General features: G+C 36.6%; 3 protein-coding genes across 6 annotated transcripts; 1 reads left to right on the top strand and 2 right to left on the bottom strand.

Annotated features, from left to right (window-relative positions):
- Positions 1-19,099: 19,099 nt before the first annotated feature.
- LOC149183569 (uncharacterized) lies at positions 19,100-19,918 on the top strand. Its single transcript, XM_089414989.1, has one exon. It carries the CDS (start codon positions 19,100-19,102, stop codon positions 19,916-19,918), a length of 819 nt encoding a protein of 272 aa, XP_089271115.1.
- Positions 19,919-23,740: 3,822 nt separating this feature from the next.
- LOC149183568 (uncharacterized) lies at positions 23,741-123,314 on the bottom strand. 4 transcript variants are annotated; one of them, XM_089418763.1, is made up of 5 exons: positions 123,128-123,314; positions 24,941-25,039; positions 24,413-24,543; positions 24,212-24,292; positions 23,741-24,103 (listed from the first exon to the last, which is right to left on the bottom strand). In XM_089418763.1, exons 2-5 carry the CDS (start codon positions 25,022-25,024, stop codon positions 23,902-23,904), a joined length of 498 nt encoding a protein of 165 aa, XP_089274889.1. In that variant the 5' UTR covers positions 25,025-25,039; positions 123,128-123,314; the 3' UTR covers positions 23,741-23,901. The 4 variants fall into 4 exon arrangements, with proteins under 4 accessions (XP_089274889.1, XP_089274890.1, XP_089274887.1 ...); XM_089418764.1 differs by lacking the exon at positions 123,128-123,314 and adding an exon at positions 25,741-25,942; XM_089418761.1 differs by lacking the exon at positions 123,128-123,314 and adding an exon at positions 25,469-25,617.
- Positions 120,962-142,795, bottom strand: LOC149183567 (uncharacterized). The gene is made up of 5 exons (XM_089414988.1): positions 142,653-142,795; positions 122,676-122,733; positions 122,148-122,278; positions 121,947-122,027; positions 120,962-121,838 (listed from the first exon to the last, which is right to left on the bottom strand). Exons 1-5 carry the CDS (start codon positions 142,793-142,795, stop codon positions 121,637-121,639), a joined length of 615 nt encoding a protein of 204 aa, XP_089271114.1. The 3' UTR covers positions 120,962-121,636.
- Between the last annotated feature and the right edge of the window lie 1,384 nt (positions 142,796-144,179).

The following is a 144,179-nucleotide window of genomic DNA, read 5'->3' as shown; positions in this document are numbered from 1 at the left end:
TAAAAGCCATAACAATGAAATTGCTGCTTATACCTCTTTTGTACCTTCGAACCAAGTGAAATTTTTGACAAGTATCCATCCAATGAAAGTGCATGGATCGCTACAACTTAATCTTTACACCATGGAAATCTTTTAAATGAAATAAGATGGTGAAGTTGCTTGCATAAATCTCTTGCTGTTTGCCTTCCCAATGGAATACTTTTCACACACATGAAAATGCATGCCAAGGAGCTTCGAAAGAAGAAATGTCAACAACAACTCTCATCCAACATTGGGCTACTCCCAACAAACCTCTTATCAAAATGGCGATCTTGGGCATTGACCAATCAATAATGGCGTCCAACTTGGAGAGGCTTGCCTTCAACTTACCTCCTCCAATATCATGGCCCAAATGCATCAAATAAGTGAAACCCAACTTGTACTTTGATATCTTCAAAACACCAAGCAATTTTCCTTCATAGATGACATGTGCATAAGAAAAATTTCTAAACATGTTTATGTCACCCAAGTGGACAATTTCTTCAATAAATGACTCTTTTTTGCCATAATTCAAATACATGTATTTAATGGAAGTGCTACAAAAAACATACAACATTAAAACCCATACAAACCATTCTTGTTTGGTGTTATGTATATTCTTGCACTTACCTCTTTTTGCAACTTTGGGGAAAACTACTCCTTTTGTCCTCTTTCTTGAAATACTTACCATTCCTCTTTGGCACCATAACCATCGGTGCACAACATGGTGTAAGGGATGATTGAATGAGCCCATTGTTCAACAAACTTTTGCATTGCATTGGTGTCTCTACACTTTGCAATTTTGTCAACCCTTGCATGCTAACATCACAAAGAGAAACCTCTTGCTGCAAAGATATTTCATGTGAAGTTTCTTTCTCCTTGAAGGATGATTCTTTCACAACCTGAAATACTTCATCACTTTGATGAACTGAACCAACCAAATCAAAATTGAAACTTGCATTACATGCAACAACATTTTCATAAACAATATCATCATTTGGCTTGAACATGAGAAGTACTAAACTTTTACTTGAATTCACTAGTATTTTTTCCTACCCTGCATTAACCAAAGAAATGTTCAGCTTTTTGCGATGGGATATCACTATGTACTCCACACCATCCTTGAACAAGTGATACTTGTTTTCATGGTGGTAAAATATTGCTTTCTGGTCATACAAATATGGACTACCCAACACCACACCTGAAATATCAAGTGGTACCACATCTAACTCTACTTCATCAACAAAATTTGCAGTGATTGCAAACTTAAACAAACATTTTCTTGTAACTTGTAAACTAATGTCTCTTGTTATCCATCCCAAAGGGTATGGTTTATGGTGAGGTATAGTTTCAATATTCAGTCCGTTGACTAAGTCTTCAGAGATTAGATTCGCTTGTGACCCACTATCGAAGAGTGTGCCAATCTTGGTGTGTTTAGATATGACCCTAACATGAAATAAGTCATTTTGGATTTAAGAGATCTGTGGTTTGAGTCTTTTGATCAGTGATCGGAGAATCCACAGTATGAACATTTTTACACCAACGTTTCAAATCCCAAGTGGGATCCATCATCAGGGTTGAAGAATGATGATAAAAGAAGAGCAATAAGGCAGAATAAATACTAATGAGGAAGAAATTTAAGGAAGAACATACTGTCGGCTAGAATCTTTAATTTAATAAAATTTTTTATTTTAAAACATATTAATTATTATAATTAATATTAATATAATAATTCATACATTAATTAATAAAATAATTAAAATATAAATTAATATAATATTGATATAATAAAATCAATTATTATATAATAATAAATAATTAATTATTATTATATAATAATAATTAAATATTTTAATAATAATTAATTAATATAATAATTATTATATAATTTAATTCATATTAGTAATTATAAATGATTAATATTAATAGTTAACTAATAAAATAATTAACTAAATAATAAATTTAAATCATACTAACTAATTAAAATATTTTTAATTCATACTAACTAATTAAAATATTAAATCATATTAGAAAATATAAATAATTAATATTTATAGTTAACTAATATAATAATTCAAATATTAATTAATATAATAACTAATATATAAATTAATATAATATTAATATAAGTAGTAGTAGTGTTACAATTTTGTGAACTAGTGCTTGCAATATCTTGTTTTCCTGGAGTAGTAGTAGTGTTACAATTTTGTGAACTAGTGCTTGCAATATCTTGTTTTCCTTTGATTCCCATGACAGTGATTTTGTTTTCATCACCTGATTCAGAACCTAGATCTTCTTGAGTGATAGCAGTGGTTTTCAGTTTCCCTTTATTGTTGAACTTATTTGGTCTCATTTCTGGATGGATTTTCCAGCAATGATCCTCATTATGTCCCTCTTTTGAACAATGTTTACAGATAACTTTCTCCCCTTCTTTCTTCAAAATTTCATTTTTCTTCCCTTTCCATTTTCCTCCTTTCTCTTTCTCCTTATCCTTAGGTGGCTTTTTATTACTACTCTCTTCATAAGTGTTCTTTCCTCTAGATTCAAGATGTGTGGCTTGCACACATACTTCATCTAAGTTGTTGGATTGAACACAAGAATAGTGTGTTTAAGATAAGAATGTAAGCCCGCAATATATGTCAGCAGTGTATCGTGAGAATTCAAATTCACTCCCAATAACAAAGCCCTTTTCCTAAACTCCTGTGTATAATCTTGCACTATTTGGCCTTTAAGCTGCCTAAAATTCTGCCAACACATAATGGATTTTTGCATAAAGGCTAAAAGATAAACCTATCTTTTAATTGTAGAAACAAATTCAACCCAAGTGATGGATATCTTACCATGGATTATCACTTCCTATTGAGTCTTTGCTTTCCAACAAACTAATGCAACTCCTTCTAGCCTCAATGAAGCCAACTGGATCTTTATATTGTCCTCTTGAGGGTTCTGAATTTTGCAGTATGCTTCCAACTGTCGAATCCAATTGTCCAACTTTTTTGCATTCACCTCTCCATTGTACATAGGAAGTTCGAATTTTATGTCCAATTTCAGTAATGGAGTCTTTCCTTTTGGGGTTTTGGAATGAGTATGGTCAGTTTTAGTGGTGGTAGTGGAAGATGATGTTGTGTGAGATGATGGAGATGATGAGGAAGATGATGAGGATGGTGGAGATGGAGGTGGATTTCCACCATTCCCTTTGGAATCCTTCTTCTCATCTTTTTTGTCCTCTGAGCTTCCTTCTCCATGTGGAGGTTTAGAACTCTCTCCAACCATTCTAGTGTTCCTTTCTTCATAGAGGACTTTAACCATCTCAATCAAAGTATAGAAATATTTCTTGAATTCTTCCTCTTCTGAAGAGGGACCTTTAAGCTCTCTTTCTCCAGACATAATGGCTATGGATTCAAGCTTAAAAATTTGTACTGCTTGTACCTCTTCAATCTCAATTGAAGGCAAAACTTGAGGAGTTTCAAGTGAAACTAGAATTGGCACTTTGGGTGGTGGAGATTGTGGCCTTGTGGCTCTCCTTCTTTTGGGAATTACCTCAAGAGTTGGAACCAATAGCTTCCCTTCTCCTTTCTGCAACTTTAACCTTGTAAGCATCACAATTTTGCAACCATTAAAACCTTAATTGCACAAACTCAAGCAATCAAGCAATTCAACCTTTGCTCTGATACCAACTTGACCTATTTTTGTATGATTAGTTTTTTTGTGCTAATAAAAATTACAAATTTATAAATATGTGCTTCCTTATTGCTCCTTGTGCCGAGGTTTCATTAGTTGCTTGTGCATAGAATGAGTTAAATTTCCTTAAGTTTTAAAGGACATCCATGAGAAAAATAGCTTCAAAAAGAAATACTGAACAACAAACATGTATAGTGCAGCAAACCATCAAAGAGACACATTAACACAATGTTTTGATAAAGGAGTTCACCCCTCCTGGGCTACATCTCCTTGGTCCAAATTCCATGGCTTGGGCCTCTGTATTAGCTCAATGTGGAAAAATGCTATTTACAAAGCTCTATGGCTCTTGATACCTATACCAATGTGTTAAAAATGTCCAAATTAGCCAAAATGACTATTGGATCTCTGAAAAATGATTCTGGCTGCTCTGGGTATGACCCCCTTCCTTGGTGGCACTAGGATTCCATGAAATTCCCTGTGGAAAAATCACATGTATAAGTCTTCTGTTGACTCATAAACCTATACCAATGTCTTCAGAAGGTCGAAATCATCCAAAATTGACTATTCATTTTCCAAAATTGGTCGAAAATTAAGCAAAATATACTTCATTTAATTTTTCCCTAAGAAACCCTGCTAAATCTAGAGAGACTCTAGTTAAGTCTGCCAAGTTTGGCGGTGGTTCCAGATTTTGTGGCTCCGCCATAAAGGCTGTCAACTTAAACAATGATTTAATTAAATTTAGCCGGGATTAGTGGCGCACTAATCACGCTTAACCTTAGCGCTTGCCCACAATTTTTAATGTATGGTCGTATGGTGAGGGCGCTAGCCCGCGGGGCTGGATCCCTCTGCTCCACCATTAGCATTTATGATAGGCTTAAATATAATTTCGTGGATATTGTTTTCAAATATGACATATGGCACAATGGTGGGTGGTGGTAATGGTGTGAGGAAGGTCACGGGTTCAAACTCTCCTTCACTTGTCACCTTCACATAAATAAACTGGCGAATCTGGAGGTGACACTTGTCACAATCCCATTGGGCGAAAACTGAAGAAGATTCCCCTTATTGACTGGACTGATGACTGGAATGCGATATCATCATTCTGTCCTATTCTACAATTTTTTTTAGCTGTTTAGGAAAGCGAACAGTAGGCCTTTTCTCCTTCATCCGGACTCCGCTTTTAGTGAAATGAATTGCATTGCGATCTTCTTAACGAGATGGACACATTCATATAGTTTTCGAGCCAATATGAGAACTCTGAATTTTGAGCTAAATACTAAGCACCTGATCACAATGTGTGATTGTCGATGTGAAATACCCGCCAATTGCCGATATGTGATATGCCCTGGACCTCGCCAATCATCGATTCTTCGATCACAACTTTGTTAAGGTTGACATTTTGAAAATGCCGATCGCCGATGTGCGATATGCCCTAGACCTGTCAACTGCTGATATTGCAAGACCTCTGATTTGTGGGACCTCTGATATGTTGGACCTTCGATATGCTCTTCTCCTTCATTTCAAAGGAAACAAAACCCTTAGACTTCAACATGCCATATCTTCTGATCCAAAATCCCATTTTTAGACTTCCCCATACTGTTGAAAAACTTATTCCAAGCACTATCCAGTGGAGGTGGTTTGCTTTAGACTTTGAGTCGTTCTGTGGCTTGAAAGACGATTGCAATATTTTCTACTCTTTTGTACTTTGGGCAGCTGGAAACCCATTGTGCAATAGGTGACAACAACAGGTTAGATAGAGTGACATAGTGAGAGGTGACAAATTATTGGACACTCCGGATAGGAGAGGGGATAAACACATGTACTATTCTATTTCTGGTTCAGATAGGCACTATGATCATCATCATTATCATCCTTACATGAGGAGTGATACTTTCCAGATGAGTTTGAGAAAGCAAAGCCGCCTACTTTTGATGTAGAGATGAAGAAACCATAGGATGCATAGGCATGGTTGCTTGGCATGAGGAAGTTCTTTAGGTTACATGATTATTTAGAGAACATGAAAGCTAGAGTAGCTACGTTCAGTCTCAAAGGTAAAGCAAATTTTTGGTGGGAAGATGTGAAGAATGTCAGATGTGTTCATGAAGGGGACTTGACTTGGAATGAGTTCGAGAGGCTGTTCAAGAAGAAGTACCTATCAGAGAGATACTTTGATGACAGGGAAAAATAATTATATGAGCTAAAGATGGGATCAATGATAGATGAGTAGCACAATAGCAAGTTATTGGAGCTACTGAGGTATGTGCCTTACCTCACAGAGGAGAAGGCCAAGATTCAGAGGTTCATTAGTGGATTATTGGTTGCATTCAAAAACAAAATTGAGTTCAATGAGCCTAGATCATTGGAGGAGGCCATTCGAAATCTAAGGCTTTGCTACGAGCAATCAAGCGTAGATATGAGACTAAGCCAAATTTGAAAGGTAATGCAAAGAACAAAGGAAAATGGGACAGAAGGCGAGCAAGACCTCAGGGTATAGGTAATAAAGAGAATCCAACGCCATATAATAAGTTCAACGCATTAGACAAAGAACAAGATTTCGATATGAGGAGTAGAATAAGGATGCAGGCTGGAAGCCCATAGAGTGTTGGACTTGTGGCAAGGATCATCGCAGGAGAGATTGTCTACAAAATCAGTGTGGTAGACCTCATATATGTAGTGCACATGAGACACAAGCTGTTGGGGATGTTGGTCAGAGCGTTCCTTGTATTTGTGCAACATTGGATAACAAACATGCAGACTATCATGCATCTATCATTGAGATGGACAATAAGCTTTGTGATCAAGTTAATTCTATTTTGATTAAACCTGGATCTAATTATAGCTATGTTAGTCCTGACTTGGATAAGTGTGGTTTGATTAAGGAATTGCATGCAAAATCTTGGTTAGTGCAGTTGGCTACAGACACAAAGAAGCGAGTTCACCATTGGGTAAGAGCTTGTGCATTTGATTTGAATGGTATGCCTACTATAGCACATTTGAATGTATTACCATTGGGATCATACAATATGTTGTTGGGAATGGATTGGTTGTACCTTTATAGAACCAAGGTGGATTGTTATGACAAATCCATTGAGTGTGTGGATGGCTATGGAGAACCCAGAGTCTTATAGGGAAGGAAGAAATCCAGATCAATTAGGACCGTAACAACTATGCAGGAAAATGTAGCCGCAATAAAGGGTGTGTGTAATTTTTAGTACAAATTTCTAGTGACAAATTTAAGGAAGTTGAGGATGCAGATGTTTTGAGCAGGTATCCAGTTATACAACTGTTTTAAGGTGTATTTCTTGAGGACATTATATATTTTCCTCCTCATAGGGAGGTATATTTTTCTATTGAGTTAGTGCCAGGGGCAGATCCAACATCAAAGGCACCATAAAGGAAGAGCACACCTGAGTTGGTAGAGTTGAAGCTACATTTGAATGAAATGTTGGACAAGGGATACATTAGGTCAAATGTATCACCACAGGGCACACTGGTCTTGTTTGTGAAGAAGAAATATAGTACTCTCAGATTATGCATTGATTATAGGCAGTTGAACAAAGTGACCATCAAGAACAAGTATTCGTTTCCAAGGATTGATGACTTATTCGATCAGTTGAAGGGAGAAGCAATGCTCTCGAAGATTGAATTGAGATTTGGATATCATCAGGTACGCATCAAAGAGGAGGACATCTATAAGATAACTTTCTGGACCGGGTATGAGCATTAGGAATTTGTTGTAGTTCAATTCGGTTTGACTAATGTTCCAACTACATTTATGTGCTTTATGAATAGTGTGTTGCATATGTATTTGGATCATTTTGTTATTTTGTTCATTGATGACATATTGGTATATTATAAAAATGAGGAAGAGCATGCCGAGCATTTAGAAACAATTTTAAGGTTGTTAAGAGAGCATCAGTTGTATGCTAAGCTCAACAAGTGCAATTTCTTTCAAACTAAGGTACATTACTTGGGACATGTTGTCTCTAAGGAGGGCATTGTAGTAGATCCAGAAAAGATAAGGGCTATCATGGAGTGGGTAGCTCCCAGGGATGTAGATGAGGTGAGGTCCTTCATGGGATTGGTAGGTTATTATAGGAGGTTCAATAGGAAATTCTCACATATCACTTATCCTATTACATCATTGCAGAGAAAAGGTAAGAAATTTGAATGAACAAAGGAGTGTGAGGCTAGTTTTGAGTAGCTTAAGTAGTTGTTGACACATGCACCAACGTTAAAGATTGCAAATCTGGACAAAGAGTTTGTAGTATGCACATATGCTTGCAAGAAAGGACTTGGTGGAGTCCTTATACAAGATGGACAGGTGGTTTTATATGAGTCGCGAAAACTAAATGAGCATGAGCAGAACTACCTCACACATGATTTGGAGTTGGTAGCGATCTTACATGCATTGAATATGTGGATACATTACCTTCTGGGCAGGAGATTTGTGTTGATAAGTGATCATAGTGGCTTATTGTATCTATTTGACCAATCAAATCTGAATGGCAGGCAAGCTCGGTGGTTGGATATGATCAGTGAGTTCAATTTCGACATCAGATATATCAAAGGTAAAGAGAACAGGGTGGCAGGTGCTCTTAGCAGGAGAGTATAGGTAAGTCACTTAACACGTATGATATCTTATGGGACAGACTTACAGGATATGATCTTGCAGGTAGGTCAGCAGGATGTCAAGTATATGGAGATTATGCACAAGTTGGAACAAAGCACAAGTACATGTGGTAGTACAGGTACGTGTACATGTAGTATTGCAAGTATAGGTACATGTAGTGGTATGGGTACAGGTACAGGTGCAGGTGCACAGGATTTGGACTATGGCCTTACAGGAGATGGATTGGTTCGATTCAAAGACAAGATATATGTGCCATATAACAGTCAGCTCAAGAAGGTGATCTTGAGGAAGTTTCATGTGAAACCATATTCGAGTCACCCATGCTATCATAAGACATTGACCATAGTGAATATTTTTTATTATTGGCCAAATGTGAAGAAGGACGTAACAATTTTAGACCATTGTATAAAAATGTTGCAACTTCAATGCCCCATTAAAAGGCGGGTCAAGTCGTCTTAGGCTAATGTTTTTAATGAGCTATAATTTTTAACCTTAAAAAATAAACGGTTCTTGATAGAACCACTATTTGATTTGGGTGTTGATTTTTAAGGTTTCTTTTATGGTCATGATATTTGGACTTTAACTCCATGGTTGAAAAATGTTGCGATTTTAACCCTAAAAAAGGATGATGATGCATCAACACTTTTGCATTTAGGGTTATTTTTTCATATTTTTGTAGTCATGATATTTTCTTTTTTAATGCCATGTTTGAAAAATATTGGAATTTTAACACCCCCATAAAAGGGTGATGCTGCATCACCAATTTTCAAAACTAGCATAAAAATTAGCACTAAGTGTGACCTCTAAAAAAGACAATAACTTGGTGAAGTTTTGGTTAGTTGATAACTTTGTTCCTCATGAGTGACCAAGTCTGTGGTCTAACCCTCATGGCATCGTGCAACTTCAGAGTAAAAATGACATGTACTTTCCAACCCAAGCCACAGTTAGAGTGCTAGCACATGGAATTAGGGATGTTGTTCCACCCTCCAAAACAATTATATAATCCTTCTTATAGCCCCATCCGCCATATATAAGTCATTTAAAAAGTATAATCCCTACGTTTGCAACCACTGTTTTGTTTCATTAGTTCTTTTATATAACATATAAAAAATAAAATTTTATATTCGTAGAATAATAATACTCCTGATTCAAATCATATTTCCTTAGCAAATTTGCGTCCATGTGCCTCCATAGTCCTTATGACACTCATGCAACTATTAGAAATATGTGAATTATAAATTATCTAATAATCATTTTAATTTATCCATGACATATTATCTAACAACATAATAACATCATTAATCACAAACATAATCATCATCAACATTTATCCTAATCATTAATATCATGAATATCAAATGTCGTCATCACATAGTAGCAATAACCACACCATCAATAATTGAGGTCCTCAAACAATAATGGATCTATCATAATGTCAGTTACAAAGATAAAAAATATAGGGTGCTACGGTGACTCTCTTTCCAATTGGCATGTGGCTCCATAATATCTTTGAATCAACAACTATATACATTTTGGCTCTTTTGCTTATTTAAACGTGAATTTGTCCTAGAATTACATTGTTTCATACTATCTTCCCTTATACAACTCAAGCGCAAAATAAATGATACACCTTTTTAACTTGTTTAGTCATTAAATTAACATATGGAGGGTTGAACCAATTCTTTCATGCTTCATGTTGAGCCATTAATACATCAAGCTTGTATGACATTTCACATTTACAATGCACAACTGCTCTATCAGGAGTGAACACTTTGGTCGCGACATTATATTTAAAGTGGCAGAAATAGTCTTTCGAGCTGACACTGTCCAATTTGATATAGTTCTTGAAAGTATGTACAATGCATTCAACTTGGATTGCAAAGAATTTATTCTGGCACATAAAGTGATGACTCTATTAAAGGTTTTAGTGGTGTTCCTACTCAGTTCATACCCCATTCTTATCATCCAATGAAATTTCAAAACATTTCCCCTTCACAATCATGTCACACTGAGCTCTTTCTTTTTCTCACAATAATAACCGTTTTAAAGAACTTGACCTCATTATCGTGACAATTGTGACTAGACTTGATATTTGACTATATTGTTTCAAATTATACTAGCTACCATCGCACAAATCAATGCTCAATACATCTCCTCTCGATTAACTTTGATGTTATTGAACATTTTCTTATGTTCTTTTGTATCCAGGCCATTGACAATTGAAGGTTCTCTTCCCTATTGAACTAAGGCTATTTTATAGGGTGGCTATTGAAAGTATAAATATCAATAGTGGCTTACTTGTTGGCCCCATTTTGCATGCCTTCACACATTTGGACAACAACATCTATATCACTCTCACAACTTTAATATAAATACAAGGATGACATTTACACACTTACGATCACATCTCACTACTCTTGATTTGAAAATGGCACATCACAAACTCATCTAATACTTAATAATTGGAATTCATATAAGGAAAATACATGAACAACAATAATATATTATGGACGCCGTCTTACCCACAAGACTTTGGATTGATGGTGAATGGGTGAATTCTTAAGGCACTCCTTGTGATAGGTTATTGGTTCAAATGCCCTGTGGGACAATTGACAAAAAAGTTTTTTTTTTTTTATGGATTCTATCCTTCTCATAACTCCTTCATTGTCAAAACCAATATCCTCTATGGTGCCCTTTCCTCTTGCCTTTTTCACCACCGAAATATCATTCTTTATACATCTATATTGATTCCCCTTTTTTTGTTTGTTTTTAATTCAAAAGTTGAAGAATTAAATTACCATACAAGCATGCACTTCCCTTATCTACACACTATTCTTCTAATCCTTGGATACTTTGATACCAAATTTTGGGTTTGATAGCCTACAACAAGAAAATGCAAACAATACAAAGCAAGGGATGTAGGAATCAAGAAACTTATGAAAGGGAAATTACATTATAAAATTATTCTCGTTTGTAGTTCTATTGTACAAATGGTCACCTTATATAATTATAGGAAACCATAATAGTTATGACATAATTAGATGATTTGTTCAAACTATATATTCATTACATTCTCCACAATAATCTCCCTATGAATCTTTCAATTGATCTCCATATCCCTAACATCTCTCATTTCTCCTCATCTCTCATTCTTTTGTAGACTTCTATGGTTGTTTGACTTCAACGCAATTTCATCACATAATTTAGATATTAATTATGATTTAGAAATAGAAGTTATTCCTTAATAAAAGGGTTTAACCATGTAAAATCACTAGCGTTATGATCTTTGAACTGGTGGAGTAAGAGCTTACTTAAGGTATTCATTATGTATGGAGCACCTTATTTTCCCAAACATCTCTCGCCCATTCCCCCCCACCACACCCCCCCACCCCCCTCCCCCCATTATTGTTTAGTGATTTCCTTTTCCATTCATTATTCCTTTCATATTCTTATTTTTTCGCTCTCCCTTACTTTTTAATCAATTCACTCCATTATTCTTGTCTAGAAATTTTCTCATTTATGCTTACTAGAAACTTATTTTCCATTCGCCTTTTCTACTTTTTCTCATCTGATCTTAAAAATCCATCTTCTCTCTTATTCTTGTTTTGTAAAGTTCCTCATCCTTTCTTATTTAGCAATTTCCTCTCCATTCTTGTTAGCAAATTTATCTTCCATTTATTTTTCCTCTCCCATTAGTTTTTAGAAATTTCTCTTTCGTTTAATTTTCTCTCCCATTCTTGTTTCTACTTTCATTGAATTGAGGCATCTCTCCATGAAGTTAGAATTGCTTACATTTCTCTCATTCATGCTTTAGTGCACTCTCTTCACTGGGTAACTACTTTAGTGTGCTCTCCTCCCTACCATACTCACTTTCTTACTGATTTCCCCTTTCTCCCTTAGCATGATCTCCTCCACATCTCTCCCTTTTCTCACCCCTCAGTGTTTTCTCTTTCCTAGTGTGATCTTTCCTAAGAACGATCCTTTGGCACAATGATTTTCTTGGAGAGATAGAACATAAATCAATGAACATTTGAATTGAATTTAGATTGGGTTGATTAGAAGACATAGGAAGAGATGGATGTGATTTTGTATTTAAATTTGATGTATTAAAATTAAATAAAATTATAGAATTTGAACTATTCTCTTCATTCTTTTATGCAAATTATGGCACATATGGTGGCTACCATTTTCTATATGATTTTCCTTTGTGTCTCTAGTGAAATTTTGGTATATATTAAAACAACGATCTTAAATTGTCATCTTTGAGCTATATTTTACAATGATGTTATTTTCTTTGCTATTTTTCAAATTCAATATCTTCACTTGTTGCTTTATCTTTTTAATCATAATTGCTAAGTATGCTGCTAAATTTCATCATATGAATTTTAATTTAATGAATAGAATTGAATATATATTCGATTATAAGTTTGATTATTATGAGTCCTTTGTGCTAGAACTTGGAACTTATTAGTCTTATACAATCTTGAGTTTAAAAATGTGCAATTTAAACTTTGATAATTCATCAACAAGAAAGAATATTGTTATAAGTATTCTCTTTTTAATTTTATTTAATGTGAAATCTCAATTTTTAGGTGTGCTTCTTGATTAATTTTCTACTTTTTTCTTTCATTTGCAAATATATTATCCATGTTGCACCTTATTAATAAAACAAAATAATATCGATTTCTCCATCCTTGCTTTCTAATGTAAAACATAGGTGTCTAAGTAGGGATCAATGTAGAGCTCTTGGTAGACTGCAGTTCTACTAAGAGCATGGATCTACCATGAATAAGACACTCTTGGTATAACACAACTTTACTAAAAGCATAACTAGACTGCACGAACGAGCAAGTCAGATTGCTACATGAAATTTGGTGCTTTTAAAGCCGCAGATGGAAATCTGGTTACAAGTTCAATTAGTTTTTAATTTTGGTGAATTTTACTTTATCTGGAGGGAACTGATCTAGAGGGTTGGGGCTATCCATTTATTATAAATTTCACCGTTGTAATAAAGTTAAAGGCTAGAGATCCATTCTATATAAAGTTTGCATCCCTTATATCTTGTGTATGATTGAAGTTTCATGGTTTCATACTGCACAGTTATTTTGAAGAAGTGTTGTCCGGATCGTGACAATATGAATGCTTAAGTTATATATTGAAGAAGTTATGATATTATGCTAAGTAACTTAGATATAACCTATTAACCAATAACACATTGTGAGGCATAGTTTGGTTGGATTAATGTTATGATACTCTTGGTAGTTGTGAAACATGTTCGTGTCACAAGTTCAAGGTGTCAAATAACGCCAAAAGTGAATGGACCTAGCCGATTCAGGTTCCTGATGACCTTTGCACATCATATTCCTGGCAATGTTGTCCTCGGACATATCGTAGGTCCAATCACTGGAGCTCATGAGACTTAATGAAGAAGGCTATCAAACATTTTCTCAAATACTACCTAGCCCGGACTTCAATGAATACTACACGTTCCATCAAATGAAGTATAGGTTTGGCATTCTAAATTATTTTATCTCCTTGATCTCTATTAGATCTCTAAGCCCACAACAGGTAGGACCATCTAACATATGCTCCATTTTGTTTGGGCTCATGACAATATCACATTAAAATAATAATGATTCATATTCACACCGTGATATTTCAAAACATATAATTAATAAACATATAATTAAAAATAAAAATATTTCTAAATAAAGAAATGTGAAATATATATTTAATATAAATAGTAGTTATAAATTAAAATCCATTTAATCATATAAATTAAAATAATTTTTCATATCCCTAACCATTATATTTCAAAGCTTCATATTTAAATTTGATTAATAAGCATATAAAAATTTAATATTTACAATAAACTTTGTTTCTAAGTTATTGAGGTAAGAGATACATTCTATAGCCTTATATGAGGGCGATGTATAATTCCTTCTTGCTAACCCGGATTTGACACATATCCCTTTCAAAATAAAAATAAAATATCCTCCCAATAAGGTTATAACAAAAAACCAAAATGAATGAACATGTTTGGCTAGTTTTAATTACAAACATTATAAAACATCAATAATCGATTCACTCTTCTTATTTAGTAGATACCTAAAAAACATGTGGTAAAAATATTTTACCCTCACTCTTAGCCATGAATAAAATATTTGGATATATATGTAAAATAATATAATTTTGTATCAACTTTGAAAAAACATAAAGTAATCATAATAAATAAAATCTTATATTTTATTCTTTTTAAAATCTATATTAACTAATTATTTCAATATCAACTTCAATTAAAATATTCATCAATACTACTACTTTTTAAAATCTATATTACCTAATGTGTTTCACTATTAATTTCAATTAAAATATTTCATTTCAATGCTAAAAAGGAAGAAGTAATTGAAAGAGAAAAAAAATACATTACTTTCTAATAAGATTAATAAAATAGAGTTGCATAATCCATTCAATTCTTATTATAAAATTAACACTTGACATTTAAGTAATAAATAATTACAATAGTAATAATGATGTAGATTATGAATACAATATTTAAATATGTAAGATTAAGTAATATTAATGTGTGTGTGTGTATTAAAAGGAATGACTAAGGGTATTTACATTAATAAAAGTTAGAGTTGAGGCTAGAACCCTTAAATAAGTTTTCTAATACAAAACTTTTGATTTCTTAAGACCATTCAAAATGCTTACTTACACTAGGGCTGTAAAGCCTTTTGATGCTGAAAATATGACCACTGTAAACTCGACAGAATGACTCGAGAATATAGAAAAATTTACATAATATCATGATGGAACAGGGAATTGAGCAAGATCAAGCATCACCCAACAAAACACCACCCAACTATTCAATCCACAAACCTTAACAATGACCTTCAACAATAGCATTAGACCCCCTCGAGCAGCAGGTTCTCTTCCTTTCCGCAATAGAACCTCCCAAATCTTGCCGCACATTGAAATTCCTAGAAACCTCCAATGTAGACACACAAGCACAAAGGGAATGTACTTCCTCTCATAGGATTTCAAGAGAATTCTCCATATCCGTATGATGTCTTAACAATTTTTCCTCGAGAAAGAGTTGAAAGGAGCACATCTGTCTTTCTACCATATCATCCAATTTTTGTGTAGAAACCAACAACACTTGGGTTGCATCCAAAAGCATATTGAGCACCATGCTGACATTAACATTCTCCTGAGAAGCCAAATTATCTGCCGTCCTAAAATAAGTACCCACCAACCAACTATTTAGCACTATTTTGACAACTCTTCCCACTTCAAGAATTATATGGACTGGGGGCATTTGAATAAACTGAGAAACTGAGAGGTTTAGTATATATATTCAGAACAAAGACTTTTCCACAAGCCAATCATCAACAAAAATATCAGATCCATCTCCAAAACCTCATCATGATAGAGAATCAACATTAGAGGGATATCATAGGACAACTAAATTAACTCCATTTTCCTGCACAATAAACTAAACATCGCAGTTGAGGATATCCACAATAAATCCCATTGTGAGCAACGTAAATAGATAATATGCTTAGTGAGGAAGACAGTTAATACAATCTGCCACTTGTAAATTACGTTAAGACATCAGGGATGAGACTTGCAGATCCGTTGCCGGAAAAGGAAGGGCAGTAAGATTTTGAGGCCATTGCACTTATGGAGATGAGCCAAGAAAAGGAGAATGCTAAAGAGGGCAGACCACATCCCATATTAACAAAAATAACTCTTATGTCTAAATTAGTTAAGCAATGATTACTCTAGGGATTCCAAACATGCTTAAAGAGTGGAGAGAAATGAAAAGATCCACTCCCCCTTTGACCTGATTGAATATTAGAAGACCCAACATGGATAAGGGATTGGGAAGTTTTTAAGCCTGTGGTCCAATTCTATTCTGCCTTGGTCCAAAGTGGCACCTTTTCTAGCCAACACATCGACAACCGAATTCAAGTCCTTGTGCATGTGGAAGAAGTCCAATTGTTCAAATTGGGAGGTGGAGGTGAGGATCCTTTTGATTTAAGGGAGAGGACTCAATACAAATCACCTTCTTAGCCTTGGAAAATTGACACATGATTAGCATAGAATCTCCAAAAACTAATCATCAAGAATTTTTTTGATCAAAAGCTAGTTCCAAACATTTCGATAAAGCTAGATACTCCACTTGATTATTGGTCGCTAGGCCAAGTCCCCAAGAGAATTGAGAAATAAATTTTCCATCGGGGCTAAATAAAACCCCTTTCGCTCCTGCCTCCCCCTCAAAAATATGTTAATAACATAAAAAATCATTTTAATATGGAGAACCTGGTTCATAAATAAAATATTTCAATGCCAACACAGAGTAAAATATTTCCATATCACATAAATGGTTTTAAAAAAGAGCAAGACACACACACACACACACATAAGAAAAAACTAGGTATATATTGAGTAAAAAAATTAATAAAAACACTCCTATTTTATGTTTTCAAGTATTATTGGAATTGCGAGTTTAAGACATGTAGTTTACACAATCTAAATATCCAAAAAAGTTTTCAAAATATTGATCCATTTATGTATTAGAAAATACAATTGAAACAAAGAACTTACACATACACACAGACATATATATAAACCAAAGATGTATCAAACATTGAAAAAGATAAAATGTCTTATGTTGATCCATAACAAAAAATATATCAAATATTTAAAAAAATCCAATCTCTTTTGTGTTGATCCATTTATATATTAAAAAATGTAAGTTAAACAAATAAATAACTAATATATGTGTTTATATATATATTAATAATTTTTTTTCCTTATCTCTTTTATATATATAAAAAATAGTAATCAAATTAATTATATATATATATATATATATATATATATATTCCACATGCTATAAAGTTTTAAGTTGAATCACGTTACAATTAAAATAATAAAATATTATATATCTTTCTAAAACTAATCCCTTAACATTAACATAAAAATATATTATTAAAAAAATAAAATCATTAATAATATTTGTAAAATATATTAATTTTGTAAAAAATAAAAATATTAATAATATTTTCACTGTATATTAATATTTTTTGAAAAAATGATTTAATTAAATTAAAAAAAGTGTAAGTTTCACTCCTTAACCTGTAATGTGAGTTTTAAGAAAATTGAGAAATCCAAAGCTTAATTCCTTGATAGTAAATAGCTCCCTCTCAAATTAAGAATGAATAATAATCAAATGAAACTAATAATGGTTATAAACTTTTATATTTTGGTTAAAATTTTTGGAATTTTGAATGTAAGTTTAATATTTTATAGAAAAAAAAATTCTTTTATAAAATAATAATATAAAATATTATAATATTTAAATTTAAATTATGTAATTTTTTTATAAAATAAAAATAAAATAATTTAATAAAATTATTATAAAAATAAAATAAAATAATATTTTTATAAAATATTATAAAAAAATTTCAGAAAAAAAGAAGTTATTTACCAAAAAGATCGAGGTGACATAAAAATATTTACACTAGATTAAAACTAATTATTGTTTTTGACCAACTACACTTTTAATTAAAACGATAACATGAAGCGACACTCTTCGGAAAAGTTGAAAAGTGTCATAAAAATGCAGTTTGAAAATAGCAAACATAACATTTTTGACCCAAAAAAAAAGTTGAGGTGTCACAATGATCGTCACACAATTCGAGTCAGGTGCAGACTAAATGTCAAGCTGACCAACAACCTTGGTATAAAAAATATAGGATTACCTTTGAAGAGAGTTGAGGTGTTACAAAAAAAAATTGTTACCAGATTTAAACCAAATGAAGACTAAATACCACGCTTACCAACCATTCCAATACCAAAATCTAAAATATTAAAAAAACAACATATTCAAAATATATGCACTTATTTGGCAAGTGATAAAATGTCAGATTGTGAATGTCACCAGTAAACTATAATTCAGACCCGAAACATTATTGATGTCATGTGTCACAGCAGCGTAATTAATCTGCACCACGCAGAAGGACCGCCTTAAATTCTGTCATTGTCTCCAAAGTTTCTACTGTTCTCTGTGTCGTGTCAAAGCCTGGACGGCATTCATTGTAAGATCCAGCGCCATCTCTAAGCATTGACGGGTGGATACGGGAATCCATAAAGAAAACTTCGCAAGGAAGCTGACTGACGGACTAGAAACTTCTTTGCTCAATGCTCACCCTTCAATGGCGATATTGATATTTGATCGTATTATGCGACTGTTAACCCTTTCGAGGAACGCTTAGATAAATGGTGTCGGCTTGGACTTGTTGACCATTGGGAACAATTATCAAGTTGGTTTTCCGTAATTCAAGTTCCTGATTTGTCTCTGCCACTCACTGACCCCTGATTTGTCTCTGCCACTGGCTGTACAAATAGACGAAAATCACTCCTGAAAAATTGGCAGTACAGACTCCTGTGATTGTATTAGTTTTCCTTATTCTAGGCCTAAACTATAGGATCTGAAGTGTATACAGCGGCTATTTATGCCGAAAAAGTATGAGTAAAAATTATTGAAGCCTTTCATAAAGACTTCCTTGTTTTTGACTTGGTATTAGAGCAGATTTCTTCACCTTTGTGCATGAATTCTCATATACCCCTCGCATCATGACTAAGGATCAACCCGAATCATCTTTTGTACGAGTCATTCATGTTCAATCAGAAAACCCCAGTTTCACCACCAACATCATCCTCACTGAAGTTAATTATGATCTCTAGTCCCAAATCATGGAAATGCAGATCGCAGGGCGTGAGAAGCTTGAATACCTCACAGGTAAAACACCTATTCCGCAGGTTACTGACGCTGCCTATGCAAAGTGGTATGCTGAAAATCAAAAGGTCAAAGGATGGTCGCTGACTTCTATGTCACCGGAGATTATGAAGTGCTATCTTAGATTGTCCACTGCACGTGAAATCTGCACTGCTCTTGCTAAAGCTTTCTATGATGGATCAGATGAATCGCAACTCTTTGCATTGAATCAATGGCCATTCTCCACCAAACAGGTTTGTCGTTCTCTTTCCACCTATTATGGTGATCTAGTAGAAATCTTTCAAGAACTAGATCATTGTGATAGGATTGTCATGAAGGATCCCAAAGATGTTGTCGCCTATAAAAAATCAGTTGAGAGACTGCGGGTGCATATCTTCTTGAATGGACTAGATGCAGACTTTGAACAAATTCGAGGTGAGATTCTTAGAAAGGATCTTGCACTCGATCTTGAAGCAACTTATGCATATGTTCGCCGTGATGCCGTTCGCCGAGCTGCACTTCAAGGTGAACCTGAACACTCTGAATCCGCTGCTATGGTGGCTTGTCGAGGCAAGCCTTACCAATCGCAAAAAACAGATCGCACTTCTGGTCCGCCGAATCACACAACTGACCAAAATCGGTCATCTGGATCACAAAATCGTAGCTATGAAATAGGAGCTGCAAAATCAGAACGTGTATGTACTCACTGTGGAGAAACCAGGCATACAAAGTCACGTTGCTATGAATTAATTGGATATCCAGAATGGTGGGATCCTGCCAAGGCACCTCGCAAGTGAAATTCAAAGTCAAATCATCATGCTTCTGTTGTTGTGGCTGAGCCCTCCACCAACACCAGTACTACTGAGGAAGCCTCTTCTTTCATTGCTACTGCTGGGAATGTTGGTAAGTCTCTTCATACCTCTGTCCCTGTTAGTCATAGTGAATGGATAATTGATTCAGGTGCCACAAATCACATGACCTTTGACGGTAAACATATTCAGTCCATGAAATCCTTAGACCACCATATAGTGTCCATAGCCAATGGTACTCCCTCTCCCGTGGTTGGAGAAGTTTCAGTTTCTCTTACCCAAAATTTGAATTTGGAGTCTATTCTAGTTGTTCCTTCTCTTAATCATAACTTATTGTCTGTTGCTCAAATAACCCTCACTTTGAACTGTATTATGATATTTTGGCCTAACCTTTGTGTTTTTAAGGAAATTCGGACTTGAAAGACAATTGGTTATGGTACTAGGAGAGGAAAGCTCTACTATCTTGATCTACTGTTGGCAAGCTCCAATCAGTTGGCTTAAGTTTTCTCAGCTAATAAGTCTAACACACATCAGCATTCAGAAGTCTGGTTATGGCACAGGTGTTTTGGCCATGTATCTTTTGGATATTTACAGAAGTTGTTTCCAAAGCTCTTTTCTCAATTAAATGTTTCGGATTTTAAGTGTGACATTTGTGAAGTAGCTAAAAGTCACTGTGTACGATTTCCCATTAGTATGCATAAAAGTCCTGCACCTTTTATGGTTATTCACTTTGATGTCTGGGGACCTGCAAAAACTTCTTCTTTGAGTGGAGCACGTTGGTTTGTTTCTTTTATTGATGATCATACTCGCATGACTTGGGTTTGTTTAATGAAATCAAAGAATGAAGTTAGTTCCCTGTTTCAGCAATTTCACAAAATAATAGCCACCCAATATAAATCAAATATTCAGGTTCTTCATACTGATAATGGTGGAGAGTTTGTTAATCAAGACTTGAAACAATACCTGAATTTACATGGCATTGTTCATCAGACGACTTGCCCTTACTCCCCTCAACAAAACGGGATAGCAGAACGGAAAAATCGTCACCTTCTTGAAGTTGTTCGTGCTTCCTTGTTTGGGGCTCATATGCCTGTTAGTTATTGGGGAGAAGCCATTACGGCCGCAACTTATCTCATTAACCGTGTACCCTCTAGTTCACTACAATTTCAGACCCCCTTTGATGTTCTCCATAATACTGTGAGTGCCCCTACCATACCGAATCTGTCCCCTAAAGTTTTTGGGTGTGTAGCCTTTGTGCACCTTCACAAACCCTTGAGAAATAAGCTGGAACCCTATGCCCTTCGCTGCGTCTTTGTTGGCTATGCCTTGCATCAAAAAGGTTATCGGTGTTATCACCCCCCTTCTCGTAAAATTTATGTTACTCGTGATGTGGTCTTTCATGAAGATGATATGTATTATTCTGCCTCTGCGTCTCCACTTCAGGGGGAGAATAGAGATGAAATGGAGACTTTGCATCGTTCTTTGGACCTTGATCTTATAAGTGGAGATAATTTGGACACTAGGGGTAAATGTGACCATTTGGAAACAAGTGATGGTGATGCTGTAACTCATAGAGGTGATTGTCCAGATGGGCAGCAAGTTATGGAGAATGAGGTTCACGATGTACCACCAAACCAATTGTCTTCTCCAGTCGATTCCATGCCTGAGTCTCAGGTAAACTCTAAATCTGAACCTCAATTAAAAAAGTTACCAGATCGAGTCACAAGAGGGAAACCCAAAGTTAACTATGAACCTGTTCTCAACTCCAAATCTAAGTATCCCATAAGCAATTATGTATCCTACCATAGACTGTCAAATGAGAGTAAGGCATTTGTGAATCAATTATCTGTTGTAGCTATTCCTAACAGTGTGCAGGAAGCTTTGAAAGATCCTAGATGGAGGGAGGCGATGAATGAAGAAATGAAGTCTCTTCAAAAGAATTCAACGTGGGAAGTTGTTGACTTGCCTGAAGGGAAGATACCTGTTGGATGTAGGTGGGTATTCTCCATTAAATACAAAGCTGATGGAACCATAGAATGGTTCAAAGCAAGACTTGTCGCCAAGGGATATACTCAAACATATGGAATTGATTATATGGAGACATTCGCACCAGTGGCCAAAATTAATACAGTCCGTATTTTACTATCTCTTGCGGTGAATTTTGACTGGCCTTTACATCAATTCGATGTAAAGAATGCATTTCTGCATGGAGATCTCCAAGAAGAAGTATATATGGAGTTGCCCCCTGGTTGTAAGTTGCAGACTAAAGGCAATAAACAGGTCTGTAGATTGAAAAAATCTTTATATGGCTTGAAGCAGTCTTCTAGAGCGTGGTTTGGAAGGTTCACTAGCTTTATGAGGTCTATTGGTTAGAAGCAAAGTAACTCAGATCACACTCTCTTCTTGAAACATAATGGAGAACGAATCACAACCCTCATTGTGTACATTGATGATATGATAGTAATTGGAGATGATCCTGAAGAAAGGAAAGCACTGCAAGAGCAGCTTGCCTGTGAGTTTGAAATGAAGGATCTTGGGAAATTGAAGTATTTCCTTGGAATTGAAGTGTCAAGATCAAAGAAAGGTATTTTTCTGTCACAACGGAAATATGTCTTAGACTTATTGAAGGAAACTGGCATGACAGGATGTAGTCCAGCTAGTACCCCTATGGAAGAAAATCTGAAGCTAGGTGTGCACCCAAACCAAGTTCCTGCTAACAAGGAGCGCTATCAGAGATTGGTTGGAAGATTAATGTATCTTGCACATACTCGGCCGGATTTAGCCTATGCACTAAGTGTTGTCAGTCAATTCATGCACTCCCCAAGTGAAGAACATATGAATGCTGTTATCCGGATCTTACGCTATTTGAAGTCATCTCCAGGAAAGGGAATTTTATTCACAAAAGGTGATAGCTTGGATGTTAAAGGTTATACAGATGCTGATTGGGCTGGGTCAATTGAGGATAGACGTTCTACATCAGGCTACTTCACTTTTGTAGGAGGAAATCTAGTTACTTGGCAAAGTAAAAAACAAGAGGTAGTTGCTAGATCTAGTGCTGAGGCCGAATACAGAGGAATGGCTAAGGCAATATGTGAATTGTTGTGGATCAGAAATCTGTTGCAGGATTTACATATGAAGCAAGTCGGTCCTATGAAGTTATACTGTGATAACAAGGTAGCATGTGATATTGCTCATAATCCAGTTCAACATGATTGAACTAAGCATGTTGAGGTTGATAGGCATTTTATCAAGGAGAAACTAGAAGCAAAGTTGATTGAAGTTCCTCATGTTCGATCTCAAGACCAGCTTGCTGATGTGCTGACCAAAGCAGTGTCAAACCAAGCATTTAATGGCTGTCTCAACAAACTTGGCATGAGTGACATCTACTTACCAACTTGAGGGGGAGTGTTGACAATTGGGAGCAATTATCTCCAAGTTGGTTCTCCGTAATTCAAGTTCCTGATTTGTCTCTGCCACTGGCTGTACAGATAGACGAGAATCACTCCTGAAAAATTGGCTGTACAGACTCATGTGATTGTATCAGTTTTCCTTATTCTAGACCTATACTATAGGATCTGAAGTGTATACAACGGTTATTCAGCGTATACAGCGGTTATTTATGCTGAACAAGTATGAATAAAAATTATTTAAGCCTTTCATAGAAACTTCCTTGTTTTTGACTTTTTTTTTTTTTTTTTGAGGGAAATAAATTTAATGAAATAATTGTTTTCATTATAAAAATGATTTTAACAACTTACAATAGTTCTAAAAATATAATTAGAATATATTTTAAGTACATTACATATACTAACAAAGCTTTTAAAATACAGCCTTCTTCCCTCCCTACAATTCTGGTCGGTCATTCCTCACGACTGAGACCATACCGTCAATCTTTAATTTACATCTGTCCTTCCGAGGGAAAATTTTACAATAAAAACAAAAAACGAGTATAAGCATGGAAAAGGAGATGATTAACCTGCATTCCCACAACTATTATGTCCTCTAACAAATTCGTGCTCGAAGGAAGGATCCTGCATCATGGAACGTATGACACTCTGCATACGATGGCTATATCGTTGAACTAAAGTCATTTGTTCATCCATGAAATTAGTTATTCCACGGTTTGATCTGAGATTCTTGATTGCCTCCCTCCTACGATCTAGATCCGCCATTCTGCAAAAAATGAAAACGGATCACGGTGAAACCCTAAAGTTTGCCTTATTTTTTAGATCTTTGAGTACCATAGGTATTTGAATGAAACGAAGTGCAACAAAGACATACTGTAAGGCTAGAGCGTGGCGAGGCCGTTCCTGTAGGATGTCACGTCGCAGAGGAACTTCATTTAGGGTCATCGTGGCTAACCTGTGATGTGAAACAGTCAAATATTTTAATCTAAAAGAAATTGTACAAAACACGGAGTGAGCTAAACGATTTTGTGCATTATTCATGTGAAAATTATAGATCTATTGAAATTAAAGTGACCTTTGATCAGTATTTTCTTCTGTTGAAATCACATTGGACACCATAGAAGAATCATGTGTGGGGGTTGTCTTCAGCCTCATCACCTCGTTCCGGTGGTGATGATGATGCCGGAGACGACTGGAAGATTGTAGCTGCAGGATACGGAAAGCAATGTTTCAAGTTCCAGACAAATTCATAATTTAATAATTTACAGAACTTAAAAAATTTACAGAGGATAAAAAGAACAAGGATTTTAAAGAAATTAATCTACTTAATTTGAAACATGCTTGCAAGCGGAGGAACATTGTCCTTCCACAAACGAGATTCCAATTTCCAGGGTAAGATCAAGTGATCTTCAATGACTTCAAAATAAATTTATCGTAACAATCGAAGAAAAGATTCCAATTTCCATGTAAGATCAAGTGATCTTTAATGACTTCAAAATAAATTTATCGTAGCAATCGAAAAAAAGATTCCAATTTCCAGGTAAGATCAAGTGATCTTTAATGACTTCAAAATAAATTTATTGTAGCAATCGAAGAAAAGTACCGAGGGTCGATGTATTCCGATTCCAGAAAGACAAACGGGAAGACCACCGCCTGAAGTGTTGGTACCTGATTGATGCGATCCCATCCTTGGCCGAAATCACTGTGAATTTGAATAATATGAGATTCCCTAGACTTTCGAGCTCAACTGCCTTAGTATTACTAAAAGTGACTTCTCTCTGAATCGCAAGCCTCATCATATCACACTATCATAAAGTTCAAGCCATCTCATAAACTTCAAAATGCTAAAAGCATGAAAATATGACTTCTTCAAGTTTCTGAAAAAAAGAAAATATGACTTCTTCAAGATCATTAAGGACGACGACGCTCATCAGACCTCTACAACAAGGCTATCACTTCATATTAATCGTGACCTAAATCCATCTTGTATAGTGGAAAGCCCTAAAAATATTTCCTTGAAGAATTCAATAAAACATCTTTGTTCATTTTCTTTCGAATGGATTTCTTTAGTTAAAAACGCCAAACAACAAAATTTCAAGTTAGTTAACTTGACAGAGATATCCAACCCTACCTTGTTTCAATTTCTCAAACGAAAATGGAAATCACACACTTCTCATGAACTTTCTATCGAATAAGCCAGTAACACCCCAAAGCGAACAAATCCAGTAAACAGGCTTCGTTTCCGTCGCGATTTCTATGAAGTGGACATTCTAATGCCGGCCTATATATTATACGTGTGATTAAATTTAAGCAAATCTATACCTAATATTTTTTTAATTTCAACGAGATTGTTAGTTAAAATTTCCGGAGATGCCAAAAAAGCATGGATCAAGAACGACTTACCTTGATGCAGTAGTCAAATCCTCAAAAGGCGTTTCCGAGAAGGGCGACACACAGAATAATAATTTTGTGGCGTTAAATTAGGCGCAAGGTCAAGACGCTGTTAAATTATTTCAATCGATATAAAAGATGGACAAAAAAGTGTTTTCGGCTCGCTCAGAAACCGAACACGACGAAGACAGGTGCCGCTCTGTTTAAAGCTGTCCATCCCACTAAATCGCAGTACGCTCACAAATAAATAGTTAGTTTTATTTGGAGCTAATGTAATTAAATTTTGTTTTTTTAACTGGTTATATAATTTTAAGAGATTGTAAATTTTTTATTATCTAAATAAGTGCTTTGAAAAATTAGGCCAATCTGAATTATACAGATTAAACCAATTAAATTTAAATTTAAAATAAAAATAAAAATGTTGAAATTTAATTATAATTTATTGAAAAAAACTATTTTATTAATTAAATTATATTATAAATTATTTAATTAATAAATAAAATAATTTTTCTAAAAATAAAAACATATAATTTCAAAATAATTTGTAATTTTTTTTATTATTTAAATAATATTTTTTAATACATAAATAAATTAAAATCAATATATAATTTTTTATTATTTAAATAATATTTTTAATATGTAAATAAATTCATTGCACTAAAAACGTTTTAAGGAACTCCAATCTTACATATTCAACAACATCTCCCCCGCAAGCATATGCGACACTTGCACTATTTCCTCATAACCCAAGTACATCTATGTAAATGAAATATCAATAAATATTGATGATGATGATAATTAATTTTCACTAAAATTAGTGTGGGTTGTTTAATTTTATAAAAGAAATTTAATTATTATTTTTCAAAATCTTATTTCTACAAAAATTACACTTTATAACATTTACATAAAATATTATTAAATAAATATATAAATTTTCACTAAAATTAGTGTGGGTTGTTTAATTTTATAGAAAAAATTTAATTATTATTTTTCAAAATCTTATTTCTATAAAAATTGCAATTTATAACATTTACATAAAATATTATTAAATAAATATATAAATGTATCAAACCATTAAAATGTATTGTAAAAAAAATGCAATTGGAAAATATATTATTTAAAAAATGAATGTATTAATAAATTAATAAAAATTTATAACATTTACATAAAATATTATTAAATAAATATATAAATGTATCAAACCATTAAAATGTATTGTAAAAAAAATGCAATTGGAAAATATATTATTTAAAAAATGAATGTATTAATAAATTAATAAAAAGCCAATGCATAAATATAACAATAGAAATTAATGTATGAAGATTTTTTTAAGAAATTAATGTAGTAATAGCAACGATGTTAAGGAATTATAAATTAAGATTTAAAAAATACTTTAATAACATTAATAAAATATATTGATTTAACTTAATGTGTATAATGAAATATACTGAACTTAAGTTTAATTTTAATGTTAATTTAATCTATATAGGGTCAAAACTTTTCCAGTAAAATAAAATTGTTTGAAAGACATTTTTTTTTAAGAAAATAAAATAAAGAAAAATTAATTCCTGAAGCAAAAAGATTAAAACATTTACTGTTTTTTTGCAGAAAAATAAAAAACATCTGCTGAAAATTAAAACATTGAAACATTTATTGATAATTAAAAAAATTAAAATATTAAAACGTTAAAAGATTTATTAATTTTTGTTTGCAAATAAAGTTCAGACAACAAAATGTTTAGTCAGTCTGAAAACAATTTATTTGCGGGAAAGGAAAATTTTATTTTTTAGCAAAGAATTTACACATTTAATCTTTTTTAACAAAAATATAACGATATTTATTTTAACTGCAATAAAATTATTTACTAAAAAATTTAACCCCATTTCTCAAATTAACCCCATTTTAGAATTTTATATTGCTTAAAAAAACTATTAATTTTTAAAAACTACAAACCTAAACTTATTCGAAAAATTAAAATCACGTTCTCATTTGTTTTGTCATATGCTATGCAAAAAATTTACACAATCATTGTTTTTTTTTTGACAATAACGAGTAGTTTTTCGGCAAAACCGCTGCCGAGGGCTTTAACCGGGCTTCTTTGTAATTCATTGTTACAGAATTGCGAATGATTGCTTGAAAGTGCTCTTATTAGCAGATTTCTGCTGTTCCTTTTCTGCTTTCTGCTGTTCTTTTTCTGCTATTTCTTCTCTGCTGTTCCTTTTTCCCGTTGCAACATCTCTTGCATTTCTTTGGTGTTCCTTTTCCAATGGACTGGCTCTTGGATTTTTCTGCTATTCCTTTTCCAAAAAGAACCAACCCTTGCGTTTTTGTTGTTCCTCTTTGTTAATTGTTCACAGGCGCAACACATCAACCTTGGTGAAGATCTGCTGCTTTTACTTTCCGAGACGAAGAACTGCTTCCTAGTTTGTAGAGAGGAGATCCAACGCGGTGCAGAGCCAGATCATCCCAAGGATCACTGTGATTTCTTTTTGATCTGGAGGAGCATTATAAAGAGTTCAAGAAACCCAAGAGCGGAAACTGGTCTTGAGGAGGCCCTTGTGAACTCCCTAGCACCTACTCAGATGCAGCAGTGATTTCCAGCGACTAACAGAGGTCGAAACGCCGAGGTTGCGTTCTAAAATTCCTTTGTGGATGAGTCTGCGAATCCTAACAACGCCCAACACAGAATGGTTCGGTCCCAAGGTCTGGAGAATCGGAATCAGCGAAATGCTCAAAGGAAAAGAAGCCCAGACATCTCCAGAATTAAGGAATGCTGTAGTCCAATTCCACATCAAAAACTAACAGCGATCTCCTACTCCTGAGAGAGCCTAGGTTGGCTACCAAGTCCTCCTGTGAGTTTAAATTTCTCAGAACATGATAGAAGGAGATTTTGTGGAACTTGGGCAACATAAGTCTAATTTTTTTGAGGATGGGGGCTAGCTGCACTTGAGAAGGGATCTTTTGAGAGTTCATAGCCTGTATAATTAGTCTGGAGTCTCCAAAGACTGAGATGGAGAGGAGGTTCCACTTAAGAGCCAGATTTAGACCCTGCCACAGAGCAAGAGCCTCTGCTCTGTTGTTTGTTTCATGCCCCAGACCCCAAGCAAAGCGCAGCTCAATTGAGCCACCTGGGCTTAAGATAACTCCACCGCCACCCGCCTTTCATGGGTTGCCTTTAGAGGCCCCATCGAAGAAAACACAGTGATCATCTAGAGTAGATCTCCATTTGATGAATTCCTGTTCTTCCAGACGAATTTCCCAGTGAGAGGGGGCTTTAGCAGGAGGAATGGGTCTATTCTGTTGATTTGGAACAAGCTCTTTTAACCATTGATCTTCCTCGCTGTCCAGAATCATGCCATTTCCTATGGTGGGATTGGTTTCTAAGGCCTCCCCCAACAGAGCTTTGATCTTAGTGATAATTCTGATCAGGTTACAACTCTCCTCCCTAAAAATTCTGTTGTTCCTCTCCAGCCACAGTTTCCAGCATGTGAATTTGGGGATCCACATCTAGGCAGTCTTGAGAAGGCTTTTTTTGGAGAAACAGAATGGGGATAATTTGGTCCAGTGTCTTAGCAGGTCCTGAGTATTTCCTGGAAGCTCTATTTTGTCTGATCCTAACATCAGGACACCCCTCCAAACTTCTTGAGCAAAGGGGCACAATAAGAACAAGTGGTTAGCTGTTTCTTCATCCAAAGCACAAAGAGGGCACCTGGAGGGACCTTCCATTCCACGCTTCCTCAGGTTATCTCTAGTGAGGATACTTTTATGCGCTAGAGTCCAGCAAAAGAAGTCAATTTTGTGGAGGGCAGGGAAAGACCAAATAAATTTCCATTGAGTTGGCTTTGGGGGGACGCTAGGGACAACCATCATACTTTTGTAACCTTCTACTGCTGAGTAAGAGCCTAAGAGAGAACCCCACCCTCTTTTGTACTTAGAGGAGGTCTTTAAGGGAGATTTTCCTTGGAGCAAGTCCAACAATAAATTGGCTTCACCATCCAGCCAATGACGGACCTCCCCCAAATTCCAACCATCCCATAGACTTTGAGCATCATTTGTCCAATTGGAGATGTCCCAAATGGTTTCCAGATTGTTGGCCTGAAGCCAAACTCTGATATTTCCCAGTTCTGCCATCTGATTCAAGGGCTGATCTCCAAGAATCGAATCTTCCCAAATTTTTATTTTTTTCCCATTACCTGGGATCCAATAAAGCTTATGACTGAAATGTTTCAAAGCTGTGAGACAGAGTTTGAAAATTGGAGATCCTTTGGAAATTCTTGGAGGCTGGTCCAAGCACCTCAAACGCTGCCCATGAATTTTTTTTTTCCACAGAATTCTCTTACTCCAACTGGGATTCCCAAAAACAATGTTCCAAAGGAGCTTGGAGCCCAGAGCAAGATTTTGGGCTGCCAGGTCCCGCATTTGGAGACCTCCTTCCAAGAATGGCTTCTTAATAGTGTCCCAATTTACTAAATGGAGCCTTCTTTCATTATTTTTCCCTCCCTCCCACAGAAATATTCTCAGGAGACCATCCACTTTGCTAATAAAGGTTTTAGGGGCTAGAAGGATGGAGTTCTGATAAACCGGGAGACTTATGAGAACAGATTTCATAAGGATTACCTTCCCAGCATTATTCAACCATGAGGCTCCCCAAGCTTGTATTCTGAGTTTTAGCTTGTCTAGCAGAGGCATCCAGTGAGCAACCTTAGGATTTGATTTGAAGATTGGGATCCCAAGATACTTAAATGACTCCCAGGTCAGGGTTCTTTCCATTTCTAATAGCCTGGCTATGTCTGTCAAATCCTTGATTGAGCAATTCCAACCATAGATCGTGCTTTTTAGATAGTTAATCTTACTGCCTGAAACCTCCTTATAAATGTCCAGCTCCTTCTTGAAGGTTCTAGTAGAATTTATGCTAGCTCCTCCAAGCAATAAAGTATCATCAGCAAACTGGGCATGATTTATGTCTTTAACATTGTGAGCCATTCTCAGGCCTGGCAGAGTTTGGATCTGTTGATAGTAGTCTAGCTAGAAGCTGAGCACCGAAGCTTGAATGGCGTAGAGAAGCGAGGACAAAGGGCAACCTTGTCTTAGCCCCCTCGAGGCCTGGAAGAATTCCGTTGAACGACCATTAACCAGGGGCGCTATCCAAGGGGAGGCAATGCAGGCTTTCACCCAAGTTATGAGAACTTTTGAGAAGCCAAATTTCTCCATCACAGAAAACAGGAAATCGTGTCTCACCCTGTCAAAGGCATTTGACAAATCTAGCTTAATCACCATGCCTTTCTCTTTTCGATGACAGCTTGAATGAATTACTTCTTGCACCAGCACAATATTGTCAAGAATCTTTCTCCCTTTTATGAATCCTCCTTGGTTTTCAGGGATGATGACCGGTAGAATTTTCTTAATACGGTTGGCTATTATTTTTGTGATCAGCTTATAACTTGTGTTACACAAAGAGATGGGCCTGAATCTACTGAAATCAGTGGCGCCTTTGTCTTTCGGAATCAAGGCAAGGAAGGTCGAGTTGGTACTGCCTCCAATCTTGGTACAGGTCTGAGATTTATGGATCATTCTCAGAAGGTATTTTTTGATTGTAGGCCAGCAAGTCAGGTAGAACCTTGCTGTGAACCCATCAGGGCCCGGGGCTTTGTCCGGGTCCATGCAATCCAAAGCTTTTTTAATCTCATTCATACTGATCGGAGCAGTCAGCATAATATTGTCAGAATCTTGAACACAGTGAGGAATAAGATCAATCGGATAGGCTTGAGAATCAATAGGAGTGTCTTCCGGGGCAGAGTAAAGATCTTTGAAGAAGGAGTGGGCTCCTCACTTTATGCCTTCAGAATCTTTAACCACAGTGTTTTGATAGTGAATTTCATCTACTGTTTTGAAGTGCTTGTGTGCTTCAGCTTGCTTATGGAAGTAGCTTGTATTTTTGTCTCCAGCCTTTAACCAAAGATTTCTGGACTTCTGTCTCCAGAACTCTTCTTCATCCCTACTTGCTCTGTGGAGATCTTTTTGCAGTTCTACTTCTTTTTTAAGAAGGGATTGAGTTACATCAGAATTCTCCATTTTTAATTGATGGCCTTCTAAACTGTCATGCAGCTACTTTCTTTTGGCGGTGGGCGTTTTTAGCCTTTTAGCCCACTCCTTGAGCTCCCTTTTAAGTCTTCTCATTTTTTCTTCCCACACACAAAAAGAGGATCCTTGGACTTGCGGGTTCCAGGCCTCAGAGACCACATCCTGGAATCCTTCTTGATGAATCCATAGAGAGTCGAATCTAAAGGGAATGGGGCCAAGATTTCCATCCAAGGAGAGCTCAAGCAGAATGGGTTTATGGTCAGAGGTGTAGTTCGGCAGAATTTTAGACGTGGCCAATAAACCACATGTCAAGAAGGAGGATTGGACTAGAAATCTGTCCAGACGAGCAGCAATGTGGCCGGGGCCTATCCTTTTGTTTGACCAGGTGAATTTCCCAGTTGTGGGCTTGATATCCTCCAATTCCCAATCTAAAATGATGTCTTCAACCCATTCTCTAGCTGGGTCCCTGACCAACGAGCCCCCCTTTTTCTCTTCTGTGGCTAACGTAACATTCAGATCACTTGCAATAATAATATTTTCTGGATTGTGCAAGAAAAGATAGGACTGAAGCGAGTCCCAACAATTTTTTTTCTCAGATGGTAAGACCGGAGCATAAAGATTGAACATACTTACTTGGTGGCTAGATTCTTTATGGAGGAGCTTAGTGAGTAGCCAATGGGGGCAACATTCTTCGTGAATCAGATCATATTTGGAGTTGTCCCAAAAGGAGGCAATCCCTCCAGAGGCGCCTCTGGCACTGACTGCTTTCCCTTGGCCTTTATGCCAGAATGATTTGCTTGCTTGGAGGAGTAGAAGGTCCTCCATTTTTGTCTCCTAGATGAGAAGGATTTCAGGCGAGTACATCCTTACAATGTCTTTTAGAGCTTCTTCTTTCAACCTGCTGCCTAACCCTCTGCAGTTCCAGGAGACGTATTTCATTATTTACTGGCTTGGAAGGTTGTGGCTCCTCTTGGAGCCTGACCATGCTTGCGCTTAGATCTGGTATTCATCATTCCTTTGAGAGTTTTCTGAGAGCCTTGGAGAACATCTAGGTAAGTTTTTTCCTCTCTCTGTTTCTTCTTGGACTTTCGCCCCCTGGTCGACTTGAGAGGAGTGACTTGCGAGCTGTCTGAATCCGAGACTGCACCTTCTGAATCTCCCTCAGAGTCGGAGCCCAGATTGATGTGCTCCTTGTTTTCTTCTTTTTCCCCTTGTTCAACCTCTGTTGGAGGAAGAATTGACTTTGCCTCGGCTTCTTACACTTCTTCGACGGGTCTTCTGGTTCCTCTTGGGTCCCAATGGCATCTGTCTTTTCCCCAGAGGAACAACCCTCTTTTGGAACTTCTTTGGCTTTTGGTTTGGGCTGGGGCTTCACCAATGGCCCTGAATTTTTCTTCTCAGTTGGTTTTGGGACTGCCTTGCCCTTTTCGATTTCTTTCCATCCTTCTTCGCCCACTTTGTCCCCGGCTGGTGCTTTTGGGCAGTTTCGTTGGAAGTGTCCATGTTCATGATAGGTTCTGCATTTGAAAGGCAATTGCTCGTAATCCAATTTTTGATAGTGATGCCATTCTCCAACTGTAAGTTTTATCACTTCGAGCAGTCCAGCTTCCAGATCGACTTCCACACAGATTCTTGCGCAGGTATATTGGCCCTTGTTATCTGCTTTGTCAATGAAGCGGCCGAGACCATTTCTAATCTTCTGCAGGGTGTGATAGATGCAGCAGTGGATCGAAAGATTGGGGAGCCGGACCCAGACTGGGACCTCTTTAGGGGTGTCGATTGAGGGATCGAATTCAGGGTTCCACTTATTAAGATACAAACCCTGATTTCCCATAAAATATGGACCGTTTCTGAAAACCAAATCTCGATCTTCTTTGGAGGTGAACTCGAAAATGAAATACCCTCTTTCGATAGCATAGCAGATCACATTGTTTGCTAGCTGGGGCCTCCAGTTGCGCTAAATCCAGTCGTCTGCTGTTTTCGTAGAGGGCTAGCATCCTATAAATTGTCCTACCAACCCTCTGTGAGCCAGTGCTAGGGCGATTTTCATCGATTGTTCTTTTGGTAGGGCGATCTCAGGAATTTCCTCCAGTTTTTTGATGAATTTCGGGACTTCTGGAGTCAAACACTTCTTCCCTTTCTGCGAGAGCAGTATTCTGAATGCTTCTTCTGAAGAGATTGGTGAGGTGGGAGAAGGTTCCCCACCCCCAGGCACATTCATGGCGGCAGCTACGCTCCTCTGCTAAAAACTGTGCCGGAGGAGGAAGGCAGAGCCCGATTGCGGGGATGCCGGGAAGGAATTAGGGCCCAGCAGCAGGGGCTGCCAGGCAGGAGGCCTGCGGAGGGCCGTAGGGGCCGAGGAAGTAGGGGCGTGGGAGCTCAGAACGCGCGCACAACAACAGTGCTCATCTAAATTTTATATTGCTAAAATAACTATTAATTTTTAAAAACTACAAACTGCCTGTCGAGAGTGAGAGGGGGGAGATATTTATAGATGTGACACAGTCGTGTGTCAAGATTGAACTTGTTTGTGTTGGGTTTCGATGTGTTGCACGTAAGATTGAAGTTTATACAAAATTATAATAATTAATAAATTTGAGAAATAATTTCGTATAATATTAATGATATGTAAAATATTAATTATTAATGATATGTATAATATTTATTTATCTTATAAATCATTATTTACATATTTTTATCTTGTTTTATATGAGAAAGAAAAAAGAAAGAGTAGGAGAAAAAAATTTGTCAAAAAGAAAGTGTTTAGCTAAATGAAACCTCTACGGGGTGAATGTACCTGACCCTAATGAAGAAATGACAGATGAAAATAAAGCTAGGCTTGACTTGTCATTGGCTAGTATAGAAAGATTGAAGAATGAAATCAAAGATCTGAAGAAACTGGTGCATATATGTGATGACAGAGAGCATGAGTACAAGAAGGAATTTATCAACTTGAAGGCACAACTTGAAGAAGCAAGGAGAATAGAAGAGGTGATGAGTAGTAAATTCAAGGAGAGAGGTCTACATTGTAAAATATTCGAAGCTGGGATTGATTCAACTAGAAAGTAGTTAGATAAAAATAATAGGTTGTGTAAGAAACTAGAAGAGGACCTTGCCTCCATGAAGAACTCAACAAAGACAACTAGTAAAGATGATAATGAAGCGGCTCTAAAAGGACCTACAGAAGAAGAGTCTAACAACAACATGTTTTGTACAAAAATAAGCAACAATATCAAAAGCCAACGAATGAGATGAAGAAAGGGTTCACTGCAAGAAGATCATTCTCTCTTGAAAATGAGTTGAACAAGTTGAGAAGATTTCAAAGGAGATTCTTTTCTCTTGGGAAAAACATCACATGTTTTTCTTGCCATGAACATGGACATGTGGCAGCAGATTGTAAGAACAAGAAGATCAAGACTATTCAACAAAACATGCAACAAACAAGAAGGTACTATCCAACAAGCAAACAAAGGAGAACATCAACAACCAGGTACATAAACTCTTTCTATGATTATTGTTATACGTGTCATGAATTTGGACATAAAGTGTTTGAATGCAAAGTGTATATGAAGAAAAATATGAACGCAAAAAGGAACACATAATTTTCTCTATTTCTTGGCCACACAAGATGTTTTGTATGTAGCAATCTGGGACACAAAGCCAAATACTGCAAGCTGCACTATACCCTAAAGAACTCTAGACACAAGATGGATTCTACAAGAAATCCAAATAATGAGACAAAAGAAAATGTAGACACAAGAAGGCAACTAACAAAGGTATGGAAAATGAAGAATAAAGAACAACCAATGACCTAGCTTGGTCTCAGGGGAGCTGCACAAGGAAGCTAACCAGTGATAGAACTATGATTATAAAATGTGAAGCATCTCAAGGGGAAGAGCATCCACCTTAGTGTTCCTTTGAAGACTATACAATAGAGTCTGTTGAGTTTCAAACTGGAGTACCTCTAATTACGTATTGATGCTCGAAATGGTTACAAAAAAAGGTTAAATCCACTGTGCAAATTGAATTTTTGAGGTTGGAAGTGAAACATTCAAGGGAGCTCATCGTGTAACTATTAAAAAGAAAAAGAGGAGAAAGAAATTAGACAGAAAAAAAAAAGGGGAGGAGGGTAATACATGTTCAATAGTATTCAAACGCTACATATGGTAGAATTCTCATATGGCAGAACAATATGATATAGCAAAACATTCCTCCTCTAAAGCGAGCATGCCCATTGCCATTGCGAAAAGACACCAACATTGAGCAAGAACTAAATGACAATTTGCATACCAAGGTTGAGCAATTGGTCACATAAATAAAAACTTCCAAGGAGGCCAACACGATAGTTGCCCGAAGGGTGGTAGTATGAAGAAGAGAAATTGTGTGATTCCACTATTCTAAAATTGAATCCACACTAAACCATCAAAGGAAGAAGTGTAGAAACAAAAGATTGGGGCATTCAATGCAAGAGACTTATTATTTTTGAAGAGAATTGGTTTTAGATTGAAACGAAAATTTGAGAAATCATATCTCCAACAATGTACTATCATAAAGAGAAAAGTGAAGCAATTTTGAAAATAACTAAGTTGGAAGAGTGTTTTTGAATAAGCCACCCTAGAATTGAGAGGACCCTGAAAAGAAATATACCAAATCAGAAATGACACTTGAATGATACAATTTCAGGCTGAGAATGAGTTTTCTCACAATGTTAAGATTGATACCATCCATAGGGACCGATGGTAGGTCGTGTAATAGGTAACATATGTTAGGGATATTAAGCAGAGAATTCAAGTTAGGGATGTCAGGCACAAACCACTGCTTGATACAGATGGCTCGATTCCTTCACCAACCACCAAATAGAAAATGCAAGAATATAGAGAAAGAAATATACAATGCATGATAATAACGTTACAACGTTGAAGTCTAGCGGTGGTTGCAGAAATATGAAGCGTTAATGTCAAATTATACAATGGACCAACATTATCTATGCCAAAAGAAATGCGTTATATTGTAACAAAATATGCCAAGCATAATAGTCTGAGAAGTATGACAATGCAGTGGCAGGTGCAGTAACAGTGATTTGATGCTTGCATTGGTAACAAGAGGAAGGATTTTTTTTTTCCGAAATGTTACATATTCTACATCCTTATCGTATTATATTACGGTGGTCGATATTACTGTGGCATCCTTAATATTATAGTCATATCAAGTAATGCCATATACCAACCAGAGCAGTTACAAGGCAACAAACCTAATTAAAATGATCACAGTGTCATATATAAAGAGATGAAAACAGATATGAAGAATGCACTCAATTTGGATAGTGACAACGTATGTTACATATGTGAATGTTGATGAGTCTAAAAGAATTGCATCATTTCAGTCTCGCGACATTCAGTAGTTCAGTAACTGTAGTAGCACTATGATAACCTAGATGAGTGTTACAAGTACATATGCAAAAATTCCAGTGTAGCAATAACAATGGTTTGTAGCAATAATAATGGTTTATATCACATTATTACCACATGGTTGGAGCATAGTCAAACTATTATCTTTGCTTATAGATCATCATCGCACGGTTGGGGCATCCCGACACATTCCATTGGCCAAGAATAAGAAATGCTACTCTTTGTTTCAAGCTGTGGATCCTGTTGCATATCCTTGCGAGTCTGTTCACATGGAGCATTCGACAAAAACATGTGATTGAATATATAGATTAATATTGAGGCGAAGAATAGAGGATTTCCATTCTCTTTTGCTGAAGCTTTGATTTAACTCCTTATCACACCTTGATCCTATCAATCTACCAATTAAAAACTGACAATTATTTCCAGCATGCAAGGTTAATTTGTATAATAACCAGCGATGCTCCAGATTACCATGTTTAAAAAAAAAAATGGCTGCATTGATATCATTTTCAATTATCTCTTCACAAACCTTCACAGATCTGAGACAAACCTTCCTGGAGCTTTCCCTGCGGTGATGGTTGGAGTTGTGCGTGCACTTTTTGATAAAGTTGGTGAATTAGATATGGAGTTCACTTTGTCCATTGGTTTGCACGTCACTTATCAAATTTCCATTTTATTTGGCCTAGGAAAGAATGGGCGCATGTTTTGGATCTTCCAAAATGGTCACCACAACATGTCTTTTCACATGAAGTGCTTGAAAAATTGAATTGATCGCATGATGGGTTATCGTATTATCTCTAATATTGCTACTATGAGTTGGGTTTTCTCTTCTGCCAACATTTAACAATTCCACACTTCAGACCGACTCTAGGAGGTTTTAATAAATTCTCTCAGCAGAACCTACAATCACGTTTCAAACTTGAGAAAAGGAGTTGCATTTGCTGAGAAGTCTGTTCAAAAGGCTATTGTATCCTCCACCAAGGTCTAAGCTGACTTGGAGTCTGTAGAGGTTTTTGCAGAAGAGGTAGACACTGAAGAACTGCAAAGTGAAGAAATGAATAAAGTAAAATGATTGAAAGCAGAAGAAGAAAAACTCAAGGAAGAGGAGAGCTTTGCACAAGAGTCTTTAGAAGAAAAAGATGCACTTCTATCGCAAGTATTGTAGGAAAATGAGGCATTTCTCTTTGTTCTCTACAATTTTTTTACGGATGTGCTCATGAAACATCTCTTAGATGATCTTATCGAGAAACCAATTGATGGTCTTGGACTTGATCAAGGAGATTCCATGGATGTAGATAAAGAGCCTTCAAGAATGGATGCCGACGATGATGATGAACACAATAATCAAAGGTTTGCCAAGAGTAGTGGATTGCGTGCAGAAGAAGAACATGAATGATGTCAGGTCACTCTGGGCCAGGTTCAGGCATTGACAAGGCAGTAAGCAACAGAGGTTTGGCCTCATATAAAGAAGTTGGATGCCGAAGTTTTCACCGAGGATGTGCATCCTTCTATTGTAAGAGCAATATATGATAGTCTGAGACGTCCATTTTCTCAATTTGAGGGCGACCATTTGATGGATTTTTTTTTAAGTCCTCATATGGCAGTGGTGAAGAAAATATTTTTGTTGTTGAATCTGACCTATGTTTAGTAGTGTCATTTCCTGGAATTTCTTTTAAAAGGAGAGCATATCAGTGGTTTCTATTGCAATTTTTGGGTTAATGAATTCCTTTGATTTCTGGTTAAGGAGATGAGAGGTGTACCATATTACGGTCATGTGAAAGTTTTCTCCCTTGGCAAGCCATTGTAGTCAATAGAGAAAAATATTTCAGGGAACACCTGGTTTTACGGACTTGGAAATGTTCTCAATCCAATATTTGTCAGGGTCACAATAGTTGGTCCTGAATATGTTCTAGTAAAATTACGTGCTAGATGCTAATCTGATCAAACTTGCATGTAATTTTTGTTCCGTGCTGAGACGCTACGTCGAGAAATATGCCAATCTCACTCGAAAACTAAATGTTGTCTACGTATTAATGTTGTTGATGTATTAAAATATGGTGTGTCCATGTCTTTGGTATGGTGCGTTTGATCTATTAGAAAAAAATATTTTGGATGCATCACATATACTTTTTCACTGGACCATCATCATGGATGAATAATCGTTATGACAAAATGCGCATCTAAAATTGGTGTTTTGGTATCGAATTTGCTACCAACATTGCTCTCATTCACGCATTGGAACAACGTGGCTTGGTATCGGATTTGTTGCCCGCATTTCTCTCATTCACGCAGTTGAACAACATGGCTTGGTATCAGCTTTGTTGCCTGCACTGCTCTCATTCATGTAGTGGAACAACATGGCTTGGTATCAGCTTTGATGGTTGCATTTCTCTCATTCACGCAGTGGAAAAACGTGGCTTGGTATCAGATTTGCTGCCCGAATGCTCCTCAACAGAGGTAATGTGGTTATTGCCCCAGACACTAGAACTCTTGTTGTCACTTGAGCAGGCTGAGAATTTAAATTTTGAACATTTTCTTGATAATGGGAAGAACCTTGAGTCTTTGAGATAAAATTTGAGCTAGTACATGCTCGCAAAATATATATATATATATATATAATCATGAATTTCACTTTTGAGGTTTATATTATTGTCCCAATGACAATGGACACATCATCAAACTTTTTGACAATTATTTCTCACTGGAATGTTTAGGGATATAGTCACATCCATTTGGGTTTTTGATACTCGAAAAGATTCTGGCAGAAAAGAAAAGGGAGAGAAAAATGCTATACATCGCCAACCATATAGAGGAAACAACCATATTATGTAGTGACAACATTCTTTCATTGCCCAATGAAAGTAGATATCATCCATTTTGTTAAGATTATGGAAGAAGCATAGGGCTATTAACATGGCATAATGATTGATATGCTGTTTATGCAAGAATACAGATCTAACTAAGCAACAATTACAATTTCTATTGCTATCAATGCTAGGATACTTTTTAGAATCAATGAAGCACTTTATATTTTTCTTAAACATATGTCAAATATTGATATTAGAAAGGATCAATCCTAGGTTATGGTATCAATAATTAGAACATGTTAGATGTGATTTTTAAGGATTATTGCTTCAAAATTAGAGAACTGTTGTCTATATTGCTTCCTTCTGAATTGGAGAAAAAAGTTAATGCTCTTGTAACCATTGAAGGACAAACTTCTCTGGGTTCAATAAATTAAAAGTATATATGCTTCAGATGAAAGAGCCATATGGATGCTTCAAAATGCATGATGTAGATGAAATGGATGTTCGAGGTTGTTGCAATAGCTCAAGTGAGAGACATGTCATGTTTTTGTTTCGGAGCTTGAAAACCTTTTTGAAAATTATTTTGGCTGCTCAATAAGTTTGCTTAACTTTTGCATTGAAGTTATTATCAATTTGAATATTCAAGCATTGAACAATATCTTCAACAACATTGACCTGGGATGAAGCAACATTGGATGTGGTTTTAACAACATGTAACATTGCCTATATGCTACATGGGCTTAAGGAAATATTATCGTTTTCATCTTAATGAATAAATATTCATATGCATTAATATAGTAGCACTACTATTATTAATATTCTTCTTAGAGTTGGTTTCCCTAAGTAGGGTTCTCGACCAATTATTTCACAAAATCATTCCTAGCGCAAACAACATATACATTGATTTATGTACATTGGAGCAATGTTTATTCTTGCAGATTTATTACCTATTACATACAGGGTTATGGAGTTACATGTTGATCCTCAAATACTTGCCTCACATATTCAATGTATCATGTACTTAATGATCTACGTGTTCATATCATCTCACAACATTATGCAATGCACTTATTATTTGGCGAGTATTATTCAGAACTTACTTTTTATCTCTATGCAATTGTAATTTATTACAAAGTGTTCTCTCAACAATATTCTTGCAATATTTTACAAGAAAATTCTGAAGCGTATTTGGAGCAATGTTTATATGTCATTTTGGAGCAAGATTCATTTAATCTGGAGCAGCCCTAATAAGACATCTAGAGTGGCATGCATTCAATGACAATGTCAACATTGTTTATGTAGCACAAAAAATTGCAGGTTGTAGAACATTACTACAATGATGACAACTACACCGAGGACTCTTTTATAGACTAAAATAAATTTGTAACCCTCTTGCCATTGATGTCAAAGGGGGAGGTAATTAGAGGAAGGAATACACTTTTTTTTCAGGACAAAAGGGGGAGGATCAATGTTTTTCCATCAATGCCAAAGGAGGAGATTGTTAACATTATTGTCATTGATGGCAAAAGCATAACAAAGACAAAGGATTAGTAACAAGGAGCAATGAAGGAGCAAAAAAAGCATGCATGGTTGGGATCAAGGCAAATAAGTAGAGGAAGACATATGTTGTTATAGCTACAAAGCAAAAAGCAAAGGAGAAACAAGCAAAGTACCATCTTGCACAAGGAGCAACAAGCAATGGAGCAACACAAAGGATTGTAATATGCTTGGATAATGTTGCAGAGATTGCTATATTGAAGAATTTGTTGTGATGTGAAATGGTTGATTGAGCTGAATTGTTGTGATGCGAAGGCAAGACTCCAAGGCAAAGGAAAAGATGTTGCAAATATTGTTGTGATGCATTAATGATAAATATTGGGATTCAATGTTGGCATTAGGTTGATGCATTTAATGGTTACATGTGGCTGAAGTTAATATTGGATGAATTATTTATTTTTGTGTTCTAATATTTAAGATATGAAGAGTTTGGGAATGAATGAGCGGAAGGCAAAGAGTCAAGTCTATTCATGTCATATTCTTATGTGGGATACAAACAACCAGAAAATTATCTTTATAAAAGATGTGATTTTGGAAGGCAATTAAGGGGTTAGAGAATGGGAAAATGTGAGGGAGACGATTGAGCTATTATTCATTAGTTACTAGCACTTATGAAGCTGATGTGAAGTAGATTTGAAGGGAAGAAGATCAAAAAATGAATATGGAGATATGAAAAAATTATGACCAGGTAAACCAACACATTGTCATTTCTTGTTTTCATCAGGAGATGGTAGTCTCCTTTCAAGTATTGGCTTGATAAACATCAGGTTGGAGCTTGTTGATGTAGGAGCCTCCTGTGGGTTGTAGCCTACAGAAAACATATGGGAGTTGAAGCTTCCTTGTAGTTGCAACTTGCAGAAAATTGAGCTAGCAATCTCTTGTAGGTTGGAGCCTACAAAAATTAGATGTAATAAGGAGTAGGAGCTTGCCTTTGCATTACAACAATAATAAAAGTGTGTTTTTCTCACTTTATGGGTTTCCACATATATCTGGTGTCAATATGTGCTTTAATTATGTGTTCATGTGATGTTTTGGTTTGATTATTACTTGTTCACATATTCAATCTGCTGGTCATTATTTGTTAAGTTTCTCATGAAGTGTTTTAGTTAATGAGTTTAAAGAAAAGAATTTTATTGTCCATAAATATGCTAAAATGATTCATCACACCCTCTTAGTTTAGTCAAGTTTTCATCCTTGTCTTCCTCCATTTTGCATTTGGCTTCTTTTTTCTCTTGAGATGGTTTTGTTGTTAGGTTTACCATTTGTGCATCCTCACCTTTTTGTGTATCTTCCTCCATATCCTCTAGTACAGAAAAGGGGTTTTTATCCTATGTTATCTTGGATATAATTGAGCCTCAATTCTTGTTGTTTCATCTCCTAGTTTGGACAACGGTAAAGCCATCAGAGGTGGACAAACCTCCGACAGTTTGTTCCTTCCTTCTTTGTGGGCATTCTTGGATTAGATGTCCATGTTCATGGAAGAGTTGACATCTGAATGGGACATGTTCATAGTCCAAGGGTTGATTCCATACCTCCCATTGATAATCTAACTCGATGGAGTCGGTAATAGTTGGGATATGTTCATGTATACACATAACTTGGGATATGACATGTTTTTTCCCTTCTTAGTGATCTTCGATAGGTTGAAGAAATGCCTTAGTGCTTGTCCAATTCCTTCCAAGATTTTCGATTTCCAAAATTCCATGGGGAGTGTGAGTAAATTCTAACCCATACCAGTGCTTCTGTGAACTCCTTATCAAGATTGAAGCAAGCTTCCCAATGCCTGATATAGAGTCCAACGTTGTTGAAAATATATGATCCTCCTTAAAAAATCTGGGCATTATCCTCAAGATTGGAGAATTTTATTGTAAAGAAGCCTTTTGGCCTTAATCTTAAGTCCACATCTCCTTTTGGCTGCCATGTGCGTTGTATCCACTATTCGAGATCCTTCTCCGTATGCCATATCCCAATGAATTTGCAAATGAAAGCATGATCTCGCATGCATCTTTTATGGTCATCCAAAACTTTGGAAGATATGATGAATATAGGGTTTCGAGGGGATTTTGGAATATATTGACCCCAAAAAATCCTTTTCCATTGATATCCTAGGAATGGCAGCTGGGAGGATTCAAAGGTACTCCCCTCAGAAATTGGTTTTCCTCTAGTGTGGGAAAACCTGCCATTTAGTGAATTTCGGGAGGAGGGGAAACCCCCTCCCACCCTTGAGTTCATTTCCAAGACAAAAGGAATTTCTTTTAACAACTATTGATGGGTCGTGGCCTTGAACATTTATAGTTTATGAGTGTGCTTTTACTGTAACTAAATTTACTGTATTGTTGTTGTTGTTTTTTTTTTGCAGTAAAAAAAAAATGCTACTCTTTTGTATTAAAGGTAGTACATACAACAAATTACAATATCATCCTTTCCATCATTGGTTTACAAAAAATGACAATGTTTCAACTACTTATTGCTTTGCCTCTAAAAATGACTTAATATCAACCTACACCCTTTTCTACACAAAATAGAAGGTACAAAATTGTGCTATTCAAGCAACCTTGACATCCTATCTATTCCTACACACAACGAAACACAAAACGTCCCATCTGTGATTATGAATAGTTGATAGTTCTCGCATTATCCATGACTCGTTGGACAAAAGAAGCAAAATAAAATTTACCTGTTTCCCTTGTTATACCTCTCTTTGAAAGAAAATATGCATCCTAGTTTTGTTCTCTATAGATACGGTCAAATTTTACCTACTGAAAGGTATTTTCCAAGGTTTTGATACGATTCATCCAATTAATTAAAATTGGCAGATTGAAATCATTTTGACCATTGACCCATTCTATAATTCCCTTGGCATCTCCATAGATCTGTATCTGATTAATCCCTAACCATTTTTCCACTATCAATACACCCCATAATGTAATGATTTTTGCCCTACTATTGGTTCCTTTTCCACCCTCCCACCAGAAATGATAGACTATATCAACCTTGATGTAAATAACAAATCCACATCCACATGCTCTGTTAGCACATGCCCCATCAAAGAAACCCACTGGATATGAATGCCATATTTCTCTAATCTTGATATTCCTGCCGCCTTTGTTTCCTTGTATCTGTCCAATTTCGTTGAAATAGGCTATTGTCTTATTAATGTCCTCTTGTACCTCCAATCCTTTCTGTTCAAAGATGATGGCATTACGCCTTCTCCAAATAGTCCATATGATATATAAAGGTAACACCCTAAACTGTCGGTCTTTGATCCAAATTCTGATACATGATGACAACTTTTGTACAACTCCCTTTGATGCAATTTTAAAAAATCCCAACACCCCATTCCATATTTCCTTTGCATATAGACACTGTATGAAGATATGATTATTATCCTCCTCACCCTCCCTACACATAAGGAAAATTCTGGTCCTTGAAACCCTCTCCTTCGAAGATTCTGCCATGTCAATATCCTATTATGAATGGCTAACCAACAAAAACATTTTATTTTATTCGAGATGTTCCATTTCCATATGATATGAAAAATAAGCGGGAATCCATATCCCTTCTCCTCAATTAGAATATTCTTATATATGTGTTTTACAATCTGTCTTCCTTTCGTAAGTGTTCATGCCCATCCCATCCGATGTAGTAACTGTAAACATCGAATTTAAAGATGAATTATCTGTAATCATCGAATTTAAAGATGAATTATTAGCATGATATCAACTGAAAGTCAATTTTGGTGGATGAAGGTAAGGTTCTGCACACGGGACAAATTTTAAACTGAGACAAATAGACATAAGAATGACTTACCTTGTTGCAACTCATCAAATCCTCAAAAGCCCTTTCGAGAGAAGGGCGACACATCGAATAATAATTCCGCGGGGTTAAATTAGGGGTAAGGTCAATGTAAGCCATGGATCCAGGCAACCAGATGGTTTTTTATAATGATTACTGTGTCAATCTAGGAAACAAAATAGAGACCTCTTCACATCTAATGTGACGATTCTTATAGACAGAGAAGCCAATAACGTGAACAAGGAAACAAACAACCAATGTGATTCTCTTACCGACTTTATCATTGCCACGGAAATATTAATAGCGTTGGATGTGATTACAGGAGAAGATGGCAAGATTCGACATAAATTTATTGAGTTGGATGTCATTACAAGATAAGACGACGAGAATTGACAGAAATGTGTGCCTATGAACTAAACTATTCCAATGTTTCCTTCATATGGTTTTTTCAACCTTATTATTCTATTTTGCATCCTTGTTCTTTCATTAAAGTTGAGCTTGTATAGCGGGCTATTTAAAACACTTTCCAGCTACTTGCACATCAAAAATGGATCCTGCAAGTCTGGTAGCATGATGTTCATTATTTATTTTCATTTCAAATTATGTTAGGATGCCCTTCAACTCTAAGTGTTGTTTTCTGGTAGCATGATGTTCATTGTTTCTTTTCATTTGAAACTATGTTATGATGCCCTTCAACTCTAAGTGTTGTTATTGATATATATTTTTTGTAAGCTTGGTGGTACCTTTCCATTAGTTTTCGAAAATATAGCAGGTTACCGCAAAATATGCCATCCAAAAACAAAAAATAATAAGTCTAACCAACCACGTTATGTAAGTTTGAGAGCCTTTGTTCTTCTTATTCTCTAAATATCTATAAACATAACTGCTAATAAACATAGAAAGTTGAAACTATATCATGCAAAACTAGAAACAAAGATGCATTGTCACTACTCATCATCAACTGAATCCACAGGTGCGTGATCCTTCACAGTGAAACTTGGTAACTCAGTGTGGGGTATACATGGGATATGTTACTCTATTCGGCTGAGTCATCCATTCTGCTGCTGTAATTGAAATTGTATTTTTCGAAATTCTTTGGTGTAATCCGAGTGTCCATGAGGGGCCAAATGCATATAAGGAGGAAATTGTTCTAAAGATTTAGCCATAATGATCTTCATCATCCAAAACCAATGGACTGTTTGCTTGTATTGAGATGATCTACCACGAGTGTGGCCTGGGTCCGAGATTAGAGTTTTCCACTCGTCCATATCAAGTTCAAAATTCTCCTCGGTCTGTCAAATCTAAGCCTCCCAATCTGCAATAAGTTGCTTGACCAGGTTGGAGCTACTAGCATGATATGCTTGAGAAACTTCCTAAATTATACGAGAGGTCGGCTTGCATCCCCGACCCATTCACTAGGAAGGACTGGGTTGACAAGTCTGAGAAGGGGAGGCCTTCCTCTGCTTCCCACGACCACAACCCCCACGACCACTCTTACCTTTAACAACGGTCCAGACCATGATTTTATGTTGGGTCCCTATAATACTAGTGATTACCCCATTACTATTATAGTTATACCCCTTATTTATATTGATGTACCCATGTAGTGCCCATATTGTTACTATTGTGCCACATAGAATCCCACTATTGTTATTGTTGTGCCCTACAATATTATTGTTATGTAGGCTTTGATTGTATTGGGACCACTTAGACTCCTATATATAGAAAGGAGGTATTTTCATTTGTATCATCCAAGAATTGTTCATTTATGTAATGTAAAGGAGGTTTCCCCCTCGAAGAGGCTGAATTCTAAGGCGTGGATCTCTCTTTTCTATCTTTTTGTGAGCTGGTTTCATAACATTTGGTATCAGAGCTTTGGATTCTAGGGTTTCGCTGCTCCAAACAGGTCATCGTGGCATTTTCGCTATAACTTTTTTTCTGTGACGTTTCCGAAGTCGCAAAAAAACCCCATTTGAGAAGAATTGGCGCTAAACCTTGGGTCCAAATTTCAGATCTTTTCGCGCAATATTTTCAGAGATATGATCTGCGGAAGTTGGTCTTTTTGCAGACTCCTGAATTACACTCAAAACAGGTGACCTGGGGAAAATCGTCATAACTTTGTTTCTGAGAATCGGATTCAAATTTCGTAAGAAGTTACAGAAAGAGGACGAACTGTAGTTTTCGTTTATATATTTTTCAGAGTCAAGGGTTGAAACAGTGACACGTGGAACTTCATACAAGTTCGCTCTACTGAAACCGTCTATAATCAGGTCACTGTGGGAGATTGTGCATAACTCTTTCTTGGAGAATTCAATTTGGTTCAGACTAGTGGCATTGGAAAGAGGACACAGAAAGCTACTACAGATCACAATTTCAGAATTGGATGATTCGAAATTACAGAGGTACATCAGATTCAATATCAGGCTTCTACAAAGTAAAAAAAAAAGGTGTGTAGTTTTTATTTTTTATTTTTGCATAAGCTTGGTTTGAAGGAATTCAAAGGGCCTAGTAAAGCATTATTATCGGTAAATGATGCCCCGAGGAAAGAAAATGCAAACGCCTAGTAAGGAACATGAAAGCTCTAGCATGACTCATGAGGAAGAGGAAGAAATGCTACATGATATATCAAAATTACAAGAACAAGTGCAACAAATGTCACGCTCACAAAAGCTAACAGATGCTAAGATAAAGGGCATGGAAGCTAAGATGGATGATTTGAAGACTGATTTGAAGACAGATTTGAAGAAAGACATGGCAAGTTTGAAGACAGATTTGAAGACAGACATGGCAGATTTGAAGACAGATTTGACAAATTTTCTACAAGAGATACTTACTAATGGTGAAAAGGTTGTAAAGGAAACTCATGATGTGAACAAAAGTAATGTTAATCATGATTCCATAGATTCTAATGTTGGATCGAAGACCCACCATATTCCAAAAATCAATATGAGGAAGTTTGATGGGAAGGATCCCGCCACATGGATATTACAGATGGAGCAGTTCTTTGATCTCAATAATGTGCAAAACACACAAAAGGTACGTATGGCAACTTTATATTTGGAACCAAATCAATTTGTATGGTATCAATGGCTTTGCTCTCGTAAACAATTTATCACTTGGGCAATTTTTACAGAAGAATTGATAGCACATTATGAGGATACAAAAAACAACACTTTTTTTAGCCAATTGATAAGTCTCAAACAAAAGGGTTCAATAATGGAGCACATTGAAGAGTTCCAAAAATTGAACATAAGGGTAAAAGATATTCCAGAGCAGCATAGGATTGATGTGTTCATAGGGTCTTTAAAGGATAATATCCAACATGATGTTCGCCTTTGGGAACCTGATTCATTAGAGAAGGCATTCAGGTTAGCAAGAAAAATGGAAAGCAAAATTATGGCAACTAGGAAGCATACCATTCACAACTATAAAGATGGAGGCGTTGTTGCCCATAGTCTTCCACAACCTACAAGGTTGACACCACAACAATTGGAAGAAAAAAGAGCAAAAGGGCTTTGTTACAATTGTGATAGCAAATACACAAAGGGTCATAAGTGTGGTGAGAAGAAATTATTCTACATAGATTGTGAAGAGGAAGAAGAAAAGGAGCAAGAAAGGTCAAAAGAAGAAGATATACTCCAGGAACAAAGCCTAGATGAAGAACAAATAAATCCAACCATATCTTGTAATGCATTGGCGGGAATTACCACTCCTCAAACCATCAAGATAGAAGGACAAATCAAGAAGAAAAAGGTGATAGTGTTGATTGATTCAGGAAGCACCCACAATTTTATTCATTGTAGGGTAGCAAAAGAATTGAATTGCTTCCTATATCCAGCACTAGAGTGTCAAGTGATGATTGCAAATGGAGGAACAATAAATTGCTCTGGAAAGTGCCATAATATCAAGCTATCCATGGGAGAATATATATTGACTAGCCCAATGCTTTCCATTCCAATGGGAGGTGCTGATGTTGTGCTAGGAGTCCAATGGCTACAATCCTTGGGTACAATAGCTTTTAATTTTCAAGAACTTTTCATGAAATTTTCTGTGGAAGGAAAGGAAGTTGAATTAAGGGGTATTGCAGGGAAACCAGGAAAGATAATCAGCTCTAATGGTATGACAAAGCTTCTAAAAAAGCAGCAAAGGGGTGTAATTGCACAATTATGTTCGCTAGATGTTTCCACATTAGAATCATCTATTTCTCCAGATCTCCAAAAAGTCCTGGACAATCATTCCAAGGTATTTGAGACTCCCAAAGGTCTCCCACCTATGCGTGATCATGATCATGCTATTCATCTGATTCCAGGAAGTGTTCCTCCAAACATCAGGCCGTACAGATATCCCTATGTCCAAAAAAGTGAAATTGAACGTATGGTTGCAGAAATGCTAGAGGCTGGTATAATTCAACCGAGTCAAAGTTCTTTCTCTGCTCCAGTAGTATTGGTGCACAAGAAGGATGGATCATGGTGCATGTGTCCGGATTATAGGGAGCTCAACAAGCTCACTATTAAAGATAAGTTCCCCATTCCTGTCATTGATGAATTACTGGATGAATTGCATGGATCAATTTACTTCACCAAGTTGGATCTTCGTTCAGGATATCATCAAATCAGAATGAAGATTGAAGACATTCCGAAAACGGCATTTAGAACTCATGAGGGTCATTATGAATTTTTGGTCATGCCTTTTGGCCTTACCAATGCACCTTCAACATTTCAAGGTTTGATGAATTCAATTTTCAAACCATTCCTTAGAAAATTTGTGTTAGTATTTTTTGATGATATACTTATCTACAACAAGTCTTGGAAGGATCATGTTGAACATGTCGACAGGGTGCTACAACTATTGGAAGAGAAACAATTATATGCCAAAAGATCCAAATGTTTCTTTGGAGTCCAGGAGGTGGAATATTTGGGTCATATTGTATCTCATGAAGGAGTTAAGGTAGACCCTACCAAAATTAAAGCCATTAAGGAATGGAAAATCCCCACATCCATAAAGCATTTGCGCGGATTTCTTGGGTTGACAGGGTATTATCGCAAGTTTGTTAAGAATTATGGGAGAATAGCAGCACCTCTAACGACATTATTGAAGAAAGATGCATTTTCATGGACTCCGGAAGCAACAAAGGCCTTTGAACATCTTAAAGAGGCAATGTGCCAAGCACCGGTCTTAGCTACACCGGACTTCACAAAAACCTTTACTGTGGAATGTGATGCTTCAGGAAATGGAATTGGTGCTGTTCTAATGCAAGATGAAAGACCCATTGCTTTTGAAAGTCGTCCAATCAAGGGAAAGTTTCTAAGCAAAGCTATTTATGAGAAGGAAATGTTGGCAATACTCCATGCACTTAAGAAATGGCGACCCTACCTAATGGGAAGACACTTCAAGGTAAAAACAGATCATGATAGCCTTAAATATTTTTTAGAACAAAGATTATCCTCTGAAGAGCAACAAAAGTGGGTCACAAAGATGTTGGGTTATGACTTTGAAATCATCTACAAAAAAGGGAAGCAAAATGTGGTGGCAGATGCACTCTCAAGAAAGGATGAGGATGTGGAAGCATTGTTGTGCGCTATTTCTATCATCCAACCAGATTGGATAAATGAAGCAAGGGAGGAATGGAAGAATGACGAAGAAGTGTGGGCACTTATTCGAAAGCTACAACAAGATTCCAGTACGTCTGATACATTTAGCTGGAAAAATGATTCGTTATGGTACAAAGATCGCTTATACCTCTGTAAGAATTCCCAGCTAAAATAAAAGATTCTTATGGAATTGCACACTTCTCCCTTAGGAGGGCACTCAGGATTTTTAAAAACTTACCACAGGGTTAAGAAGGAATTTTTTTGGGATGGCCTTAAATCAGATATTCAAAAGTTTGTGGCAGAATGTTTGGTTTGCCAACAAAATAAAGTTGAAACAATTAAGACACCGGGTCTATTACAACCTTTACCCATTCCAAGCCAACGTTGGGAGGAGGTATCAATGGATTTTATCACAGGTTTACCCAAGTCTGAGGGAAAGAGTGTCATCATGGTGGTAGTTGACAGACTTACCAAGTATGCACATTTTTGTGCATTATCACATCCATTTAAAGCCAGTACAGTTTCTACTGCATTTATGGAAACAATTCAAAAGCTACATGGAAACCCAAAGATTATTGTAAGTGACAGAGATCCCATTTTCACTGGAAATTTTTGGACTGAATTATTTTCTTGTCTTGGTACTCAGTTAGCTCATAGCTCATCTTATCATCCTCAATCTGATGGGCAAACTGAGATAGTAAACAAATGTTTGGAAGGATATCTTCGTTGCTTTGTATCTGATAAACAGACACAATGGGTCAAATGGTTGCCTCTGGCTGAATGGTGGTATAACACTTCCTTTCATACAGCAACAAAAATGACCCCATTTATGGCACTTTATGGGTATCAACCACCATCCATCACATCATATTTAAGAGAAAATTCTAAGGTTCAGGCAGTGGAACATCACATCGAACTTTTTTTTTTTGTTAATGGAAAACCTGTGAGCAATTTAGGAAACCGACGTTTCGGACTAGCTAGGTGAGTCCATCATCAGGGCAATGAGATCTGAATTATGAGAAGAGAGAGTCGAGAAATTAAGTTATTAATAGAAGAATCGAAAGATATCTCTTAGCTTGTACTGTCGGCTGGAAGATTTACATTTATAAATTAATTAATTCAATTTAAATTCAATAATTTAATTTAATTTTTTTTTTTTTTTAATTTTTTTTATTTGTTTATATATATTTATATATTTATTTTATTTTAAATTTCAAAATTGAGATAAGTTAATAATTAAGTTTTATTTAAAAGACTTATATGTAAATATTTTTATGTTATACCTAATAATGTTATTTGCTTTGCAATAATTGCAAATGAAGAAATTAAACTAACATAATATATGGATTAAGTTAATAAATTAATTTAGTTTAATTTTTATTTATATTGTTAATTTATTTATTTTTCTTTTATTTATTATATTTCATTTATTTATTTATTTATTATTATTATTATTATTTATTTTATTTTATTAAATTGTAGTTAATAAATAATTTTTTATTTAAAAGACTTATGTATATCAAATTTTATTTAATGTTTTTTTATTATTTATTTTGTTTTTTCATATTATGTGAGATATAATATAAATGACATGTTTGTTTTGAACTAATTTTAATTGGAGAAAAATTACGTTAATAAAAATTGGATTAAATTAATAAATTAATTAATTGCAAATGAAGAAATTAAACTAACATAATATATGGATTGAGTTAATAAATTAATTTAATTTAATTTTTATTTATATTGTTAATTTATTTATTTTTCTTTTATTTATTATATTTCATTTATTTATTTATTTATTATTATTATTAATATTATTATTTATTTTATTTTATTAAATTGTAGTTAATAAATAATTTTTTTATTTAAAAGACTTATGTATATCAAATTTTATTTAATGTTTTATATTATTTATTTTGTTTTTTCATATTATGTGAGATATAATATAAATGAGATGTTTGTTTTGAACTAATTTTAATTGGAGAAAAATTATGTTAATAAAAATTGGATAAAATTAATAAATTAATTAATTTCATCAATATATTCTATTATATGTTATTTTTAAAATTATGTGATATGCTGTATAAGTGAGATCTTTACTTAGAAATGGTTTAAGAAGAAGAGAATATTGTTTGCATTTATTTATATAATTGATTAAATAAATTATGAATTGTTATACCTTATAATGTTATTTGTTTTAAAATAAGATTTATGTTATACCTAATAATGTTATTTGTTTTAAAATAATTACAACTAAAGAAATTTAAACTAACATAATATATGGATTAAAATAATGAATTAATTTAATTTAATTTTTATTTATATTGTTAATTTATTTATCTTTCTTTTATTTATTATATTCTATTTATTTAATTATTTATTGTTATTGTTAATATTATTATTTATTTTCTTTTATTAAATAGCAGTGAATAAATAATTTTTATTTAAAGGACTTATATATATCTCATTTTATTTAATGTTTTTTATTATTTATTTTGTTTTTTCATATTATGAGAGATATAATATAAATGAGATGTTTGTTTTGAACTAATTTTAATTGGAGAAAATTACGTTAATAAAAATTGGATTAAATTAATAAATTAATTAATTACAACAATATATTATATTATATGTTATTTTTTTTTTTTTTTTTTTTTTATTATTATTATTTTTTTTTAAATTATGTGATATGCTGTATAAGTGAGATCTTTACTTAGAAATGATTTAAGAATATTGTCTGCATTAATTTATATAATTGATTAAATAAATTATGAATTGTCAAATGTAGTCATAAGGTTGAAATGGATTAGCTTAAGATATATTTTTTCATTTTATTTAATAGGGGTTTCCAGGTACTACTTAGTTTAAGACCATCATCCCTATTCATGTTATTAGAGGATTTCTCAATTTCGATTGCCTCTTTAATTCTTCTTTTTAAGTAGTGGTCTTCTTTATGGATTAATTTAGCTTGTTCCATACATATATAGTGAGAAGAGGAACAAGCATGCTCTGCAAGACCTGATTTATCTGACCTATTTCTAGAAATATCATTAATGTGTTCTTTTAATCTTATTCCAAAGGATCTCCCTGTTTCACATAATTTTAAAAATAACATATAATAGAATATATTGATGAAATTAATTAATTTATTAATTTTATCCAATTTTTATTAACATAATTTTTCTCCAATTAAAATTAGTTCAAAACAAACATCTCATTTATATTATATCTCACATAATATGAAAAAACAAAATAAATAATATAAAACATTAAATAAAATTTGATATACATAAGTCTTTTAAATAAAAAAATTATTTATTAACTACAATTTAATAAAATAAAATAAATAATAATATTAATAATAATAATAAATAAATAAATAAATGAAATATAATAAATAAAAGAAAAATAAATAAATTAACAATATAAATAAAAATTAAATTAAATTAATTTATTAACTCAATCCATATATTATGTTAGTTTAATTTCTTCATTTGCAATTAATTAATTTATTAATTTAATCCAATTTTTATTAACGTAATTTTTCTCCAATTAAAATTAGTTCAAAACAAACATGTCATTTATATTATATCTCACATAATATGAAAAAACAAAATAAATAATAAAAAAACATTAAATAAAATTTGATATACATAAGTCTTTTAAATAAAAAATTATTTATTAACTACAATTTAATAAAATAAAATAAATAATAATAATAATAAATAAATAAATAAATGAAATATAATAAATAAAAGAAAAATAAATAAATTAACAATATAAATAAAAATTAAACTAAATTAATTTATTAACTTAATCCATATATTATGTTAGTTTAATTTCTTCATTTGCAATTATTGCAAAGCAAATAACATTATTAGGTATAACATAAAAATATTTACATATAAGTCTTTTAAATAAAACTTAATTATTAACTTATCTCAATTTTGAAATTTAAAATAAAATAAATATATAAATATATATAAACAAATAAAAAAAAATTAAAAAAAATAAAAAATTAAATTAAATTATTGAATTTAAATTGAATTAATTAATTTATAAATGTAAATCTTCCAGCCGACAGTACAAGCTAAGAGATATCTTTCGATTCTTCTATTAATAACTTAATTTCTCGACTCTCTCTTCTCATAATTCAGATCTCATTGCCCTGATGATGGACTCACCTAGCTAGTCCGAAACGTCGGTTTCCTAAATTGCTCACAGGTTTTCCATTAACAAAAAAAAAATTCTACCAGCCTGTATGGATTCTCTCTTTAACATCACATCGAACATCAACAACAAGTCCTCCAACTCTTAAAGGATAACCTTGTGTTGGCACAGAATAGAATGAAACAACAGGCAGATCAGCATCGCAGTGAAAGAAGTTTTGATGTAGGTGATTGGGTATTCCTACGGCTACAACCATATAAGCAAATGTCCCTCAAGCAAGCTAAGAAGGATAATAAATTATCACCAAAGTATTATGGTCCATACAAGGTGTTGCAAAAGATTGGTACTATGGCATACAAATTGGAGCTTCCTGCAGCTTCTCGATTGCACCCAGTTTTCCATGTTTCATGCTTAAAGAAGGTTATAGGAGACAAGCTCCCAGTTCAAACAATATTGCCAGAACTTGACGAAGAAGGAAAAATTATATTGGAACCGGAAGCAGTTATAGAAACAAGAACTCGACAGCTACGAAATCGATCAATTTCAGAGTACCTTATCAAGTGGAAGAACTTATCCGCTGAAGATTCCACATGGGAGGATGAGAATTTTATGCAGAAGTATCCTGAACTACTCAAGCGTTTAGGACAACACTTTTTTAAAGGAGAGGGGCATGTTGGGTCCCTATAATACTAGTGATTACCCCATTACTATTGTAGTTATACCCCTTATTTATATTGATGTACCCATGTAGTGCCCATATTGTTACTATTGTGCCACATAGAAGCCCACTATTGTTATTGTTGTGCCCTACAATATTATTGTTATGTAGGCTTTGATTGTATTGGGACCACTTAGACTCCTATATATAGAAAGGAGGTATTTTCATTTGTATCATCCAAGAATTGTTCATTTATGTAATGTAAAGGAGGTTGCCCCCTCGAAGAGGCTGAATTCTAAGGCGTGGATCTCTCTTTTCTATCTTTTTGTGAGCTGGTTTCATAACATTTTACCGCTTCTTGACAGAGACTGCCCTGTGTCTAACTCTGGAGGTCGACCCGAACAGGGTCACATCTTGGATTCCCGGTGCTGCCAAGGGTCTCTCCAATTTTGTAGACCTGCTAAAGCAATTTCAAATGAAACCAACCAAGTAAGGAACCTACTCCGAATATTACTATGAACTGACTGCCAACACAGTTTAATGGTTCCACTTTTACCATTTTTCCACCTTTTCCCACTAACAGGCCTGAAATGAATAACAACACCATCCACATTCAAGACCCCTGAATTATTGAGTCGTGTCACATAATTTGTCGATGCCACCAGTGGAACGTTACACCAAGAAAAGAAGAGGAATTTGGGCCAACAACTACCCTGAGCCTGCAACCCTCAAAACCCATTCCATCGAGACTCCATACAAAGAACCCGGGCTGTAGAAACCAAATCGGCTTGCCCAGAAGCAAGCCTACGATGACATGAGTTAAGCCAATAGTGTCTCAGAGACTTGGACTGTCCCACAATAAGACAAGAGCGCCAAACCTGACATACCCTATCTAGCAGGTCTAGACTAACCCTAAAATGCTCCAATAAGGCTCTCCTAACCTTGACTCTATAACAACACAGGTCATGGTGGAGGCTACATACAACTAAGGCTCCAATTCGAGCTCGCCCAAAACCTAAATACCTTGGAACCAAACAAAATTTACCCCAGACCCAAACCCTTTTTGGTTCACTTTTACCCGAGCAGGGAATACCACCACATACAAAACATTTTGCTAACCAAACATTTTAGGAGCTCATGCGGGACAACCAAATCCCATACACTACTAACATCAGGACATACAAAACTAAAGACTCAACCCAAACCAGGAACCATTCGATTCCATGCTCCAGGCAATTCGAGTTCCAGTCCCACCAAGCCACAGACCCATGTAGCTCATAGTTCGAAGGGAAAATATACTAGTCCATGCATGCATGGGAAGCTAAATTAAGGGCGGAAACATACCAGTGATCGCTGCCAAGACCTGGAGTAGACAACAACCACAATCTGCCGAGAGCAACCAACTCAGACCAAATCCACAGAAGCTTAAGGTTGCAGACAAACTTACCCAACAAGCTAGAGGGAAACCTCACCTTACTGTTTGTCATAATAATGCTACCACCCTCAAGGAGGGTCATTAACTATGCATGTGAACCACCACCTCTCCAAGTGAAGCATGCATGCGGAGGGTGGTCGGAAAATTTTGGTAGATACACATTAAACAATGGGCCAGGACAGGCCCAATGGGGCCAACTCACACACTGATCAGGGGGTTATTATTGATATTTAATAATAAAGCATGACATTGTTTCTCTCCATAATATCTCTTATAGTTGATCAAGGCACCACTTTTGTTGTAAGTTGTGCATATGATCCATTGCAGATAGATAGAATCTCTTCACGTTATCCTAGACAATTTCGTTGTTATTCTAGATGTCATATAATAATTGAATGTGATTTAATATTTTCTATGGCTGTTCTTTTGTTTTCTAATGGAAGGTTATTTTTTCAATGAAAAACTAAGCTTCTTCCTTCTAGCAACACCACACATTTATTGTAGAATTCAAAGATACCTATGTCTTACTTGATGAATTACTTTTCATACAACGAAATTTATATGGCCTTCTTATGAAGACTTCTTAAACATTTTCATTTATATGAGATTTCATTTTTTAAGTTAGTTTTATTTTCTAATTTAAAAATTATTTTAAGGTTTTATTAATTAAAAAATTATAATAGTTCATTTTTTGGATTATTTGAATGAAGAGTAAATTGCTCATCACAGTTTAATACAATCACAACAATATATAATTGATAGAAAATGATATCTTCGGCATATATCAACCACATTACTAATGTGTTTATGTTAGTTTAATTTTTGATGATATTATCGTCATTGTAATTTAAAAATAATAATTGAAAGAAACATTAAAAAAAAATCAAAATAAAAACCATTTAAAAATAATAATTAAAAACACTTATGCAACATGAGGCACAAAATGAAATTTGAGTCGCCACATAATATGAATGTGACACAAAAGGTGACATAACAATGATTGAAAATATGTGCATGACAAAAAAGTGATGCAAAAATGATAGAAAATTGATGCAAGGTCTAACATTCTTGAACGTGTCAAATTTTGTGATCATTAAGGAATAGAAAAAGAGGAAAAATAAGAAACAAAAATGACACAAATGTTGCCACTAGGGACTCTTATTGCAGTAATGCATATTCTCCAAACACTGGAACTTGGTTGTGCCACTCCAAATTCTCTCCATATTTAGCTATTTCCACCAATCATATGCGTAGCTCCTCAATCTCCCATATTGCAATCTTTATTCCATTGGGATCTTCAATTTGATTCACTCAAAATGTTGGGGAATTTCTTCAACACCTACTATCAAATTTCCTATGTACAAATATCCAAGAAACTTGGGCATCTCCATATTTTACAATTCATCTCAATCTTCTTTATAAGTATACCATCTCTCTTACTCTTCATCACTTTTATGTTTTGGCACTCTTCCCTTCTATTCTAACTCTACAAAATTCATTATTGCCATCATTAACCTTATCATTATTACAAGTCAATAAACATCCCCTTCATCTTTTCTGTGGTTATCTCTTCCTTTACCACTCACATGAATTCTCTTCTTCCAATCGTGATATCTTCTTCAACATGTCCACTCTCAACAATACTATTATTTCTCTTGTGGAAAACCGCACTCAACACTTTTTCTACAACATCTTCCTCTCTTTCACAAAATTAATCATGTTTTCTTTTCCCACATCTCTGAAACTCTATATTCTACAACATTGTAATCATATATAAATTCCATAAATAGATGCACTTCTTCTTAGGATCCATGCACTTTATTTCCAAAACAATTCTATCAATCACTTAATTTTTTGTGGAAATATCTACTATAACTGATATTATTCAATATTAGGATTCACTTTCTCTAATATCACTTAGTGCAATATCCTAGGTCCACTAACCAAGGTCACACAATGAAAGCACCCACACCATATCACAAATTTTAATGCATTAAATAATAAGAGAGATTCCACATAGTGTATGTTATTGAATTAAAATTGCAACAAAGAAATTTAATCATGGTGTCTACAAACTTTATGGAATCAATGACCAACACTTTCAAACCTCATTACATTCACAGAGTTTATGCATAGGTGTTTGGTATCAAAAATAACTATATATACAAAAAATAAATCAATGGCATGCCAAAGCCCCTTGTTCATTTAAACACTTCATATATATATATTCTTTTGATCCTTGTCTTTTGACCTTCTAACTACCACAACCATACAAATTCCAACTACAACACTTTGTATTCTAAGGGTTTACAAAAGTTCACTAAGGACAAGAACAGATGCATTGAATTGCAATTTTAAGGCTAAAATTAATGACAAATTCACTCCAATTATAAATTAAGAATCCATGGTTACATGAAACAATCCAAAATAGTCATCTTATGATCCCTCATGTTTACAATGCATGAGCAATGCCAAATCCTCATTTATTGTTCAATATCCAATTTATTGTTAAAAACATGCTACATATATGCTTGAGAGGGTGCAGGGATAAGAAAATTGCATGCCAAAACTTCAAAAGTGCATATGCATAACTTGATTTCTATAGTCTTCCAAATTTCTTAGAAAATCCACGTCTCAAAAGTTATATAGTTCACTTGCATTTTCCTACACAAAGCTTTACCAACTTAACAATTTCTAAAATTTCACTAGATTTGACCAACACCCCTTGGCTTCACCAAAGTACACACTTAGGATTAATTTCTTGGCTATTTGAGTGATTCAAGTTGGAGAATGAGTACCTTTATTCCCTACCTTCCTACAATCCCATAATTTCAAATTGAGCCTTAAAACTTGTTGCTATGCAAAAATAGTCAAAATATGCCCTTGTTTTCATATTTTCTAACTTGTTAATGAGGACTTATTGAAATGCACTCCAAGTCCACTTCATGCAAGATCGAAGGAAAAGTGAATGATATTTCCATTAGAAAAGGTGCTAATCAAGGTGGGCAAGCTACTAATGAATGGCGTTGATGAGGTAAAGTATGAATCCTCAAGGAATTTTACTCAAATATACGACCTTTATTGACGCCATAAAATTTATAGTGTAGGATGGTTTAATTTAGTATAAAGCTGAAAAATACTTCACATAGATCATCATACTAAAAATAACACAATATGTCATCAATGTTTGGGAACTTCCTGTACACTAGAAATAATTGGTTATAAAAGTAGGAAGCATGATGCGAGTATTGAAAAGGTTGCACATGGGACATCTATGTAGGGTGTGTTTGTTAAGAAACAAAACACAAGACAAACAAGAAAAGAACTTGACAAAAAAAGGATTTAAGCCATTGTCAACATATATATTCATTTCACAATATTAGTACTTGTACTTGACCACCTCTAGGTATGGATCTCACTGAAAAATCATCACTAGATAATGACAACACCTCATAAGTAGATAAGGATGACTACTCATAAGAAAGTGATCTCAAACTTTGTGATTGTATAGGGACTCACAGTCTAAGAGTGTTCCTTAATGTTATCTAAATATTTTGTGTGCTCTTTATTGGTCAAATATGTTAAAATGTAGTAAGAAAAGTCTTCATTTGACTTGTGCCTTAGTCAAATGGAGAAATTCAATTTTCCACATCAACGAGATGGATTGGATTGCAATTAGCTGGAGTGACATGACTTTGTCTCCTAGTTAAGTCAGTAAATTTGAGTTATATGCTAGAAGTAGCATTGTGCATGAGTTGATTATGAAAATCTAGCAATCTAGTGGAGTTATTATTAGTTAAACTCAGTTAACCAGGCTCTAATATTTAGTGAAGTTAGTAGGAGGTCAGTTGAGTAGTTATAACAATTTTTAACACATTGATCTCTTAGTTAATTGATCAATTTACTAAAAATAAACTCATTCATGCATGGAATTTGAATTTCCTAGTTGGAGTGGAGGAAAATACACATTGTAATTATCAATTCTATACTACTTGACTGTACAATGTTTTTACATTGAGCAGGTGGCTAATTCCTTCATAATTTACACAAGGAAATAGCTTGGAATTCTCCTATTTTTAGGGGATAATTTCCTCCAGGATTGTACAAGAAAATGGGAGAAAGGCCGAGGCTTGAATTGTCTAAGTTATGGTTTAGAGTAGGAGATCAGAATTGTAGTGCAGGGTGTGCTTCGAGATTGAAGCAAGACAATGTAATTGATCCATATTCTCATCTGAATTAATGCAAAGTAGTGGAGGGGTTTTTCCCATTTGGGTTCTCCTGTAAAATCATTACGTTCGTTGTGTTTTGATGGTTGCATGTTATAACATGTGTTTCTATCATGTGTTTTCCTTTTCACAGAATAGTAGAAGAAATTTCTGTCTCTTGATTTTTGTCCTATTTCATTAGGAGTAGAAAATTTCTGCAATTTCTACATGGTATCAGAGTTACTGAAGACTACATAGAAATCTTGATCTAGATCTTCTCTCAGAGAAATTTCGATTTCCAGAGTTTTGGTGCAGATTCTCTTCAGTGCCAAAAAATATCTTTTAACGGATTGAGGCTTGAGTATGCATTGGAGGGCACCTCAGGTTTTTTGTGCTTGGAAAGACATGATGGAATCTATCCTGGATGAAAAGGGAGTATGAGAATATACACAAATTGATATTCTAAAACCAACAACATCAAATGCACAAGCACTTGATCAGTGGAAGAAAGACACAATAAAGGCCAGGAGGAGGATTATTTTGGAGGGTGCTAGAGATAATGTGGTTTCAAACTTACATGGAAAGGAAGCTCCTTTTGCAATGTGGAAAACTCTCACAGGTCTCTTCCATAGAATAAGTGATGCCATGAAATTGGCATTGAGAGATAAACTCAAGAGAATTCGAATGAAAAATATGGAACAATTCCACAATCCCTATCCAGATTCACTTAGGTTTCAAGATGAACTTGGAGGAGTAGGAGAAAATGTTCCATCATTCGAACTCTTAAGATTAACACTTCTTGGTCTTCTGCAATCTTGGCACAACTACCAGGATTAAGTTAATGGAAGAGACAAGCTACCCGCTTTGGGAGAGACTTTGGGATAATTTGGTGGAGGAGTAGATCAAAAGAAACACTAAAGATGGTGTCACAACCAGAGCTGAGGAAGAAGAAAACTTTGCCTTGGTGGGAAAGAGAAAGAAAGATAAGGGAAAACCAAGGGAAAGAAGGCCTAAGGAAAGCCAGAATCCAGCCAGAACTAGGGAAAGAAGAAGGACCTCAGTAAAATTAAATGTTTTCACTGCCATGAATATGGACATTATGCAACCAAGTGTTCGCACAAGAAATCTTGGAGGAATATTTCATGAAGAGAAGGAGGTGACACTCTTGCATCACAATTCGAATTGGATTTCACCCTCATTGCATGCATGGAAAGTACTGTATGAAGAAGTGTATGGTACTTGGAATATGGAGCCTCATTTCATATGACAAGATCTAAGGAGTTCTTCAGCAACCTGGAGGAGAAGGACCTACAATTACACATATAACTTAGAGATGATGGGTCGTATAACACCAAAGATATTGGTATTGTCACCTTTAGGAGGGATTCAAGGTCCCATATTCACCTGAAAAATGTAATATATGTGCTTGGGCCGAAATTTTTTTGATGTATGTAGCTCTATTGGAGAACAAAGGTTATGACATGGTGTTCAGTAAAGGGAAAACTTTTCTAGAGCATGTTTCTAGTGGACAAGTAAAAAGAATTGGTGTTAGAGCGAAAAATATCTACAAGCTAGAGGTGGATGCATGCAATCCATTGAGAAACAAAGCAGAACATGTTTAGAGCCGAGATGTTAGAGAAATCTGGCATTGGCACATGGGTCTCCGACACCATGTATCTTTGAAAATCATGCAACATATCACCACAAGACTTCCAAAATTCACCCTTAACCAACATGATGTTTGCAAGGGATGCACTCTTGGAAAATATGTCAAAGAACCCTTCTAGGGTCGAGATAGTAGAGCTGGAGTCATCTTGGATCGAGTCCAATCATATATGTGTGGACAATATTCTATAGTCTCAGTTACAAAACACAGGTATTATGTAATTTTCATAGATTTTTCCTGCAAGTGTTGGTTCTATTTTATGAAGAATAAAGATGAAGTGTTTGCAAAATTTGTTGAATTCAAAGCATCGGTTGAAAATGAGATTGATCAGAAAATTAAATCCCTAAGAAGTGATAATGGAGGAGAATTTTTGTCTAATTCTTTCAAATATTTTTGTGCCAAGGAAGGCATTAGAAGAGAACTGATTGCACCCCACAACCCATAGAAAAATGGTGCGGTAGAGAGGAAAAACAAAAGCATTGTAGGGGCTGCAAGAGAAATGTTGCATGATCAGGGACTACCACTATATCTATGGGAATAAGCATGCAATACAACAATTTATTTGCAGAACTAGAGCCCTCACAAAATACTTGGCATGATCACACCTGAAGAAGATTTCTCTAGGAGGAAGCCAAATGTATCCCATTTTCAAATTTTTGGAGCTACAGTCTATTGTCATGTCTCCAAGGATAGCAGGAAAAATTTGGAGCCTACAATTGAGATGAGGATCTTTATAGGATGAAAATGATGAGGAGAGATGTCATATTTGATGACGAGAAGGCTATGAGAAGCTCTCTAGATAGAGGACTTATTGCACTAGAGAAGGGGCTTCTAGCTCCAAAGGAGGAGCCTCAGTTAGATCCTCAGGATGTTGTGGAGAAACCACATATGGAGGAGTAGAGAGAAAGAAAAGTGGATGCACCCACAAAACTAAAATCTTCCATAGATGGGAGGAAGAGAACAAACGAGGTTGGAAGATTGGTTCAGGATGCATAGGAGCATGTGGGAGCTCCTACATTCTTGCGTAGGTAGAGGAGATCACCAAACATGTATACTAGTTATATGACACTTGTTAGCACTCCGTAATTTCCCTAGGCTGAAAAGAGAAACTCAGAGGTAACCACAAACCACTTGGAAGTTAGAATCTAGCCCTTCCAACTTTAGAGAGGGATCTCTCTGTCTGAAGTGTTCAATCACCTGGATATTAGGCTAGGTATGGTGCTAAGTGGGCATGAGTTTTAAAGGTTTGCTCGCAGGAATGAAAAGAGATCCATTGGGCAATACAGTCAATAAAGTTGAGGTTTTCTAGTAAGAGGATAAAGAGAAAGAAGGATATTTTACAAGGGCAAGGTAGCTAGTATTTTTGGAGTTTTTTTAATCAAAATCGTTATAGGATGGTGAGTAGAAGACAAATGGAAAATGACATACATAGCATCAAGAAACAAGATGAATTCTAAATGCCATTCTAGCAAAAAACATAAATGTTTAGCAAACTGAAACAAATCACCATTTAAAGTGAATTCGGAGTCAATATCTTTGTTCAAATAAACAAGAAGACGCATTTCAAACCATGACTGACACAAAATATAACTTACAAAAGAAAGAAGCACATCTCCAAAGCAACTAACACATGAATCCCTGTAAAATTCAGCCTTTGTCCTATAATTCACTAGAAAAATTAAGAAAATTCAATACACACAATGTTCTTTCTTCTCAAACATGACCAACCCTTTGCAAAATTATAATTGCATCATAAATAGATGAAAAAAAATAAGTTCCCACATCTAGGAACCGAATTCCCTAATAGGATTTTGTTTCTTGCTAATGCAGATAATATATAACTATTTTTCAGAAAAATAGGAACTGTTTGACCAAATATTTTGTAAGAATATTTACACTAAATAATAAGTCTAAATTCGAGCTTATAAGTCCTTATATGCCTCATAACATTTACCATGAGAATACAAACAAATTAGAATAAGTTTTGGCATGAAAATCTCGGTCAAAAGGATGACTGTGTGGAAGCGCAACGTCAGCACTGTGTAACCTCCTTGTTCAACAGAAACACAAAAGCACAGTGATTGTATTTTTTTGAATATATCCAAAATGGTAAGCCGAATCGAGCTAGATTTTTTACATAAAGTTAATATCTTTATAACCATTCTCCACACAAATTTTGAACCAAATCTGGCTCACGGATCTCGAGAAAATCTAAAAGTGGTTGTAGATGATGGTGGAACATTTCTCGAAAACTGTGAAGAATTTTGACCTAAACTTAAGTGGGTTTATTCATCTCACAACCATGCATCTCCTATGAAAATTTCATGGAAAATAGGTACAGGGTTTAAGAGATACGGTGAAAATAAGGTGACTGTGTGAAAGCTTAACGCTCCAATATTATACTATCTACAACCATCATCTGACATGACGAGGGTACTGGGATGGCATGGAATGGTCCATACAATATTTTAAACCCATGAGAAAACTTCTAGGTTGTACACAAACCTTTAAACCCCAAACCTTCTTCTTGCAGTAGAAGCACAACACAATTACACAACGCATTGATAGTTGATGTTGCTCCGGTCACTCCTTGAGTTGCTTGATGACACCTAAATGTTTGAAAATGCCTGAACATCATAATATTCCTCCTTAGAAACTTTCTTTCATCACACCAAGCTCCCAACTCTCAAAATTTCACCTACATCAAAAGTGCAATGCCAGTGAGAAAGTGCAACATGACCTGTTCTTCATGGTTTTGATCGATGTTGAGATCTCTCATAAAGACACTTCCTATTGGTGATGTTGACATGATGCTGATGCTCCTTTTCAAACCTCCACTCACGAAAAAGATGACAAATTTCTTGATTTCCAACAAAAACCTAACCTTAATGCTTGGCCAAAATACAATGACTATTGTTTAAGCTATTCTTTAAACAAAGTTTCATGGTTTCTTGAGTCTGATTGATTGTACTCTCAAGAAATGTTCAAACAATACATGACCTCCTTATACAACCTCATTCAACCAAAAAACATCTCTTAATCCCAAAACAACAATTGAAATGTTGCTTGGTCACAGTTGCAAAATCAAAAACACATGCGCAATGCCAAAAGCGCAGCGCATGGGGGAAAATGCTTCTTGATCTCTGGATAAGCAAGTTGACCACTGGCTTGGAAAAAACGCATCACATGTTTTTAAGCGCAGTGCCTCCCCTGCCTCCTTTGCGTAATGAATCTTAAGTGATGCTCAAAAACCTTTCGATGGAAAAAATGAATGGTTTTGTGGTGCATTTGGAAGTTAACCCAACATTTGAACTCCCAAGGTGGCTAAATTCGAATTTCAAGAATGATGATGACAATATTTGAACCTCAATCATAAAACACAACAACTGTCATAAGCGCAACGCTATCCTCCCAAATGTTGTACCAATGTGATCTCATGGCAAGTTATGATTTTACATTATAACTTAATCAAGTGACCCTACAAATTTGTGCCAATGATGTCAAGACATGACACCATGACCTTGCTTTTGATTTCTTGGTGAAACATGAACCTAGACCCAATTAACTCGACCTCTAAGATATCAATGACTATAGTTATGACCCTTCACACAGTTTGATACAATTACATTGAATAATGAAACTTTATTCTATAATAAAACCAATAGCTTGATCTATGGAAGATAAAATCTTAACCTTCAGACATTTGCCAAATAAATTGAAAAGACCAAAACTTATTTTTTTACTACTATAATATAGGAGACTAACAACATTTATGACATAACTCATTGACTCTGAGCCTTCTTCATTTGAGGAGGAATTTTCCCAACCAGTATGGGTAGATTCCGTGGTGGAGGAGTATGACTCCATCATGAAGAAAAATGTATGGGAGGCGGTGCCAAGACCAAAGAACAAGTCAATGGTTGATTCTAGATGGATATATAAAGTGAAACATGTAGCTGATAGGAGTGTCAAGAAGTTCAAGGCCATATTTGTGGCTAAAGGATTCTCATAGGTAGAGGGAGTTGATTATGAGGAGACATTTTCCCAAGTGGCAAGATACTCCTCCATTAGAACCATTCTAGCATTAGTTGCATAGATGGGGTGGAAGATCCACTAGATGGATGTGAAGGCTGCCTTCCTGATCTGAAAATGGGGCACTTAGGCTTCTTGTCTAACTTACAAGAACCTCTCCAACTTCAAAAGCTTAAATATTCCCAAGTCTTATTGATTAACCAATGCGGAATTAAAAATGCTTGAAAATATGGGTGTATGCTTATGTTTGCCTTAAATTGTTCAGGTGTTGTAATTTAATGTGCTAAAACTGATATATAAATACATATAACAGTAAATAATGCAGCAGTAAAACAAGCACATAAGACAACAATTTAATTTATAGTTCACCCAAAACTCTTGGGCCACGTCTCCTTGAGCTCTAGTCAACTTGACTAGGCTCTCTGGGATTATGGCAGGTCCTTTTACAAGCTCTTGGCTCAACTCCATTGTTTTAAACAGGAACAATGGGCTCAAAACACCATCTCTCCTTGGCTCTTGAAGCTCTTGGATTTCTGGCTCTCGGCTCCAGCTCTGGCTCTTGGGTCTGCAATTTATAGCTCTCTGGCTTTTCACTTGAACTCCAAGTGACTCCCTCGGCTGCTCTGTGCTTTAGCTTTCCCTTCATCCGCTGCTTGTTTTTGCTCCCTCTGCTCAATTGATCTCTCTCTGCTCTCAATTTCCCTAGCTTCCTGCTTTGGCTTAGCTTTTTGCGCTCCTGTCTCGGCGTTGCTTATTTTTTTTTTTTATTCTGTCATTCTGTGGCTTTTTGCCAATCGACGCTGTTTGTTCATTTTCCCTCTTGGGCTCTCTAGATTCCAACCTTGGTCCACTCAAATCCCCTCTCTGAGCGTTTAACAATCATTTGTTAACACTTTCAGCGAAGGTGGACACCTGTTCTAAAACGGAAGGGACCAACGTTGCATTAAAAAGCCCAAATATATCATTTCTCTGCTTACACAGGAAAATACATAGAAAGAATGTAAAAATCTGCCCAAATGCGTCTATCGGACTTCAAAAATTATGAACTCCGCCTTATTTTCCATCGGGTCCGCCTGAAATCGCTATCGCAAGTCGCAGTGCCCATGTTTCATGGTTTCCCCTTTATATTTTAAAAATAAATTAAACATTGTAAAATCTCATCAAAATGGCTTTAGCCGAATTTGAAACATTATATGTTTTCATTCGCAAACCCTTTCGGGTCCGTTTTCATCGCAAGTCACAATAACGCGTGGACCTGGGGTAAGCCATATGGTGTGGCCTACGCCGACGCGATCCGCCAACGCCGATATCGGCGATTGCGGTATCACTTGGCTCAGGGTCCCGCCTCTGCCTCGTGGCATCGCTGATTGTGATCCGCCGATTTCGGCGATCGTGGTATCACTCGGTGTGGGGTATCGCCTCAAACCCCATGCCACCTCCGATGCCGATCCGCCGATTTCGGTGATCACACCATCGCATCGGCCTAGGACCTTTGCCTTGGGTATACACCGCCTGCCTCCGATCCGACCCGCCGATCCGATCATCGAAGGTCGCTGATCAGGGGTGCCTTCTGCCTGACCTTAAGTCCTCCTCTTTGCCTCATGCGATGCGATTTTCCCTTATAAGGGTCTTTTGCCATTTTTAGGGGTTTTTGCCTCTTTTTTCAAAGAAACTGGGCATCTTCTACATGTGATAACTTCTGCATCCTAAGTCCATTTTAGCCCATTCAAGTTGCAGTAGATTCAAAAGGAAAAGATCTCTACAATGGGGCTATTTCCAGGAACTTCCTTGGACTTTCATTTTTCCTCTATGAGGACCACTAGACTTAGGAGTCTATCCAAAATCAATTTTGGATCACGCCTTCCCACTAAAAGAACTTTTGGTCTCCAAAAGATTGATATACTGATATGAACAGTAAATGAGAGTGACTCACCCTCTTCTTTCAGCCTCCCTACACTTGCCTTTGCATAGTGCCTCTAACCAAAGTTTCTGACCACTTCCCTTCTGGATGGGCTGGTCTTCCCGGGAAGAGCTGTCTTCGTCCTTGCCTTCCAGAAGAACTTCTACTGAAATGGTCATAGAAGGTGGTTTAAACTTCTTTGCCTTGATCATTGATCCAAGGTGGCTCAAACAAACGTGAAGTTCATCTGCTCCACAAAACTTTCATTTGTACCTGTTTGAAAAGCTGTCAACAACAAATGTTAACAACAACAAAAATGCAGACAACAACTAGATGGCCTAAACTCCTGCTTCAACAAAAGAAACAGATTTCACATCTGGTGAACACCTCCATGCCTTACATCTGCATACAAATGATGGACTAGACAATAAGCCCACAAAACATGCCTTTAAAACAAATGACCCTTCAAGTCAAGCATGTAGAAAAAGACCATTTGGACTCTTTTTCAAAAGATGAAACATTTCATCACTATCTCCATCTTGGAGACCAAGTCAACTTTTCCCAAGTCAACATTACATGCATGTTCATATCAAAGCAATCAACCCTTCAAGTTAATTACATACATATTCAAATACAAGGAAAAAATCAACATCCCTGTGTTCATGCACATCATGCTTATGCATGCATTTCATCCTTCAACTTTCACTTAAGTACATTGTACTTTCGAAGCTGAAATGAAATATAATGTTGTAGCAACAAAGTGAGTCCCCTACTCAACCTTTTTCCATTCACCATCTTGGTAGAAAACTACAACTTGCATCTCATCAACAAGAAATGCAAATAGATGCATCAGTAGACATGCAACCTTAATTGAAAAAGAACTCTAACCATTTCTTACCAATCCATTTCAAAGGGCTTGCCTTTGTCTACACATCAACATCAACATGTGAATCATTTTGAAGCACATCATTCATGGAAACTTCATTCCCATTTCTGCCATCTTCTCTTTCCACTTTCTTCAACTTTGATGGAAGCATTGTTGGATTCAGTTTCTAACATTTTTCAGCAAGATGTCCTTGCTTATGGTAGTAAGTACAACACATGTGCATCCTCTTGATAACATGATATGCCTTGTCCAATGGACCTTTGGCTCTTTGCTTCTTTTCCTTCAAAAGTTTCCTATATGTGGCCATTCTCTTCCAACATCTAGAAACATGATGGTTATCCAAACCACAAAAGGAACATGCAATTATTTTCCCATGCTTATGTGGAAATTTAACTTGCTTTGAAAAATCAAAAGGAATATGATTAGAACCATATTCATACCTACCTCTTTCACCTTTATTGCCTTCATGAGGAGGTGAAGCAAATGAAGAAGTGGCTCCCTTTGGAACACCATCAATCTCTTCAAGGCTATTAGAGTTTCCACAACTCTCTGGTTCAAGTGTGTGCTTCTAAACACTTGCATCCTGCAAATGATGTTTCAAGCCATTGCATTCCTCTTGAATACAACCTTCACACTCTGCAATGCAACTCTTTCTTGGAGCTGTTTCAATGGCCTTCATGGCAGCTTTTGGACTCTCTCCATAAGATTGTCCATAGCCAAGTCCCAAATACTTAGGCCTTTCCTCAACCATTATTGGTTCAACAATACCTTGTGCATGCTTTCCCAAGCCCTTTCCTTCATAGCCCATCTTGGACATTAGCTTGGAACATATGCCTCTAGTATGTTTTTCAAAACAACCAATATAAGCATTCTTAGAAGAATTTGAAGACAAACTGGAATGGTTTACCTCTTCTTTAAGTTGATACTTGATTAAGGATTCTTTGGCAACAAAGAGCTATGACTCCAACTCATGGATCCTCTTCCGGTTCATATTTGCAATATGAAGTTGCCTCTGCACTTCCTACAATTTGTCAGAAAGCAACTGCTTTTCTTCCTCCACGGAATTCAACTGCTCTCTAAGTATGCTGCTCTTCCATCCATCCTCATACATTTCTCTCCCCTTGCCCATCATAATGAACAAGTCTTGCTTTATGTCTTCATCAGAGAGTCTTGTGATGTAAGAGGAATTCGAAGATACACTTGTAGAAGTTGTCATTATGCCAATGAACAAAGAACTTCAAACAATATTAATGAAGAGCTTATTTCAACAACCTTTTGAAACAAACCTCTTACGCTTTAGGGACTGTCTTGAGGTCCTTTGGGGTAGAAGAATGACTTCAAAACTTCTTCCTATTTGTCCTTCCTCGACTGAGCTATTAGTAGCTTTCCCTTTACCTCTGCAAACTCAGAAAATAGTCAGTCTGCAAAACAAGCATACAATTAACCTCTTGCTATTTACACACCTTTCAGACAAGCAATCTTTGCTTTGTCAATCAAGCGTTCTGATAAGACCTTCTTTGAAGGTGGGGTTAACCAAACTTAGGCTCGGATACCACCTGATATGAAAATGGGGCACTTAGGCTTCTTGTCTAACTTACAAGAACCTCTCCCACTTCAAAAGCTTAAATATTCCCAAGTCTTAGTGATTAACCAATGTGGAATTAAAAATGCTTGAAAATATGGGTGTATGCTTATGTTTTTCTTAAACTGTTTAGGTGCTGTAATTTAATGTGATGAAACTGATATGTAAATATATATAACAGTAAATAATGTAGCAGTAAAACAAGCACATAAGACAGCGATTTAATTTGGATTTCACCCAAAACTCTTGGGCTACGTCTCCTTGAGCTCTAGTAAACTTGACTAGGCTCTCTGGGATTATGGCAGGTCCTTTTACAAGCTCTTGGCTCAACTCCATTGTTTTACACAGGAACAATGGGCTCAAAACACCATCTCTCCTTGGCTCTTGAAGCTCTCGGCTTTCTGGCTCTCGGCTCTGGCTCTGGATCTTAGCTCTCGCTCTTGGCTCTGCAATTTATAGCTCTCTAGCTTTTCACTTGAACTCCAAGTGACTCCCTTGGCTGCTCTGTGCTTTAGCTTTCCCTTCCTGCACTGCTTGTTTTTGCTCCCACTACTCAATTGAGCTCTCTCTGCTCTCAATTTCCCTAGCTTCCTGCTTTGGCTTAGCTTTTCGCACTCCTGTCTCAGCGCTGCTTATTTTTTTTTTATTCTATCATTCTGTGGCTTTTTGCCAATCGGCGCTGTCTGTTCATTTTCCCTCTAGGGCTCTCTGGCTTCCAACCTTGGTCCACTCAAATCCCCTCTCTTAGCATTTAACAATCATTTTTTAACACTTTCAAGGAAGGTGGACACCTGTTCTGCAATGGAAGGGACCAACGTTGTGTTGAAAAGCCCAAAGATATCATTTCTCTGCTTACACAGGAAAATACATAGAAATATTGTAAAAATCCGCCCAAACGCGTCTATCGGACTTCAAAAATTATGAACTCTGCCTTATTTTCCATCGGGTCCGCCTGAAATCACTATCGCAAGTCGCAATGCCCATGTTTCATGGTTTCCCCTTTGTATTTTAAAAATACATTAAACATTGTAAAATCTCGTCAAAATGGCTTTAGCCAGATTTGAAACATTATATGTTTTCATTCGTAAACCATTTCGGGTCTGTTTCCATCGAAAGTTGCAATAACGCGTGGACCTGGGGTAAGCCATATGGCGTGGCCTACGCCGACGCGATCCGCCGATGCCGATATCGGCGATCGCGGTATCGCTTGGCCCGGGGTCCCGCCTCTGCCTCGTGGCATCACCGATTGTGATCCACTGATTTCGGTGATCGTGGTATCACTCAGTGCGGGGTCCCACCTCAAGCCCCATGCCACTGCCAATGCCGATTCACCGATTTCAGCGATCGCACCATTGCATCGGCGCAAGACCTTTGCCTTGGGTATACACCGCTTGCCTCTAATCCGACCCGCTGATTCGATCATCGGAGGTCACTGATCGGGGGTGCCTTCCACCCGACTTTAAGTCCTCCTCTTTGCCTCATGCGATGCGATTTTCCCTTATAAGGGTCTTTTGCCATTTTTAGGGGTTTTGCCTCTTTTTTCAAAGAAACTAGGCATCTTCTACATGCGATAACTTTTGCATCCTAAGTCCATTTTAGCCCATTCAAGTTGTAGTAGATTTAGACGGAAAAGATCTCTGCAATGGGGCTATTTCCAGGAACTTCCTTGGACTTTCATTTTTTCTCTATGAGGACCACTAGTCTTAGGAGTCTATCCAAAATCAATTTTGGATCACTTCCTCAATGGAGTGGTTGAGGAAGAGATTTACATAGAGAAGCCTGAGGGGTTTGAGACATTTGACAAGGAGACACATGTGTGTAGACTCAGGAGAGCCCTTTATGGTCTCAAGCAAGAACCCTGTGCTTGGTACACTCGAATAGACACATATCTCAGTGGATTGGGCTTCACCAAGAGTGAAGCAGATGTCAATCTCTACTACATTGTGGTAGATGGAAAATTGCTCATTCTAGTCATGTATGTAGATGACTTGATACTAATAGGGGATGAGAAGCTGATCTATTATTGTAAGGAGGACCTTGCAAGAGAGTTTGAGATGAAGGACATGGGCTTGATGCACTACTTCCTTGGTTTGGAAGTGTGGTAGGGAGATGGAGAGATGTTTGTGGGTCAGGGGAAGTATACCTCTAAAATACTTCAGAGATTCCATATGCAGGACTGAAAGCCTATGGAAACTCCTCTAGATAACAACTATAGGAAGTAGGATTCTTCTACAAGAGGGGCAAAAAATGCTACCATCTACAGACCACTAGTGGGGTCCTTGATGTATCTAGTGAACACAAGGCTCGACATATGTTATGCTATTAATCAACTGAGTCAGTTTATGGTGAAGCCTACCAAGCTTCATTGGAAAGCAACAAAACATGTAATTAGATACCTCAGAGGCACACAAATTTTTGGGCTATGGTACAGGAGGATTGATGGTGTGAAGCTCCAAGGCTTCACTTATGCAGATTGGGGAGGGAGTCCATCAAACATGAAGAGAAATTTAGGGCCAATATTCAGTGTTGGGTCAACAACTATTTCCTGGTATAGCAAGAAACATAGATTTGTAGCACTCAACTCAGTAGAGGCCGAGTATATGGTTGCTAGTCAAGCAACATGCGAGGCCATATGGATGAGGAAAATTCTTGTTGGTATTTTCAATCAAGAAATGGATCCTACTATGATTTACTATGATAATAAGAGTTGTATCAAACTCTCTGAAAATCCAATATTTCATGACGTGTCCAAGCACATTGATATCAGGTACCATCACTTGTGAGGTTGTGAATAGAGGAGAATCATGATGTTGCAGTACATTCCCATAGAAAAGTAGGATGCATATATTTTGGCAAAGGAATTGTCAAGAGGCAAACTAGAGTTCCATAGGTGCAGGATAGGGGTGGTGTAGAACCATTTTCTTGCTAAGAGGGAGTGTTAAAATGTAACAAGAAAAGTCTTCATTTAACTTGTGCATTAGTCAAATGGAGAAATTCATTTTTCCACATCAGTATGATGACTTGGATTATAGTTATCTGGAGTGACATAAATTTGTCTCCTAGTTAAGTCAATAAATTTAAGTTATAGGCTAGAAGTAGCTTTGTGCATGAGTTGATTGCTAAAATTTAGCAATCTAGTGGATTTATTGTTAATTAAACTCAGTTAACTAAGCTCTAGTCTTTAGTGGAGTCAATAAGAGTTCAATTGAGTAGTTATAACAATTTTTAACTCATTGATCTCTCAATTAACTGATCAATTTACTAAAAATAAACTCAATCATGCATGGAATTCGAATTTCCTAGTTGGAGTAGAGGAAAAGGCACATTGTAATTATCAATTGTATACTAGTTGAGTTTATAATGTTTTTACATGGAACATGTGGTCAATTCCTTTAGGATTTGTGCCAAGGAAATAGAGAATTCTTCTATTTTTTAGGGGTTAATTTCTTCTAGGATTGCGCAAGGAAATAAGAGGAAGGCTAAGGCATGAATTGGCTAAGTGTTAGCCAGATCAGGTCAAAGAGCAGGAGATCAAAATTGCAGTGCATGGTGTGCTTCAAGATTGAAGCAAGACATTGTAATTGATCCATATTTTCATCTGAATTAATGCAGAGCATTGGAGGGGTTTTTCCCAGTTGGGTTCCACTGTAAAATCATTGTGTTCCTTGTATTTTGATGGTTTCATATTGTCGCATGTGTTTCTATCATTTGCAATCCTTTCCACAAAATAGTAGAAGAAATTTCTGTCTCTTGATTTCAATCTGGTTTCTTTAAAAGTAGCAAATTTCTTGCAATTTCTACAAAATCATATATTTTCTTGTTTATATCTAGGATCTAAACTTTATCTCACATTTTGTATATTAATGTAAAAATAGTTTCAATGCATGGCCCAATGGAATTGTATACATCCATCAAAAGTGGGAAGAGAGTGTAGTACAACCTACAACCTTTGACAACCGTTAGTGGGGTATTTTCTATACTAAGATAAATATGCAATCTCTTGTGATATGCTAATTAATGTAAATATCATATTGTAAATATTATATTCCCTAGGAATCTCTCAAGAAGATTATATTGATTAGTCTATAAGAGCACACAGTTTTCCTAGAAAGTTAAACAAAGGAATAATTTATAAAATTATTTGCATTTAAGAAAAGGATATATTTTAACATTTAATTATATTCATTTCATGTAGACCCTCTTGTTGAGAACTAACACCTACGAAATGTGTCTCATAATTTAAACAAAAAAATATTAATTTTCTCTTCTAATTGAACTGATTGGATGACTCATTAGTATGATCATAACTAAGCTAATAAGATTAAATAGACTATATTATGGGCCATCAACATGTTCTTACTATTGAGAATGAATACTTGCATTGCAAATAAGTGTGAGCCACTAATTGATACGATCATTGATTTACCATTGAGTGATAAGAAAAAATGACCTATACTATGAGAATTCTGGTGCAATGGCATGTTGTGACCATTGTTTTGAAAAACAACCGGTTCGAAACTGACTCGGTCGAGTTGGTCCGAGTCATGCCCCCACTGGGTCGACTTGGCCTTCGAACTAGAACGGTCGGCCGGGTTATTATCGAGCCAACCGAGTTGTCTAATGACTCGGCTGGCTCAATAATAACCTGGCCGGCTCGGTGACAACGACCCAAAAATTGTTTTTTGGGGACCCCAAACCAATTTATAATTTTCCTTTAGGTACTTTTGGGTCCATTCCCCTCTCCTAAACCCTATAAAACCCACCCAACCCCTCTCATTTCCGCATAGCCATATCATTACATTTGAGAGAGAGTTTGTGAGGAGTTGTGGGGTTTGTTTTTGGAGCAGCAGTGAGGAGTCTTGGGAAAGCATTGCAGCAGGAGTGAGGAGCTTCTTGGGAAGCCATTGCAGTAGCATTGAGGAGTTGGTTTGTTGGAGCAACCTTGAGGTATTTTTTTTCACTTGTAAAAATTTGTTTTTGCTTATTTATTTTTTTGTGCAAATCTGGAAATTGAAAAGAGTGCTTTTTTGTGAAAGAAATGAACATTGAAGCAATGTTATTCTTTTTGTTTTCATTTTCATATTTTTTCCTTTGATTTCCAAGTGAAAAAATGGCATCGAGAGTGATAGATGTTGCTTGGGCATATGTTGAAATGGTTGATAGTCAAATGCATTGCAAATTTTGCCATAGAAAAATTAAGGAAGGTCCCGAGGGCATTAATAGGTTGAAACAACACTTGGCGGGGATTAGAGGCCAAATTACTCCATTTGAATCACCAGAAATTGGGCAGATTAGGAAGGATTTGTTAGCCAACTTTGAGAAGTTTAAAGAAGAAAAGGCTAGGCAAAAAGAGTTAGAGGCTGAAATTGGGAGGAAGAGGAGTATACAAAAAATGATGGCTACCAACCCCCATTTTGATTTTGAGGGCTCTTCCTCTATCCCTTGTACTGATGCATCCAACCCCATCCGATATGTTCCTCCCTCTTTAGAGACTATTCAAGAAAAGGGTAAGGGTAAAATGAAAAATAAGGGTGATATGAATATCAAAAGTTATTTCACTGTCACACCCTCCTCTCCATCAGATGCACATGGTCCTCAAGTTAGTAGAGCTTTGCATCCCACTTTAGATGACCACTGGAAGAAAGAATTGAGGGAGACTGCTTGTGATTACATATGTAGATGGTGGTATGATGCTGATATCCCCTTCACTGCTTCCCATTCACCATATTCTGAGCCTATTTTTGATGCCATACATGCTGCTGGAAAAGGATTCAAAGGCCCTATTATGCATGAGATAAGGGGGTATCATTTGCAAAAATAAATTGCCTCCATTAATGAGTATTTGAAAGATTTCAAGGACTCATGGGCAAGAACAGGATGTACCATCATGTCAGATGGATGGACTGATCAAAGGAATCATAACATCATAAAATTTCTTATCTTCTGCCCACATGGAACCATGTTTCTAAAATTAGTTGACGCATATGATAAGGTAAAAGATGGACAATTGTTGTTTCAGCTATTGGATGTGGTTGTTGAGGAGGTGGGGGTGGCTAATGTTGTTCAAGTCATCACAAATAATGCCTCTAACTATGTTCTTGCTGGTAAACTATTAGAGGAAAAACACAGAACCATCTTTTGGACCCCATGTGCTGCACATTGCATAGACCTCATGCTTGAGTATATTGGCAAATTAGATTGGGTCAAAAACACTGTAGATCGTGCCAAAAGCATAAATTTTTTTATCTACAATCATTCATGGATTTTGAGCCTTATTAGGAGACACACATGGGGCATGAATATTATTAGGCCTGCCATCACTAGATTTGCTACTCATTTTTTGACATTGCAATCTATGCTTTCACAACATAGAAGCTTGCAAAATATATTTTCCAGTGAAGAATTGAATCAAAGCTAGTGGTCTCACAAACAGGAAGGCAAATAATTGAAAAAGAAAGTTATTGAAGAAATATTTTGGAGAAAGGCAATAGAGATTGTGAAGCTTGCTGAGCCACTGGTTAAGGTGTTGTGGTTGGTGGATGGGGAAAGATTGGCTATGGGCTTCACTTATGAGGCTATGGATCAAGAAAAGGAGAAAATAAAGAGGGCATACAAGGATAAAGTGGCTAAGTATGGGCCCATTTGGGCAATCATTGATGAAAGATGGAACAATCAACTCCATCGCCCTATACATGTAGTTGGGTATTTTTTGAACCCACGGTATCATTATAAAGCTAAGGTGACAAGAGCTTTGAAGGGGGAGGTTAGAGATGGATTGATTGACTGCATTGATCACATGATCCCATTCGAGTTTGATCAGTTGGAGATACACCAACATGTCGCAACCTTCAACAAAGCCACAGGTACCTTTGGGAAGAACCTAGAAAATATTGCAAGGGAAGTAGATGAGCTAGGTAAAAAAAAATTTCAATTTTTAAATTCTTAGTACTTATTTTGTTAAATCGTTTATAATTTGAAAGTTGGATATAATTTGTAATTTTGTTGAGCTGACGCATTACACTCCTATGTTTTTTGTAGCACAATGGTGGGAGGCTTTTGGTATCCATTGTCTTGAATTGCAAAAGTTTGCAATTCGTATTTTGAGTCAAACTTGCAGTGCTATTGGGTGTGAGCGCAATTGGTCTATCTTTGAGAGGATTCACACGGAGAAGAGAAACCCTTTGGATAAAAAAGGGTTAAATGATCTAGTCTATGTCCAATACAACTTTCGGCTCAAACGCAACCAATTGCTGAACAAAGAACCTAATTCATATCCGATTGTGTTGGAAGACATTGATCCAACATCAGATTGGGTAGTGGAGAGTCATCTAGCAAAGTTTGATTCTGATGAGGATCTTGATTATGATTTATAGATGGTGGCATCAATCAAACATAAAGTTTAGTTGAATGCAGATCCTGATCCACTTGTACCAGCCTCAGGGTCAGCCCCAAGTACTCCAGTTGCAGTTACTTCCTCTACTTAGACACAACAAAAGCGCATATCTCGTTTATCTCAGTTTGCAGCTGTTGCACAGCCTGCTAGTGCTACCACTTCTATAGTTGCAGTTGGAGATGATGATGATTATGAGGAGCCATGGACTGGCCTATCTGACTATGATCCAGAGGCTGATCCAGATGATCTTCTCTCCTCTAGAAGTAGCCAGTAGTATTGGTCACAATTTACTTTTGTTGTAGAGGCCATTTCTAGCCTCCTTGTTATGTGTTTTTGTTTTGATCTCTATATCACCATCATGTATGTATTGGACAGTGCACTGGGTGCCATTTTGATATAATGGATATATTCATGAGCCTACTTTGATCATATGTTGTATTATCTATATTCTAATGCTGTGTGTTTGGAAACATGAATGAAAATATTTAAAATTATGTTTTTTTATAAAAAAATAAATATTTAATGTATTTTTTACAACGACCGAGCCATTGAAATTGAGCCGGCCGAGTCGATACCGAGTTGGAGTCGACCCTCAGCTGAGTCAAAGTCAGAGTCAGAGTTTTAAAACATTGGTTGTGACTAACAAGATCATTTAGGTACCCTGGCTGATTTAGTGAAAGGAGCATACAACAAAGGTAGTTGAGATCTCTCTATCATAACTACATTAATGTATAAATAGTGAGATACATTCACAAAAAATATGTTTAAGTTCATTAATAAACACAAATTAAAATGATTTTATATGTACACATACTATGCAACCTAGTGGAAATAGACGTGGATACATCAAACCAACATTTACTTGGTTATAGCCACCTTGATACTTGCTTCTAGAGATCAAGTCCTTAGAGTGTCTACACATGTGAAATGGAGAGATTTTATGTTAAACATTATGATATATATGCATACGTGTTAATATCAAATATCCCTCAAACTTTGATTTGAAACCTCCGATTGTGAGGTCATCACTGCCACGTGGCATATTGTGACTAGTGACACGTGTCACCTTGCTTCCCCCTTAGGACCCCTCAAAATGCCTAAACTTCCTACCACGTGTTTGTTGTATCGCTACGTCATGTCAACGTCATATGCCATGAGGCTTTATTGGAACCAATCATATTTTTCTATGTGTCCCTTATCGGAACCAATCATATTGCACCACGCATCCCACTGGAGGAGAGATTAAAGGGCTCGTCCTTCCTTGCTTTTGCAACGAATTTCCTTGTCAACCTGTTTTGGTACTTTCTAGATGGTTTAACACCATCTTCATTTTCTAGACATTTTTAACAGTATCGACGTTTTCCATATCACAAATTTCTCTGACTCACAGCATTTGCATGTTGCAACATTCTTCGATACGTGATTGTCGATTCGCTGATCGCAAATCACCAAATGTCGATCCCGATATACTATGTGTGATATGCCCTGTTTCATCGATATGCAATCTTCGATCACCATGGACCTCCGATATGTTCTTGTTTGCAATGTGATATGTTTTTGTATGATTATTTTTTCTTTGCTAATAATAATTACGGATTTATAAATATGTGCTTCCTTATTGCTCCTTGTGCTAAGGTTTCATTAGTTGCTTGTGCATACAATCAGTTAAATTTTCGTAAGTTTTAAAAGACATTCATGAGAAAAATAGCTTCAGAAAGAAATACTAAACGAAAAACATGTACAATGCAACAAACCATCAAAGAGACACATTAACACAGTGTTTTGATGAAGGAGTTCACCCCTCTTGGGCTACATCTCATTGGTTCAACTTCCATGGCTTGGGCCTCTATATTATATCAATGTGGAAAAAATGATGTTTAAAAATATCTATTGCTCCTGATACCTACACCAATGTGTTCAAAATGTCCAAATTAGCCAAAAATGACTATTGGATCTCTGAAAATTGACTATCGCTGCTCTAGGTATGACCCCCTTCCATAGTGGCTCTTAACTTCCCTGAAATTTCTTGTGGTAAAAGAACCTGTACAAGTCTTCTATTGCCTTTGAAACCTGTACCAATGTCTTCAAAAGGTCTAAATCATCCAAAATTGACTATTCATTTTCCAAAATTTGTCGAAAATTGAGCAAGATATGCTACATTTAATTCTCCTCGCTCTAGCCACACATTTCTTCCATTCCGCCAATTCTTGGGCATTAGCAGTTGCTAGCTTCGAGACTTCTTGATCAATGAAGTCCTTCAAACTGTTGTCCTCTAATACCGCTTCCATGCGATCTTCTCATGCTATATAATTCGAGTTGCTATCAAGGGCATACTCGAGTCTCAAACCATTGAACGCCATTGGTGAAATATGGGATGTGATAAGAATTTGAATTCTATAATCAAGAACTTCAAACTTCGAACTTCTCCCTTCTTTTTATACTGTTCTTTTCTTTGATCACCTTTGCTCTGATACCATGTAGAATTTCCCACTGTAGATCACCTGATAATGCAATATACTAAAGCAAAATACTTGATCTACTTCTACAAACAAACTTGCAGAAGCTTAATAGATTTTGAGCAAGATCAAATAGAACACATATAACAGAGAATGAGAAATCAATCACACATGAACACAGAAGAATACTCTGGGGAAAGCTTCAGCTAAAAACCCCAATCTTTGTATTATCATACAAATGGAAATATGTCTGGATTACATAAAGCTTTAGCTCACAAGCTATCCACTTCTCAGTACAATCCCTCACTGTTGCTCATAGATTGAATAGACACAACATATGGCTTCCTCCAATCCTCCAAGCCTCCTATTTCCTTGCATAGTTTCTCCTAGGTCCTCTGGCTACCACCTCTGTGAATTCACCTCTCACACAACTCACCAAACTCAGAAGTAAATGCACAATCTCCAAGGAATGAATTCCTTCTGCATGCAAGAAATATCCTCAATGGAATATTCCTGCAATTGATAGTACACTGTCCCATCATCTGATCTCAACTTGGTCTCTGACTGAACTGACATGCATGAGTTATTTATGAGAGAATATTCAGTTATCTGAAGTGCAGTAGTTACATGCATGCATGCATTAACTAACTGAACTCGCAATTAGTTCAACAAACTATTGGAACTAAGCTAACTGGACTTAACTCAGTTAACTGAGCTAACTAATTACAACTCAAAGTACAACTCATCCTGATCTCCTTAATCAAGGGATAATTTCCTCAATCAAAGGGGAAATTGTTGCATGTCTTCACATAGACTTCATGTTTGATTTTCTCCAATACGTGATTGTCGATTCACTGATCGCAAATCTCCAAATGTTGATCTCGATATACTATGTGTGATATGCCCTGTTTCATCGATATGCGATCTTCGATCGCCATGGACCTCCGATATGTTCTTGTTTGCAATGTGATATGTTTTTGTATGATTAGTTTTTCTTTGCTAATAATAATTATGGATTTATAAATATGTGCTTCCTTATTGCTCCTTGTGTTGAGGTTTCATTAGTTGCGTGTGCATACGATCAGTTAAATTTCCGTAAGTTTTAAAAGACATTCATGAGAAAAATAGCTTCAAAAAGAAATACTAAACGAAAAACATGTACAATGTAGCAAACCATCAAAGAGACACATTAACACAGTGTTTTGATGAAGGAGTTCACCCCTCCCGGGCTACATCTCCTTGGTTCAACTTCCATGGCTTGGGCCTCTATATTATCTCAATGTGGAAAAAATGATGTTTAAAAATCTCTATGGCTCCTGATAGTTACACCAATGTGTTCAAAATGTCCAAATTAACCAAAAATGACTATTGGGTCTTCTAAAATTGACTCTGACTGCTGTAGGTATAACCCCCTTCCATAGTGGCTCTTAGCTTCCCTGAACTTTCTTGTGGTAAAATCACTTGTACAAGTCTTCTATTGCCTTTGAAACATGTACCAATGTCTTCATAAGGTCTAAATCATCCAAAATTGACTATTCATTTTCCAAAATTGGTCTAAAATTGAGCAAGATATGGTTCATTTAATTTTTCCTTAGGAAACCCCGCTAAATCTAGAGAGACTCTAGTTAAATCTGCCAAGTTTGGTGGCGTTATGGATTTGGTGGCTCCACAATAAAGGCCGCTAACTTAAACAAAAGTTTAATAAAATTTAACCGAGATTAGTGGCACACTAATCGCGCTTAACCCTAGCACTAGCCCATAGTTTTTAATGTATGGTCGTATGGTGAGGGAGCTAGCCAGCGGGGCTGGCTCCCTCCGCTCCGCCGTTAGCATTTATGGTAGGCTTAAATATAATTTCGTGGTTACTGTGTTCAAATATGACATGTGGCCCAATGGTGAGTGGTGGCAATGGTGCGGGGAAGGTCACGGGTTCAAACTCGCCTTTGCCCGTCCCATACAAAGGTTTTGTCGCCGCTTTAAACTTGATTTCATCTATTTGGATTTGAACTTACATTTGCCACCAAACATTTGAAATAATTCGAATTTAAATTTTATATGTATATATATATATATATAATAATAATTTTATATAATATATAATAATATTTAAATAAAAACAATTTCAAATTTCACCTTAGGAGCATTTAGGCGATTTCACCTTCACATAACCAAACTGGGGAATTCGAAGGTGACACTTGTCACAGCTCCATTGGGCGAAAACTGAAGAAGACTCCCTTTGCTAACTGGATTGCTGAATGGACTGCCATGTCATCATTCTGTCCTATTCTACAATTTTTTTAGTTGTTTAGGAAAATGAACAACATGCCTTTTCTCCTTCATCCGGACTCCGTTTTTAGTGAAACTAATTGCGTTTCGATCATCTTGATGACAAGGACACAATCATATAGTGTTTGAGCAAATATAAGAACTTTGAATTTTGAGCTAAATACTGAGCACCTGATCATTCCTCCCCACTAGAAGCCTTTTAGACCCCAAAAATATACCATTATCTGACAAGTAGATGAGGGTACGACCCCCTCACCTTTTCAAGCTTGATCCAATTGACTTTTGATGAATTTGTTTCCTTGAACTCCTCTCTAAGGAAATCAACATTCACTTGCCTTGAGGACCTTGTTCTATACCTGTACTTGTCTTTGCCCTTTTCAGTCTGATCTTGCATTGTTTGTTGCGCCATTTTTAATCATTCATAGAAACTCATGGTTTTGTTCATGTCACCATCAAAAGAAGCACCCTTCTTACCAAGATGACATAATAAATTATAATGCAAATGGATGACAAATTTCACTACTTGGTTTACATGATTCAAGCCCAATTGTACATCTTGAAAGTATGAAATTTTCTAAACATAAATTTCATGTAAAACATAATAACACCTGAGTATAATGGTTACATAACCAATAAGCCTAAAATGCATAACAATGAACTTGCTGCTTATACCTCTTTTGTACCTTTGAACCAAGTGAAATTTTTGACAAGTATCCATCCAATGAAAGTGCATGGATTGCTACAACTTAATCTTTACACCATGGAAATTTTCTGAATGAAATAAGATGGTGAAGTTGCTTGCATAAACCTCTTGTTGTTTGCCTTCCCAATGGAATACTTTTCACACACATGACAATGCATGCCAAGGAGCTTGGAAAGAAGAAATGTCAACAACAACTCTCATCCAACATTGGGCTGCTCCTAACAAACCTCTTATCAAAATGACAATCTTGAGTGTTGACCAATCAACAATGGCATCCAACTTGGAGAGGCTTGCCTTCAAAACCTCCTCCAATATCATGGCCCAAATGCATCAAATAAGTGAAACCCAACTTGTACTTTGATATCTTCAAAACACCAAGCAATTTTCCTTCATAGATGACATGTGCATAAGAAAAATTTCTAAACATGTTTATGTCACCCAAGTGAACAATTTCTTAGAGAAATGACTCTTTTTTGCCATAATTCAAATACATGTATATAATAGAAGTGCTACAAAGAACATACAACATTAAAATCCATACAAACCATTCTTGTTTGGTGTTATGTATATTCTTGCACTGACCTCTTTTTACAACTTTGCTTTGGCGAAAACTACTCCTTTTGTCCTCTTTCTTGAAATACTTACCATTCCTCTTTGGCACCATAACCATCGGTGCACAACATGGCGTAAGGGATGATTGAATGAGCCCATTGTTCAACAAACTTTGCATTGCAATGGTGTCTCTACACTTTGCAATTTTGTTAACCCTTGTATGCTAACATCACAAAGAGAAACCTCTTGCTGCAAAGATACTTCACGTGAAGTTTCTTTCTCCTTGAAGGACGATTCTTTCACAACCTAAAATACTTCATCACTTTGATGAACTAAACCAACCAAATCAAAATTGAAACTTGCATTACATGCAACAACATTTTCATAAACAATATCATCATTTGGCTTGAACATGAGAAGTACTAAACTTTTACTTGAATTCACTAGTCTTTTTTCCTACCCTGCATTAACCAAAGAAATGTTCAACTTTTTGCGATGGGATCTCACTATGTACTCCACACCATCCTTGAACAAGTGATACTTGTTTTCATGGTGGTAAAAGATTGCTTTCTGGTCATACAAATATGGACTACCCAACACCACACCTGAAATATCAAGCGGTACCACATCTAACTCTACTTCGTCAACAAAATTTGTAGTGATTGCAAACTTAAACAAACATTTTCTTGTAACTTGTAAATTGGTGTCTCTTATTATCCATCCCAAAGGGTATGGTTTATGGTGAGGTACAGTTTCAATATTCAATCTGTTGACTAAGTCTTCAGAGATTAGATTCGCTTGTGACCCACTATCGAAGAGTGTGTCAATCTTGGTGTGTTTAGATATGACCCTAACATGAAATAACTCAATTTGTCTCTTTTCATCTGGAGTAGTAGTAGTGTTACAGTTTTGTGAACTAGTGCTTGCAATATCTTGTTTTCCTTTGATTCCCATGATAGTGATTTTGTTTTCATCACTTGATTCAGAACCTAAATCTTCTTGAGTGATAGAAGAGGTTTTCAATTTCCATTTATTGTTGAACTAATTTGGTCTCATTTCTGGATGGATTTTCCAGCAATGATCCTCATTATGTCCCTCTTTTGAACAATGTTTACAGATAACTTTCTCCCCTTCTTTCTTCAAAATTTTATTTTTCTTCCCTTTCCATTTTCCTCCTTTCTCTTTCTCCTTACCCTTAGGTGGATTTTTATTACTACTCTCTTCATAAGTGTTCTTTCCTCTATATTCAGGATGCGTGGCTTGCACACATACTTCATCTAAGTTGTTTGGATTGAACATAAGAATAGTGTGTTTAAGATAGGAATGTAAACTCCCAATATAATTTAGCAATGTATCTTGAGAATTCAAATTCACTCCTAATAATAAAGCCCTTTTCCTAAAATCCTGTGTATAATCTTGGACTGTTTGGCCTTTAAGCTGCCTAAAATTCTACCATCTCATAATGGCTTTTTGCATAAAGGTTAAAGGATAAAACTATATTTTAATTGCAGAAACAAATTCAACCCAAGTGATGGATATCTTACCATGGATTATCACTTCCTATTTAGTCTTTGCTTCCCAACAAACTAATGCAACTCCTTCTAACCTCAGTGAAGCCAACTGGATTTTTATATCATCCTCTTGAAGGTTCTGAATTCTGCAGTATACCTCCAACTGTCGAATCCAATGTCCAACTTTTCTACATTCACCTCTCCATTGTACATGGGAAGTTCGAATTTTATGTCCAATTTTAGTAATGGAGTCTTTCCTTTTGGGGTTTTGGAATGAGTATGGTAGTTTCAGTGGTGGTAGTGGAAGATGATGCTGTGTGAGATGATGGATATGATGAGGAATATGATGAGGATGGTGGAGATGGAGGTGGATTTCCACCATTCCCTTTGGAATCCTTCTTCTCATCTTTTTTATCCTTTGAGCTTCCTTCTCCATGTGGAGGTTTAGCACTCTCTCCAATCGTTCTAGTGTTCCTCTCTTCATAGAGGACTTTAACAATCTCGGTCAAAGTATAGAAATATTTCTTGAATTCTTCCTCTTCTAAAGAGGGACCTTCAGGGTCTCTTTCTCCAAACATAATGACTATGGATTCAAGCTCAAACATTTGTACTTCTTGTACCTCTTCAATCTCAATTGAAGGCAAAACTTGAGGAGTTTCAAGTGCAACTGGAATTAGAACTTTGGGTGGCAGAGATTGTGGCCTTGTGGCTCTCCTTCTTCTGGGCATTACCTCAGGAGTTGCAACCAATAACTTCCCTTCTCCTTTCTGCAACTTTAACCTTGTAAGCAACACAATTTTGCAACCATTAAAACCCTGATTGCATAAACTCAAGCAATCAAGAAATTCAACCTTTGCTCTGATACCAACTTGATATGTTTTTATATGATTAATTTTTCTTTGCTAATAATAATTATAGATTTATAAATATGTGCTTCCTTATTGCTCCTTGTGCCGTGGTTTCATTAGTTGCTTGTGCATAGAATGAGTCAAATTTCCTTAAGTTTTAAAAGACATTCATGAGAAAAATAGCTTCAGAAAAAAATATTAAACAACAAACATGTATAGTGCAGCAAACTATCAAAGAGACACATTAACACAATGTTTTGATGAAGGAGTTCACCCCTCCTAGGCTACATCTCCTTGGTCCAACTTCCATGGCTTGGGCCTCTGTATTAGATCAATGTGGAAAAAATGTTGTTTACAAAGCTCTATGGCTCCTGATACCTGTACCAATGTGTTCAAAATGTCCAAATTATCCAAAATGACTATTGGATCTCTGAAAACTGACTATGGTTGCTTTGGGTATGACCCCCTTCCCTGGTGGCACTTGGCTTCCATGAAATTCCCTGTGGAAAAATCACCTGTAGAAGTCTTATATTTCCTCTGAAACCTATACCAATGTCTTCAGAAGGTCTAAATCATCCAAAATTGACTATTAATTTTCCAAAATTGGTCGAAAATTGAGCAAGATATGCTTCATTTAATTTTTCCCTAGGAAACCCCACTAAATTTGGAGAGACTCCAGTTAAGTCTGCCAAGTTTGGTGGTGGTTCCGGATTTGTTGGCTCCGCCATAAAGGCCACAATGTTAAACAATGGTTTAATTAAATTTAACTGGGATTAGTAGCTTACTAATCACACTTAACCTTAGCGCTGACCCACAGTTTTTAACGTATGGTCGTATGGTGAGGGAACTAGTCCGCGGGGTTGGCTCCCTCTGCTCCGCCATTAGCATTTATGGTAGGCCTAAATATAATTTCATGGCTATTGTTTTCAAATATGACATATGGCCCAATGGTGGGTGGTGTCAATCGTGTGGGGAAGGTCACGGGTTCAAACTCGCCTTCGCTCATCCCATACAAAGGTTTTGCCGCCACTTTAAACTTGATTTTACCGCTCGTTTACTTGGATTTGAATTTACATTTGCCACCAAACATTTGAAATAATTCGTATTTAAATTATATATATATATATATATATATATATATATATATATATAGTTAAAAAAACTATATAATATAAATAATAATTATATATAATATATAATAATATTTAAATAAAAACAATTTCAAATTTCACCTTAAGACCACTTAGGCAATTTCACCTTCACATAACTAAACTGGCGAATCTGGAGGTGACACTTGTCACAACCCCATTGGGCGAAAATTGAAGAAGATTCCCCTTGCTGACTGGACTGCTATTTCATCATTCTGTTCTATTCTGCATTTTTTTTAGCTGTTTAGGAAAGCAAACAGTAGGCCTTTTCTCCTTCATCCAGACTCCGTTTCCAGTGAAATGAATTGCATTGCGATCGTCTTGACAAGACAAACACAATTGTATAGTTTTTGAGCCAATATGATAACTTTTAATTTTGAGCTAAATACTGAGCACATGATCACAATGTGTGATTGCCGATGTGTAAGACCCACCGATTGCCAATATGTGGTATGCCGTGGACCTAGCCAATCGCTGATTCTTCGATCGCAGCTTTTTTAAAGTTGACATTTTGAAAACACCGATCACCGATGTGCGATATGGCCTGGACCTACCAACTGCCGATATTGCGAGACCTCTAATTTGTGGGAGCTCCGATATGTTGGACCTTCGATATGCTCTTCTCCTTCATTTTAAAGGAAACAAAACCATTAGACTTCAACATGCCATATCTTCTGATCCAAAATCCAATTTCTAGACTTCCCCATACCATTGAAAAACTTATTCCGAGGACTATCCAATGGAGGTGGTCAGTTTTAGACTTTGAGTCATTCTGTGGCTTGAAAGATGATTGCAATCTTTTATACTCTTTTGTACTTTGGGCAGCTGAAAACCCATTTTGCAGTAGGTGACAACAACAGGTCAGATAGAGTGACATAGTGAGAGATGACAGATTATTGGACACTCTAGATAGGAGAGGGGATAAACACATGTACTATTCTAGTTTTGGTTCAGATAGGCACTATGATCGTCATCATTATCATCCTTACAGGAGGAGTGATACTTGCCAAATGAGTTTGAGAAAGCAAAGCCACCTACTTTTGATGGAGAGGTGAAGAAACCATAGGATGCAAAGGCATGGTTGCTTGGCATGAGGAAGTTATTCAGGTTACATGATTATTTAGAGAACATGAAAGCCAGAGTAGCTACGTTCAGTGTCAAAGGTAAAGCAAATTTTTGCTGGGAAAATGTGAAGAATGTCAGATGTATTCATGAAGGGGACTTGACTTGGAATGAATTCGAGAGGCTGTTCAAGAAGAAGTGCCTGTCAGAGAGATAGTTTGATGATAGGGAAAAAGAATTATATGAGATAAATATGGGATCAATGACAGATGAGGAGCATACTAGCAGGTTATTGGAGCTATTGAGGTATGTGCCTTACCTCACGGAGGAGAAGGCCAAGATTTAAAGGTTCATTAGTGGATTACCGATTGCATTCAAAAACAAAATTGAGTTCGATGAGCCTAGAGCATTGGAGGAGGCCATCCGATAGCTAAGGCATTGCTGCGAGCAATCAAGTGTAGATATGAGACTAAGCCAAACTAGAAAGGTAATGCAAAGAACAAAGGAAAATGGGACAGAAAGTGAGCAAGACCTCAGGGTACAGGTAATAAAGAGAATCCAATGCCATCTAATAAGTTCAATGCATTAGACAAAGGACATGATTTCGATTTGAGGAGTAGAATAAGGATGCAGGCTATAAGCCCATAGAGTGTTGAACTTGTGGCCAGGATCATTGCAGGAGAGATTTTCTACAAAATCAGGGTGGTAGACCTCATATATATAGTGCACATGACACACAAACTATTGGGGATGTTAGTCAGACTATTCCTTGTATTTGTGCAACATTGGATAACAAACATGCAGACTATCATGCATCTATCATTGAGATGGATGGTAAGCTTTGTGATAAAGTTATTTCTATTTTGATTGAACCTGGATCTAATTATAGCTATGTTAGTCCTGACTTGGTGGATAAGTGTGGTTTGAGTAAGGAATTGCATGCAGAATCTTGGTTAGTGCAGTTGGCTATAGGTACAAAGAAGCGAGTTCACCATTGGGTAAGAGCTTGTGCATTTGATTTGAATGGTATGCCTACTATAGCACATTTGAATGTATTACCATTGGGATCATACAATATGTTGTTGGGAATGGATTGGTTGTACCTTCATAGAAACAAGGTGGATTGTTATGACAAAGCCATTGAGTGTGTGGATGGCAATGGAGAACCCAGAGTCTTACAGGGAAGGAAGAAAGTCACATCTATTCGGAGTGTAACAACTATGAAGGAAAAGCGTAGCCGCAACAAAGGGTGTGTGTTATTTGTAGTACAAATTTCTAGTGAAAAATGTAAGGAAGTTGAGGATGCAAATGTTTTGAGCAGGTATCCAGTTCTACAACAGTTTCAAGGTGTATTTCTTAAGGACATTACAGAGTTTCCTCCTCACAGGGAGGTAGACTTTTCTATTGAGTTAGTGCCAGGGGCAGCTCCAACATCAAAGGCACCATAAAGGATGAGCACACCTGAGTTGGTAGATTTGAAGCTACATTTGAATGAAATGCTGAACAAGGGATACATTAGGCCAAGTGTATCACCATGGCGTGCACTAGTCTTGTTTGTAAAGAAGAAAGATAGTACTCTCAGATTATGCATTGACTACAGGGAGTTGAACAAAGTGACCATCAAGAATAGGTATTTGTTTCCGAGGATTAATGAATTGTTTGATCAGTGGAAGGGAGAAGCAATGTTCTCGAAGATTGAATTGAGATCTGGATATCATCAAGTATGCATCAAAGAGGAGGACATCTATAAGATAATTTTCTGGACCAGGTATGGGCATTATGTTGAAAATAGCAACAAGAAATGCTAAAAATAGCACTGCTATAAATAGCATTGCGAGATACATTCCAATTTTAGTTAGTCCCTGAACTAAAATGGAGAAATAAAATTCGAATTTGATCTTAGCAGCTGTTTGAAAAATAATTAATTAATTCATATTCAGTTAATTAGTTGGAGAAAATCAAACATGAAGTCTATGTGAAGACATGCAACAATTTCCCCTTTGATTGAGGAAATTATCCCTTGATTAAGGAGATCAAGATGAGCTGTACTTTGAGTTGTAATTAGTTAGCTCAGTTAACTGAGTTAAGTCTAGTTAGCTTAGTCCCAACAGTTTGTTGAACTGATTGTGAGTTCAGTTAGTTAATGTATGCATGCATGTAACTACTGCACTTCAGATAACTGAATATTCTCTCATAAATAACTCATGCATGTCAGTTCAGTCAGAGACCTAGTTGAAATCAGATGATGGGATAATGTACTATCAGATGCAGGAATATTCCATTGAGGATATCTCTTGCATGTAAAAGGAATTCATTCCTTGGAGATTGCGCATTTACTTCTGAGTTTGGTGAGTTGTGTGAGAGGCGAATTCACACAGGTGGCAGCCATAGGACCTAGGAGAAACTACGCAAGGAAATAGGAGGCTTGGAGGATTGGAGGAAGACATATGTTGTGTCTATTCATTCTATGAGCAACAGTGAGGGATTGTACTGAGAGCTGGATAGCTTGTGAGCTAAAGCTTTGTGTAATCCAGACATATTTCCATTTGTATGATAATACATAGATCGGGGTTTTTAGCTGAGGATTTCCCCAGAGTATTCTTCTGTGTTCATGTGTGATTGATTTCTCATTCTCTGTTATATGTGTTCTATTTGATCTTGCTCAAAATCTATTAAGCTTCCGCAAGTTTATTTGTAGAAGTAGATCAAGTATTTTGCTTTAGTATATTGCATTATCAGGTGATCTACAGTGGGAAATTCTACATGGTATCAGAGCAAAGGTGATCAAATCGAAGAACAGTATAAAAAGAAGGGATAATTTCGAAGTTTGAAGTTCCTGATTATAGAATTCGATTTCTTATCACATCCCAAATTTCACCAATGGCGTTCAACGGTTTTAGACTCGAGTATGCCCTTGATGGCAACTCGAATTATATAGCCTGGAAGGATCACATGGAAGCGGTATTAGAGGACAACAGTTTGAAGGACTTCATTGATCAAGAATTCCCCAAGCCAGCAACTGCTAATGCCCAAGAATTGGAGGAATGGAAGAAATGTGTGGCTAGAGCGAGGAGAATTCTTCTGGAGGGAGTTCGAGACCACATAGTCTCGAGTCTCCATGGGAAGGAGACACCATTTTCAATGTGGAAAACATTGAAGGATCTATATCAGAACAACAACGATCAGAGGAAGTTGGCGCTGAAAGACAAGCTTCGGAAAATCAAGTGTGAAAAGGGCGACACGATCTCTACATATCTGAACAAGCTCACCACCTACAGGGATGAGCTTGGAAGTGTAGGGATCACGACAGCCAATGATGACATGGTGAGTCTTGCTCTCCTCGGTCTTCCTAAGAGCTAGCATAGCTACCAAGACTCGGTAAATGGAAGAGAGAAACTTCCAGATTGGGAACGACTTTGATCAGATCTGATGCAAGAGGAGATAAGGAGAAGCCCCAGAGATGGATCTTCATCAAAGCAAGATGATGAATAAATTCTAGCCTTAGCGAGTAAGGCGAGGAAAGGGAAAGGGAAGGTGTCCCATTCCAAATCCAGTTCTTCCCATGGTGGGAAGAAGATTGACAAATCGAAAGTGAGATGCTTTCATTATCAGGAGGTGGGCCATTATGCTACGAATTGTCCACATAAGAAATCCAAGAAGGGATCAGATGGTGAGGCACTGGCCTCATAGTTCGAATTGGATTTCACCCTCATTGCATGTATGGTTTCATCAATGGTGGGGTGTGTTTCGTACCTGGACAATGGAGCTTCATTCCACTTGACCGGCGACAAGAATCTTTTCAGTACCTTAGAGGAGAAGGACCTCCAGATGCGGATCGAGATGGGCAATGATGGAAAGTACCATGTTTCAGGTGAAGGTACGGTTGTGTTTCAGAGGGAGCATAGAGCTCCTCTCACCTTGACTGATGTTAAGTACGTGCTAGGTCTGAAGAATAATCTTGTGTCCGTTGCTATGTTGGAAGACAAAGGTTATGATGTGGTATTTAGCAAAGGAAAGGCATTCCTGAGGCATATTGACACTAGACAAACCAAGAGGATTGGGATTCGAGTAAAGAATATCTACAAGCTGGAGGTAGATGACTGTGCTGCATTGAGTTCCAAAGCAAAGTTGGTGCAGAGCCAAGATGTTGGCAAGCTATGGCATAGAAGATTGGGCCACTTGCACCATGGGGCCTTGAAGATCATGCAATATATTTCTACCGAACTTCCTAAGGGAAAATTGGAGCAAATGGATACATGCAAAAGTTGTACCTTAGGTAAGTATGTGAAATCTTCCTTTCAGGATCGAGATAGTAGAGCTGGAGAAATCCTAGAGCGAGTTCATACAGATGTGTGTGGACCATTCTCTACAGCCTCCATCGTTAAACAAAGGTACTATGTTATTTTTATTGATGATTTTTCTCGTAGATGTTGGATCTACTTTATGTAGAAGAAGGATCAAACCTTCTCAAGCTTTTGTGAATTCAAAGCCTTGGCAGAGAAAGAATCTAGAAAGAAAATAAGGGCCTTGCATAGCGACAATTGGGGAGAGTATGTCTCCCAACAGTTTAAGGACTTTTGTGCAGCAGAAGGAATTAAACAGGAGTTGACGACACCACATAACCCACAACAGAATGGGGTGGCCAAAAGGAAGAACAAATTGATTGTGGGAGTAGCTCGAGCGATATTGCATGACCAAAGCCTACCACTCCATTTGTGGGCTGAGGCATGCAATACAACAATATACTTGCAAAACAAAAGCTCACATCTTATACTGGGAATGAAGAGACCAATGGAAGCCTTTTCCGAGAAGAGACCAGATGTGAGTCACTTCAGGATATTTGGATCATCAGTTTATTGCAATGTGACCAAAGATGCTCGGAAGAAGCTAGATCCAACTGCTGAGTTGGGGATACTTGTGGGGTACACTGATACACCCCACAACTATCAGGTGTTCTTGCCTACCAGCTAGAGGAAAGTGGTACGCAAAAATCTGAAGTTTGACGAGCAGAAAGCCATGCAAGTATCACTTGAGAGGGAGCTCAAGTTGCATGCATAGGAGGAACTTTTAGTTCCTAAGGAGGAGGAGCCTCAGACTGATGCGGAGTAGCCGCATGTAGGGGATCCGGGAGTGGAGACATCCACTCACGCTGAGCCTTCCAGAGATGGGCGGAAATGCTCAAGCGAAGCTGACAAGTTGATGCTGGATGTGAGAGAGAATGTGGGACAACCATCTTCTCATCGTAGACAGAGGAGGTCACCCGAGCAGTACACTGGTTACATGGCCCTGGTTAGGGAGTGTGTAGAGACTGAACCTTCTTCATTCGAGGAAGCAGTGCAGCAACTAGTCTGGGTTGATGCAATGGTGGAGGAGTACGAGTCTATCATTCGGAACTGTGTTTGGGATGTTGTCTCAAGACCAGAGGACAAGTCAGTGGTGAGTTCTCGATGGATTTACAAGGTAAACAAGAAGCTGATGGCAGTGTTGAGAAACATTAGGCAAGGTTTGTTTCCCGTGGTTTCTCACAGGTCGAGAGGATTGACTACGATGAGACTTTTTCTCCTGTAGCAAGGTACTCATATATCAGATTGATGTTGCCACTATCAAATCAGAAGGGTTGGACGATTCATCAGATGGATGTGAAGACTGCGTTCCTCAATGGGAAGATTGAGGAAGAGGTGTACATTGAGCAGCCGGAAGTTTTTGAGACCTTTGATCGTGAGTCACATGTGTGCCGACTCAAGAGGACTTTTGTAAGGGATGAAGCAATCACCTCATGCTTGGTACACTAGGATCGACAACTATTTCATCGAGTCGGGCTTCACCAAGAGTGAAGCAGATGCGAACCTTTACCACATCATGGTAGAAGGTAGGCCATTGATCATTGTTCTTTATGTTGATGATCTGATATTGACAGGTGATAATCAGTTGATCAAGTCATACAAGGAGGACCTTGCAAGAGAGTTCGAGATGAAAGACATGGGTCTTATGCACTACTTTCTAGGCATGGAAGTGTGGCAGAAGGATGGGGAAGTGTTTGTGTCTCAAGGCAAGTATGCCAATGAGATACTTAGGCGATTCCACATGGAGAAGTGCAAGCCCATATAAACTCCTCTAGCTGGTAACTGGAGGAAGGAGGATGCTACTTCAGGTGAGGTAGTAGCTGCTACTGTTTATCGGTAGCTTTTGGGTCCATTGATGTATCTAGTGAACACACGATCAGATTTTTGCTTTGCGGTGAACCAACTGATTCAAGCTATGGTTTAGCCTACCAAGCTGTTTTGGAAGGCAGCGAAGCATGTGCTAAGATACCTCAAAGGCACATCTCAGTATGGATTGTGGTACAAATGGACAGAGGGAGTGAAGCTTCAGGGCTCCACAGATGCAGATTGGGCAGGGATTCCATTAGACTGGAAGAGTAATTCAGGAGGAATATTCAACCTTGGTTCAACTGCAGTTTCTTGGTACAGCAGGAAACAGAGGTCAGTTGCACTTAGCTCAGTAGAGGCTGAATACATGGCTGCCAGTCAGGCAACATGTGAGGCCATTTGGATGCGGAAGATTCTAGTTGGATTGTTTGGTTAGAGGATGGATCCAACTGTGATCTATTGCGATAATTAGAGTTGTATCAAACTCTCTAAGAATCCAGTATTTCATGACAAGTCCAAGCACATCGACATCTGGTATCATCATCTGCGAGACTGTGTAGTGAAGAGGATCATGTTGTTGCTATATGTTTCGACCGAGGAACATGATGTAGATATTTTAACTAAGGCATTGTCAAAATGTAAGTTCGAGTTCCACAGAGACAGGATTGGGGCGACAGATAATCCATTTCTTGTTGAGAGGGAGTGTTGAAAATAGCAACAAGAAATGCTAAAATAATAGTGCTAAAAATAACACTGCTATAAATAGCATTTCAGGATACATTCCAATTTTAGTTAGTCCCTGAACTAAAATTGAGAATTAAAATTCGAATTTGATCTTAGCAGCTGTTTGAAAAATAATTAATTAATTCATCTTGAGTTAATTAGTTGGAGAAAATCAAACATGAAGTCTATATGAAGACATGAAACAATTTCCCCTTTGATTGAGGAAATTATCCCTTGATTAAGGAGATTAGGATGAGTTTTACTTTGAGTTGTAATTAGTTAGCTCAGTTAATTGAGTTAAGTCCAGTTAGATTAGTTCCAACAGTTTGTTGAACTGATTGTGGGTTCAGTTAGTTAATGCATGCATGCATGTAACTATTGCACTTCAGATAACTAAATATTCTCTCATAAATAACTCATGCATGTTATTTGAGTCAAAGACCCAGTTGAGATCAGATGATGGGACAAAGTACTATCAGTTGTAGGAATATTCCATTGAGGATATCTCTTTCATGCAGAAGGAATTCAATCCTTGGAGATTGCATAGTTACTTCTGAGTTTGGTGAGTTGTGTGAGAGGTGAATTCACACAGGTGGCAGCTAGAGGACCCAGGAGAAAGTGCAAGGAAATAGGAGGCTTGGAGGATTGGAGGAAGACATATGTTGTGTCTATTTAGTCTATGAGCAACAGTGAGGGATTGTGTTATGCTCTTAACCTGCAAGACGATTACCAGAATACCAAATATGCGAAGAAATATACCCAGAACATAGAATAGTGAGAAACAAGAGCAAGTATTTTATTATTCAGAAAGCAATGTTCACTTACCTCTTCGAGGGGGCAACCTCTAATAGAGCAGAGCTCGATTACAAAATAAGACATGATGCTCCTTGCAGGGAGTCTCTATCCTTTATATATGACTCATACATGCAATACCATGGATCAATACCATGGTTCTTATTAATACCATCTATCTTATAGCATGGCCCATTTACAACTAACTATGGTCCCGTCATTAATTACGGGTTAACCACTTACAATTATTAATATGGGCTTTATTGACTCTTTACTTAACTATAACTATGACTCGATCCTACTACATAAATAAGGGGGTTAGGGTGGGACCCTAACATGCCATCCCCCTTAAGAATAGCCTTGTCATCAAGGCTGAAGTTGCGAAAACTGTTGAAGAATAGTGGCTGGTTCCCAGGTTGCATCTTCCGGAGAGGTGTCTTTCCACTTGACGAGGACTTCCCTGATCATGCGGCCACACAGGTGTCGTTCTCGTGTGTCTAGGACCTGTCCAGGTTGAAGCCAGATTGACCCTTCTTCATCCAATTCAGGTAGACTGGTTTGAATTCTGCAATTGTTCCCAATCACTTTCTTGAGGCATGAGACATGGAAAACTAGATGGATTTTTGCAGTGGGTGGAAAAGCTAGCTTGTAGGCCACTTCTCCAATGCGCTGAAGTACTTGATATGGTCTGTAGAATTTTGGAGATAGTTTATGACAACCCTTGTCTTTGAGTGAAGTTTGCTTATATGGTTGCAGCCCCAAAAATACCTGATCCCCTTCTTGAAATTGGCGCTCTGAGCGATGCTGATCTACCTATTGCTTCAGGCCATTTTGAGCTTGATGAAGATTCTCTCTAAGATGGGCGAGCACGGTTGTGCGGTTTTGTAGGAGTTGATCCACTGCTTGTACCTTTGAGAACCCCTTGATATAAGAAGTAGGGGAAGGAGGGAGTTGACCATAAAATGCTTCATAGGGAGTCACTTTGGTGGTGGCATGATAGTTGGTGTTATACCACCATTCAGCTAGAGGCAACCACTGTATCCATAGATGTTGCTTTTCTGAAGTGAAACACCTAAGGTAGGTTTCCAGACATTTGTTAACGGCTTCAGTTTGACCATCCGTTTGTGGATGATAGGAAGTACTGAGTTTTAGTTGGGTGCCTTGTAGCTTGAAGAGTTCCTGGCAAAAATTACTGGTGAAGATCGGGTCACGATCAGACACAATAGAAGTGGGCATGCCATGTAATTTGAAGATCTGATCCGTGAAATATTGAGCGACCAAAGTTGGTGTAAACAGGTGGGGTAGGGTGGAGAAATGAGCATACTTAGAAAGTCAGTCCACAACCACCATGATGACTGACTTGTTTCCTGACTTTGGAAGACCTGTAATGAAATCCATAGAAACCTCCGTCCATATAGATGTCGGGATGGGCAACGGTTGTAATGTGCCTGGTGCTTTGACTGTCTCCCCTTTGTGGCGTTGACAGACATCGCATTCCGCTACAAAAGTAAGGATGTCCTTTTTCATGCCTATCCAAAAAAATGATCTTCTAGTGCGAGCATATGTCTTCTGAAAGCCTGAATGTCCTGCAATGGGGGATGAGTGCAATTCTGCCAAAATGCGGCTTTTGAGGGTGGATGTTGGTGATATTACGACTCTGTCCTTGTAGCGAAGAATCTCATCCTGCCACGAGTAGCCCTTGGTGGAATTTGGATCCGCCTGCAATTGAGTAATGAGTTGGGAGAGCCAGGGATGTGAAAACCATTCCCTGCGAGCCTCTTCAATCCATTCTGGAATGGGAAGGGAAATTGCGAGCAAGGTACTTTCCTCCTCAAATTGGCGAGATAATGCATCTGTTACACTATTTTCGCGCCCTTTCTTGTAAATGATCTCATAATCATATCCCAGCATTTTGGCGAGCCATTTATTTTGTTGTGGGGAGGATAGGCATTGCTCCAAAAAATATTTAAGACTGTGATGGTCTGTGCGGATTTGGAAACGTCGCCCCAGTAAGTAAGGTCGCCAGGTATCTACTGCATGTAAGATGGCCATCATTTCCTTCTCATAGGTATATTATCCCAGATTCTTCCCACTTATTTGTTGGCTTGTGAAGGCCAAGGGTCGACCTTCCTGCATTAAGACCGCCCCAATACCGGTATCCGAAGCATCACATTCAATGATAAAATATTTGGTGAAATCAGGTAGTGCTAAGACTGGAGTGGAACACATGGCATTTTTTAGAGCTGTAAATGCCTGTTGTGCATCATCATTCCAGAAGAATGAATTTTTCTTGAGAAGTTGAGTGAGGGGCTTCGCAATGCGACCATAATTGCGGACAAATTTTCAATAATAGCCTGTGAGACCCAAAAATCCTCTCAGGCTCTTCAAGGTCTTAGGTTGAGGCCAATCCTGCATTGCCTGGATAATTTTGGGGTCCACCTTGACACCTTCACGCCCCACAATGTGACCCAAATACTCAACTTCTTCCATGCCAAAAGAAAATTTGGACATCTTAACAAATAATTTATGCTTGTGGAGCAGTTGCAAGAGCAGATCTACATGCTGAAGATGTGCAGCCCAAGTGCAACTATAGATGAGGATGTCATCGAAGAAGACAAGGACAAATTTCCTGAGATATGGTTTGAGAAGGTGGTTCATAAGGCTCTGAAAAGTAGATGGGGCATTACAAAGACCAAATGGCATGACCAGGAACTCATAATGGCCTTCATGAGTTCTGAAAGCAGCCTTTGGAATGTTGACTTCCTTCATGCGAATTTGGTGGTAGCCTGAGCGAAGATCCAGCTTAGTGAAGAATTGAGCCCCATTGAGTTCATCCAGCAAATCATCAACAACTGGGATGGGAAATTTATCTTTGACTATCAACTATTGAGGGCCCTGAAGTCTGGACACATCTGCCATTCCCCATCTTTCTTGAGCACCACGACCACTGGTGATGAATAAGGACTAATGCTGGGACGAATGACACCTGCTTCCAAAAGTTCCTTGATTATTTTTTCTATTTCATTCTTTTGGGTGAACGGATATCTGTATGGGAACACATTTGGTGGTTGGGCCCCTGGAACCAAGGTGATGCTATGATCATGTTCCCCTCTCGAGGGTGGAAGCTCATGAGGCTTGTCAAAGACTAGCAGATGGTTATTTAAAATCTGTTGCATCTCAAGATGAATCGGCAGAGAATTGGGTTCGACGGCCTAGATGGCATTAAATTGAGCTATAACTCCATGATGGCCCTTTTTTAGCAATTTTTCCATCCTATGTGAGCTGATGATAGAGGGAGCTCCTGCCTGGAGTCCACGGAGGGTATGTGTGGAGTTGTTATGCTTAAAGCTCATATATAACTCCTGGAAATCCATTGTGATTGGCCCAAGAGTGCAAAGCCATTCAGCACCGAGGACAATGTCACACCCTCCCATGTGTATGGCAAACATGTGGGTCTTCAACTGATAATCCCCGATTTGAAGTTTGACATTTTCACAGCGGCCTTCACATTTCATTGTTCCCCCATCTGCAATTTGGACTTGGAAGTTAGAAATTGCTCGTACAAAACAATGCACTGCTTCCGCGACTTTTTGATGGATGAAATTATGTGTACTTCCACTATCAATCAAGACTACTACTGGGCGACGTTTAATGAAACCTCTGATTTTGAGAGTTTGAGGTGAAGAAATCCCTACCAAAGCATGCAACGAAATAACTGGTTCGTCAGGGACATTGTCCTTCTGGTTGTCCTCTTCTACCTCCTCCAGTTCCTTAAGTGGTGGGGCTTCCTCCGATGAGCTGTAATCAGTGGCATCAATTTGAAAAAATTTGGGCTCCTTGCATTTATGACCTGGGGAGTATTTTTCATCACAGTAGTAATATAATCCCTACTTTCTTCTTTCAGCCATTTCTGCAGGTGACACCTTTTGAACCTTAAGTGTTTGAGTCGTGCTGTGAGCCTGTGGGGGGCGACCCTTGGCAGTGAAATTTGGGTGAATGGACTGGGCTGCTAACACACGTTCCGTGTTATGAGCTACCTTGCAAGCCTCCGACCATGTGGGAGGGTGGTGTAGTCGGACGTGGGCTTGTATGGCCTCTTTAAGACTGCTGATAAAACATTCTGTGTATAACGCATCTAGGATATCCCTAGTGTGGAAAGCTAAGGCTTCAAAGGCTGTAACATATTCATCCACTGTGCCAGTCTGTCGAAGCTTAGTGAGACAACCCAAAAAAGCAGATTCCTGGTCAAAGCGCTCTGTAAGAGCTTTTTTGAAGGTGGCCCAAGTAAAAAAACTTCCATTGCAACATTGATGCCATTCCCACCATTGCCATCTTTCATTGTCCAAGTACATGATCCCCACCATAAGCTGAGTCTCATTATCTAATATGTTATTCAGATTGAAATACTGCTCCATTTGTGCTACCCATGCGGCCGGGTGAGAACCATCAAATTTATGCATATCCAGCTTGGGAGGTTGCGGACGGGATTGTTGGTGGGTGCCCCAGAGGTGAAGAGAGTGGCTAGACTCACCCTCACTGTGTCCATTGCCAATATACGCCTCTTCACGGGCTTCCTCCTTGCCCTTAGAGAGTGTGTCAGTTAGTTTTTCAAGCTGAGCTTGGATGGCTTGCAAGGATTGTTCAAGTTTGTCGATCTTCTCATTGGCCATAGCTTGAGCTCTAGTTGCTACCATGCACCAACCTGATGTACTTGAAATTTGGGACTACCCGAAATTTTTTCACTAACAATTGAATGGTACCACCTTGCTCAGCTCATCGTCCTGATTCTTATGGGCTAGATCACCAATAAGCGCCCCAGTATAGGAACCCCACACAACTACTCAGATATGGTGGATCTGAGAGATCTGAATGGCTGATCGGATAGCTCTAATCGGCGGACAGGTTGCTGCTACGGATTTGATGGATCTAATAGATCGGAAAGGCTGGTCTGCTAACTCGGAACTGTGGGACTGATGTTTGCTGCTCTTGTGAGATCTAATCTGGCATAGATTTATGCGTGATCCCAAGATAGAAAAGGGAACTATGGTCTCGAGGAGTGTCAGGTGCTACAGATCGCAATATACATAAGGGTCTGACAGTAGTACTCGACCCAATGTTTCAGGGCTCTAACTAAGGAGGATCAACCATACCCTTAGTCGTACAACCCGACTACCCTATCGTACGGGTGAGTAATCTCTCTGAGTGCTATTCTCGGTGTACTGTAGCAGCAAGACGGCCGACGGTTTATCTATGGCGAGGTTTCAAAGGAGCTAGGGGGCTTCCGATATACCCAGAGGGTACTTGGAAGACAGTCCGTGCACGGTTCTGTCTAATGCGCTACTACTCGAAGGGGTACCCACAGGGGTTACAAGGGAGTCCAACAAGCGTGACCACCTCTTGTATTTCCTGCGTGCATGCCTCCCCAAATCCGCAGGTTTATGCGCTCAACGACAGATCCCGTGGTTTAAAGACGCTGGAACACGTCTCTAGCCAAAAAAAAATTTGCTAAGAAATGGAGATCCCACCTACCCTGGAAAGTGCTCTGATACCACTTGTTATGCTCTTAACCTGCAAGACGATTACCAGAATACCAAATATGCGAAGAAATATACCCAGAACATAGAATAGTGAGAAACAAGAGCAAGTATTTTATTATTCAAAAAGCAATGTTCACTTGCCTCTTCGAGGGGGCAACCTCCAATAGAGCAGAGCTCGATTACGAAATAAGACACGATGCTCCTCGCAAGGGTCTCTATCCTTTATATATAACTCATACATGCAATACCATGGATCAATACCATGGTTCTTTTTAATACCATCTATCTAACACCATGGCCCATTTGCAACTAACTGTGGTCCCGTCATTAATTGCGGGTTAACCACTTACAATTATTAATATGGGCTTTATTGACTCTTTACTTAACTATAACTATGACTCAATCCTACTACATAAATATGGGGGTTAGGGTGGGACCCTAACAGATTGTACTGAGAGCTAGATAGCTTGTGAGCTAACTTTTTGTGTAATCCGGACATATTTCCACTTGTATGATAATACATAGATCGATGTTTTTAGCTAAGGCTTTCCCCAAAGTATTCTTCTGTGTTCATGTGTGATTGATTTCTCATTCTCTGTTATATGTGTTCTATTTGATCTTGCTCAAAATCTATTAAGCTTTAGCAAGTTTGTTTGTAGAAGTAGATCAAGTATTTTGCTTTAGTATATTGCATTATCAGGTGATCTACAGTGGGAAATTCTACACATTAGGAGTTTGTTGTAGTTCAATTCAGTTTGACTAATGCTCCAACTACATTTATATGCTTGATGAATAGTGTGTTGTGTCTATATTTGGATAATTTTGTTATTTTGTTCATTGATGACATATTGGTATATTCAAAAAATGAGGAAGAGCATGCCGAGCATTTAGAAACAATGTTGAGGTTGTTGAGAGAGCATCAGTTGTATGTTAAGCTCAACAAGTGCAATTTCTTTCAGACCGAGGTACATTACTTGGGACATGTTGTCTCCAAGGAGGGCATTACAGTAGATCTAGAAAAGATAAGGGCCATCATGGAGTGGGTAGCTCCCAGGGATGTAGATGAGGTGAGGTCCTTCGTGGGATTGGTAGGTTATTATAGGAGGTTCATCAGGAACTTCTCACATATCACTTATTATAATACATCATTGCAGAGAAAAGGTAAGAAGTTTGAATGGATAAAGGAGTGTGACGCTAGTTTTGGGTATCTTAAGTAGTTGATGACACATGCACCAGTGTTAAAGATTGCAGATCTGGACAAAGAGTTTGTAGTATGCACAATTGATTGCAAGAAAGGACTTGGTGGAGTCCTTATTTAGGATGGACAAGTGGTTTTCTATGAGTCGCGAAAAATGAATGGGCACAAGCAGAACTACGCCACACATGATTTTGAGTTGGCAGTGATCTTACATGCATTAAAGATGTGGAGACACTACCTTCTGGGTAGGAGATTTGTGTTGATAAGTGATCACAGTGGGTTACAGTATCTATTTGATCAATCAAATCTGAATGGAAGGCAGGCTCGGTGGTTGGCTACAATCAGTGTGTTCGATTTTGACATCAGATATATCAAAGGTAAAGAGAATAGGATGGTAGGTGCTCTTAGCAGGCGAGTATAGATCAATCACTTAACAGCTATGAGATCTTATGGGACAAACTTATAGGATATGATCTTGTAGGCAGGTTAGCAAGATGTCAAGTATATGGAGATTATGCACAAGTTGCAGCAGAGCACAAGTACATGTGGTAGTATAGGTACATGTAAATGTAGTAGTACAAGTATAGGTACATGTAGTGGTATGGGTACAGGTACAGGTGTAGGTGCACAGGATTTGGACTATGGCCTTACAGGAGATGGATTGGTTCGATTTAAAGACAAGATATATGTGCCATATAACAGTGAGCTCAAGAAGGTGATCTTGAGGAAGTTTCACGAGAACCATTTTCGAGTCACCTAGGCTATCATAAGACATTGACCATAGTGAATATTTTTTATTATTGGCCGAATTTGAAGAAGGATGTAATAGAGTTTGTGGCTAGGTGTTTTTATTGACAGTAAGTGAAGGCAGAGTGTAAACATCCAGGTGGACTGCTACATCTGATTGAGATTCTAGAATGGAAATGGGAAGTCATTTCCATGGACTTCATCATAGGTTTGTCGAGGAAAGTGAGACAACATGATTCCGTCATGGTTATTGTGGACAGGTTGACAAAGGTTGCACACTTCATTCCAGTAAAGTCTACATTCTTAGCTAGATATGTAGTACATGTATTCATTAGAGATGTGGTCAGATTGTATGGTGTTCCAAAGAGGGTCTTGTCAGACAAGGATGAAAAGTTCACTTCCAAGTTTTGGAAGGAGTTGTTTGTAGGTTTGGGCACAAACTTGGCCTTCAGTACAACTTATTATCCATAAAAATATGGATAGACAGAGAGGGTCAACAGGATATTGGGGGACATGTTGAGGATGTATGTAATGCATCGACAATGAAAGTGGGAAGAATATCTTCCACTGGTAGATTTTTCTTACAACAATGGGTATCAAGAATATTTAAAGATGAGTCCGTTTGAGGCATTGTATGGGTGGAGTTGTAATACTCCTATCAGTTGGAGTGATCTAGTTAACAAGGTGTTGATTGGACCGAACATGTTGGAGGAAATGGAACAAGAAATTTAGGTAATAAAGAAGATTATAAAGGCAACATAAGATAGGCAGAAGAGTTATGCAGATCAGAACAGGTTATTCAAGGAGTTCTAGGTTGGGGAACAAGTGTACTTGCACATCAAATTGAAGAAGAGCTCCTTACGGATTGGATCATGTGCCAAGATGGCACCATTGTTTTGTGGACCCTTTAGTATTTTTGAGAGGATTGAGCTAGTAGCCTATCGACAGGAACTACCCCCGACAATGAAAGCCCGTGATGTTTTCCATGTGTCATTGCTTAAGAAGTATGTTAAAGATGCTGATCATGTGATTGACTATTCTATATTGCAGGTGGAACCAGATGGAGAAATCCAGTCGAAGCCTCAATGTATATTGTAGAAAAAGGTTCTCATGCTCCAAAACCGAGAAATTGAGAAAGTTAAGGTACAATGGAAGCACTTTGGGTCCGATGAAGCTACACAGGGGATGGCGAACCAGATGCGAACTATGTATCCTTCTTTATTTGTTAGTTGAAGCAACACAATTTTGGTATGGTGTTTTGGTATATGTTTTGGTACATGTTTTGTTGATGTTTGCTATATGTACATATGTATATGGATGTAAATACCACCATGAGATACGTTATAAAGCTCCATTAAGCGGTATGGGTGTCATGTCATCATGATGTTATGTTTGTTATGTTTTCATGTTGGTTTTTTCCTCAGCATGGTGATCATTGTAAATACTGCATCGAGCTAAGTTATAAAGCACCATCGACAATATGTTTTGCTTACAATAGTTTTGTGGTTATAGGTGTTGTTGAACACTGAGGATGGTGTTCCCCAAGGGGGAGGGTTCTGTAACAGCCCTAGTGAAAATTCCATGTAATAAAATAAAGGCAAAATAATAACCAGGGATGATGGGACACTTATTCCAAGCTGAATGTTGGGAAAGACATACTAGTGTGGGTGTTCATTTGGTTACTAATGGCTAAATAAATTGGAAAAGGCAATGGCTAAGGCTTTGGAAAGGAAAAATGGCATTTTTTGCACATTTATTTATGAAAATAATGGAAATTAGGAGAAAAGGGAGGTGAAAGCTCACAGGTTGCATGTGAGGAGGAAAATGAAGGAAATAATGGAAAATGAAGAAAATAGATGCCTCATTCATAAAAAGGCTTCTGAAGATTAGTACACAGACTTTTGTCAGTTCAGTTTTGGTGCTCTCTCATACTCTTGGACACTTAGAGTTTTCTTGGAGCACTCTTGGAGAGTGTGGCATACTTGGATTTTTGGATCAAGAAGGAAAATGAAGAGTAGGAAAGCACAATAGGACATCAGGATCAACAACCATAATGGATTTGGCTTGCAGGTATCGAGTTGTGTGTATGTTATCCTCATTAGTTTTGGCATGCATGGCATATGCATGTGATTATTGGTCATGATCTGTCACTGACATGGAGGATTGTTTGGATTGACAGTGGATTACCTAGCCTTGCGATTTCTTGTATAGCCATGGAGATTGCGGGTTTATTTTCTTGTTTTGTTCTGGTTGGATCTCATGTTTCCTTTAGCTTGGGTTGAGTTATTAGTTCCTGGAAATCCTGGTTGGACAAACACTCTGGAAGCCTTGTAACAACTTGGGTTGAGTTACTAGTCCTGAAAGCCTTGGTTGGAAAAACGCTCTGGAAGCCCTTGGTGGGTTGAGTTACTAGTCCTGGAATCCTTGGTTGGAAAAACGTTCTAGAACCTCGATGACAGTTGTGGGTTGAGTTACTAGTCTTGGAAGCCTTGATTGGAACAAAGGCTCTAGAGCCCTCGAAGCTTGGATAGAGACCAATCTGATGATGGTTTTGTGATGTCCGGCCGTGAGGTGGAATCACTGTTGATGGGTTGAGGTGGATGGCCTCTAGAAGCCATGGATGGTTTTGGATTGATGTGTTCTATGAGATCCCACATTCATGCTTGGAATATGGCACGAGGGTGAATGGTTGAAGAGAGATTCGGCTGAACCATTCTATGGTCGCGTGGAGCGTGGAAGTCCCATCTCAAGTTTGGATTTTCCATCATCAATATGAGGTTATTTCTTCGTGTATTTCTATGAGTATTATACTGGTTTATGTGTGGATTACATGGATGTGATTTCCTTGGTATTTTTGTTGCACTTATGCTAGTTATGTATATGATTTATGATAGTAGCTATGTATGGCTATCGTCATGCTTTTACTTGTAAATGAATGAACAATGTATCTATGACCTAATGGATGAAATTACAGTTAATGTGTTGAGGCATCAATGCCTCTTAGCAATTATCAGCTAAGTATTAGACCCCTATGCTTAGATATGTTATTTACACCTATAGATTACATATTCGCAATATGTTTAATGAAATTACTATCATGGCTAGTATGGGTCCAATCAAGGTCTTGTTCAAGAAATTGTATTTGTACTGTCATTTCCCTGTTATCTTACTATTATGAAGGTGTCATTCAATTATGGGAAGTGACCTGGGCTCTGGGCCTGAAAAAAGTGGCTCAAATCCCAGGGATGCTGGCACAACACTGAGAAAAATAGTCCATGGATGCTGGCATGCCTTGTCATGAGAGCGTCCAGAGCCTCTTGGATGCTGGAATGCCTATAACATGGGAGCGTCCAGGGGTCAAGTGGTCCAAAATCTCAATGGGACCCAGGGGCTAGTTGGCAGAAAGGTTGGGATGGTTCCTAAGGGTTCTAATGCTGATGTTGAAGGTTTGTATGGTGTGTTTCCATCGGTTCCACTTCCTTAATGTAACTTAGGAGGTTGAATCATATCATAGTGGCCTCTCGTCACATGTTTACCCTAGTTGGGCGGTTACTTGGGTAGATGTTGGAGGAGGGTGTTACAACGAGACCCTCTAATTAATCTAGCTCACCTTCTCTAGACTTCCTAATAGTAGGCCAAGGACATTGGCCATGACTAGGACTAAAAGTTCTTCAATCCCATGTATAAAGTGTCATTTACTTCCTATACATAACATGAAAGGTATGACACAACAATACATTAAAGATTGATTATGGAGTGCAAGAGCATTATACATCCATATCAACCTTATCTACTACTTCACATTATAAATAGACATCATATAAACCATATTCACACTAAGCAGACAAGCACATAAACACAACACATTTCAACAATTATTTTTTATTTCTCAATAGCATGGTTTACATTATAGAGAAGGAGTCCACAAGGGTACTTATCTAATCAATATAACATATTCTCTACCATAGACGAAGGGTGAGCCATGTTCCACCCGACCATAGGCTCAACTACAATGAAATATTTCTTTTAGTTGTTTACCCTTGAGCTAGAACAAGAAGCCATATAAAGGGAAGTTCTACGTAGTAATACAAGGTGGATTCATGAATGCCACTATCCTTCATCAAGTTCTCTCATCGGTTCCCTTAATATTACACCAAACACATAGTTTTTCCTAGTTACCATGGGTGGTTTCTCAACTGCTCTACACAACAAACACCCTATGGAAACATCTCCCAAGTTACTGGCGGTGTAAGGATGAAGGCCACTCTCCTTCATCCACTCAAAGGTTAGTATGGAGTCATTTAGCCTATAAATACAGAGCCTAATCTCATTCCCAATGTGATTATAATGGAACTTGTATATCACATGGAGAGCCCTTCACTCAACCAAGAGTTCCTCTTAACCTCTCTTGAATGCTTAGGTGCATTGACTTCAACAATTTTCTTAGCAGGTGGCCATTATAGGCCGGCACAACATGAAATGAGTCCTTCTCTTAGTTAAGAGCCCCTTGACGCTTCCTTTCAATGTCTTCATGCATAACATAAACAAGCCTCTTCAATCCATTCAACCCTTTAGTTTTGGCTAAGACTCAACCCTTAACCTTGCTTGGTGAAATCAAATGAACCCAATCATCCTTGGGGTTACCTTCTCCTTCACACGAGATCCCTCCTCTTGTCTCTCATTTTTATTCTATACTTCGTGCCACTATCTTCTCTATCTTTCCTTGTCCTTCATGGGTCATCTTCCTCGGGTTTCTTCCGTTGACGACTTCTTGTTAGGTTTTTCCATACCAGTCAGCTGTATGCTGCCTATACCCTTGAGCATTATGGTACTATTACCCATTCCTCTCATAACTACTGGCAATTATTGGTGTACCTTCCCATTAGGTATTTTCTTGGGGAAATGTTAAAAATCTTGATCTTTATATACATTTGGTTCAACCAACAATCCATTGGAAAATATTAATCCTCAAATTTCCCTTTTGTTGGCTTCTCTCCTCCTCATGACTTCACATGGTTTGTATCGTATCAAGGCTTCACTACTTTATCAACTGAAATTACAATTATTTAAGGTCTTTTGTACATTTACATTTACATGCCCATACAGGGATTAATAACATAATTAATTACAATTATAAAGTTCATGGGGTTAAATTCTAGGGATATAAAATTGCAATATGTGGAATATAAATGTTATTTTTAGGTTTTGTTTTTAAATTTTTAGGTTTTTTGTGATTTTTAAAATTTGCTTTAAAAATTTGTTTTTTAATCATTTTAAATTTTAATTTTTTAAATGTACATTAGGTTTTTTTTGTAAATTACAAATTAATAATTTTTATTTATTTACTTATTTTATTTTTATAACTTGCATTTTTTAAATATTTAATTTCATTTTTCTTTAAAGAAATTAAAATTTTTGGTTTTTATTAAACAATTTGTGTTATGTTTCCTTTTTATTAAAACTTGTGTTTTTTATGATGTTGTTTACACTAGCAATGATTTTATAGACCATTGTTATAAAAATGTTGCAACTTCAATGCCCCATTAAAAGGCGGTTCAAGTCGTCTTAGGCTAATATTTTTAATGAGCTATAATTTTTAACCTTAAAAAATAAATGGTTCTTGATAGAACCACTATTTGATTTGGGTGTTGATTTTTAAGGTTTCTTTTTATGGTCATGATATTTGGACTTTAATTCCATGGTTGAAAAATGTTGGAGTATTAACCCTAAAAAAAGGATGATGCTGCATCAACACTTTTGCATTTAGGGCTATTTTTTCATGTTTTTGTAGTCATGATATTTTCTTTTTTAATGCCATGTTTGAAAAATATTTGAATTTTAACACCCCCATAAAAGGGTGATGCTGCATCACCAATTTTCAAAACTAGCATAAAAATTAGCACTAAATGTGACCTTTAAAAAAAAATAACTTGGTGAAGTTTTGGTTAGTTGATAACTTTGTTCCTTACGAGTGACCAAGTCTGTGGTCTAACCCTCATGGCATCGTGCAACTTCAGAGTAAAAATGACATGTACTTTCCAACCCAAGCCATAGTTAGAGTGCTAGCACATGGAATTAGGGATGTTTTTCCACCCTCCAAGACAATTATATAATCCTTCTTATAGCCCCATCTGCCATATATAAGTCATCTAAAAAGTATAATCCCTACGTTTGCAACCACTGTTTTGTTTCATTAGTTATTTTATATAACATATTAAAATAAAATTTTATATTCATAGAATAACTATACTCCTGATTCAAATCATATTTCCTTAGAAAATTTGCATCCATGTGCCTCCATAGTCCTTATGACACTCATGCAACTATTATAAATATGCGAATTATAAATTATCTAATAATCATTTTAATTTATCCATGACATATTATCTAACAACATAATAACATCATTAATCACAAACATAATCATCATCAACATTTATCCTAATCATTAATATCATGAATATCAAATGTCGTCATCACATAGTAGCAATAACCACACCATCAATAATTGAGGTCCTCAAACAATAATGGATCTATCATAATGTCAGTTACAAAGGTAAAAATATAGGGTGCTACCTATAAATGTAAAGTGTGACTCTCTTTCCAATTGGCATGTGGCTCCACAATATCTTTGAATCAACCACTATATACATTTTGGCTCTTTTGCTTATTTAGAAGTGAATTTGTCCTAGAATTACATTGTTTCATACTATCTTCCCTTATACAATTCAAGCAAAATAAATGATACACCTTTCTAACTTATTTAGTCATTAAATTAACATATGGAGGATTGAACCAATTCTTTCATGCTTCATGTTGAGCCATTAATACATCAGGCTTGTATGAGATTTCACATTTACAATGCACAACTGCCCTATCAGGAGTGAACACTTTGGTCGCGACATTATATTTAAAGTGGCAGAAATAGTCTTTCGAGCTAACACTATCCAATTTGATATAGTTCTTGAAAGTATGTACAATGCATTCAACTTGGATTGAAAAGAATTAATTCTGGCACATAAAGTGATGACTCTATTAAAGGTTTTAGTGGTGTTCCTACTCAGTTCATACCCCATTCTCATCATCCAATGAAATTTCAAAACATTTCCCCTTCACAATCATGTCACACTGAGCTCTTTCTTTTTCTCACAACAATAACCATTTTAAAGAACTTGACCTCATTATCGTGACAATTGTGACTAGACTTGATATTTGACTATATTTTTTCAAATTATACTAGCTACCATCGCACAAATTAGTGCTTAATACATCTCCTCTCCATTAACTTTGATGTTATTGAACATTTTCTTATGTTCTTTTGTATCCAGGCCATTGACAATTGAAGGTTATCTTCCCCATTGAACTAAGGCTATTTTATAGGGTGGTTATTGAAAGTATAAATATCAATAGTGGCTTATTTGTTGGCCCCGTTTTGCATGCCTTCACACATTTGGACAGCAACATCTATATCACTCTCACAACTTTAATACAAAGACAAGGATGACATTTACACACTTACGATCACATCTTACTACTTTTGATTTGAAAATGACACATCACAAACTCATCTAATACTTCATCATTGGAATTCATATAAGGAAAATACATGAACAACAATAATATATTATGGATGCCATCTTACTCACAAGACTTTGGATTGATGGTGAATGGGTCAATTCTTAAGGCACTCCTTGCGATATGTTATTGGTTCAAATCCCCTGTGGGACAATTGAAAAATAAGTTTTTTTATGGATTCTATCCTTCTCATAACTCCTTTGTTGTCAACACCCATATCCTCTATGGTGCCCTTTCCTCTTGCATTTTTCACCACCGAAATATCAGTCCTTATACATCTATATTGATTCCCCCTTTTTTTTTGTTTTTAATTCAAAAATTGAAGAATTGAATTACCATACATGCATGAACTTCCCTTATCTACACACTATTCTTCTAATCCTTGGATACTTTGATACCAAATTTTGGGTTTGATAGCCTACAACAAGAAAATGCAAACAATACAAAGCAAGGGATACAGGAATCAAGAAACTTATGAAAGGGAAATTATATTATAAAATTATTCTCGTGTGTAGTTCTATTGTACAAATGCTCACCGTATATAACAATAGGAAACCATAATAGTTATGACATAATTATATGATTTGTTCAAACTATATATGCATTACATTCTCCACAATAATCTCCCCATGAATTTTTCAATTGATCTCCATATCCCTAACATCTCTCATTTCTCCTCATCTCTCATTCTTTTGTAGACTTCTATGGTTATTTGACTTCAACACAATTTCATCACATAATTTAGATGTTAATTATGATTCAGAAATAGAAGTTATTCCTTAATAAAAAGGTTTAACCATGTAAAAGCACTAGTGTTATGATCTTTGAACTGGTGGAGTAAGATCTTACTTAAGGTATTTATTATGTGTGGAGCACCTTATTTTCCCAAACATCTCTCGCCCATCAACACCCCCCCCACCCCCCAAAAAAAAAATTCTTGTTTAGTGATTTCCTTTTCCATTCATTATTCCTCTCATATTCTTATTTTTTCCCTCTCCCTTACTTTTTAATCAATCACTCCATTATTCTTGTCTAGAAATTTTCTCATTTATGCTTACTAGAAATTTCTTTTCCATTCCCCTTTTCTACTTTTTTTCATCTGATATTCAATATCATCTTCTCTCTTATTCTTGTTTTGTAAAGTTCCTCATCCTTTCTTATTTAGCAATTTCCTCTCCATTCGTGTTAGAAAATTTATCTTCCATTTATTTTTCCTCTCCCATTAGTTTTTAGCAATTTTTCTTTCGTTTAATTCTCTCTTCCATTCTTGTTTCTACTTTCATTGAATTGAAGCATCTCTCCATGAAGTTAGAATTGCTTACATTTCTCTCATTCATGCTTTAGTGCACTCTCTTCAATGGGTAACTACTTTAGTGTGCTCTCCTCCCTACCATACTCACTTTCTTATTGATTTCCTCTTTCTCCCTTAGCATGATCTCCTCCATATCTCTCCCTTTTCTCACCCCTTAGTGTTTTCTCCATCCTAGTGTGATCTCTCCTAAGAACGATCCTTTGGCGCAATGATTTTGTTGGAGAGATAAAACATAAATCAATGAACATTTGAATTGAATTTAGATTGGGTTGATTAGAAGACATAGGAAGAGATGGATGTGATTTTGTATTCAAATTTTATGTATTAAAATTAAATAAAATTATAGAATTTGAACTATTCTCTTCATTCTTTTATGAAAATTATGCCACATATGGTGGCTACCATTTTCTATATGATTTTCCTTTGTGTCTCTAGTGAAATTTTGGTATATATTAAAACAAGGATCGTCAATTGTCATCTTTGAGCTATATTTTACAATGATGTTATTTTCTTTGTTATTTTTCAAATTCAATATCTTCACTTGTTGCTTTATATTTTTAATCATAATTGCTAAGTATGCTACTAAATTTCATCATATGAATTTTAATTTAATGAATAGAATTGAATATATATTCGATTATAAGTTTGATTATTATGAGTCCTTTGTGCTAGAACTTGGAATTTATTAGTCTTATACAAACTTGAGTTTAAAAATGTGCAATTTAAACTTTGATAATTCATCAACATGAAAGAATATTGTTATAAGTATTCTCTTTTTTATTTTATTTAATGTGAAATCTCAATTTTTAGGTGTGCTTCTTGATTAATTTTCTACTTTTTTCTTTCATTTGCAAATATATTATCCATGTTGCACCTTATTAATAAAACAAAATAATATCAATTTCTCCATCCTTGCTTTCTAATGTAAAATCATAGGTGTCTAAGTAGGGATCAATGTAGAGCTCTTGGTATAACACACTAAGAGCATGGATCTACCATGAATAAGACACTCTTGGTATAACATAACTTTACCAAAATCATAACTAGACTGCATGAACGAGCAATTCAGATTGCTACATGAAATTTGGTGCTTTTAAAGCCGCAGATGGAAATGTGGTGACAAGTTCAATTAGTTTTCAATTTTGGGGAATTTTACTTGTATGTGGAGGGAACTGATCTAGAGGGTTGGGGCTATCCATTTATTATAAATTTCACCGTTGTAATAAAGTTAAAGGCTAGAGATCCATTCCATATAAGGTTTGCATCCCTTATATCTTGTGTATGATTGAAGTTTCATGGTTTCATACTACACAGTTATTTTGAAGAAGTGTTGCCCAGATCATGACAATGTGAAAGCTTAAGTTATATGTTGAAGAATTTATGATATTATGCTAAATACTTAGATATAATCTATTAACTACTAACATATTGTGAGGCATAGTTTGGTTGGATTAACATTATGATACTCTTGGTAGTTGTGAAACATGTTCATGTCGCAAGTTCAAGGTGTCAAATAATGCCAAAAGTGAATGGACCTAACCGATTCAGATTCCTGATGACCTTTGCACATCATATTCCTGGCGATGTTGTCCTCGGGCATATCGTAGGTTTGATCACTGGAGCCCATGAGACTTAATGAAGAAGGCTATCAAACATTTGCTCAGATGCTACCTAGCCCAGACTTCAATGAATACTACACGTTCCATCAAATGAAGTATAGTTTTGGCATTCTAAGTTATTCTATCTCTTTGATCTCTATTAGATCTCTAAGCCAACAACAAGTAGGACCATCTAACATATGTTCCATTTCGTTTGGGGTCATGACAATATCACATTAAAATAATAATGATTCATATTCATACCATGATATTTCAAAACATATAATTAATAAACATATCATTAAAAATAAAAAAATTTCTAAATATAGAAATGTGAAATATATATTTAATATAAATAGTAGTTATAAATTAAGATCCATCTAATCATATAAATTAAAATAATTATTCATATCCCTAACCAATATATTTCAATGCTTCATATTTAAATTTGATTAATAAGCATATGAAAATTTAATATTTACAATAAACTTTGTTTCTAAGTTATTGAGGTAAGAGATACATTCTATAGCCTCATATGAGGGAGATGTATAATTCCTTCTTGCTAACCTGGATTTGACACATATCCCTTTCAAAATAAAAATAAAATATCCTCCCAATAAGGTTATAACAAAAAACCAAAATGAATGTACATGTTTGGCTAGTTTTAATTGAAAACATTATAAAACATCAATAATCGGTTCACTCTTCTTCTTTAGTTGATACCTAAAAACATGTGGTAAAAATATTTTACCCTCACTCTTAGCCATGAATAAAATATTTGGATATATATGTAAAATAATATAATTTTGTATCAAATTTGAAAAAACATAAAGTAATCATAATAAATAAAATCTTATATTTTATTCTTTTTAAAATCTATATTAACTAATTATTTCAATATCAACTTCAATTAAAATATTCATCAATACTAACACTTTTTAAAATCTATATTACCTAAGGTGTTTCAATATTAATTTCAATTAAAATATTTCATTTCAATGCTTAAAAAAAGTAGTTGAAAGAGAAAAAAAATACATTAATTTCTAATAAGATTAATAAAATAGAGTTGCATAATCCATTCAATTCTTAATATAAAATTAATACATGACATTTAAGTAATAATAATTACAATAGTAATAATGGTGTAGATTATGAATACAATATTTCAATATGCAAGATTAAGTAATATTAATTTGTGTGTGTGTATTAAAAGGAATGACTAAGTGTATTTACATTAATAAAAGTTAGCGTTGGGGCTAGAACCCTTAAATAAGTTTTTTGATACAAAACTTTTGATTTCATCAAACCATTCAAAATGCTTACTTACACTAGGGCTGTAAAGCCATTTGATGTTGAAAATATGACCACTGTAAACTGTACAGAGTGACTCGAGAATATAGAAAAATTTACATAATATCATGATGGAACAGGGAATTGAGTAAGATCAAGCATCACCCAGCAAAAAACCACCCAACTATTCAATCCACGAACCTTAACAATGATCTTCAATAATAGCATCAAACCCCCTTGAGCAATAGGTTCTCTTCCTTTCCGCAATAGAACCTCCCAAGTCTTGCCGCACATTGACATTCCTAGAAACCTCCAATGTAGACACTCAAGCACAAAGGAAATGGACTTCCTTTCATAAGATTTCAAGAGAATTCTCCATATCTGTATGATGTCTTAACAATTTTGCCTCTAGAAAGAGTTGAAAGGAGCACATCTGTCTCTCTACCATATCATGCAATTTTTGTGTAGAAACCAACAACACTTGGATTGCATCCAAAAGCATATCGGACACCATGCTGACATTAACGTTCTCCTAAGAAGCCAAATTATCTACCATCCTAAAATAAGGACCCACCAACCAACTATTTAGCACTCTTTTGACAACTCTTCCCACTTCAAGACATATGACTAGGGCCATTTGAATAAACTGAGAAGCTAAGAGGTTTAGTATATATATCCAAAACTGAGACTTTTCGACAAGCCAATCTGCAACAAAAATATCAGATCCATATCCAAAACCTCATCAGGATAGAGAATCAACATTAGAGGGATATCATAGGACGACCAAATTCACTCCATTTCCCTGCACAATAAACTAAACATCGCGGTTGATGATATCCACAATAGATCCCATTGAGAGCAACATAAATAGATAAGATTCTTAGTGAGGAAGACAGTTAATATAATCTGCCACTCGTAAATTGCATTAAGACACTAGGGATGAGACTTGCAGACTCGTTGCCAGAAAAGGAAGGGCAGTAAGATCTTGAGGCCATTGCACTTATGGAGATGAGCCAAGAAAAGGAGAATGTTGAAGAGGGCCGACCACATCCCATATTAACAAAAATGACTGATGTCTAAATTAGTTAGGCAATGATTACTCATAGGGATTCCAAACATGCTTAAAGAGTGGAGAGAAATGAAAAGATCCACTCCCCCTTTGACCTGATTGAATATTAGAAGACCAAACATGGATAAGGGATTGGGAAGTTTTTAAGCCTGTGGTCCAATTCTATTCTGCCTTGGTCCAAAGTGGCACCTTTTTTAGCCAACACATCGACAACCGAATTCAAGTGCTTATGCATGTGGAAGAAGTCCAATTGTTCAAATTGGGAGGTGGAGGTGAGGATCCTTTGATTTAAGGGAGAGTACTCAATACAAATCACCTTCTTAGCCTTGGACAATTGACACATGATTAGCATAGAATCTCCAAAAACTAATCATCAAGAAAATTTCTGATCAAAAGCTATTTCCAAACATTTCAATAGAGCTAGATACTCCACTTGATTATTGGTAGCTAGGCCAAGTCCCCAAGAGAATTGAGAAACAAATTTTCCATTGGGGCTAAATAAAACCCCTTTTCGCTACTACCTCCCCCTCAAAAATATATTAATAACATAAAAAAAACATTTTAATATGGACAACCTTGTTCATAAATAAAATATTTCAATGCCAACATAGAGTAAAATATTTCCATGTCACATATATGGTTTTAAAAAAGAGTGGGCGTGCGCGCACACACAGACACAGACACACACACACACACACACACACAACACAAAACAAAACAAAACAAAAAAAAACTCCTATTTTACATTTTGGTCATTTTTCAAGTATTATTAGAATTGCAAGCTTAAAACATGTAGTTTACACCATCTAAATATCCAAAGAAGTTTTCAAGGCATTGATCCATTTATGTATTGGAAAATACAATTGAAACAAAGAATTTACACACACACACACACACACATATATATAACAAAGGTGTATCAAACATTAAAAAAGATAAAATGCCTTGTGTTCCATTTATGTATTAAAAAATGTAATTTAAACAAATAACTAATATATACATGTTTATATATATAATATTTAAAAATTAGATTAGATAATACAATATGTCAAAAAAATGCAACATAAGATAAATCTATTTTAGTTTATGGTAATAATTTTTTTTCCCTTATCTCTTTTATATATAAAAAAATCGTACTCAAGTTAGTTATATATATATATATATATATATAAAGTTGAATAGCGTTACAATTAAAATAATAAAATATTATATATCTTTTTAAAACTAATCCCTTACCATTTTATTTTTTCTCTGTAAATGCTAATTCTATTAAGAAAGATAAAAATATGTACAAAGAGGTTAGAACCTTTGAGGAGGCCGCGGCCATTCCTCTACCAAAAACTCATGGACCTTACAGTTCAGGCTTGATACCAGATTTACAAAACATACTGCAAAAATTATAGTTCGGGCACTGACATACTTAAAGAGATTACCCTGACTGAGTTCATCATGCCCTGTAATGACCACAAAAATTAAGACACAGCTAACAAAACCATATCTGAAACAGAAAACCGAGACTGGAATGACAATGGCCCCTCTCCGTAGCCAGAGTGTGGACCAGACAAAGACATCTATCCTCAGAATTAACGACACATACCCAAAATTACTTAGACCCCCCGGCAGAGAGTAAACCATTCTAATCTGCATGCTTGGATGAGTCTGGCATTTCCGCTTCCGCTTGACTGGTAGAAGCAACCCAGGTCACAAATCCACCTTCATCATAAACAGGTTCACCACCATCAGGAGTGGTCACCAAATTTAAAACACTGCCTGCCCACTGAGTCGGGCCACAAGGCACAATATCATCTTGAGCCAGATCCACAGGATGATGTGGCACCCCCGCGTCATGGCCACCTTCATGCTGGTTATCTGCCTGGAACACCAGCCCAGTCAGGTCCCCAAGCAGCACGCTATCTCCCTGAGACTGAGAGGGGGTAGTATTAGCCGAGCTCACCTGATTACTATCTTCCTCCGCGAGAACAATAGTGAGGCTTGCAGTCAAAATGGGCCTATTAAGCCGGCTTTGGAAGGTGAATCTGGTAGTCTGGAAAGAGCTATTCGGAATGGGCCTGGCTTGTTCCGGAGGCGGAGAAGAAGGAGACGCAGAGGCAATAGGAATGACATTTTGAGGAACAGGGCGAGACGGATGGCCTCTATCCCCTGTGTGACTTCCTCTGCGAGGAACACCGCGTCGTCGAGGCATTCTCCAGAGCACAAATTGACCAGTAGATAGAATGAAACAGAGAAAATCAATTACCTGAGGAACGCAAGCCGCTACAATGAGTTTGCCAATCCACGCCAAAAGCCAGATGCGACAAACAAGACCGAGGTTCTGAGACCTCTCGGCCGCACAATGAATAACTCCAGGGACTGAACCAGGTATGAAGAACCGATCCATAGCAATATAGCAAATTCTCTGCCGAGCATACATGCCTGCATTAACTCCGGCCTGCTGAACCCACAATCGAGACTGCCTCGCAATGAATTCACATACCTTTAAACGCTGCTGCCCACCTGCTACGCGTCCTCGACAGACATTCCATCTGCCATCTGCGCTGCCAACTGCCTTTGAAGTGCGGCCTATAATTAAATTGAATTGATACCACCCGCATCCAGGTAACTAATCCCTTACCATTAACATAAAAATATATTTAAAAAAAAAAAAATCATTAATAGCATTTCTAAAATATATTAATTTTGTAAAAATAAAAATATTAATAATATTTTCATTGTATATTAATAGTTTTTGAAAAAACAATTTAATTAAATAAAAAAATTGTAAGTTTCATTCCGATGGAAGTAATGTGAGTTTTAAGAAAATCCAGAGATCCAAAGTTTAAACCCGTTGTAGTAAATAGCTCATTCTCAAATTAAGAAGGGAAAAAAATGCTTTTATAAAATAATAGTATAAAATATTATAGTATTTGAGTTTAAAATCATGTAATTTTTTATAAAATAAAAATAAAAATAATTTAATAAAAATATTATTATAAAAGTATTATAAAAATAAAATAAAATTATATTTTTATAAAATATTATGAAAAAATTTCAGGAAAAGAAAAAAAAGAGATGTTATTTAAAAAAAAGATCGAGGTGAGATAAAAATATTTACGCCAGATTAAAACTAAATATTGTTTTGACCAACTACACTTTTACTTAAAACGATAACATGAAACGACACTTTTGAGAAAAGTTGAAAAGTGTCGTAAAGTTGCAATTTGAAAATAGCAAATATAACATTTTTGACTAAAAGTTGAGGTGCCACAATGATCGTCACACAATTCGAGTCAGGTGCAGACTAAATATCAAGCTGACCAACTACCTTGGTATAAGAAAATATAGGATTACCTTTGAAGAGGGTTGAGGTGTTACAAAAAATTGTTACCAGATTTAAACCAAATGAAGACTAAATACCAGGCTTACCAACCATTCCAATATCAAAATATAAAATATTAAAAAAATAAGATATTCAAAATATATGCACTTATTTGGCAAGTGATAAAATGTCAGATTGTGAATGTCACCAGTAAACTATAATTCAGACCCGAAACATTATTGATGTCATGTGTCACAGCAGCGTAATTAATCTGCACCACGCAGAAGGACCGCCTTAAATTCTGTCATTGTCCCCAAAGTTTCTACTGTTCTCTGTGTCGTGTCAAAGTCTGGACGGCATTCATTGTAAGATCCAGCGCCATCTCTAAGCATTGACGGGTGGATACGGGAATCCATATCATCGATACCAATGACCAACATAAAGAAAACTTCGCAAGGAAGCTGACTGACGGACTGGAAACTTCTTTGCTCAATGCTCACCCTTCAATGGCGATATTGATATTTGATTGTATTATGCGACTGTTAACCTTTCGAGGAACGCTCAGATAACTGGTGTCGGCTTGCACTTTTTTTTTCAGGGAAATAAATTTAATGAAATTATTGTTTTTATTATAAAAATGATTTTAACAACTTCCAATAGTTCTAAAAATATAATTAGAATATATTTTAAGTACATTACATATGCTAACAAAGCTTTTAAAATACAGCCTTTTTCCCTCCCTACAATTCTGGTCGGTCATTCCTCAGGACTGAGACAATACCGTCAATCTTTAATTTACATCTGCCCTTCCGAGAGGGAAAATTTTACAATAAAAACAAAAAACGAGTATAAGCATGGAAAAGGAGATGATTAACCTGCATTCGCACAACTATTATGTCCTCTAACAAATTCGTGCTCGAAGGAAGGATCCTGCATCATGGAACGTATGACACTCTGCATACGATGGCTATATCGTTGAACTAAAGTCATTTGTTCATCCATGAAATTAGTTATTCCGCGGTTTGATCTGAGATTCTTGATTGCCTCCCTCCTACGATCTAGATCCGCCATTCTGCAAAAAATGAAAACGGATCACGGTGAAACCCTAAAGTTTGCCTTATTTTTTAGACCTTTCAGTACCATAGGTATTTGAATGAAATGAAGTGCAACAAAGACATACTGTAAGGCTAGAGCGTGGCGAGGCCGTTCCTGTAGGATGTCACGTCGCAGAGGAAATTCATTTAGGGTCATCGTGGCTAACCTGTGATGTGAAACAGTCAAATATTTTAATCTAAAAGAAATTGTACAAAACACGGAGTGAGCTAAACGATTTTGTGCATTATTCATGTGAAAATTATACATCTATTGAAATTAGAGTGACCTTTGATCAAGATTTTCTTCTGTTGAAATCACATTGGACACCATAGAAGAATCACGTGTAGGGGTTGTCTTCAGCCTCATCACCTCGTTCCGGTGGTGATGATGATGCCGGAGACGACTGGAAGATTGTATCTGCAGGATACGGAAAGCAAGGTTTTAAGTTCCAGACAAGTTCATAATTTAATAATTTACAGAACTTTAAAAATTTACAGAGGATAAAAAGAAGAAGGATTTTAAAGAAATTAATCTACTTAATTTGAAACATGCTTGCAAGATGAGGAACATTGTCCTTCCACAAACGAGATTCCAATTTCCAGGGTAAGATCAAGTGATCTTTAATGACTTCAAAATAAATTTATCGTAACAATCGAAGAAAAGATTCCAATTTCCATGTAAGATCAAGTGATCTTTAATGACTTCAAAATAAATTTATCGTAGCAATCGAAAAAAAGATTCCAATTTCCAGGTAAGATCAAGTGATCTTTAATGACTTCAAAATAAATTTATTGTAGCAATCGAAGAAAAGTACCGAGGGTCGATGTATTCCGATTCCAGAAAGACAAACGGGAAGACCACCGCCGAAATCACTGTGAATTTGAATAATATGAGATTCCCTAGACTTTCGAGCTCAACTGCCTTAGTATTACTAAAACTGACTTCTCCCTGAATCGCAAGCCTGATCATATCACACTATCATAAAGTTCAAGCCATCTCATAAACTTCAAAATGCTAAAAGCATGAAAATATGACTTCTTCAAGATCACTAAGGACGATGACGCTCATCAGACTTCTACATCAAGGCTATCATTTCATATTAATCGTGACTTAAATCCATCTTGTAGAGTGGAAAGCCCTAAAAATGATTCCTTAAAGAATCAATAAAATATCTTTATTCTTTTTCTTTCGAATGGATTTCTTTAGCTAAAAACGCAAACAACAAAATTTCAAGTTTAGTTAACTTACAGAGATATTCAACCCTACCTTGTCTCAATTTCTCAAACGAGAATGGAAAGCACACACTTCTCCTGAACTTTCTGTCGATTAAGCCAGTAACACCCCAAAGTGACCAAATCCCGTAAAAAGGCGTTAAAATTTTAGGAGATGCCAAAAAGGCATGGATCAAGAACGACTTACCATGATGCAGTAGTCAAATCCTCAAAAGGCGTTTCCCAGAAGGGCAACACACGGGATAATAATTTTGTGGGGTTAAATTGTGGGGTGAGATAAAAATATTTATACTAGATTAAAACTAAATATTGTTTTGACCAACCGCACTTTTATTTAAAACGATAACATGAAACGACACTTTTGACAAAAAGTTGAGGTGTCACAAAGATCGTCACTAAATATCAAGCTGACCAACTACCTTGTTATAAGAAAATATAGGATTATATTTGAAGAGGGTTGAGGTGTTACAAAAAACTGTTACCAGATCTAAACCAAATGAAGACTAAATACCAGGCTTACCAAGCATTCCAATACCAAAATCTAAAATATTAAAAAAATAACATATTCAAAATATATGCACTTATTTGGCAAGTGATAAAATGTCAGATTGTGAATGTCACCAGTAAACTATAATTCAGACCCGAAACATTATTGATGTCACGTGTCACAGCAGCGTAATTAATCTGCCCCACGCAGAAGGACCGCCTTAAATTCTGTCATTGTCCCCAACGTTTCTACAGTTCTCTGTGTCGTGTCAAAGTCTGGACGGCATTCATTGTAAGATCCAGCGCCATCTCTATACGGGATCCATATCATCAATACCAATGACCAACATAAAGAGAAATTTCGCAAGGAAGCTGACTGACGGACTGGAAACTTCTTTGCTCAATGCTCACTCTTCAATGGCGATATTGATATTTGATTGTATTAAGCGACTGTTAACCCTTTCGAGGAACGCTCAGATAAATGGTGTCGGCTTGCACTTATTTTTCAGGGAAATAAATTTAATGAAATCATTGTTTTATTATAAAAATGATTTTAACAACTTCCAATAGTTCGAAAAATATAATTAGAATATATTATAAGTACATCACATATACCACAAAGCTTTTAAGATACAGCCTTTTTCCCTCCCTACAAATCTGGTCGGTCATTCCTCAGGACTGAGATAATTTCGTATATTATTAGGATAGGTAAAATATTAATTATTAATTATATGTATAATATTCATTTATCTTATAAATCACTATTTATATATTTTTATCTTGTCTTCAATTTCACAATCATGTCTAGAGAAAGAAAAGAGAAAGGAGAAAAAACCTTGTCAAAAAAAATGTTTGGTTAAATGAAACCTTTATTTGTGTGAATGCATTTGACTCTAATGAAGAAAAGGCAGATGAAAATAAAGCGAGGCTTGACTTGTCATTGGTTAGTATAGAAAGATTGAAGAATGAAATCAAAGATTTGAAGAAACTAGTGCAGATATGTGATGAGAGAGAGCATGAGTACAAGGAAGAATTTATCAGCTTGAAGACACAACTCAAAGAAGCAAGGAGACTAGAAAAGGTGATGAGTAGTAAATTCAAGGAGAGGGACCTACAGTGTAAAATATTAGAAGCTGAGATTGATTCAGCTAGAAGAGAGTTAGATAAAAAGAATAGGTTGTGTAAGCAACTAGAAGAGGACCTTGCCTCCATCAAGAACTCAGCAAAGACAAATAGTAAAGATGATAATGAAGGAGCTCTAAAAGGACCTACAGAAGAAGAGTCTAACAACAACGTGTTTTGTAAAGAAAACAAAAACAAGCAGCAATATCAAAAGCCAATGAATGAGATGAAGAAAGGGTTCACTGCAAGAAGATCATTCTCTCCTGAAAATGAGTTGAACAAGTTCAGAAGATCTCAAAGGAGATTCTTTTCTCCTGGGAAAAACATCACATGTTTTCCTTGCCATGAACATGGACAAGTGGCAACAGATTGTAAGAACAAAAAGATCAAGACTATTCAACAAAACATGCAACAAACAAGAAGGTATTATCCAACAAGCAAACAAAGGAGAACATCAACAACCAGATACATAAACTCTTTCTATGGTTATTGTTATATGTGTCATGAATTTGGACATAAAGCATTTGAATGCAAAGTGTATATGAAGAAAAACATGAACACAAAAAGAAACACATCATTTTCTCTATTTCTTGGCCACATAAGATGTTTTGTATGTCATTCTGGGACACAAAGCCAAAGATTGCAAGTTGTATTATACCCTAAAGAACTCTAGACAAAAGATGGATACTGCAAGAAATCCAAACAATGAGACACAAGAAGGAAACTAATGAAGGTATGGAAAATGAAGAATAAAGAGCAACTAGTGACCTAGCTTGGACTCAAGGGGAGCTGCATAAGGAAGCTAACCAATGATAGAGCTACGATTATAAAATGTGAAGCATCTCAAGGGGAGAGCATCCACATTAGTGTTCCTTGAAGACTATACAATAGAGTCTGTTGAGTTTCAAACTAGAGTACCTCTAATTAAGTATTAAAGCTTGAAATGGTTACAAAAATAGGTTAAATCCACAGTGCAAATTGAATTTTTGAGGATGGAAGTTAAACATTCAAGGGAGCTCATCATGTAACTCTTAAAAAAGAAAAGATGAGAAAGAAATAAGAGAGAAAAAAAGGGGGAGGAGGCTAATACATATTAAATAGTATTCAAAGGCTACATATGGTAGAATTCTCATATCGCAAAACAATATGATATAGCAAAACATTCCTCCTCTAAAGCAAGCATGCCCATCGTGAAAAGACACCAACATTGAGCATGAACTAAATGACAATTTGCAGACTAAGGTTAAATAATTGGTCACATAAATAACAACTTCCAAGGAGGCCAACACGATAGCTACCCAAAGGGTGGTAGTATGAAGAAGATAAATTGTGTGATTCCGCTATTCTAAAATTGAATCCACACCAAACCATCAAAGGAAGAAGTGTAGAAACATAAGATTGGGGCATTCCATGCAAGGGACTCACTATTTCTGAAGAGAATTGGTTTCGGATTGAAATGAAAATCTAATAAATCATATCTCGAACAATGTACTATCATAAAGAGAAAAGTGAAGCAATTTTGAAATTTACTAAGCTCGAAGAGTGTTTCTAAATAAGCCACCCTAGAATTGAGAGGAGCTTGAAAAGAAATATACCAAATCAGAAATGACATATGAATGATACAATTTGAGGCTGATAATGAGTTTTCTCACAATGTTAAGATTGATACTATCCACAGGGACCGATGGCAGGTTGTGTAATAGGTAAAATATATCAGGGATACTAAGCAGACAATTCAGGTTAGGGATGTCAGGCACAAACCACTGCTCGATACAGATGGCTCGATTCCTTCACCAACCACGAAATAGAAAATGCAAGAATATAGAGAAAGAAATAAACAATGCATAATAATAACGTTACAATGTTGAAGTCTAGCAGTGGTTGTAGAAATATGAAGCATTAATGTCAAATTGTACAATGGACCAACTTTATCTATGCCAGCAAAAATGCGTTATATTGTAACAAAATATGCCAAGCATAATAGTCTTAAAAGTATGACAATGCAGTGGCAGGTGCAGTGTTGATTTTTGGTACCATCGGATGTGCTCTAGCCATGAAAATTGGTGGATAGGCTAAAGCACATGAGGTCTCCAGGACCCAGAAATCGTTTGGAGAAATTCCACTTGGATGAAGAAATATTAAAATAATTAATATTTTAATGGAGTCCCTAAGTCTAAACTTAGGAAAATTAAAATATTAATGTGTATTAATATAAAATGGGTGAGAATGTTCTAAATAATGAGGATCAAGCTAGATCTAATCTTAATCATTGATTAGGGACTTAATCTCGGTCGTTGAATTGTTAACATGAAAAGTATAAGAGGAGGCTCGAGGATTAGTTGGACACACACCAAGAGAGATCAGAATTCGATTTTCTGGGGTTGGGTTTGCTAAGGAAATCGAGTTAGAGATTACTTCTAGCGTTGGGTAGTTCAACAGGGGATTTCAATCCAAGGTTGAAGAATACATAACAGAGAGGCAACGCAGACCCAAGAAGGCCTGACGCAGAGGCCAGAGGAGCTAGCGTAGAGGACACAGAGGGTCGTAGACGCTGACGTTGAAGCCATAGAGGTTGACGTAGAGGATGCAAAGGGCTTCAAAGGCAACACTGGGAAATTCTGTGGGGTAGACTGGGAGTTGATCAACAGATCCTGAGCCGGGAGAGGGTGACACAGTTCCAGAGAGGGTGACGCAGTTCTAGAGTAATGCTTGGAGCAACGTTCTTTGTCCAGCACAAGGAACAATGAGAGTCACTGTGGGGTTGATCATCCGGTTGCTGATTTTCTAGAATATATGTCTCCGGATAAAGGTAGTACTACTAATGATATTCTCTGAAGGGTGAGCCATTTCTGGCACCCTAGTTTTATTCAGAAATCTGAGTAATAATACAAACCCTCTATATGCTGCATAGGTTTTCCCACATTAGGTCTTTTCGGGGACAATTGTCCAAAAATAACGGTGTCCCTTGTGTTGTCTCAATTTATTTCAGTTGTAGATCTATATATTTGTGAAGGCTGCAATTGTGTTTACTTTGATGTTTATGTTATTAAATAACATGTTAATGTAAAGAACAAGTAGGAGATAATAAACCAGATATTGCAGTAGGGGTTTCTGATGTGTTAGATTCTGAATTTTTCACATGGTATCAGAGCGATTGCAGATCAAGGAGGACTGAAGACACCAGCCGAAGAAATCTGAGAATTTGCAGCAGAGAAGAAGTTGTCCCGAGAGACAACGTTGTTCCAGAGCTGAAGATGCAAGAGGAGGAGTGACGCAGTGCAAATAAGGGTGATGCAGAGGCTCACGCAAAGCATGCGTCAACATTCTAAGCTAGGAGAAGGGCCAACGAAGAGGCAGAGAGGGGTAGAACAAGCTCACGCAAATCCACGTCATCTTTCTCAGCCAGGAAGGATTGACACAGTTGGTTGAGAGGAGCATATTCAACCCAAGCTGTGATTGCGCAGAGCCTGAAGGGCTCAAATTCTTCAGTTTCCGGGGCTAAGGGAGCTGTGTAGATTGTGATTTGAGGAGTTGGTGGGGCGATGTTTCTGTCTGTGCAAAACAGTGTCAAGGAGACAAAACCAAGGTATAGGGAAGCACTACCTCGACAGATTTCTAGCCAAGAAATCTAGATCCGAATTGCAACAGTAAAAGAGGATTAGAGAGGAGTGATTCGACAGTTGGCCAGAGGATTTCCAGGAGGGAAGTCGAGACTCAGAGGGAGTCTATAAGAGGAGCAAAAATTACAGTAAATGGATTGAGGGATCAGGACAGATTGGACGGGGCTTCCAATTTTGTCATCTGCAAGGCTAGGATCCTAGCAATCCTAGATAAACATTGCATCAGGGACTATGCCTTGAAAACTGTAGTTGTCCCAGTTGACCCGAATGCAAATGATAAGAACGAGGAGGCCTAGGCGAAGGCAAAATGCATGATCCTAGACGGGGTCAAAGATCATGTCATATCACATATTGATGAGAAGAACACAACAAGAGAAATGTGGGAGACCCTGACCACCTTGTACCAGGGCTCTTCCGTGCAATGAAAGATGTTATTGGAGAATCAACCGAGGTTATATCAGATGCAGAAAGGAGAGGAGATAGATCACTTCCTTCTCAGGTTGCAAGGAATTTCCGACCAGCTTACTTCCGTGGGGTCTACACCAAATCCAAAGTCTATGGTAAGGACTGCTCTAATGTAGTCTCTAAGGACTGGGAGACGTTTGTCTAAAGAATTTTGGGCAAAGTGAATCTCCCTAGTTGGGAGGAGATGTGGGCAACTATTCGACAAGAAGAGATCAGGTGGTTGACCAAGGTGGGGAGTAACGGTAAGGGAGTTCAAGTCAAGAAAGAGGGGGAGGAGCATGCGGCTCTAACATCTGTGGGATAACAGGGGGTTCAAAAGAGGAAGAAGAAGGACATCTACAAGGTCAAGTGCTTCAATTGTGGGGAGTTGGGACATTATGCATAGTAGTGCCCTAGGAAGAAAGGCAAGGGAGAAGCTTCTAACTAAAAGGAAGCTCTAGCAAAGGCAGAGAAGGATGTCGAGACTGATGACAATTGTGCCATGAGTGCTCATGCACCTCTAGAGAAGAGGTGGGGAGACATCGAGTTGTAGATAGGAGGACTACATGTTAGGGCAGGATCCTTGAGGTGCCCAAACTCTTGGATCACATACCGCTACGGGAGCCCTTAAAGATAGTAGCATGATGATAGGTGTCAGGTGGAGCGGCAAGGCAGGGCTAGAGTGCAGAAGTCTGTGGCAGCACAACCGAGGTTGCAGTAGTGCGAGAGGCATAGAGGTGTTTACAACAATGCAGTGGCAGCAAAGGGAGCACAAGATAGCAATAGAAGTAGCTTCAACATCACGAAGCTTTCCAGACTGACCAGGATGTCAGTGTTTGGGTGAAGTCAGTTACTTACTTCTTGGTAACTGAGTTGCAACGCAACAGTTAGCAGTGGTAGTGCTATGGGAAGCATGATGCAGCATGTTGACAGGGAGTTGCAGTACAGATGTAGCAGTGGCAGTGGTAGTATCATGGACAACAGTATAGGAAGCAACAATGCAAGGGATGTGAGGCATCAGGCCAAGCATCAACACAGGTAACGATGCAGAATATCAATGTGATGTTTCTATGGTGAAGCATTACTGGAGCACATTCCTCGCTAAGAGTGAGTGTTGATTTTTGGTGGCATCGGATGTGATCTAGCCATGAAAATTGGTGGAGAGGCTAAAGCACATGAGATCTCCAGGACCCATAAATCGTTTGGAGAAATTCCACTCGAATGAAGAGATATTAAAAAAATTAATATTTTTAATGGGGTTCCTAAGTCTAAACTTAGGAAAATTAAAATATTAATGTGTATTAATATAAAATGGGTGAGAAAGTTCTAAATAACAAGGATCAAGCCAGATATAATCTTAGCCATTGATTAGGGAATTAATCTCGGTCGTTGAATCATCAACAGGAAAAGTATAAGAGGAGGCTTGAGGGTTAGTTGGATACACACCAAGAGAGATCAATAATTTGATTTTCCGAGGTTGGGTTTGCTAACGAAATCAAGTTAGAGATTAGTTGTAGTGAGGGGTAGTTCAACAAGGGATTTCGATCCAAGGATGAATAATACATAGCAGGGAGGCAACGCAAGACCAAGAAGGGCCGACGTAGAGGCCAGAGGAGCCAGCGCAGAAGACACAGAGGGCCGTAGAGGTTGACGCATAAGCCATACAATCTGATGTAGAGGATGCAGAGGGCTTCAAAGGTAGCGTTGGGAGATTCTGTAGGGCAGACTGGGAGTTAATCAGTAGATCCTGAGTCGGGAGAGGGTGACATAGTTCCAGAGCAGTGCTTGGAGTAACTTTCGCTATCCAGCACAAGGAACAATGAGAGTCACTGTGGGGTTGATCATCTGATTGCAGATTTTCCAAAATATCTGTCTCTAGAGAAATGTACTATTGCCAAGGATATTCTTTGAAGGGTAATCCATTTCTGGCACTCTGGTTGTATTCAGAAATCTGCTTAATAATACAAACCCTCTATATGTTGCACCGGTTTCTCGCATTGGGTTTTTTCGGGGACGATTGTCCAAAAATAATGGTGTCCCTTGTGTTGTCTCAGTTTATTTCAGTTGTTAATCTATATATTTGTGAAGGTTGCAATTGTGTTTACTTTGATTTTTATGTTATTAAATAACTTGTTAATGTAAAGAACACGTAGGAGATAGTAAACCAAATATTACAATAGGGGTTTCTGATGTGTTAGATTCAGAATTTTTCACATGTAGTAACAATGGTTCGATGATGCTTGCATGGGTAACTAGAGGAAATATTTTTTTCGAAATGTTACATATTCTACATCCTTATCGTATTATATTACAGTGGTCAATATTACTATGGCATCCTTAATATTATAGTCGTATCAAATAATGCCATATACCAACCAGAGCAGTTACAGGAAAACAAATCTAATTAAAATGATCACGGTGTCATATATACCGAGATGAAAACAAATATGCAGAATACACTCAATTTGGTTGGTGACAACGTATTTTACATATATGAATGTTGATGAGTCTAAAAGAATTGCATCATTTCAGTCTGGCGATGTTCAGTAGTTCAATAACTGTAGCAACACTATGATAACCTAGATAAGCGTTACAAGTACAGATGCAAAAATTCCAGTGTAGCAATAACAATTGTTTGTAGCAATAATAATGGTTTATATCACATTATTATTGCATGGTTGGAACGTAGTCAAACTATTATCTTTGCTCATGGATCATCATTGCACGGTTTGGACACCATATTCTGCATCCTGACACGTTCTACTGGCCAAGAATATGAAATGCTACTCTCTGTTTCAAGCTGTGGATCCTGTCGCATATCCTTGAGAGTTTGTTCACATGGAGCATTCGATAGAAACATGTGATTGAATATATAGATTAAGGTTGAGGCGAAGAACAGAGGATTTCCATTCTCTTTTGCCGGAGCTTTGATTTAACTCCTTATCGCACCTTGATCCTATCAATATACCAATTAAAAACCGACAATTATTTCCAACATGCAAAGTTCATTTGTACAATAACCAGCGATGCTCCAGATTTCCATGTTTAGTTTTTCTTTTAATGGTTGCATTGATATTATTTTCAATTATCTCTTCACAAACCTTCACAGATTTGAGACAAACCTTCCTAGAGCTTTCCCTGCAATAGTGGTTGGAGCTGTGCTTGCACTTTTTGATAAAGTTGGTGAATTAGATATGGAATTCCAGACTCACTTTGTCCATTGGTTTTCACATCACTTATCAAATTTCTATTTTCTTTGGCATTGGAAAGAATGGGCACATGTTTTGGATCTTCCAAAATGGTCACCACAACATGTCTTTGCACAGGAAGTGCTTGAAAAATTACAATTAATCGCATGATGGGATATCATATTATCTCTAATACTGCTACTAAGAGTTGGGTTTTCTCTCCTGCCAACATTGAAAAATTCCACATCTCAGACCGACTCTAGGAGGTTTTAATAAATTCTCTCAGCAAAACCTACAATTGCATTTCAGACTTGAGAAAAGGAGTTGCATCTTCTGAGAAGTCTATTCAAAAGGCTATTGAATCCTCCACCAAGGTCCAAGCTAACTTGGAGTCTGCAGAGGATTTTGCAAAAGAGGTAGACATTGAAGAACAGCAAAGTGAAGCAATAGATAAAGTAAAGCGGTTGAAAGAAGAAAAACTCAAGGAAGAGGAGAGCTCTGCATAAGAGTCTTTAGAAGAAAAAGATGCACTTCTATCGCGAGTATTGTAGGAAAATGAGACATTTCTCTTTGTTCCCTACAAAAATTTTACGGATGTGCTCATGAAACATCTCTTAGATGATCTTATCGAGAAACCAATTGATGGTCCTGGACCTGATCAAGGAGATTCCATGGATGTAGATAAAGAGCCTTCAACAATGGATGCCGACGATGATGATGAAATCAGTAATCAAAGGTTTTCCAAGAGTAATGCATGCAAAAGAAGAACATGAATGGTGGTGGGTCACTCTGGGCCAGGTTCAGGCATTGACAAGGCAGTATGCAATAGAGATTTGGCCTCATATAAAGAAGTTGGATGCTGAAGTTTTCATCGGGGATGTGCATCCTTCTATTGTAAGAGCAGTATATGATGGCCTGAGACGTCCATTTTCTCAATTTGAGGGTGACCGTTTGATGGAAAAAAAATTAAGTCATATGGTAGTTATGAAGAAAATATTTTTGTTGTTGAATCTGATCTATGTTTAGTAGTGTCATTTCCTGGAATTTCATGTAAAAGGAGAGCATATAAGTGGTTTCTATTGCAATTTTTGGGTTAATGAATTCCTTTGATTTCTTGTTAAGGAGATGAGAGGTGTACCATATTACGGTCATGCAAAAGTTTTCTCCCTTGGAAAGCCTTTGTAGTCAATATAGAAAAATATTTCAGGGAACACCTAGTTTAGGGACTTGGAAATGTTCTCAATCCAATATTTTTCAGGGTCACAATAGTTGTTCCTAAATATGTTCTAGCAAAATTACGTGCTAGATGCTAATCTGATCAAACTTGCATGTAATTTTTGTTCCATGCTGAGACGCTTCGTCGAAAAATATGGCAATCTCACTCGGAAACTAAATGTTGTGTACGTATTAATGTTGTTGATGTATTAATATCTGGTGTGTCCACTTGTTTGGTATGGTGCGTTTGATCTATTAGAAAGCATTATTTTGGATGCATCACATATACTTTTTCACTTGACCATCATCATGGACGAATAATCGTTATGACAAAATGCACATCTAAAATTGGTGTTTTGGTATCAAATTTGCTGCCAGCATTACTCTCATTCACGCAGTGGAACAACGTGGCTTGGTATCGGCTTTGTTGCCCGCATTTCTCTCATTCACGCAGTGGAACAACGTGGCTTGGTATCAGCTTTGCAGCCCGCACTGCTCTCATTCACGCAATGGAACAACATGGCTTGGTATCAGCTTTGCTGCCCGCATTGCTCTCATTCACGTAGTGGAACAATGTGGCTTGGTATCAGCTTTGCTTCCCGAATGCTCCTCAATGGAGGTAATGTGGTTGCTGCCCTAGACACTAGAACTCTTGCTGTCACTTGAGCAGGCTGAGAATTTAAATTTTGAATTATTTCTTGATAACTGGAAGAACCTTGAGGCTTTGAGATAAAATTTGAGCTAGTACATGCTCGCAATATATACATATATGTATATACCTCTATTATCATGAATTTCATTGTTGAGATTTATATTATTGTCCCAATGCCAATGGACACATCATCAAACTGGACACATCATCAAACTGTTTGAAAATTATTCCTCGCTGGATTGTTTGGGGATATAGTCGCATCCATTTGGGTTTTTGATACTCTAAAATATTCTGTCAGAAAACAAAAGGGAAAGAAAAATGCTATACATCGCCAACCATATAGAGGCAACATTCATATTGTGCAGTGGCAACATTCATTCATTTCCCAATGAAAGCCGATATCATCCATTGCGTTAAGATTATGGAAGAAGCATAGGGCTATTGACATGGCATAATGATTGATATGCTGTTTATGCAGGACTACAAATTCAACTGAGCAACAATTACAATTTCTGTTGCTATCAATGTTAGGGCACTTCTTAGAATCAATGAAGCACTGTATATTTTTCTTAAACATATTTCAAATATTGATATTAAAAAGGATCAATACCAGGTTATGGTATCAATAATTAAAACATGCAAGATGTAATTTTTAAGGATTATTGCTTCAAAATTAGAGAATTGTGGTCTCATTGGAGAAAAATGTTAATGCTCTTGTAACAATTGAAGGAAAAACTGCTCTCGGTTCAATAAATTAAAAGTATATATGTTTCAGATGAAAGAACCATACTGAGGCTTCAAAATGCATGATGCAGATGAAATGGATGTTCGAGGTTGGCTCAAGTGAGAGACATGTCATGTTTCTATTTTGGAGCTTGAAAACCTTTTTGAAAATTATTTTGGCTGCTTAATAAGTTAGCTTAACTTTTTCATTGAAGTTATTATCAATTTGAATCTTCAAGCATTGAACAATATCTTCAACAACAACGACTTGGGATGAAGCAGCTTTGGAAGTAGTTTAAACAACATGTAACATTGTCTATATGATACATGGGCCTATAGCAATATGATCATTTTCACCTTAGTGAAGAAATATTCATATGCATTAATATAACAGTGCTACTATTATTAATATTCTTCTTAGAGTTGTTTTCCCTAAGTAGGGTTCTCGACTAGTTATTTCACAAAATCATTACTAGCACAAACACCATATACATTGATTTATGTACATTGGAGAAATGTTCATTCTTGCATATTTATTGCCTATTACATACAGGGTTATGGAGTTACATGTTGATCTTCAAATACGTGCCTCGCATATTCAATGTATCATGTACTTAATGATCTACGTGTTTATATCCTCTCACAACATTGTGCAATGCACTAATTATTTGGCGAGTATTATTTAGAACTTATTTTTTTATCTATATGCAATTGTAATATCTTACAAAGTGTTCTCTCAACATTATTCTTGCAATATTTTACAAGAAAATCTTGAAGCGTATTTGGAGCAATGCTTATATGTCATTTTGGAGCAACATTCATTTAATTTGGAGCAGCCCTAATAATCCATCTGGAGTGGCATTCATTCAATGCCAATGTCAACATTGTTTATGTAGCACAAGAGATTGCAGGTTGTAGAGCATTAATGCAATGATGACAACTACACTGAGGACTCTTTTATAGGCTACAAGACATTTGTAACCCCCTTGCCATTGATGTCAAAGGGGGAGGTAATCATAGGAAGGAAGACACTTTTTTCAGGACAAAAGGGGGAGGATAAATGTTTTTCCATCAATGCCAAAGGGGGAGATTGTTGGCATTATTGTCATTGATGGCAAAAGCACAAAAAAGGAAAAGGAGTAGCAACAAGGAGCAGTAAAAGAGCAAAAAAAAGAATGCATGGTTGAGATAAAGGAAAAGAAGTAGAGGAAGACATATGTTGTTATAGCTGCAAAGCAACAAGAAAAGGAGTAGCAAGAAAAGTAACAGCTTGCAAAAAGAGCAACAAGCAACGAAGCAACACAAAGGAGTTGTGATATGCTTGGATAATGTTGCAGAGATTGCTATATTGAAGAATTTGTTGTGATGTGAAATTGTTGATTGAGCTGAATTGTTGTGATGCAAAGGCAAGACTCCAAGGCAAAGGAAAAGATGTTGCAAAGATTGTTGTGATGCATTGACAATAATATTGGTATTTGATGTTGGCATTAGGTTGATGCATTTAATGATTACATGTGGCTGAAATTAATATTGGATGAATTATTTATTTTTGTCTTCTAATATTCAAGATATGAAGAGTTTGGAAACGAATGAGTGGAAGGCAAAGAGTCAAGCCTATTCACTTCATATTCCTATGTGGGATACAAACAACCAGAAAACTATCTTTATAAAAGATGTGATTTTGGAAGGCATTTAAGGGGTTAGAGAATGAGAAAATGTGAGGGAGATGATTGAGCCATTATTCATTAGTTACCTAGAACTTATGAAGTTGATATGACGCAGATTTGAAGGGAAGAAGATGAAAAAATGAAGATGGAGATATACATAAATTATGACCAGGTAAACCAACACATTGTTATTTCTTGTTTGCATCAAGAGATGGTAGTCTCCTTTCAATTAGTGGCTTGATAAACATCAGGTTGGAACCTGTTGAGGTGGGATCCTCCTGTGGGTTGTAGCCTACAAAAAACATATGGGAGTTGGAGCTTCCTTGTAGTTGTAGCTTGCAGAAAATTGAGGTAGTAACCTCCTGTAGGTTGGAGCCTACAGAAAATTAGATGTAATAAGGAGTATGAGCTTTCCTTTGCATCACAACAATAATAAAATCGTGGTTTTCTCCCTTTATGGGTTTCCACATATATCTAGTGTCAATATGTGCTGTTATTATGTGTTCATGTGATGTTTTGGTTTACTTATTACTTGTTGTTCACATATTCAATCTGTTGGTCATTATTTGTTAAGTTTCTCATGTAGTGTTTCAATTAATGAGTTTAAAGAAAAAAATTAATGTCCATAAATATGTTAAAATGATTCATCCCCCCCTCTCAGTTTAGTCAAGTTTTCATCATCATCTTCCTCCATTTTGGTCTTGTTTTCCTCTTGAGATGGTTTCACTGTCAAGGTTACCATTTGTACATCCTCGCCTTTTTGTGTATCTTCCTCCATATCCTATAGTGCAGAAAAGGGGTTTTTCTTCTATATTATCTTGGATATAATTGAGCCTCAATTCTTGTTGTTTCATCTCCTAGTTTGGATAATGGTAAAGCCATCATAGGTAGACAAACCTCCGACAGTTTGTTCCTTCCTTCTTTGTGGGCATTCTTGGATTAGATGTCCATGTTCATGGCAGAGTCGACATCTGAATGGGACATTTTCGTAGTCTAGGGGTTGATTCCAGACCTCCCATTAATAATCTAACTCGATGGAGTCCGATAATAGTTGGGATATGTTCATGTATACACATAACCTGGCATATGACATGTTTTTTCCCTTCTTAATGATCTCTGATAGGTTGACAAAATGCCCCAGTGCTTGTCTAATTCCTTCCAGGATTTACAATATCCAAAAATCCATGGGGATTGAGTAAAGTCTGACCCATACCAGTGCTTCTGTCCACTCCTCCTTATCAGGATTGAAGAAAGCTTCCCAATGCCTAATATAGAGTCCAATGTTGTTGAAAAGATACGATCCTCCTTCAAAAACCTAGGTCTTATCCTCAAGATTGGAGAAGATTATTGTAAAGAATCCTTTTAGCCTTAATCTTGAGTCCACCTCTCCTTTTGGCTGCCATGTGTGTTGTATCCACTGTCCAGGATCCTTCTCCGTAGGCCATATCCCTATAAATTTGAAAATGAAATCATGATCTCGCATGCGTCTTTTATGGTCTTCCAAAAATTTGGAAGAGATGATGAATATAGGGTTTCGAGGGGCTTTTGGAATATATTGACACCATAAACTCCTTTGCCATTGATATCTTAGGATTGGGAGCTGGGAGGATTCATAGGTACTCCCCTTAGAAACTGATTTTCCTCTAGTTTGGGAAAAATTGCCATTTAGTGCATTTTGGGAGGAGGGGAGGAGGGGAAACCCCCTCCCACCCTTGAGTTCATTGCCAAGACCAAAGGAATTTCTTTTAAAAACTATTGATGGGTCATGGCTTTGACCATTTATAGTTTATGAGTGTGCTTTTACTATAACTAAATTTACTGTACCGTTTTTTTTCTTTTCTTTTGCAGTAGAAAAAAACACTACTCTTTTGTATTAATGGTAGTACATACAACAAATTACAATATCATCCTTTCCATCATTGGTTTACAAAAAATGACACTGTTTCAACTACTTATTTCTTTGCATCTAAAAATGCCTTAATATCAACGTACACCCTTTTCTACACAAAATATAAGGTACCAAATTGTTCTATTCAAGCAACCTTGATATCCTTCTTCTATTGCCTAGAAATCATTACAATCCTATCTATTCCTACGCACAACAAAACACAAAAAGTCTTGTCTGTCATTATGAATAGTTGATAGTACCTGCATTATCCATGACTCCTTAGACAAAGGAAGCAAAATAAAATTTACCTGTTTCCCTTGTTATACCTCTCTTTGAAAGCAAATCTGCATCCTAGTTATGTTCTCTATAGATATGGTCAAATTTTACTTGCTGAAAGGTCTTTTCCAAGGTTTTGATACGATTCATCCAATTAATTAAAATTGGCAGATTGAAATCATTTTGGCCCTTGACCCATTCTATAATTCCCTTGGCATCGCCATAGATCTGTATCTGATTAATCCCTAACCATTTTTCCGCGATCAATACACCCCATAATGCAATGATTTCTACCCTACTATTGGTTCCTTTTCCACCCTCCCACCAGAAATGATAGACTATATCAACCTTGATGTAAATAACAACTCCACATCCACATGCTCTGTTAGCACATGCCCCATCAAAGAAACCCACTGGATATGAATTCCATATTTCTCTAATCTTGATATTCCTGCCACCTTTGTTTCCCTGTATCTGTCCAATTTCGTCAAAATATGCTATTGTCTTATTAATGTCCTCTTGTACCTCCAGTCCTTTGTGTTCAAAGATGATTGCATTACGCCTTCTCCAAATAGTCCATATGATATATAAAGGTAGTGCCCTGAATTGTCGGTCTTTAATAGTGCCCTGAATTGTCGGTCTTTAATCCAAATTCTGATACATGATGACAACTTCTGTACAACTCCCTTTGATGCAATTTAAAAAAATCCCAACACCCCATTCCATATTGCCTTTGCATATAGACACTGTATGAAGATATGATTATTATCCTCCTCACCCTCCCTACACATAAGGCAAATTCTCGGTCCCTGAAACCCTCTCCTTCGAAGATTTTGCCATTGTTGAATTGAGGCTTCTGTGATCCATATCAAATTTATGAGAGATTTTTCGGCGTAAATCACATGAAATTTCATTTGTCGATGCGTTTCAAACCAACCAGTGTGGTTCATCGTCAGGACAAGTTGAAGAATCAGATCTAGCTTTGCATATTAAATAGACAGAGCAGAACATCCAATGGGTCAATATCCTATTATGAAATTCTAACCAACAAAAACATTTTATTTTATTCGAGATGTTCCATTTCCATATGATCTGAAAAATAAGTGGGAATCCATATCCCTTCTCCTCACTTGGCATATTCTTATATATGTCTTTTACCATCGGGCTTCCTTTCTTAAGTGTTCCTGCCCATCCCATCCGATGTAGTAACTGTAATCATCGAATTTAAAGATGAATTATTAGCATGATATCGACTAAAAGTCAATTTTGGTGGATGAAGGTAAGGTTCTGCACACTGAGACAAATAAACATAAGAACGCCTTACCTTGTTGCAACTCGATAAATCCTCAAAAGGCCTTTCCTGAGAAGGATGACACATTGAGTAATAATTCTGTGGGGTTAAATTCGGGGTAACGTTAGGGCGTTGTTAAATTATTTCCATCGATATAAAAGTTGGGAAGGAAAGTATTTTAGGCCCACATAGAAACATAATAAGATGAAGACATGTGCTGCCTTTCAATTCAATAAACAACAAATCCTGAAAAAAAAATAAAAATTACTGGTCTATATTGAAATTTTATTTGAGGAATTTCAAAATTTTAAATTATGAGAGAATATTCTTCATCTAATACATGATGCAACTAATAGTATAGAAAAGTATGTGAATGGTTTTTCAATTCTTTAATCTACTCCAACCTTTACTTTATTAAAAAACCATTAATAAAAAGTGGTTGGCCTTATAATAATAAATTCTTTATCAAACGTTCTTAATTATCAGAAATGATAACCAGGTGATTTCACCTTAAGAGGCACTTGAAGTAATGAAACATCGACTTGCGTTCGTGGTTTCATGCTTGTCGATGCAATTCTGATCCACTCTAATCCTTCTCTTGCTAGAAACTACGTGGAAGAACTAAAGGTCGTCTGCAAACTTGGAAATGCAAGCACCGTGGTCACCATGGATCCAGGAAAACATATGGTTTTTATAATGATTACTAATTCAAGCCAGGAAACAAAATGGAGACCTCTTCACATCTAATGCGATGATTCCAATAGACAGAGAAGCCAATAACATTGTGAACAAGGAAACAAACAACCAATGTGATTCTCTTATAGACTTTATCATTGGCATGTAAATATTAGTAGCATTGGATGTGATTATAGGAGAAGATGGCAAGATTCAACAAAAAATTATTGACGTGGATGTCATTACAAGATAAGAAGATGAGAATTGACATAAATGTGTGCCTATGAACTAAAATATTCCAATGTTTGCTTCATATGGTTTTTTCAACCTTATTATTCTATTTTGCATCATTGTTCTTTCATTAAATTTGATATTGTATAGCCAGGATATTTAAAATAGTTTCTAGCTACTTGCACATCAAAAATGTATCCTTCAAGTCTGGTAACATGATGTTCATTATTTCTTTTCATTTCAAATTATTTTATGATACCCTTTAACTCTAAGTGTTGTTATTGATATTTTTTTTTGTAATCTTGGTGGTACCTTTCCATTAAAGTATAGCAGGTTACTGCAAAATATGCCATCCAAAAACAAAAAAAAATAAGTCTAACCAACCACATTATGTAAGTTTGAGAGCCTTTGTTCTTCCTATTTTGTAAATATCTATAAACATAACTACTAATAAGCATAGAAAGTTTAAACTGTATCATGCAAAACTAGAAGGAAAGATGCATTGTCGCTACTCATCATCAGCTGAATCCACACGTGCAGGATCCTTCATAGTGGAACTTGGCAGCTCCACGTGGGGTATACAGGGGATATGCTGCTCTATTCAGATGAGTCATCCATTCTGCTACTATAATTGAAACTTTATTTTTTAAAATTGTTTGGTGTAATCCGAGTGTCCATGAGGGGCCAAATGCATATCAAGAGGAAACTACTCTAAATATTTAGTGAGAATGCTCTTCATCATCTAAAACAAATGGAATATCTACTTGTATTGAGATGATCTGCCACGAGTGTGGTCTGGGTCCGAGATCACAGTTTTCCACTCATCCATATCAAGTTCAAAATCCTCCTCGGTCTGTCGAATCTCAGCCTCCCAATCTACAATAAGTTGCTTGACCAGGTTGGAGCTACTAGCATGATATGCATGAGCCACTTCCTGAATTATAAGAGAGGTCGGCTTGCGTCCCCGACCTGCCCCCCAGGAAGGACTGGGTTGACTAGTTTGATAAGGGGAGGCCTTCCTCTGCTTCCCACAACCACAAACCGCACGACCATTCTTACCTTTACCATCGGCTTAGACCATGATTTTTTTGCTGCCTAACAGAGACTGGGCCCTATGTCTAACTCTGGAGGTCGACCTGAACAGGGTCAAAACTTGGATGTTTGGTGCTGCCACGGGTCTCTCCAACGTTGCAGACCTATTAAAGCAATTTCAAACGAAACCAACTAAGTAAGGAACCTACTCCGAATCTTACTATCAACTGGCTGCCAACACAATTTAACTGTTCCACTTTTACCATTTTTCCACCTTTTCCCATTGACAGTCCTGAATTGACTAACAACGTCATCCACATTCAAGACCCCTGAATTATCCAGGCACGTCTCATAATTTTTTGGTACCACCAGCAGAACATTACACAAATAAAAGAAGAGGAATTTGGGCCAACAACTACCCTGAGCCCGCAACCCACAAAACCCCTTCGATCGAGACTCCATACAAAGAACCCAAGCTGTAGAAACAAACCTGCTTGCCCAGAAGCAAGCCTATGATGACATGAATTAAGCCAAGAGCGGCCCCAAGACTAGGACTGTCCCACAACCAAACAAGAGCGCCAAACTCGACATACCCTATATAGTAGGTCCAGAATGACCCTAAAATGGTCCAACAGGGCTCTCCTAACCTTGACTCTATAACAACACTGGTCATGGTGGAGGCTACATACAACCAAGGCTCCAATTTGAGCTTGCCCAAAGCCTAAATACCTTGGAACCAAACAAAATTTACCCCAGCCCCAAATCCTTTCTGGTTCACTTTTACCTGAGCAGGAATACCACCACATACAAAACCTTCTACCAACCAAACACTGCAGGAGCCCATACTGGACAACTAAATCCCATACACTACTGACATCAAGACATACAAAACTAAAGACTCAACCCAAACCAAGAACCATTTGATGCCATGCTCCAGGAAATTCCAATTCCAATCCCACCAAACCACAGACCCATGTAGCTCATAGTTCGAAGGGAAAATATACTAATCAATGCACGCAGAGGAAGCTAAATTAAGGGTGGTAACATACCAGTGATCACTGCCAAGACCTGGAGTAGATGACGACCATAATCTGCCGAGAACAACCAGCTCAGACCAAATCCGCAGAAGCCTAAGGTCGCAGACAAACATACCCAACAAGCTAGAGGGAAACCTCACTTTAACGTTCGTCATAATAACGCTACCACCCTCAAGGAGGGTCATTAAAATATGCATGCACACCACCACCTCTCTAAGTGCAACATGCATGCGGAGGGTGGTTGCAATTTTTTGGTAGATACACATTAAACAATGGGCCAGGACAAGCCCAATGGGGCTAGCTTAGACCTCGATCACGGGATTCTTATTGATATTTAATAATAAAGCATGACATCGTTTCTTTCCATAATATCTCTTACATGTGATAAAGGCACCACTTTCATTGTAAGTTTTGCATATGATCCATTACAGGTAGATAGTATCTCCACGTTATCCGAGACAATTTCACTGTTATTTTAGATGTCATATAATAATTGAATGTGATTTAATATTTTCTATGGTTGTTCTTTTGTTTTCTAATGGAAGGTTACTTTTTTAGTGAAAAGCCAGGCTTCTTCCTTCTAGCAACACCAGGCATTTCTTGTAGAATTTGACGATACTTATGTCTTACTGGATGAATTAATTTTCATATAACAAGATCTATATGACCCACTTATGAAGATTGCTTAAAATTTTTCGTTTTTATTTTTTATTTTTTAAAGTTATTTATTTTCTAATCTAAAAAAATATTTTAGGGTTTTATTAATTAAAAAATTATAATAGTTCATTTTTGGATTATTTGAATGAAGAGTAAATTGCTCATCACAGTTTAATACAATCACAACAATATATAAATGATAGAAAATGATGCCTTCGACATATATCAACCACAGTTACTAATGTGATTATGTTAGTTCAATTTTTGATGATATTGTCGTCATTGTAATTTAAAAATAATAATTAAAAAAACATTAAAAATAAAATAACAAAATAAAACATTTTAAATAAAATAAAAATAAAAACCATTTAAAAAAAAATAATTAAAAAAAAATCGGGGTGGGGGGAAGGGTTCATCTTTTTCTTGTGATAAAATGGTTTTTATTTTATTTTATTTTATTTAAAATGTTTTTATTTATTTTTTAAAAGTTTTTATTTTTGTAATTATTATTATTATTTTTAATAGTTTATAGTTTGTTATTTATTTATTTATTTCTTTCTTTATTTTTTCATTTTTTAATAATTTTTTTTATTAATTAAAAAAATGTTTTAATGTTTTTTAGTTTTCATTATTTTTTATTTTTATTTTCAATTTTTTTTGTTTTTAAATTTATTTGTATTTTTTATTTTCAATTTTTATTTTTAAGGTTTTTTTTTTAATTGTATGTTCTATTTTTTTTTGGTTATTTTTAGTTTAAATATTATCTGAATAAGTGTTTTTGGGAAAAAAACACTTAAAATGTCATCATCTTTGAATATAAATTCATAAAAAAATCACAAAATTTCTTATGTTTTCAACTTTTTTATTCATCTTTTATTTAAC

The sequence above is a fragment of the Pinus tabuliformis genome, chromosome 3_2 (assembly GCF_031772625.1).
Source record: "Pinus tabuliformis cultivar Carrire ecotype Pingquan chromosome 3_2, CPIR1, whole genome shotgun sequence".
Classification (NCBI taxonomy): Eukaryota; Viridiplantae; Streptophyta; class Pinopsida; order Pinales; family Pinaceae; genus Pinus; species Pinus tabuliformis.
This window is presented reverse-complemented; position numbering and strand designations above follow the sequence as displayed.

What these genes read in the sequence shown, in the direction of transcription:
- LOC149183568 (XM_089418763.1), bottom strand. Translation starts at nt 25,024, where the DNA reads ATGGGATCGCATCAATCAGGTACCAACACTTCAGGCGGTGGTCTTCCC. An exon ending in GAAGAAAATACTGATCAAAG is followed by an intron (nt 24,293 to 24,412) that starts GTCACTTTAATT and finishes TTCACATCACAG; the next exon opens with GTTAGCCACGATGACCCTAA. An exon ending in CGCCACGCTCTAGCCTTACA is followed by an intron (nt 24,104 to 24,211) that starts GTATGTCTTTGT and finishes CATTTTTTGCAG; the next exon opens with AATGGCGGATCTAGATCGTA.
- LOC149183569 (XM_089414989.1), top strand. Translation starts at nt 19,100, where the DNA reads ATGGAAATGCAGATCGCAGGGCGTGAGAAGCTTGAATACCTCACAGGT.
- LOC149183567 (XM_089414988.1), bottom strand. Translation starts at nt 142,795, where the DNA reads ATGACGAACGTTAAAGTGAGGTTTCCCTCTAGCTTGTTGGGTATGTTT. An exon ending in GGTCTTGGCAGTGATCACTG is followed by an intron (nt 122,734 to 142,652) that starts GTATGTTACCAC and finishes TCAAATTCACAG; the next exon opens with TGATTTCGGCGGTGGTCTTC. An exon ending in GAAGAAAATCTTGATCAAAG is followed by an intron (nt 122,028 to 122,147) that starts GTCACTCTAATT and finishes TTCACATCACAG; the next exon opens with GTTAGCCACGATGACCCTAA.